A 144,179-nucleotide genomic window follows, 5' to 3' on the forward strand; every position below is an offset into this window, starting at 1 on the left:
ATTTACTGACATTTTTGTTTAAGCATGCCTACATTTTAAAAAATGGTGATTAGTTTTGAAATTTAAATCTTCTAGAACCTTCACCAAGATTACTATTAAAACCCTTAGTATAAAAGATTTCTGTGATCCTTACAATTGATGGAAGCCCTACTACTTTCACATTTTTTAATTTATATTTTGTGAAATATTAATGGTCAGATATCCCCAATTGCTAAAGAAAATATAGTATGATCTGGTTTCCCAAAATCGAAACATGGTTAATAAAAATAAAAAAAATTGTATTTACACAAAATAGCCTGAAAAATTAAAAAGAACGGTGAATCCTAGGTCCTACAGGGGAGGGAAAAGCGGCATCATAAATAAGTTCAAATTGAAAATTTGGAGTTTTTATCCTGTGCCCCATGCTATTTATTAACTGCCATATTTTAAAAACAACAATTACGTTACAAAGAAGAGGATTTATCATCCACATTTCTTCCTCATTCAGGTCAGCTTGGCTTTCTTCTTCGCAGGTCCTTTGTGCCCTTTGGCCTTTCTTCTTAAATTCCGCCTGTCGACCACAGGCACTTCCACTTCTATCTCCTCTGAGCTGCTATCCACAGTCTTCTCTGTTGACTGTGTCAACTGATCCAGCTGCTCAGAAGATGCTTCAGACTGCTCCTCTGACTGGTTCTTCTGTCCTGCATTCTGTGAAAATGGCACATCTTCAAGTTCAACCTCTATTAAAGAGCTCTGAGGAAGAGCTGGAGATGTTTCCTGGGGCTCAGCTACCCCCTCCTCACCCTGGTCTTCCAATGAGGCAGTAGTGTTGGGTGATACATTTTCAGGAATCGATTCTTCAGAAAATTCAGTTATCACGGAGTTTGGAAAACCACTGTCGGACCGTTCTTCATTTGGGATAGTAGCTACATTGTCTGAACTCCCAAAATGTGCTTTCTTTCTTGAAACTAGAGGCAGCCTCTCTTCAGTGTGCCCCTTGTCATCAGATGGGCCTTCATCTAGCAACATTTCTGAGTCAGTTACATGTGAAGTCTAAAAACAAAAAACCCGGTGAACAACTTTTGCAATATAGTTCTTACATAAATTATTCTCAGACACTAATATGCAATGACCCTGAACCACATTTTAAAGAATTCAGTACTCACTACTTTTGTTAATCATGTGCACATGTTCTGAATACAGCTCAATTTCTTCGAAACTGTCTTACATGATAATTTGGATTCATTAAGTTCTTGCTTTAAAGATGCAATAAAAGTAATGATTTTACCCCAAAAAGTACTTAAGGCACAAACTTTATGTCAAGATTCTTCAAAACCATGAATCAACTCAGTTTTTAGTTTCCTGGTGTTACTGGAGCCAGAACCGAGAATCCTGGGACTTGACACTGTGCTACCCCACTGAGTTTGACTATTAGGTGAAAGGTGAGGGCAGCGAAAATTTTATTCATGTAATTATGTGAGACACTGATAAAACAATGCTATACAAGAGTTTTTTACCCTTAAATTGGAATATTCAAAAGTAGAAATTAAATTTCCTTTTCGATGTGGCACCTATATATACAATGGAATATTACTCAGCCATAAAAAAAGAATGAAATCTTGCCATTTGCAACAACATGGATGAACTTAGAGGGGATTATGCTTAGTGAAATAAGTGAGACAGAGAAAGACAAAAACCGTATGATCTCATTTATATGTGGAATCTAAAAAACAAAACAAAATGAAAACAGACTCAGATAAAAAGAACAAATAGGTGGTTGCCAGAACAGAGGGAGTGAGGGGACTGAAAGAGGTATGGGATTAAGAGGTACAAACTTCCAGTTACAAAATAAACCACGGGGATATAATATATAGCATGAGGAATATGGTCAACAAATATTGTAATAACTTTATATAGGGAACAGATGGTTACTGGACTTACAGTGGTGATCATTTCATAATGTATGCAAAATCAAATCACTATGTACTACACATGAAACTAATATTGTACATCAACTATATTTCAACAAAAATAAATAAATTTCTTTCAAAATATTCCATCAAGTTTTCCCCACTAATCTAATCTGTCTCCCTAATTAAAACAAATTAAAATGACAGTACTGGTCACAGACTATGTAAGTAATAGGTATTCAAATATTTGGTAAATAATGCTTTACCCATTTTTCTGAGCATTTCCTAAATCTACAAAGTGAAACTCATTTTGTCACCATAAGTCAGACGAATGAAGTTACAAAGATTTGAATTTTAAAAAACATTACTGATTGCATCTTCTTAAAACACCCAATGTAGTAAAATGTATTTTTCCTGAAGGACTGTACATGTTAAAGTAGAGGAAGATATATATCCCACACTGCCCTAGCCAAGTCACCAACACTGGACACTATAACTATAAAAAATTAGGATATTTCTCCATTACCTTATCCTGTGCAACAGCCTCAGGAGATTTTGAAGATTCTACCACGAGTGGAACAAGATTCGTAGAGTCTTCACCGGAATTAAAAGACTGCAATTTTAATTCTTCACCTAAAACTTCGCTAGTGGAGTCCTCCTCTTCTGTTATAAGTGAAGTCTTAAGAGTATCATCCATTATCTCACCATTCATAGGCTCTGATTCAGATTCCTACACCATTGAGGGCAAAAAAAGTCAGGACAAAATTACAGATTAACTTACTTGTCATACAAGCTGGGTCCATTCTCAGTCGCCCTGTCATGCACCAGGACTCAAGATACATTCTACCACGTTACAGGACACAGGTTAAGGAACAGCAGAGTCAGTAAAAGAAAAGAATCCATGAGTACCCCAATTTCCCTCTGTTCTCATGGAGAAAAGACAGGACCAGGATGCTCTATGGATCCAGTGTGGGTCTGAGATTCAGTGAAGAGACCCTGCCTCCTTCTTTCTCTTCCTCCATATAGGGCAGTGACAGGAAGAACCTTTTCAGTAAAAAGCCACCAGAGAATGTCTAGATTTGGTGCCAGCTCTTTACAGAACATCAGCTGCTCGGCACTCGGAATCCTTGGGGCCCCTGGGAAGTCACAGTTTAGCATGCAGGGGGAGGAAGCAGTAGCAGTCTTGTGGGAAGCTTCTTGCTGGGAGGAGAGAGCCCTCAGTCTTAGTGAGCTCATCGTCCTGTCAACAAAGGGTCATCTTTGAACAATACTGCTCCTTAAATCACATTAAAATATGGAAAAGCGATTTGATAACACTAAGTCTCCAATTTCTGAAACTCCTCCTCCAAGGTTTATCAATTTACAAGATTTTCATTAACATCTAATATTTCTAATTAATCCTAATGACATTCTAATAATTAGAGATCATTTTATTTAATTATCATTTAAAAAATTAGAACACTGGGCTTCCCTGGTGGCGCAGTGGTGAAGAATCCGCCTGCCAATGCAAAGGACACGGGTTCGAGCCCTGGTCCGGGAGGATCCCACATGCTGTTGAGCGGCTAGGCCCGTGTGCCACAACTCTGAGCCTGCACTCTAGAGCCCACAAGCCACAACTACTGAGCCCGCATGCTTAGAGCCCATGCTCCGCAGCAAGAGAAGCCGCTGTAATGAGAAGCCCATGCACCGCAACGAAGAGTAGCCCCCGCTCACCACAACTAGAGAAAGTCCACTAACAGCAAAAAGACCCAATGCAGCCAAAAATAAAATAAATTTAAAATAAATTAAAAATAAAATAAAAATTAGAACACTGATGCACTCAAATTTTAAGAAATAGACTTGGCTGGATTATATAGAACCCCTGAAATCATATAATGAATGTTTTCCTAAGGGATACTGAAATCACAGAATTAGAAAAATTAATCTGGCCAGAGAGTACAAAGAATAAAGTGCACACAGAAGGTAATTATAATAAAACTCACAAAAGGACCAACTACGGTAAGAGAAATGTTAAAAGGAAGAAAATGAGAAAGATATAGCAAAAATTTTTATAAAAAAAAACAGAATTTTGGTGAGTAACTACAAGTGAGAAGCAACAGAAGAGAAAAACTCAGTCCTTCAAGTTCTAGGTTTGGGAACAGAATGAAAAATAAGAAATAGGAAAAAAGGCTCAATAGAGAAGTGATAGGAAAGAACAGAGATGTTAAAATTTAGATGATAAAAGACATCTGTCTAAACAGAAATATTCAGAAGGCAAGTAATACTGAAGTCTGGATCAATATTGAAAGTCTGGAGTTATTGGTCATCCCCACAGAGATGACCATTCAGCCATTAGACTAGATGAATTTTCAAAAGAGAAGCATGAACAAAAGAGCAGAAAGTCAAGAACTGAGTCTTCTAGAATGTCCACAAATACAGGGGGAAAAAAAAGGAAGCAGAAGAGTCAAAAAGCAAATAAATAAAACCAAAACAAAACTTCAGAGAGAGGAAAACCAAGAAACCAGAACACAACAGTGTTAAAGCCAGGGTACTAGAGAATCTGGAGGAGGAGAGAGTAGTCAACCTAGGTAAGGAAACCCACCAGAATTGAGTGAAAGTGTCACTGGTGACCTACAAGAGTAGGTACTCACATGTATTGTTGGACAAAAGAAACAGGTTACATGAAGGATGTACAGTATAATCTTAAATTTAAAAAGAAAAACAACCACAAAAATATACATTCCCGTAGACATCTAGAAGCATATAAATCTCTTTTTTAAAATATGTGTTTGTGGCTTCCCTGGTGGCGCAGTGGTTGAGAGTCCGCCTGCCGATGCAGGGGACGCGGGTTCGTGCCCCGGTCCAGGAAGATCCCACATGCCGCGGAGCAGCTGGGCCCGTGAGCCATGGCCGCTGAGCCTGCGCGTCCGGAGCCTGTGCTCCGCAACGCGAGAGGCCACAACAGTGAGAGGCCCGCATACCGCAAAAAAAAAAAAAAAAATGTGTTTGTTTCCCTAATTTTTACAAGAAGAGAAAAAATGTCATTTAAAAATACAATTTCATGAAGTAGAGGAAACAGGAGCTAAATTGGAGCAAGTTAATAAATAAAATCAGTAATGCAGTTTCACTTGCTTAGCTCCTGGCTGGACCTGACAAACAGGTAAAAGATTTTTAAAGAAACTTAAGTATGTTTCAAAGAAGAAATAAGGAATCTGTAAGAGAGGAAAAGATTGAAGATATTAAAGAAAAAGAAGGATAGGAAATAGAGAAAATGAAAAAAGAAATGAAGCCAGATAAAGAGTTTTTTTACTCAGTCACAAAGGATTTTCCTCCTTGTTTTCTAGTCGTAAAAAAAAATGAATTTAGTTATTTTTCTAGGAATTTGTAAATCAACTGTAGTCAAATACATATGTTTTTTTCTGGACAACTAATTCTATCCTTCTAACCAAAATAGGGGTGCAATTTAGGGCTTGTTGGACATTAAGGCGTTCTAACTGGTTTTATAAGGTAGACCTCTTATAGTCACATTTGTCACTTCTTAAGTACGTTTAATTCTACAAATTAATTTGTATTTTAAATACACTGAGGGACATTACTAACTAAACATCCTCTATTTTATCTTTGCAATATGTCAAACTTTATAAACTCAGTTTGAAATATAAAATACTTGTAACTTTATCCTCTACTTCCTGACCTTGCTTTAGACATATATGCTTTTTTTTTTTTTTTTTTAATTTATTTTGGCTGTGTTGGGCCTTCGTTGCTACACGCGGGCTTTCTCTAGTTGCAGCAAGCAGGGGCTACTCTTCATTGCAATGTGCAGGCTTCTCACTGCGATGGCTTCTCTTGTTGTAGAGCATAGGCTCTAGGCTCACGGGCTTCAGCAGTTGCAGCACATGGGCTCAGTAGTTGTGGCTCACAGGCTATAGAGCACAGGCTCAGTAGTGTGGCACACGGGCTTAGCTGCTCCGTGGCATGTGGGATATTCCTGGACCAGGGCTCGAACCCATGTCCCCTGCATTGGCAGGCGGATTCTTAACCACTGCGCCACCAAGGAAGTCCTGACACATATGCTTTTTAACATTAAATACAATTTCTACTAAGAGTCTAAAATACCTCGTTATGCTTTTCTAACAATATATGACTAAGAAAGTTAAATTTTACTTCCATTCATTTTATTTAATAAGTGAATCTCCTACCTTTTCACCTTCTTGCTTTTCCAGGCCTGGCTGGGTTTCTGGTGCTGGTCGAACATTTTTATCACTACTTTCACCCTCAAATTCAATCACACTCTGTTCAGGTTCTTCTTCCAAGAATTCTTCTGAGCTCTCTGATGTTCGTGCAGTAGACTCCAATCTACAAAACCAAAGAAAAACATTCTTACTTGTTTTATTAAAGTTGAATATAAAATTTCAGGAATCTGTTAATAAAGTAACACTTTAGAGAATCAACTAAGTGTTGTTCAGACAACAACTTCAAATTTTACAGGTCCAAAACCAACCTCTTCATCTTCTCACAAGTTTGTTCTCTTTCCTACCTTGTTCTCCAGTTCGATTACCACCTTTTCAATTATGTAAACTAGACCTTTCTTTTGCTCTATCTATATTGATTGGATCTTACTCTCCTAGAATGAGCATACATCTCAGCTTACCTGGGACAGTCCAGTTTACAACTTTTGTCCCAGCACTGGCATAATTACGGGCATCCCTCATTTTATTGCACTCTGTTTTACTGCATTTTGAACATACTATGTTTTTACTAATTGAAGGTTTGTGGCAATCCTGTGCTAAGCAAGTCCACTGAAGCCATTTTTCCAACAGTATTTGCTCACTTCATGTCTGTGTCACGTTTTGGTAATTCCCACAATACTCTGAACTTTTTTTGTTATTATTATATTTGTTACAGTGATCTGTGATTAGTGATGGTTGATGTTACAATTTTAATTGTTTCTAGGTGCCACAGGTTACACATATGACAAACTTTTTCTGTAATGAATTTTTTTATTGGAGTATAGTTTACTTACAACGTAGCGTTAGTTTCTGCTGTATAGAAAAGTGAATTGGTTATACATATACCTATGTCCAGTCTTAAGATAGCAAACTTAACTAATAAATGTTGTGTGTGTTCTGACTATTGAAACTGATTGGCCATTCCCCATCTCTCTCCCTCTCTTTGGGCCTCCCTATTCCCTGAGACACAACAATACTGAAATTAGGCCAATTAATAACCCTGCAATGGCTCTAAGTGTTCAAACGAAAGGAAGAGTCACACGTCTTCTCACTTTAAATCAAAAGCTAGAGATGATTAAACTTAGTGAGAAAGGCACGTTGAAAGCTGAGATAGGTAGAAAGCTATGTCTCTTGTGCCAAACAGTTAGCCAAGCTGTGAATACAAAGCAAAAGTTCTTGAAAAAAATTAACGGTGCTACTCTAAATGAACACACCAGTGATAAGAAAGCAAAACAGCCTTATTGCCGATATGAAGAAAAGGTTTTAGTGGTCTGGCTAGAAGATCAAACCAGCCACAACATTCCCTTAAGCCAAAGCCTAATCCAGAACGAGGCCCTAACTCTCTTCAATTCTATGAAGGCTGAAAGAGGTGAGGATGCTACAGAAAAGGAGTCTGAAACTAGCAGAGGTTGGTTCATGAGGTTTAAGGAAAGAAGCTCTCTCCGTAACAGTGCCAGGTGAAATAGCTAGTGGTGATGTAGAAGCTGTATCAAGTTATCCAGAAGATCTAGCTAAGATAATGAATGAAGGTGGCTACACTAAACAACAGATTTTCAATGCAGACAAAAAACCCTATTGGAACAAGATGTCATCTAGGACTTTCAGGGCTAGAGAAGAGAAGTCAATTCCTGGCTTAAACTTTCAAAGGACATCCAAAATATATAAACAGCTCATGAAGCTCAATATTAAAAAAAACAAACAACCCAATCAAAAAATGGGCAGAAGACCTAAATAGACATTTCTCCAAAGAAGATATACAGATTGCCAACAAACGCTTGAAAGGATGCTCAACATCACTAATCATTAGAGAAATGCAAATCAAAATTACAATGAGGCATCACCTCACACCAGTTAGAATGGGCATCATCAGAAAATCTATAAGCAACGAATGCTGGAGAGGATGTGAAGAAAAGGGAACCCTCTTGCACTGTTGGTGGGAATGTAAATTGATAAAGCCACTATGGAGAACAGTATGGAGGTTCCTTAAAAAACTAAAAACTGAATTACCATATGAACCAGCAATCCCACTACTGGGCATATACCCAGAGAAAACCATAATTCAAAAAGACACATGCACCCCAATGTTCACTGCAGCACTATTTACAATAGCCAGGTCATGGAAGCAACCTAAATGCCCATCAACAGATGAATGGATAAAGAAGATGTGATACATATACACAATGGAATATTACTCAGCCATAAAAAGGAACGAAACTGGGTCATTTGTAGAGATGTGGATGGATCTAGAGACTGTCATACAGAGTGTAGTAAGTCAGAAAGAGAAAAACAAATATCATATATTAATGTATGTTTGTGGAATCTAGAAAAATGGTACGGAGGAACCAGTTTGCAAGGCAGAAATAGAGACACAGATGTAGAGTACAAACGTATGGACACCAAGGGGGGAAGCGGGGGTGGCGGGGCAGGGGGGGATGAATTGGGTGATTGGGATTGACATGTATACACTGATGTGTATAAAATGGATGACTAATAAGAACCTGCTGTATATAAATAAATAAATGTAGCACAGCCACAGATGTATCCACCCACTTTAAAAAAAAAAAAAAGTTGGGACTTCCCTGGTAGCACAGTGGTTAAGAATCCACCTGCCAACGCAGGGGACACGGGTTCAACCCCTGGTCCGGGAAGATCCCACATGCTGCGGAGCAGCTAAGCTCGGGCGCTACAGCTATGGAGCCTGTGCTCTGCATCCCATGAGCCACAGCTACTGAGCCCACATGCCACAACTAAAGCCCACGCGTGCCTAGAGCCTGTGCTCCGCAACAAGAGGAGCCCCCACTCGCTGCAACTAGAGAAAGCCTGCACGCAGCAACGAAGACCCAACGCAGGCGAAATTAAAAATAAATAAATTTATAAAAAAAAAAAAAAAAAAAAAAAAAAAAGTTTCAAAGGACAAGCTGACTCTCTTGCTAGGCACTAATGCAGCTGGTGACTTGAAGTTGAAGCCAGTGCTCATTTACCATTCTGAAAATCCTAGGGCCCTTAAGAATTATGCTAAATCTACTCCATTGTCCTCCATAAATGGAACAACAAAGCCTGGATGACAGCACACCTGTTGACAACGTAGTTTACTGAATATTTTAAGTCCACTGTTAAGACCTATTGCTCAGGAAAAAAAAATTTCTTTCGAAATGTGACTGCTCATTGACAATGTATCTGGTCACCCAAGAGCTCTGATGGAGATGTACAATGAAATTCATGTTGTTTTCATACCTGCTAACACACCATGCATTCTGCAGTCCATGGATCAAGGAAGCATTTCGACTTTGAAGTCTTATTATTTAAGAATTATAGTTCATAAGGCTATAGTTGCCACAGATAGAGATTCCTCTGATGGATCTGGGCAAAGTCAATTGAAAACCTTCTGAAAAAGATTAACCATTCTAGATGCCAATATGAACATTCACAATTCATGGGAAGAGGTCAAATATCAACATCACCAGGAGTTTGGAAGAAGTTGATTCAAACCCTCATGGATGACTTTGAGGGGTTTGAGACTTCAGTGGAGGACGTCACTGAACATGTGGTAGAAATAGCAAGAGAATCAGAATTAGAAGTGGAGCCTGAAGATGTGACTGAATTGCTGCAATCTCAAGATAAAACTTTAATGGATGAAGAGTTGCTTATTGTGTATGAGCAAAGAGAGTGATTTCTTGAGATGGAATCCACTCCTGCTGAAAATGCTGTGAAGATTGTTGAAATGACAAAGGATTTAGACTATGACATAAACTTAGTAGACGAAGCCACATCAGGGTTTGAGAGGACTGACTCCAATTTTGAAAGAATTTCTACTGTGGGTAAAATGCTATCAAACGGCATCGCATGCTACAGAGAAATCGTTAGTGAAAGGAAGAAGTCAGCCAATCTATATGGCAAAGTTCATGGCTGTCTTATTTAAGAAATGGCCACAGTCACCCCACCCTTCAGCAATCACCACCCTGATCAGTCATCAGCCACCAACACTGAGGCGAGACCCTCCACCAGCAAAAAGATTACGACTCATTGAAGGCTCAGATGACAGCATTTTTTTTTAACCAATAAGTATTCTTAAATTAAGGTATGTACTTTTTTTTAAACATGCTATCGCATACTTAACAGACTACAGGATAGTGTAAAAAACTTTTATGTGCACTAGCAAACCAAAATATTTGATTTATTGTGATGGTCACTTTATTGCGGTAGTCTGGAACTGAACCTACATCTCTGAGGTATGCGTGTATTAATAATGCCCCTTTCATTCTCAAAAATTTCAGTTTGGACAATAAACGACATAGTTTAGTTCTACCTGTGAAATGCCTTTCAAACAAATACGTAACTTTATTCCCATTCTCATCTTCCTACTTCAGGCCCAATTCTCTCTGGACACTGTAACTTCTTCCCAACTCATGTTCAGACTTGCAATATATACATTCTTTAGTAAGGTTTTCAGAACTATGTTTCTTTTTTTTTTTTTTTTGCCTGCATCCATGGCATGCAAGATCTTAGTTCCCCGAAGAGGGATCGAACCCAGGCCCCCTGAAGTCGAAGCGCAGGGTCTTAACCACTGGACCGCCCGGTAAGTCACCAGAGTTTGTTTCTAATACACATACCTGTACCAGTGACAGTCCAGCTCAGAAAATTCTGATGGTTCTCTATGGCTTGGAGAATAAAGCATACCTCCTTTCAAAGCCTAACATGACCAGACCCTTATATTTTTACCTCCTACTCGATGCTACCATTTACCTATACATCAGTTTTCCTTACCAACACTCCTCCCAGCTTTGTGCCTTTGCTCATGTTACTCCTGCAGTCTAGAACTGCACAGTACAATACAGTAGCCACGAGACACTTGTCATCATTTACAGTAATTAAAACTGAGTGAAATTAAAAACTCAGCTCCTCAGTTGCACTAGCCATACTTCAAGTGCTCGGTGATGAGCAAACTGAGTAGTGGCTGCCATGCTGGACAGGGAAGGGCAAACAAAGAACATGTCCACCATGACAGAAGGTTCTTTGAACAGCCCTGGTGTAGACCAGGAGTCAGCAAACTTTTCCTTTAGGTTTTGTGAGCCATATGGTCTCTGAACAACTACTCAACTCCACCAGGGTAAAGCAAAAGCAACCATAATAAAAATGTGAACTAATAAGCACAGATGTGTTACAATAAAATTTTATTTACAACAATAGGTGGTGGGCCAGATGTGGCCTATAGACCATAGTTTGTAGACCCTCGAACTAGAAAAGAAAGTCTTCTTTCCCAACTCTGCTTGTTGAGTTTCTACTTATCTTTGAAGCCCTGGCACAAATGTCAAATTTCTCTATCCCCTCAATTAGAATCAATCACACCCTCCTTTGCAACCATAGCACTTTGCACTTCTATTATTATATCACAATCCACCTTGCAGTGCTCTTAACCGGTGTCACAGGTACAGATATGTGTATTAGAAACTTACAGACAGTTGATTCTTCAAGGGCAAAGATGAAGTTTTGTTCTTCATAGTGTCTGAGCACTTAAGCATTTAGTCTCACTGTTACTATTTTATGAAAAGCAAAAAAAATTCCACAATAATTCTGAGATGTTCAATTTAAAATTTACTGTTACATTCCCTTCTAAAAAGGGTATTACAACAAAATGTTGCTCAGTGAAAAAAACTATAATTATCTAAACTCATTACTCTCTTCACAAATTAAATATTTACTTAAATTTGACTTTAAAGTGATAAATTTTTCATTAAAATATAACATTTACATAATTATCCAAATTTAAAGTTACATACATAATGAAATTGGCAGAGTTACAGAATTCTCTACCTGAGTAGAATAATTTCACAACTAAAATGGCAACACTATGAATGGTTGACTCAGGAACAGTTAGCAGGACTATCAGAGCAAAAGCCTAATTTAACTATAATATTGAAAATCTTGCTTTCTTTAAGATTCAAAGGAAGATGGAGAATAAGGTTTTGATCCAAGTGTTCTGTTGATTCAGCTGGCTATTAAGTTTCTGGAGGAGTTGACAATACCATTTATGGCTATCACTAATTTGTTATATTCTATAACCCAGTAAAATGAATCAGTTATAAAGTAAAATTGAGGGTTTTTTAAATTGACTAAACCTCAGCACTGCTAAAAACCATAGCTACTGTCAAATTCAAAGTTGACAATAATGACTCATCTGGGATAATATAATCACTAGAATATTCTCCTGGATTTTCACACAAGAGACTAAATCATGAGTTTATTCCACTCTCTTACTAGCAACTTCTCCCTATACCACTGTCAAAGTGACACTCACCAAGTGTAATCAATAATCTTGTGGAAGAACTCAAATACAAAGTTCTACACCAAGGTCATTTACTACACAAACAATAAACTTCACCTTAAAAACGAAATACTAATAATATGAAAATAAGAATAAACAAAATAACGAGAGTAAAATAAACAATACTTCACTTGTTCACTGAAGCTGTAGGTGAAGTCTGGGGAGTCTTTTCATCCTCCCCTTGAGAACTACTAAATTCAGAATCCTGAAACCGTTTTCCAATCTTTGGCCGCTTTAGATGACTACTTCGAGTACGAGTGGAAACAGGTGTTTTACCGTGACCTGAGGAAAAAACGGCAAAACTATAATTGATTATGTATTCAAAGGATTACCTATTAAAATACACAGAAATGAAAAAAAAAACACAGAAATGCAAGAACTACGCTAGTTTACCTAAATCCCCAACATTACACACTTCCTCTCTGTCACTTCAGGTTAAGAAACCATGTCAATGTCTTTTTCTAAACTATGAAATAACCTTGTCAGTATTCATTCCTCACATTTCTGTGTCACCTTGAGTTTTTGCAAAGTGTTTCTGCATTTTCACTTAGACCCTCTTCCAATAATCTTGGGAAATGAACAAGGTACACGTTACTGTCCCTATTTTACAGGTAAGGAAATGAAAACAAAAAAAGGCAAAATAGCTTACCTAAGTGTTCACACAGCAAAATCAGTGGTAAAAGAACCCAGATCTAGATTTTAGGGCTGGAGAAGTCTTCACTTTACTCTAAGGGACACACCCACACAGACACAGACACACACACTTAATTCTAACTGTCTCAAACACTTACTAATAGACCAGCTGAATTTCTTACCTTCAGAAGTACTTGCAAAGGCATCTTTTAGAGAATCAATCTAAAACAGAGATACAGATTAAAACCACAAGTTTTAGATCCTTTCTTCTCCCTATGGATCTACTTCATACAGTTACAAAGAAAATCTCTTTAAAAGTTTTTCAAATAGCACCTTTTGTACTCACTATTCATCAACTAAGAAATTCACTTAGGAAGTAAAAAAGCTATATTATAGCTTCAGCTATATTATGAGCTTAAGAACTCAGGAAGCCATCTAATATGCTATAGTGATATACACGGGGTTTCTGAATGTTCTGTTCTTGGCTCCCTTCTCTTCTCAGTCCTCATCCTCCTTCTATGTAACTGTATCTACTACCTTTACTTCAACAGCTATTTGCTGATGAGTCCAAATATACAATTTAATCTCCCCAACTTTTTTCCTGATTTCCAAATGATGAATCCAGATAAACAATTTAATCTCCCCAACTCTCACCCCGATTTTCAAAGCTCTATTTCCAGTGAAATCTCTCTCCAGCGGATACTCCACCAATTTCACATCCAACTTGTCCCAAACTGAAATCTTACATTTTCCCAATATTATCCTCTATCTTGGTTAATGGCAATAACAATTCAGTATGCCATTCCAACCAAAATCCTCTGAGGCAGTAATGCCTTCTTCTTGTCCCTCATTCAATCAACCACAAAGCCTGTCAATTTTGACTCTGAAGAATCTCTCAAAACTGCCCCCTCTTTTGTACTACCAATGCTTTAATTCAAGCATTTATCATCTTTATCATGAAGGTATACACCTTATATATGTACAATTTTTGTCAATTATACCTAAATAAAGCTAAAAAAAATTATGTAGTTAAAATAAACAAACAAAACCACTTCCCCATGTGGCTACTGATTTTAAAAGAAGATTAAAAAAAACAGTTTAATATGAGAAATGTTTTCCTTGAATTAATTAAAATATTAAAGGAATATAAGGAATATGAATTTCTAAAATGAAAAAAAGTCTAATTTATATTGCCAACCTTATAATATGGTGAAATCTTAATATGTTCTCATTAAAATGACACATTTTAAACTATATGGCTTAAGATAAAAGTAGATCATTGCTCTCACCACATGTATGAGAAGAGTAGATTTTTCTACTTTCCCTGGTCTTATGATATCTGACCAGGACTAAAATGAATTTGAATATATCTGAGGAATTTGGAATGCAGTATAATAGAACTGGGGCTTATTCTGAAGTCTGAAATTCCAAAGGTAGAAAAAAAAAAAACTGAACTCCTTATATATACTGTATCAATATTATTTATATTATCCTTAAAAATGTTTTTAAAAACTTTTACTCAAAATAGTCAACGCTCATGCTAACTAAGACAGGAGAAAAGAGGCATAAATAGGGCTTCCCTGGTGGCGCAGTGGTTCAGAGTCTGCCTGCCGATGCAGGGGACACGGGTTCGTGCCCCGGTCCGGGAAGATCCCACATGCCACGGAGCGGTTAGGCCCGTGAGCCATGGCCGCCGAGCCTGCGCATCCGGAGCCTCTGCTCCGCAACAGGAGAGGCCACAACAGTGAGAGGCCCACGTACCACAAAAAAAAAAAAAAAAAAGGGCACAAATAATTCCCCAAAGCACTGTGTCTCTGACATGTACATGTATTTACATAGACATATTCAACACTCACTAAAAATATATTCAGATACCCGTGTACAAAACAAATATGACTGTATTAAATGCCACCACAACAAAACACTGCATAAAAATAGACCTCTAGGACCCCATCAATGAACGTGTATTTTAAATAATATCAAGTAGTTTCTAGAAAAGTACCTGGTAAATCCTCTGGAATTCAGTAACGGGACCTGCCCTTCTACTTTCACGTTACCTAGTATTTGCAAAGTATATTACATTCTACAAAGACCTAACACATATAGCCACAGACTTCCCAAAATAACTTCATAACCTTTGACCTACTACTAATTCCACTTCTACAAATTTATCTGTGCAAGGAAATAATTACATTTGCTCAAAGATTCATGTATAAATGCATTCATGGCTGGGTCGCTTATAAATATAAAAAACTTAAATATAAATGTTAAGGAAACAAATGCTGATATTTATATATAATAGAATAGTGTACTATTTAACAACGATTTAAAACAGTAATGACATAGAAAATGCTTACAATATTATGTTAATGGAGAAAAGCAGTTAGAAGCAGCATAAAAGAATAAAAACAAAAATGAAATATGCAGACACATGTTTCATAATATATATTAAGTACATATACAAAAATGTTAGTTGCTACATCTAAGGTAATGGAATTATAGCTTTTTATTTTCTTCTACATTATTTTGTGTATTCCAAATTATTTTTCAAAGAAAATTAAATCTTAGAAACCAACTAACATAAAATGCCAAGTAACTAACACAACAGAAGTTACATAAGTCTGTTGAATGAACAATAACATTAAAAAAGTTAAATATTAGTATTAGCTGAACCTCTTTTTTAAAAAGAGCAAAATTATTATTTCCTACAGTAAACAACAGTGTACCTACCGTTAGCTGCATCTCACTAGACAGACTGTCTTCAGCTCCTGCTTCATAGTCTGGAACAGATCCAAGACCGTATTCTCCAGACACAGGTCTTTTAGCTTCATTTTGAGAAACTGCTGTGTGTAAAAGAAGTTTTTAAATTGTAAACCAGTTAGTGCCTGCTTTTAATTGTAACACTCTTTGTACTGATTTTTACAAAGCCCTAAAGAAGGGTGTTGAAAATCCAAGTGTGGGATATCCCCTTCACCAATATCTTATAATGAAGCCTTGCAATTGTAAAGAGTCTTAAACAGTTATCTGTATGTAGTGACTTCAAGGGGAGATGCATGAAACTGGGTACTACCTTTGATCCACTGATGCCTATTCTATGCTGTTTGAGTAAACTGTGTTTATTTCTTATCCACCAATTCCTACTGGACTACTGGGCTACGTTCTACTGGACTACTCTAGGTCCTCTGACTATTAGTGACTCAAATGTTTACATATAACAAAAATTCAAAGTTTAGAAAAGGAGGTCTGTTACTAGAGAGAACACATTACAATACACCACTATTCTGGAGTATAAGACACAACCATAATTAGGCACTGCTTTTTTAAGCTGGACTTGTGTTCAAACTGAAAACATTCTTACCTGTAATTTTAAATGTTTCTCTTTGTAATGCTCTGGTGATTGGTATTCTCTGGTACCAGTGTCCAACACCTTCAACTTCCCAAAGCAATTCATGGTCTCCTGGATATTTTTCAAAGTACTGGTTGCAAGCTGAAAAACACATTGAAAGTTTTCTAGAAATCCCCAAAATCAAATGTTTGGGCAAACAGAAGATGGAAAGTAAGCTGTCCAAGTCACTTAATGGGGCTAGCATAACTTTGATACCAAAAACACCAAGGAAACTCAAGAAAATTATACAGCAGTCTCATTTATGAATAAACAAAGATAAAGATGATAAACCTCACCAGTTGTGAAGGAAATATAAGATGAAACAGCAGGATTCCATTTTCACACCCATCAGATAATAACAAGCATCAGAAAAATAAGGGAAATGGAAACTCCTACACTGCTGGTGTGAGAGCAATTTTAAAGTGCTTAGGCAAGTTGAAGAAAAATATTTTATGATCCAATTCTACTTCTAGGTATACACTATAATGACTTATACATATGCAGAAGAAGGCATCTATAATGATCATTACAGGACTGTTTTAGGCGGTACAACCTCGGTGCCCATCATTAGGGGATATATGAATAAATTATGTATACAATAAAATACTATACAGCAACTACAACCAATAAACTACAGCTACATATAATTAACGTTGATAAATCTAAAAAAAAAGTCAGTAAAAAAACAAGTCAATATTACCTACAAAAGGATGTCATTTTATAAGTTTAAAAACACATTAAACAAAATGATGCAGCATCTAAAAAAAAACAAAATAATGCCATTTGCAGTGACATGGATGGACCTAGAGATTGTTATACTGAGTGAAGTAAAACAGAAAGACATCATATGATACCGCTTATATGCGGAATCTCAAAAAAGGTACAAATGAACTTATTTACAGAACAGAAATAGAGTCACAGATGTAGATAACAAACTTATGTTACCAAGGGGGAAAGGGGTGGGGGGTCGGATAAACTGGGAGACTGGGTAGTGTACACTACTATATATAAAATAGATAATAAGAACATACTGTAGAGCACAGGAAACTCTACTCAGTACTCTGTAATGACCTAAATGGGGAAAACAATCTAAAAAAGAGTGGGTATACGTATAACTGACTCACTTTGCTGTACAGCAGAAATGAACACAATATTGTAAATCAACTATACTCCAATAAAAATTAATTTAAAAAATAGTAAAATAATTTTAAAAATGATACAGCCTCTGTGGAAAATGGTTTGACAATTCTTCAAAAAGTTAAACATAGAATAATAACCCAGCAATTCCACTCTTAGGTTTATATCCAAAAGAACTGGAAGCAGGGACTCAGATATCTGCACACCCATGTCCACAGCACCATTATTCATAGAAACACAGAAAGGTAGAAACAACCCAAGCATCCTTCAATAGATAAATGGATAAACGAAATGTCACATATTCACACAATAAAAATCTACTCAGCCATAAGAAGGAATGAAATTTTGATATATGCTACAAAAAGGATGGAACTTAGACATTATGCTGTGTGAAATAAGGCACAGAAGGGCAAATATTGTATGAATCCACTTATGTGAGGTACCTAGAATAAGCAAATTCATGACAGACAGCAGAAAAGAAGTTAGAGAATGAGGGGAGAGGAGAAGGGGGATTATTGTTTGAAGGGGACAGAGTTTAGATTGGGGATGATGAAAAAGTTTTGGGTACAGACAGTGATGATGGGGACACAGTATTGGGAATGTAGTTAATGCCACTGAATTGTACCCCTACAAACGGTTAAAATGATAAATATTATGTTATGTATATTTTATGACCAAAAACTGTTGAGGAGACACTGCTCTGGGAAAGATCCCCGGTGTTCTCCTTACTCACTGCAAGTGGTAAGTTCTCCCACTCTATGGCTTGGTGTGTCTTCTGGCTCAACAATCACCAAGAGGTGAACCCAGTTTCCGGGCAACACCTCTAATAGGGCAAATGAGGGGAACTTCAGTGCTATCTAAATTATATTTTGGGAAGTGTGAAAATCTAAAGTAACTGTTTAAATAAGAATATATACAAAATAAATCTAAAATTATTGTTTTTAAAAACTTTACATTTCTTAAAATAAAAAAGCACAAGAAATAATGCTTTATAGTGTTTATAGACATAGACTTATGTGTGAAAACATGGGCAGGAAGGATATACACCAACTTGAGGAACACAATTATCTCTGGGGAGGAAAGAAGAAAGGGGAATGGGGTTAGGGAGGAGTCCAAAGAGAACATCAACTGTATCTACGCTTTGTTCAGGTCTCCCAAAAAATAAATGAAAACAAATATGGCAAAATCTTAACATTTGTTAATCTGGACACTCGATATGTGGACACAAGGATACCATGTGCTCACTTTTTCCCCACATATTTGACAATATTTCTCATGTTTTCTGGTTGTAGTTCCTATACTTATTAGGAAGGGAAAAGCTGGAGAAAACCAACAGGCCACACCGAGTCCTCTGCCTGAAATAAAATAACTAAAATAGCAGAGGATACCTTACATAATACATAAGCACCTATAATTCACTTGGTATTCAATTTATTTAACATGAGAATCCTAAAAAAGGGTAACAGAGAGTCTGCCTGCAGTAGATGTGTTTGCATTCCTTCCCAAATTTAGTAAAGTAATAATTAGACTTTAAGAGGAAAATCCATTTTCATATTATCCAAGGGTATACAGGGTTCATTCCATTCTCATGTATGGCTCTAGACAGAAACTGTGATTCAAGATGGACATGCAACACTTGGCTCTTGTTTTATGGATTTTTGGTATTAAAAGGGGGAATAGAAACTTAGAACAAAAATATTTTTTCAGTGGAAATAAATATCTGATGTTAGGTTAAAATCAATGGTAAATTATATTTTATAAAAGTTTTCTAATAAATTACTTTCCAGGTTAAATATTACTTCATTAAGAAAAGAGTAGTGCTATATGGACTTTACACAAATGCAAACATAAATCCACTAATTGCTTTTAAAACACCACAACACAATATATCCACACAATGAAATACTAAACAGCACTAAAAAAGAATAAATAGAGCTACATGAATCCACGGGAATGAATCTCATAATGATAAAGGTGAACAGAAAAGGAAAACTACAGAAGAATTCATACAGTACATATTATTTATATAAAATTCTTTATTTTTTTTGCTGCACTGAGCAGCTTGTGTGATCTTAGTTCCCCAACCAGGGACTGAACCCCGGGCCCTCGGCAGTGAAAGCACAAAGTCCTAACTACTGCACAGACAGGGAATCCCCTGAACTTTTTAAATACGTAAAACAATATGACATTGTTGGAGGATGTATACGTATTTATTAAAAGTCTAAGAAATGCATGGGGAAAATAAATGCCAAATTGAGGATAGTGCTTATTTCAGGGAAGGGAGTAAGCTAATTGGATAGGACAGAAGTTCAACTTATATTGGCAATGATCCACTTCTCATGGATGGTACATGCTGGATGATACATGAGTATTTGTTACCTTATTCTTTATATTTTTTTGTATATCTGAAATTTCTTTTTTTTTTAATTTAAAAAGCCACCACAGACAAATAAGCCAAAGAAAGAATGGTTAAAGGATCTAAATAGACATTTTTCCAAAGGAGGTACATAAATGACCAATAAGCACATGAAAAGATGCTCAACATCAAATGCAAATCAAAACTACAATGAGATGCCACTCCACATCCACTGAGATGGCTCTAATAAAAAAGACAAATAGGGCTCCCCTGGTGGTGCAGTGGTTGAGAGTCTGCCTGCCGATGCAGGGGACACGGGTTCGTGCCCTGATCCGGGAAGATCCCACATGCCGTGAAGCAGCTGGGCCCATGAGCCATGGCCGCTGAACCTGCGCATCCGGAGCCTGTGCTCCGCAATGGGAGAGGCCACGACAGTGAGAGGCCCGCGTACCGCAAAAAAAAAAAAAAAAAAAAGACAAATAATAATGAGTGTTGGCGAAGATATGGAGAAATTGTAACTCTCATACAATGTTTATGAGAACGTAAAATGGTGTGGTTGCTTTGGGAAACAGTCTGGCAATTCCTCAAAAGGTTATGGCCAAGCAATTTCATCCACGCCTAGGTATATACACCAGAGTAATGCCCACACAAAAGCTACACAAATGTTCAAAGTAACACTATTCGTAATATCTAAAAAGGGGAAACAATCCTGAAGTCCATCAACTGATGGTGGATAAACAAAATGTGGCATATCCACACAAGGGAATACTCCTCAGTCATTAAAAGAAAAAAATGAAGCACTGATTCATGCTACAACATGGATGAACCTTGAAAACATCTATGCAAAATGAAAGAAGCTAGACACAAAGGGCTTACAATATAATTACATCATACAATTCCATTCATATGAAATGTCCAGAACAGGTAAATCCATAAACACAGAAAATAGATTAGTGGTTGATTGCTAGGGGATAAAGGAATGGGGGAATAGAAGAGTGACTGCTAATTGGTACAGGTTTTCTTTCTGGCGTGACGAGAATGTCCTGGAATTAGACAGTGGTTATGGTTGCATAGCTGTGAATATAATAAAGAAACACTGAATTGTACACTTTAAGAGGGTGAATTTTATGGTATGTGAATTATATTTCAACTTTTTAAGAAAGTTACCACACCCCCAAAATGCCATTTATGTGGAGGTAAGGGCACATTTGCAAAATTAAGCCCTAGAGAGCCAAGGAATATAATTTACTTAATATTGATATATGCACATTTAAAATATCCTGCAGAAACAAGTCAGAAGTGACACTGAGACAAGTTTAACTTTCTAAAATCTTAATCCAATTACCTATGTACATGAGAGAGGTCAGTGGATACCGCAAGCCCAGTGCATCTTCTGTAAAGGAATCAACAAAGTCCTCCAGCATATGAAGCCCAAAGTCTTTGCCTCTATATTTCTTTCTTACGAACATTGTATCAAGAACTGGCAGTTGGTAGCTTTGGGTAAGAAACGAGGCACATATGCTTCCTGCAGTCATAAAACAGAAATCCAACAATTTTTCACATTTAAAAGGCCACATATGTATATACATTTAGAGAACATGAGTTAAATCTAAAATTGGTTAGTTTTTCTTACATCAAGAAAAATGTCAAAGACACACTTAAGTTTTATAATATAAAATGCTTTCCAGCTATTACGTATCATAATGTATACGAGATGATGAGAAGAGCTATTTATTTTACGTTTGCCAACAGTATCTCATACAAGATAAAACAACTATAACCATTTGATGAACTATATACTAGAATACATATCACTGTCCATAGACTTGCACAGCTTTAAAACTCATCAACTATTAAAATTTCAAATTTAAAGAGTATTTGGTGATTGTATATAGTTTATATTATAATACATGAAGTATCTAATTCCAACCTTAGTAATGTGAAATATTCATCTTTTCCCTTTACTTTTTGCCTAGTGATTACAGTCTCATTTGTTATCTATTTAATGATGGCAAAGAAGTGAATTAGTTCTCCAAATTTTTAAGGACTATGGATTAGGACTAAATGGAAACATCTGTTTTAGAAATGGCTAAGTCAGCAATCTTTCTGCTGTGAATATGTTTTAAAATATCTTGTACGTTTAAGGTTTAACAGGAGAAATGTTTGTAGTAGTAATTAAATATGTCTCTCCTTGTTACATTACAGAGCTATTCTGATTTGTCTTTTAAGAACCCTGATTTGGGTTTTGACCCTCCAAATAGATGTATAAGCACCTGTAATGTATCTTAAGATAGTTTATAAGTTGAGGGCATCATGGTGGGGCAGCCCACTTTCTATTAATTTTAGTATTAATTCATAGTTAGCTATCAGTCAACATTCTACTTTTTTGTGCCTCAAGTAAAACAATCTATTATTCTCAGTTACATTATTCACATGATTTTGGATAATTATAATAACGTAGTTCAAGAAAGAAACAAAATTTCAGGTAACAAACACCTCACAAATTAACTTTTACCAATCATATCATTTGATGAGTTGGTCAATATAACAAGGATTTTTTTAGTTCAACCAAATAATGAATTACTTATGATTAAATTGGAGAACTTCAATAACTTTTTGCAATGGACTCTAAGACTATCAACTAACTTAAATTCAGAATAGTTAATGCACATTGCTACGTACTTAGATCTTAACTGCTGACATTCAGTTCGGATACTGCTAAGGGTCAAAATGTCTTATATAGTGATTTAGTTAACAATATTGTATTATATACTTTCAATTTACTAAAAAGGTAGATCTTAAGCATTAGCACCTCAAGAAAAAAAAAAGAAAGAAAATGGTAACCATATGAGGCAATAAATATATTAATTATCTTGATTTTGGTGAATATTTCACAACGTACATCAGATCATCAAGTTATACACATTAAACATATACAACTTCAAATTATCAATTATATTCAATAAAGCCAAAATAAATAAATAAATTTTTAAAGAATCTAACAGGTAGTCTCACCAACAAGGCTACTGTGACCATTATCAGTTTTTAATGCCTTAAAATCAGAGTTTTCTCATAGTAACTGCCAGAAGTGATAATGAAATCAAAGGAGACATTACTTTAGAAGTAGCAGTAATTCAAAGGACAAAGCAAAAATGAGAAGAGAAAGCACTATTTAGTTCTCAATACCATCTGAGGATCTGTTGCTATTTACTATTATGCGTGCCTCAGAATACCAACTATCTGAAGTAAATTTCCCACAAATTATTTTTTTTTTCTGTTTTTACACAAACATTCCTTTAAGTAGAGAAAAGGTAAAGTCCAGCATCTAATAGTGTTCAAATGATCCATTTATGGAACTAATAGTGTTCACAAAGTGTAACCATTTACTCACCATGTACATATTCATTTCAAAAAATCATGCTAATTCTCTTTTGCCCACACCTTCAATACTTATTTTTGTATTTGTATCAGGTTCTACCCTGATACAAAGCAATCAAATAAAGGGCAGAAAACCTCTGCCCTGTTACCAGAGATTCTTCAGACACATCAACAGCTGCAGTTTAATTGCACACTTAGTAAAGTAAAAACCACAACCTCCTAACTTAGATGAAGTTTTCATTAAAATAAATCTACTAATTGAAATAAAATTAAATTTAGCATTGCATATGGCAGCTTGAATATTTATATTCCTCAGAGGACCACTTTTGGCCACCTTCTTTTTCTACATGCTCTCTCTGGGTAATCTCACCTACTCTAAAGCCGTCTACCATTTATCCAAATGCTCATGACCACTAAACTTTTATTTCTGTAATACATGAGACTTACTACAAGATGAATGGAAGAGCTCATATAAATGTAAATACAACAAAAAACACATGATCATCTCCAAAGACAAAGCAAAATTCAGTACATTCATGATAAAAATACTCAACATCCTCAACCTGACAAGGGATCTATGAACAACCCACAGCTAACAAACATCACACTTAATGGTGAAAGTCTGGATGTTTCTCCCTAAGATGAGGAACAAGATAAAAATGTTTATCCTCGCCACTTCTACTCAACATGGTAAGGAGGTTCTAGCCAGGGCAATTAGGCAAGAAAGGGAAATTAAAGGCACCCAGATTGGAAAGAAAGAAGTAAAACCACATTCACAGATGACATGATCTTGTATATAGACCTTAAGATTTTCATCTTAAGAAAACCACTAAAAAATTATTATTTTTTTTTAAATATTTATTTATTGGCTGCACTGGGTCTTAGTTGTGGCACGTGGGATCTTTGTTGCCAAGTGCGGGATCTTTTAGTTGAGGCATACAGGATATAGTTCCCTGACCAGGGATCAAACCTAGGCCCACTGCATTGGAAGCACGAAGTCTTAACTACTGGATCACCAGCGAAGTCCCAGAAATCCACTAAAAAATTATCAAAACTGATTTTTTTTACAAGTTCGGCAAGGTTACAGGATATAAGATCAATATACAAAAATCAGTTGGGGACCTCCCTGGCAGTCCAGTGGTTAAGACCCCAGGCTTCCACTGCAGGGGGCACAGGTTCAATCCCTGGTCAGGGAACTAGGAACCCACATGCCACGCAGGCCAGCCAAAAAAGAAAAATCAATTGTATTTCTATACACCAGCAATGAGCAATCTGAAAATGAAACTAAGAAAACAATTCCACTTACAATAGCATCAACAAATAATAAAATTCTTAGGAATAAATTTAACAAAAGTACAAAACTTGTATACTGAAAACTATAAACATTTAAAAGAAATTAAGAAACACTTAAATAGGGCTTCCCTGGTGGCACAGTGGTTAAGAATCCACCTGCCAATTCAAGGGACACAGGTTCAAGCCCTGGTCCGGGAAGATCCCACATGCCGCAGAGCAACTAAGCCCGTGCGCCACAACTACTGAAGCCTGTGCTCTAGAGCCTGTGCACCACAACTACTGAAGCCCATGTGCCTAGAGCCCGTGCTCCGACAACAAGAGAAGCCACCACAATGAGAAGCCCACGCACCGCAACGAAGAGCAGCCCCCACTCGCCGCAACTAGAGAAACCTCAGGCACAGCAACAAAGACCCAATGCAGCCAAAAACAAATAAAATTAAAAAAAAAAAAAAAAGAACACTTAAATAAATGGAAAGACATCCCATGTTCATGGTTCAGAAGACAACACTGTTAAAATGTCAATACTCCCCAAACGGACCTACAGGTTCAAAATCTCAGCTGGATTTTTTGCAGAAATTGACAAAGTAATCCTAAAAATCATATGGAAACGCAAAAAAAACACAAACAGCCAAAACAATCTTAACAAAGAAGAACAAAGTTGGAAGACTCACACTTCCCATTTTAAAACTTACAAAGCTACATACAGTAATCAAGCCAGTGTGATATTGGCACAAGAATAAACAGAGACCAACAGAACAGAAGTTCCAGAAGCAAAACCTCTTATTTATGGTCAACTGATTTTCAACAGGAGTCCCAAGGCATTTCTATGGGAACAGAATAGTCTTTTTAAATGAATGGTGCTGGGACAACTGGATATCCCTATATGCAAAAAAATGATGTTGGACCCCTCCCCCTTTCCTCAGACCATATACAAAAATTAACTGCAAATGGATCATAAACATAACTTTAAGTGCTAAAACTATAAAATCTTCGAAGAAAACACAGAAGTAAATCTTCATCACCTTGGGGTAGGAAAAGCCTTCTTAGCTACAACACCAAAAGCCCTACACCACCAAAAGCAAAAGTGACACGTAAAAAGAAGATAATTGGATTTTATCAAAACTAGTGCTTCAAAGGATACCATCAAGAAAGTAAAAAGACAACCCAAAAAATGAGAGAAAATACTTTCAAATTATATATCTGGTAAGGGACTTGTATCTAGAATGTATGAAAAATGCTTACAACTCAATAGTAAAAACACAAAACCCAATTTAAAAATGGGTTGAAGGGCTTCCCTGGTGGCGCAGTGGTTGAGAGTCCGCCTGCCGATGCAGGGGACACAGGTTTGGGCCCCGGTCTGGGAAGATCCCACATGCTGCGGAGCGGCTGGGCCCGTGAGCCATGGCCGCTGAGCCTGCGCATCTGGAGCCTGTGCTCTGCAACAGGAGAGGCCACAATAGTGAGAGGCCCGCGTACCGCAAAAAAAAAAAAAAAAAAAAAAAAAAAAAATGGGTTAAGGATTTAACAGACATTTCTCCAAAGACATACAAATGGCCAACAGGTATATAAAAAATGTTCAATGTCACTAATCATCAGGGAAATGGCAAATCAAATGAGGTATCACCTCATACCTGTCAGGATTGCTATTATCAAAAAAACAAAAACAAAAACAATGAAGACAACAAATGCTGGCAAAGATATGGAAAACTGGAACCTTTGTATACTGTTAATGGGAATGCAAAATGGTGCAGCCACTATGAAAAACAGTATAGAGGTTCCTCAAAATATTAAAAATAGAACTACCACATGATCCAGAAATCCCACTTCTGGGTATATATCCAAAATAATTGAAATCAGGATCTCAAAGAGATATTAACAATCCAGCACTATTCACAATAGCCAAGATGTGGTAAAACCTAAATGTCCACTGATGGATGATGGATAAAAAAAATACGGTATATATATATACAACAGAATAATATTCAGCCTCAAAAAAAAAAAGTAAATCCTGCAATATACAACATGGATCAACCTTGAGGACATTATGCTAAGTGAAATAAGCCAGTCACAGGACAAATACTGCATGATTCCAATTATATGAGGCATTTAAAATAGTCAAACTCACAGAAGCAGAGAGCAGAACAACGGTTGCCAAGGGCAGGGTGAGGGGGAATTGGGGAGCTGTTAATCAATAGGTTTAAAGCTTCAGTAAGGCCAGTTCTAGAGACCTGCTGTATAACATTACACCTATAGTCAGCAGTGTTGTAATCTACAGTTAAAAATCTGTTGAGAGTAGATCTTATGTTAAGTGTTCTTACCACAATAAAGATTACAAAACATTTTTTAAGATAAATAATCTAGACAGAAAGGAGATTAGTGGTTTCCAGGAATTTCAGGGTAAAGGAAATGAGGAGTGATAGCTAATGGGTACAGAAATTCCTGAGGTGATGAAAATGTTCTCAAATTAGACAGTAGTGATGGCTGTACAACTCTGTGAATATACTCAGAATCACTTCAGGGTGAATTTGATGATATATGAATTATAGTAGGATGGATCTCAAAATAGCTATTCTGAAAGAACACAAACTAAAAAAAAAATGTATATACTGTATGATTCCATTTTATAAAATTCCAGAAAAAGCAGGCTAATATATAATAATAGACAGCAAATAACTGTTTGCTTGGGGTCAAACAGGGGGAAGGAAGGATGGTTACAAATATGCACAAAGAAACTTTTGGGGGTAACAGATGTGTTCATTATCTTGATTGTGGTGATAGTATCACAGCTGTATAATTAAGTAAAAATACAACAAATTGTAAACTTTAAATATGGTCAAGTTTTTGTATGTCACTTATACCACAATAAAGCTGGGGGGGGGAAGATTTTTTTTTAAAAGACCAACTCGATTTAAAAATGGGCAAAGGATTTGAATAGACATCCCAAAGACATATAAAGAGCAAATACGCACATGAAAAGATGCTCAACATCCTTAGCCATTTAGGAAATGCAAATCAAAATGACAATGCCATGCCACTTCACACCTACCAGGTTGGCTATAGTCAAAAACATAGATAGGGCTTCCCTGGTGGCGCAATGGTTGAGAGTCTGCCTGCCAATGCAGGGGACATGGGTTCGTGACCCGGTCCGGGAAGATCCCACATGCCGCGGAGCGGCTGGGTCCGTGAGCCATGGCTGCTGAGCCTGCGCCTCCAGAGCCTGTGCTCCGCAACGGGAGAGGCCACAACAGTGAGAGGCCCACGTACCGCAAAAAAAAAAAAAAAAAAAAAAACATAGATAAAAATAAGTGTTGGCTCACAATGCAATGCTTAAATGAAATGCTTATTTTTTCACAATTTTCTGTGCATCTATATACTTTTGCTGAACAAAAAGAATCATTGCTTTATATCATGTTTACTTTTTCTTAAATAGTCTATTTTCCCATGTCATTAAATATTCTCTGAAAGCATTTAAAAAAGTATCGGCAAGGATGTGCAGAAACTGCAGTCCTGGTACATCGCTGGTGGGAATGTAAAACGGTGCGGTTGCTTTAGAAAACAGTCTGACAGTTCCTCAAAAGGCTAAATTTAGAGTTACCATATGAACCTGGAATTCCACTCTTAGGTATATAACCACGGGAAATAAAAACGTCTACACAAATCTTCATAGCAGCATTATTCATAATGGCAAAATCATAAAAACAACTCAAAAGTCCATCAAATGATAAAAGACAATATTAGAATATCCATACAAGGGAATACTATTTGGCCATAAAAAGGAATGAAGTGCTGATTCAAGAATGGATGAAACGTGAAAACAGTATGCTAAACAAAAGAAGTCAGATACAAAAAACTATTCTGATTGTATGATTTCATTTACATGAAATGTCCAGAACAGGCAAATCTACAGGGACAGAAATCTATAAGCAGATTAGTGGTCGCCTAGGGACAGGTACCGAGGGTGGGGAGGGAATGGAGAGTGACTGTTAACGAGTACAGGGCAGGGTTTTTTTTGTGGTGACGAAAGTGATCGAAAATTGGTTACAGTGAAAGTTGTACAATTCTGTGAATACACTAAAAAAAATTGAATTGTATACTTTACATGTGTGAATTGTATGCTATATAAATAAACCTTAATAAAGCTGTAAAAATATAAATAAGCAACAAAATTTATACATGTGACTCCAATAAACCATTTATAATTAGATTTTTCATATACTCCCCAAACCTGCTTCTCCCCTCCTGTTTACTGATTTTTCAGTAAATCTCATCACCATTCTACCAGTGGCTCAGAGCAAAACATGAGATCTCAGCCCTGACTCTTCCTTCATAGGCCATGTACAATCCATCAGAAACACCGCAGCAATAACTTCATAATTTATCTCAATTATGATGACTTCTACCCCCTTCTCCCTTGCCCGAGCCACCATCACCTCTCACCAGGGTTTTCTGCAATAATAATCTCTTAACTAACGTAGCTCCTAACCCTGCCACCTCTCTTTCTGGTTTTCTACACGACAGAGCTACCTTTTTTAAAACGCCAATCAGATTGTGTCATGCCCATGCTTAAAATCCTCCACTGGATTCCTATCACCCACAGAGTGAAATTTAGACTCTTTCCTTGGCCTACTGGACATGTCAGGATATGTGCCGGTCTCTCTCCATCCCCATATCACTCACTCCCTCTACTCTGGCCAAACCGTCCTTCTTGTTCTTTCTGAAACACCCTGAACTTTCTTCCACGGTGACTAGTCTCTAAGAGTACCAAAGTGGAAACTACCAGGCTTCTTAAGGTTTAGGACAGTGTCACTTGTGCTGCAGTCTACTGGTTAAAGCAAGTCACAGGGCCAACAGATTCAAGCAGGTTACACAAGGCCATAAATACTGGAAGCACGGTTCACTGGGGGCCCTCACAGTAACACAGGAACTCACGTTCCTTCTATCTTGTGGCTTCTCCATCCCCTAGCTCTTCAGAATCTTTTGCATTTAGCAGACAGATGAGGAAAAGGAATGCATCTTAACCATTCTGCTCTGATGTCATACATATCATTTCTCTCATTACTATGGGAAGAATTAGTCACACAGCCCCACCTACTTGTGAAAGCAACTGAAAAACATAATCCCGGATTGGACAGTTGCTGCCAATGACAAGAATACAGAAGAGGAAGCACAAATATTTGGTAGAGAGCTAGCAGCCTCAGCTAACTTTCTGCTTTCTCTTTTCTCCCAGTAGATTAACATTTCCTTTTCAACTTTCAGGAAATCAACTTTGCATCTCAGCAGATAGTACCTTTTGCTGGCAGACTCCTTTCACAGTTATGTTTGCTTATCTCAGGCTATTTTCAGTAACTTATAGCCTAACACCAATATTGACAAATACACATACTCATGTTATACAATAGTTTTGACTGACCTCATTCACATTTTAAGATTACACTAACTTCTGTGGCCCACACAAATATCCACATCTCCCCCATGTGGTCCACTTTACATCTCTAACTACGTATCTCTACTTATATGTCCCATAGGAACACTGAACTTAACATATCAAATCCGAACTCAAGTATTACCAAATCCACTGCTCGTATATTCCCAATTTTAGTTAACAGCTTCCCACCTAGGCACCCGAGTCAAAACCCTCAAGATTCATCACTGGTTCCTCCCTTCCCCTTCCCACACACACGCACTGAAGTCACCTCACTGTGTCCATCCAGAAATCTCCCTCAAATCTGTTTCCTTCTTTATCCCTATTGCCTCTTTCCTAGATTGGTCCTTCCTTCACCTGGATGACTGAAATAGCTCTTTTAATCGAAGTCCCTGACTTCAGAACACAATTTCTTTATCCATCACCAAGTGCTACAAAAATTATCTCCCTAAAATATTTAATCATGATGCCCTTAAATAAAATTCTTTGATCACTTTGTGCCAATAAGATGAAGTTCCAATGTTTAGTATGGCATTTAAGAACCTTCACAAGGGGACCTCCATCTTTACCTCTCCCCACCCTACAATCCTTTTAGTCCCACCAGCTTGCTCAAGGTGGTGTTATAAATACACTTTGAACTTCCATGATTCTGTTCCTTTTTTCACATTTATATTCCATTCATCTGTTCAGTAAGAATTTTCCTTTTCTTTCCCCTTCTCTGCCTACTGACATCCTACTTATCCTTCAAAGCCACTTTTAAATATCTCTTTCTCAGTGACACCTTCCTCCAGGCAAAATTAACTGCCCCATTCTTCCATGACTACTACTGTTGATACCTCAAATATAGTACTTATCAAACTGAATTTTGGTTAGGTAACTAGTTTTCTGTCTCATCCACTAGACTTTTGGTGCTTTGAAGGCTCACCTCATGACCAGTCATTTTTGTGTCTCTACTGAGAATGGAATCAGCCCTACCTCCCCAATAAACAGAAACCTTATTGGGAAGTATATGCTTTTTAAGATGGCTAAAACTTGACCTGAAAACAAAGTACCCACCTCATTTCCCAATGATACATTTCAGGCAGCCACAGAGTACAGTGGGACTCCCCCATGCCTTTGCTCACCACCTTAAGAAAAGGATTAAGCCTAGACAGTCTCAAGGCCCTAAAATAAAACCTCAACCCTTCTCAAACACAAACTTCCACTATGTTTTGCCTTTAGCTATATGTATGATCAATACTTATCATTTTATATCACAGTTTTGTTATTCCTTAAGTAAACTTAAAACAGAAGGGCCAGATATCTGAATTTCAGTGAACAGAAAGTGAGTGATCTGCCCAAAAGAGGAGGTAAGATCATAGCTATAGCTCTCAGTAAAAAGGTTGGAAAGTCATAAGGAAAGCTAACTAGCAAATGAAGAGAGGAAAGAATGCTTCCACTATAAATTATTTCAAATGGAAATTACAAAAACCAAAACTATGTCTCCTGGTATTGATCATAATTCCCTTTAGAAGTGAATCAACAAAACTGATTTTAAAGTAGTTGTTGATTAGATTCTGCTTCTCCCATATGGTTCTTGTGCTTTTCCAAAACATGAGTCTTCAAACTGGACCAAGGTGATTCACAGTTGAGGCCAAATAATATTTCCAGGGCTTCCCTGGTGGCGCAGTGGTCGAGAGTCTGCCTGCCGATGCAGGGGGCATGGGTTCGTGTCCTGGTCCGGGAGGATCCCACATGCCATGGAGCGGCTGTGCCTATGAGCCATGGCCGCTGAGCCTGCGCGTCCGGAGCCTGTGCTCGGCAACGGGAGAGGCCACAACAGTGAGGGGCCCATGTACCGCAAAAAAAAAAAAAAAAAAAAAATCCAAAATAACACCTAATGATAGTGTCCTCCATTTGGCTTTTTTCTCAGCTTGTCTACACTAAAATGTGATATCTGATTTATACACATTTATGTCTTTTGTATTTCTTGACATAGGACAGTTAATAGAACTTCCACTGAATTAACAAGTGGTTTTCTTATTTTTCATACCTGTACGAGATTTTTTTCCTTAGCAGTTTTCTAGTTAGCACAGCCCTTTTAACAGGGGGACGTGATCAACATAGGCCCTGTGAGGATTTATAAACTTCATCTAGTTTTGCGGTAGACACTGATTAGACTCTGGGAATAGTTCCTTCTCTGATCATGTTCACTTCTTACTTTTAATCAAAGTTTTACATGTACATTGTTAGCATACAACAGTCCTCTAAGATTTGTTGGGGAAAAAAACATCCTGTGACTGCCTCCCTGATCCACACATACAAACACACTTTCCATCCCCCAGAAATGCACACTTTGGTCTTTTTCGGTATTTACCCCCGTAACTCTAAGTAACTTACTACTTCTTGCTTTTTCCATTTTAGGCATAATCAACTGGCTTCCCAGTGTGGAAGATGAGAATTTAGCTTCTATATACATGTACATACCCTACTCCCAATACACCATCACCATACTTCCTATACATGCCCTGCCCTATTACCCCAATACAGTAATTTATAATTTTGGCTAGGTCAATTTTCAGCATTTACATTACACATACACACACACTTTTGATAAATGAGCCATGTAGTATATCATGATTGCTTTCCCTTTCCTGCACTGCTTTTCTTTCTTCCTGCACTGCTTTTTGATTTGCCTTAATAATGGTTTATCACTCATTATTTAGTATTTACCTCTAACTTACCCCCCAAAGTCTCCCACGACTGTTAACACTTATCTTGGTAAATGCAAACACATCAGGTATTCCATATCCTTGAATCAATGACCCAGAGCTTTCTGACTTACTACAATCTAGATTAGTCAATCTCTAGAAAAGTGCTGTCCAAAAGAACTTTCTGCATTGATGGAAATGTTCTATATCTCTCTGTTCAATGTGGTAGCCACTAGCCACATGTGGCTACTGAACACTTACACAGTGGCTAGTATGACTGAGAAACTGAATTTTAAATTTTATTTCATTTTAATTAATTTTCATTTAAATAGTCACATAAAGCTAGTGGCTACCAATCTGGACAGAGCAGCTTCAGAACTATCAAACAGCTGTGATGTGGGGATATTTCTCTCCTTAGTTTCCTGATCTGGTATCATTCTTTCCTGACTTACTTCCTTATTTTAGTAGAGCATAAATTCTGTTAGCTTCCTGAAAAATGATGCATGAGAGATTAAAAAAAAAAATTTTTTTTTAAATTAACCATGTAGAAATTTCCTTCTGTCACTCTCATACTTCATTCATTATTTGGGCATAGAATTATATTGGAAATCACTTTCTCCCAGTATCTTAGAGGCACTGTTCCACTTCTAATGTTCAGTGTGGTGCTGCTTTTGAGAAATCTAATCATTATGATTCTTGATCCTTTGTATAAATTCCCCCTCTCACTCTGTACAGGATTACAGAATCTTTTCTCTATCCCAGATGCTCCGAAATTTTGCAACAATCTACCTCAGCATGGGCCTATTTTAATTCATTCATTGTGATGGATGTTCAATGGGCCTTTTTAACTTGGAAATACATGTTCTATAATTCTGAGACTTTTCTTGAACGACTTCATTGGTGATTTCTTCCCCTCCAGTTTCTCTGTTCTCTCCTGAAACAACTATCATGCAGACTGCTCCTCTAATTTTATCTTTTCTTTCCTATTTTCCATCATTTAGGGTTTGTTGCTGTTATGATTGTTCTCCTTTCTAATCAACATCAACTTTATCTCCCTTATACTGAGTTTTTAATTTCTAAGAGCTCTATGGACATTCTTTTAATATATCTTGTTCCCATTATGAATGTACTAACTACTCTTACGTTCCACAAATATTGAGTTGTTTTGTTTGTTTTTGCATTGTCTGTCTCTTCCAAATTGCTTTTATTCTTTTTTGGTTTTGATCTCCATCTTTCATATCAGTGACTTTTCCTAACTAAGCTATTTGTTCATTGTTAAGAATGAAACATTAGAGACTTCCCTGATGGTCCAGTGGTTAAGAATCTGCCTTCCAATGCAGGCGATACGGGTTCGATCCCCAGTTGGGGAACTAAGATCCCACATACTACAGGGCAACTAAGTCCGCACACCACAACTACTGAGCCCACACACCACAACTAGAGAACCCATGTGCTGCAACTACTGAGCCTGTGCACCATATTAGACAGCCCAAGTGCCGCAACTACTGAGCCCGTGCACCACAACTACTGGGCCTACACACCACAACTAGAGAGCCCGCACACCACAACTGCTGAGCCCGTGCACCACAACTAGAGAGCCTGCAAGCCACAACTACTGAGCCCACACACAAGTAGAGAGCCTGTGTGCCGCAACTACTGAGCCCACACGCCACAACTAGAGAGAGCCTGCAGGCTGCAACTAGAGAAGCCCGTGCACCACAACAAAAGATCCCACATGCTGCAACAAAGATCCCGTGTGCTGCAACAAAGATCCCATGTGCTGCAACTAAGACCTGACTCAGCCAAATAAATATTTTTTAAAAAAAAGAATGAGACATTAAAAAGTATCATCGTGTGAGGTGGGGATTGCTGACAATGACTGGGCCCTTTCCCAGGGGAACCATTTATCCTGGTATTTTTAGAATATTTTTTCTCTTGGCCCAGTCAAATTCCTCAGAGTACTTTTTTGCTCATGTAACCATTAAATAATATTGAAATAGATGGCATGTATTCACACATTTTGGTAACATTTAAAATTTCCATCTTAAGTTTCAATAATTACAAAGAATGTAATTTCTAACATCTTATAACATTAACTTTTTAACAACTATTTATCATAAAAATAACTTTAGACTTACAGAAAAGTTGCAAAAATATACAAAGAGTTCCCACATACCCTTCACCCAGATTCCCCTAATGTTAACATCTTACATAGCCAGAGTACTGTTATCAAAACCAGAAAATCAACATTAATAAAATACTATTAGCTAAACTACAGGCCTTATTCAAACTCTGCCAGTTTTTCTACTAATTTTTCTCTTTCAGAATCCAATCAAAGATTCCATATGGTATTTAGTTTAATGTCCCAACTCTGATCTTTGATAATTCCTCCACCTTTCCCTGTCTTTCATGATCTTGATACTTTTGGAGGCTACTGATCAGTTATTTTGTAAAATAACCTTCAATTTGGCTTTGTCTAATGTTTTCTCATTATAAAATTGAGGTTATGCATTTTGGGCAAAAATACCTCAGAAATGACGTTATGTCCTTCTCACTACATCATAAATTGGGGTCTCTGATCATGATGTATCTCATTGCTGGTGATGTTAACCATGATCTATTAGTTAACATGGTATCTGCCAGGATTTGCTATGTAAATTTACTATGTTTCCCTTTTCAATTAAACAATATTGATTAAAGAAAAACACTATATCACTACTCTTTTAAATGCATCAAATGGACCCTAAAAACTATTATCAATTTGATTTGATAACTGTCATCATCCATTGAACAACCTGTTCCTTTACTATTGAACTAACCACTCTTAACACTCAAAAAGCTTACATTGTTCCTTCCCCACCCCTGACCTTCTATTTCTATTATATTTATACTACAGACTATTACCCTAATGTAATATATTTTTATACTTGGATTATATATTGATTATCTAATCATTCTTCTCTGCAAAACGTATCTGTATACAAAAATATACATTTTTTAAGTTTCTTGTGACCATAAGATTCTAAGTATCAATTCAAAAGAAATTCTGAGTTATCATTATAATTAATATTAGTATATGATGGATCAAAACACAAGTAGATTATACATTTGGAAAACTATTATACATTGGGAAAACTAATTATTCAGCAAAAAATAAAGTTTTATTGAAAATACATCTCAACGAAATACATGGAGCTTACCTTTTTTTTTTTTTTTTCAGTTTATGAGTCCATGAACAAATATTACTACCAGAATGTGACAAGGTTCAGCATTAACCCTGTTCCTATTTTTTATTTTTATAGATTAAAATGCTTAATAACCACAGAAGGGACCAGAAAATCTTATTATAGTGATGTTACTCAATTCTGCAAGTTCCCTTTAGAGTTATGTACCAGATATTACACAATGACCTACTGTTAAAAACTATTTTTAATGATCTGACATCTACCTAACCCAAGAAACAAACAAACTATACATCCCTCATAGTAATCTCTTTATTTCGGGCAAAAAAAAAATTTATATACTTTCTTGAATTTCATTATACTATAATAGGATTTGACCTCATAAACCAAGTCCCCTCTTATATATCAAGGCTATTTTTATGTTCCAACTAATATCCCTATATACTGATTTGCTATTTTATTTTTAAAAATCATAAATAGGGCTTCCCTGGTGGCACGGTGGTTGAGAGTCCGCCTGGCGATGCAGGGGACATGGGTTTGTGCCCTGGTCCAGGAAGATCCCACATGCTGCGGAGCGGCTGGGCCCACGAGCCATGGCCGCTGAGCCTGCGCGTCTGGAGCCTGTGCTCCACGACAGGAGAGGCCACAACAGTGAGAGGCCCGCGTACCGCAAAAAAAAAAAAATCATAAATAATAAGTGATATCATAAGGCTTTTATTCAACTACAAATGTATTTAATAAAGATTTTATCTTTTTGCTACTGGTACAGTTTTTTCCTGATATGTACATTAGGAATACTTATATCACAAAGTGTTTCAGTATTTGTTTTGGACAATTTTTTTCAAATTATTCTGTTTGGGTTTACTTTGTAGAAAAAAACACTGCCAGACTGAATTAGATGGTTACTGAACCAAAGGCTAGCATAAGCACATCTAATGCCACTGTTCTTTGGCAGATGAGAGCCAGAGATTAAAGCAGGAAAACACTGAAATAAATAGTAAGGAAGTAAGGCAATTAGTAGAGAAGTATGGAAGGTGCTAAAAGGGGTAGACAAGTAGTACTTGGAAGCTCCAGCATATAAAACTGAGTTGACTAACAGAAAAAGTAAAAATAGAAGCCACGTCCCAAAGAGTGGAGGAGCCCCCAAAACACAGAAAGCAAAGAGGAGCCAATGCCTGGAATCAAATACTGATCAGAAATACTGAGGGGGGAATGCTATGTCCTTTCTTAACTGTATATCTTTCATCTACAGATGCTCTAAATGAGAAAGCATAAACTCTTATGTACTTCAAATGTCTATGAGCTACTTTCAAGTAGGAACCCCGCTGCAGCCAGCGTGAGCAGCAAAAAGCCTCCAATTCCATAGGAATTACTTGTATAAAATAAAGCATAAAGTAATTAAACCATATTCCAGCCTCAAACTCATGAAAACATTTTAAAAACAATAAAGTGATGCCTTTTATGCAATGCAGCACTAAGCTTCCATTTAACAAACATTATTATTCTGCCTCTGTATGATGATATCTTTCTGAAGTTGTGTAAATGATTGGTTCTACTTCAAATTTATACAAGAATAAAATAGCGTATTAAGGGAGAGTTAAAGTATTTACTAAACAGCAAAAACATTTAAAACTGATCATAGTTTTTTATTGAGAAAAAGTGACCTTCCTTTTACTGACTATATGTACTCATACTCATCATGACTGATGTTCTCATCATAAATGTGTACTAATTATTCTATTAAGGTATTAGTCACAACTGTCCTTCAAATTAGCGGGAAATTTGGTATTATCTTTAGACTGCATCTGACCATAAGAGCTAAATTTGGCAAGTGTGAAATATTAAAAAGACAAAAATAATGTGAGTACTCTCTGTGAAAGGTCTTTTGGCCAAGGCACAGAACAAGGCTGCCTTTGTTGTGTAGTGGTTGTAAGGTGTGGGGTATATGTGTACATGGAGTAAGCAGGTTTGATTTTTCTGGCTCCAGTAGCTCTAGGGAACTGAATGAACAGGAAAACAGGTAAAGCAAGATGAAGCTGCACTAGTCTTTCAGGAAAAGGGTATAGTTGGGTCTTAGGATCAGAAATAAAAACTTTACAAGATTGACTATTTCAAAGCTGTTTGGATTCTCTAAATATATTAAAGTACTTTGCTTTAGCTGCTTTACTATATCAGGCTGAATCAGCTACACTAGAAGAAAAAGCCTACGCATTTGGTCCACAGGTAGACAGGGGATTTAAAACGAGCCAGTAGTAGTGATAGCAGCAGGAATCAAAGTAAAACAAAGACCTTTAAATAAAGGGAAGGAAACAAGAGGGAAAGAAGACAAGGCTCAACATACAACTCTCTGTCCACATACGTGGACAAATTTTCCACTCTGTTAAATGTTTACTTTTTTTTCAAAAGACTTTCCTAACCAATCCTCACTTACATAGAATCAAAGTACTCCCAAGAAATACTGAGTAAAATCATCTCAATTCGTACTCTAGATACTAATTTAAAAGGGACATTGATACAGTTGGGGTCCAAAAAGTGGGTTTACATAATATATATTTTAAATAACTTTTAAAGACTCACCTGTAGGCTTAACTGAATAAAACCCAATGGCCTCTCCTTTCTTCCACAGAATCTTAGCATAATCAGTACTGCTATGACACAGGAATGGGATCTCATTTCTCTCCATTTCCTGCTTTCTATAAATAATTCGATTCAGAACATACAGAACCACTCTCTCCCCAAGAGTTCTCACCTACAAAGAGATGAGACACCAGGCACAACAGTTAGCATCAACTCAGAGATGCAGTTTACCTTGCTCCCTGCTTCCATACCTTGTACTGACATTCAAGGCACTTTGAATACATTCAGAATGATTTGTAAACCATTTTATTATCACAGAGATGAGACCAGTCATTCATACCAATAACAATCCATTTCTATGGACACAAGTTATGCATGAAATAATGCCTCTCAGCAAAATTCTAAAACAGGCAAAACAGGTTTCCAATATAGCAATCCCCAGCATCTCCACGTTAGCAGTCAGTGCTCTCTTTCTGCTTCCAGCTGCCCAGATCCCAGGTCTCCCCCACTCTAACTGCTGCCCCCCACCATTTCTAGTGCTTCTTTTCCCCCCATTCCAGCCTACACATTAAAAAAAAAAAAGAAAGAAGGAAAAGAAAGTGAAAAAAGCTTCGTGTTATGCCCTGAAGACTTTAAAAACAATGATTATCTCATTTGATGAGCAAAGCCATAATTATGCTCTTGGGAAAGGAATCTCTCTCATCTTTTCTAGGTAAAACGGTCATTTAACAGTCATGTCTGTGTTGTCTAACTATAAGGAATACCTGTTTCCCCCTACACACATAACCCTCTGCCAGACCAGATGGGCAATGACAGGGGCACCAGGGCAGTCTGATGAAAACAAAACTTGGGGCAATCACAGAATGGAAACAACCTCACTTCCTACAGGCAGGTCTGCACGGTCACAGGGACACCCTCACCAATTGCCTGACATTGAACAGTGGGGTTTTCCCCATAGACATCTGTCACTGCTGAAAACAAGAGTCTATCCATGAAATCTATCCCCCCCACCCCACCCCAAGCCTCCTTAAAGAAAAACAAGAATGTCCTCTAATTAGGCGAGAGGAGAGAAAAAGCATGAGGCATACACACACTACTCTCAAAAACCTCCCCGGTAAGGAATTTCCAATACCGAACACCACATGAAATGACAAAGCTCTCCAGCTTACAGGGGATCCCACGCCTTTCCTTGAACAGCTCTGACCAGAATGAAATTCTTTCTGATACTGAGCTGAAATCTCTTTCCCAAAGACTATACTTTGATATTCTGGATCACATAGTCTACAAATAGTTGAAGACAGCCATGATATTCTCTTAAATTTCCTACCAAAGCTAAACAGAGGAAAAGACTTATCTAATATGATTTGGGGTACTCTTGCCATTTCAGTCTTCTCCTTTCAAATTGCTTCAGATCCCTAACCTTTTTTTTTCTCTTCATGTTGGGCATGCAGATATTACAGGTATAAACATCGAAGATATTGATAAGATAATGGGGCTTTTCTGTATAAACTTAAGGCTTTTATTAGCTTTTTTGCTTTCTTTGATTTTACTTCTAATTAACTAAAGCCCAATCTTTTTCATATGTGCTGCTGTTTTAGTATGGTCTTCATGGTATACAGTAGAGTTAAATTTTTGAACCCACAGATACTACTTTACCTTTCTCACTAATTTATTTTCATCATGTTAGATCTTCCTCTTTGTTTCTTAATTCTGCCTTTATGGATTAGTTCTCCCATTCAGCACTGTGGCATGCAGAATTGATAAGTATGCCAACTATGTCTTCTTCTAAGTAACTGATAAAATGGTGACTAAGACAGAATAAAGGACCCAGTTTTACAGCATGCTGCTGAGGACCTCCTTTCCACTACACTGTTTGAAACACTGAATAGACCACCCAAAATGGCCCTACTGATAAGCAAGTTTACTGGTCAGTCTCTCCTAGAGACAGAGAACTTAAGCAACCATACAGAGATAATAAGCTTTTTCCCACCCAAAAAGAAAACTCAGAAGCTAAAGTTGATATGGGTAACTACAGCTTAACTAAACCACAGGTACTCATTTTTCCTCCCCCAATTCTCAGACACTTTCACATAAAATCAAGGAAGCCCAATCTAAGTGCCAGTTTCACCGTTAACAATGCAACTCTAAGGGTTTAATATAACCTGGTATACTAAAATGGAGAAAAGCTCAATAACTTCAAAAACTATCACTGTTTATGGGAAACATATTGTGAAATGGCCTCCTAAACACTTTTAAAACTACAGGATCTTGTTACCTGCTTAAGTCCCTCTCTAGAAGGGACAGATGTTTTCACAATATCATCAATAGCCCACCACTGATCAGCAAGGTAAAGTGCCACAGCTAAAAGAAAATAAATGATTGTTAACATTTAAGTCTTAAAGTACACGATATTACTATTTGGTAAGGTTTTCAAGGATACCCTTAAATATACCCATAGTTTACAATACAATGTGGCAGCCCCATTTATACCATTTTTATTGTATTTCACTCACTAAACATTTAATTATAAGCAACTGAGAATTTTATTTTCATGAATTTACAGTTTGAAATAAGTTTTCTTTTTAAAAATTCCTTCATGTAGCTATCTTTCAATAAATTTCTAATTGTTTGAAAAAAATTCCTCAATTTACAAATATTAAACAAAACAGAGACCTGTGAGTGAGTCCTCAGGTGCAAAAAGAGCAAGAACTTTCTGGGTCTGATCTCCACCATAGAGAGGTACATAGCCTACATTTGACAGGCTAATAGGAATCTGAAACGACAATTTATTAAAGATTAGTGAAGAGTTGGTAAGAAAACATCACACAAAAACACCATGCTTCTATCAAAATGTCAAACGTACGTTAACGCTAATTATATAATTTCATTTCATAGGAGATATTTCTAGTCTTAAAAAAAAAGAGCAAATCAGATAGACTTCGCTTTTGCAGGAATTTTATTAACTTAGGCAAAAAAATGAAAGTCTATTTCAATAAATATTATTGCGCTCTAGCTACGCATATGAATAAAAACAAAAGCATGATATGATCCATAAAGTTGTTAAACTTTATCATCTGTTATTTAGACCACTTGAGGGAGAAAAAAATTCCATTTTCTAGTAAAAACCACTAGGGTAAATTCATTTTTCCAGTAAGATATATGCAGTACTTTAAATTTTTTCTGCTTTCATTAATCCAACGCTAATTCCCTACTTACTCACAATATTGCCATTCAGAGAATTACAAAGTATTGATGTTGGAAGAAACTTTAAAGAATTCTTTGAATAAACATCATCTTCCAGAAGAAAAACCTGAGGCCTAAAGAGGTTAGAGAATTTGCCTATCATCAAATTCACACTAGAATTCTAATAATTTCATGTCTAATGATCTATCAAAATATATCTCAGTTTACTAATTAGAAATTTTATTTTAATATTTTGGGAAAAGGAAGATTTGTGACACAAAAATGTGTAATGTAGTGTTTTGCTGACTTTTTTTATTAAAAAAATTTCTAAAATAACAATTTCCAAATCTAAAGTAGACTTAATTGGGTTAGCTCAAATATGGTAATCAGTCTTAGCAAAACTAGTAAACTACTTACATATAATTTTAAAGGCACAATACAAATAATAAGCAACTGCCTGTAAAGTTAGTCTTTTTAAAACTGGATCACGCTGCTGTACTAACTAATCAATATTTATCCATTTTACTGAAAAGTCTTCTGATAAAATTTTCAAAAGTGTTTAGTTAACACTTTAAAAGATAATAAAAGGATACTGATTTCATGGATAAACTCAACTGAAAAGATCGATAAATCACTGCAGGATGCCTTACCGTAATATTGAGAAGAGAAAAACATTCAGGATTTTCAGGGTCCCCACACCTGAGATCTGACATATAATCTTCAGCAGAATTTTCCATTTCCTCATGACTGCAATTATCCAGCATATCCACAGGGAATGCCATCCTCTTTAACAGAAAACATGGGACAAAATGTTTCAGAACGTGAAAGGCTATCTTCCTGTACTGAGAAAAAACTTTTTATTGTAATAGCGCAGCATTTTATTGTAAGGAGACTTCTTTTTCACTATGCCAAGACAGACTACAACTTAAGCCTGCTAATCTAAATGTATGTCAGAAAGAAAACTTAAACACTCACTTGTATTAAAAACAAGCAATGAAATAAGAATTAATGCACATGCACCTATGGTCAATTAGTCTATGACAAAGGAGATAAGAATATACAATGGACAAAAGACAGTCTCTTCAATAAGTAGTGCTGGGAAAACTGAACAACTACATGTAAAAGAATGAAATTAGAACATTTTTCTCACACCATTTACAAAAATAAACTCCAAATGGATTAAAGACCTAAATTTAAGACCGCAAACCATAAAAGTCCTAGAAGAAAACATAGACAGAATACTCTTTGACATAAACCGTAGAAATATTTTCTTGCATCTGTCTACTAGGGCAAAGGAAACAAAAGCAAAAATAAATAAATGGGACCTAATTAAACTGAAAAGTTTTTCACTGCAAAGGAAACCATCAACAAAATTCAAAGACAACCTACTGAATGGGAGAAAACATTTGCAAATGATATGACTGATAAGGGGTTAATATCCAAAATATATAAACAGCTCATACAACTCAACATCAAAAAAAAACAACCAATTAAAACACAGGCGGAGGACCTGAATAGTCATTTTCCCAAAGAAGATATACAGATGGCCAACAGGCACATGAAAACATGCTCCACATCGTTAATCATCAGGGAAATGCAAGTCAAAACCACAATGAGATATTACCTCACATGTCAGAATGGTTATCATCAAAAAAAACCACAAATAACAAATGTTGGAGAGGGTGTGGAAAAAAGGGAACCCTTGAACACTGTTGGTGGGAATGTAAATTGGTACAGCCAATGTGGAAAACAGTATGGAAGTTTCTCAAAAAAACAAAAAATAGGGAATTCCCTAGTGGTCCACTGGTTAGGACTTGGCATTTTCACTGCCGTGGGCCTGGTTAAATCCCTGGCCGGGGAACTAGGATCCCACACGCCTCATGGCACAGCCAAAAAATAATAATAATAATTAAAAATAATTTAAAAATAAAAATAGGAGTAACATATGATCCAGCAATTCCACTCCTGGGTATATATCCAAAGAAAACAAAAACAGTAATTCAAAAAGATTCATGCACCCCACTGTTCAGAGCAGCACCATTTACAATAGCTAAGATACAGAAGTAAACTAAGTGTCCATCAACAGATGAATGGATAAAGAAGACGTGTTAATATATACACAATGAAATACTACTCAGCCATTAAAAAAAGAATGAAATTTTTTCTTTTAAAGAATAAAAGAAAAAGAACATGGATAGACCTAGAAAGTATTATGCTTAGTGAAAGAAGTCAAACACTGTATGTTATTACTTTTATGTGGAATCTAAAAAACAAAACAAATAAATGGAAAAAAAAAAAATAATAAATGAACATAACAAAACAAACTCACAGATATAGAGAACAAACTGTTCATTACCAGTGGGGAGAGAGAAACAGAGAGGGGCAAGACAAAGGTAGGGGATTAAGAAGTACAAACTACTATGTATAAAATAAGCTTACAAGGATATATTGTTCAGCACAGGGAAATATAACCATTATTTTATAACTTTAAATGGCGTATAATCTATAAAAACATTGAATCACTATGTTGTACGCCTTAAACTAATATTGTAAATCCACTATACTTCAATTTTTAAAAATGAATAACTCCTTAAATTATAAAAATAAATATAAGGTATAGGATATAAACACACATAGATACAAATATATCCTCATATACCTCCCAACACAAAAGTCATTGTAAAAGGACACAAGGGAACTTTTCAGAATGATAGAAATGTTTACAACTACATTGTAGTGATGGCTGCACAACCCTATAAATTTACTAAAAAAAAACACGGAATTGTACAGCTGTAATCGGTAAATGTTACAGTATGTAAACTGTATCTCTCATGTATACAGCTGTTAAAAAAAAAAAAAAGCCAGCACCTTAATGGGGAAAACTCTAAAGACTTTTTCACTAAAGTCAAGAAAAATAAGGACTTAACTAATAAATAACATTAGATAGGTACTTGCTAATGCATTTAGACAAGAGAAAGCAATTAGAGGTATAACATTTGGGGATGTGCATGGCTTGGGGCGAGGGGAGACTATCTCAACCTCAATTCGCAAATAATAAGTTTAATTGAAAAACCCAAAAGAATCAATGGAAAAATTATTCCAAACAATAAGAAAATGTAGTAAAATGGTAGGACATAAAATTACATACAGAAATCAAGCCCTCATATATATAATAATAATCAGTAAGGAGAAATAATAAATGGAAAAAAATGAAGTAAAAATAGAAAAGACAACCCCACTAACAATGGCAAAGATAAAAATAGACTTAAATTTAACAATAAACAATATAAAACTTATATAAGGAAAACTATAAAACAGCATGCCTGAAGGAAGCAAAGTGAACAACAGGGAAGACAAACCACATTCTTGGAAAGGAAGATTCTGCATCGTTAAGGTAGCAGTTTCCTCTAAGATAATCTGTTAATTTAATGCAATCCTAATGAAAACATCTCCAGGATTATTGTTTCCTGAAGCAAGACAAGTTGATTATAAAGTGAATTTGAAAGAATAAATAAGAATAGCTAGAAAAATCCTAAAAAGGCAGAGCAATGATTGGAGAAAAGTTCAAACCCTCTAAGATATTAAAGCATGCCATAAAACTTCTATGATACAAGCATATATAAAACTTCTATGCGATACAGGCATATAAATAGACAGACCGATGGAGCAAGATAAATATACCCTAATGCCTATAGAAATTGCGTATATGATTACAGAGCTATTTCAATCAATGGGAGAAAGAAGCACTTTTTAATAGGTAGCATTGTTTCACTGGCCTTACAATATGTTTAAATGAGAAATTAATTTTGCCCATTTTTAACTTCTTATATCTGAAATCATATAGTATGCTCTCTATTGCATCAACTCTTTTCACTCAACATTATTTCTGTGAGAAACATAAGCGGTGCTGCATCTATCATTTAATTTGTTCCCTTTTATTGCTATGTAGTATTCCACAATACACATATACAGTTTATTTACCAATCTACTGCTGATGGGCATTTGGGCTGCCATGAGCATTGCTGCAGGAATATTTCGGTAAATATATGCACTCACTTCTGTTTTTTTTCCAAGGTATAAAATATTTAATAATGCTTTGTTGATTTATGTTTTTTTAAAATGCACTCCTCTGTGATAGGCCTGCATACCCAGACTTATCAATCTTACTAAAAGTAAGACAAGCAGATACTGTATGTAGTTTGATGTAATGCAACAAGAAAATTGGATCCAAATCTACCTATTAGACAAACATGTGAAACGATGTTTAAAGTATGCGGCCGGCCAAATTTAGAATAACTCAGTTTCTTCAATACATATACAGAATAGAGTTTAAAGAAAAAAGTGGAAACTAATGTAAATTAAAAGAAACTTAAGAGACATACTGATCAAATGCATTGTGGAGAGCATCCTGATTTGTGTATTCTTGAAAATTTCCATGAGAAAAAGTTAAAAAAAAAAAACAACTTATGAGCTATGTCAACTACTGATCTACTAGTTCTTAAAGGAGGTACAAATAAAGCTGGTAAAGATTACCTTGTCTTAAAAGTTACCTGCTTTGTATTTACCCACAATAAAAATTGCAGAGCCGAACAGCTGTATCTGTCAAAAACCTCAATTTTAATTTAAAAAAAAATGTATAAATGGAAAGGCAGGAGAAAATAAATTGAAAATATATAAGTTACTTTTCTCGAAGGTGACCTTCATCAAATCTATTTTAACACAACAAAAGTATTAGTAGACAAGAAACTGAAAATCTAATGGAAATATGAGATAAACACAAAAAAGACAGGACAAACATATATTGTAACAGTTATACATAGTTAAACATACTTTCATGAATTTCGAAGATATGATAATGAGAGGAAGTTACTCTTTTACCGTAATCTGAAATCTTGGTGCTAAGAACTTTAAAACTTGATATACATATGATTGGGGCCCTGATTTGTATATATAAATTTATATACATACAAATATGTATTTTTTAATTACATTGATTTTTTAATTTTAAAAAATCAAAACCTAGATATAGAACATATAAATTCAGCCCATCTGTTAGTAAATGTAAATGTCTAAATAAAAGGAGAAAGCAAGAAAAATTTGTGAACGATTTATGAAAGCAATACCACAGAACTTCCAGCCAACTTACAAAAAGGAGGAAAGAAAAGACTGAATTTCAAGACAGAACCATCAGGAGCTTATCTAAAAATGATGTTATACTTAGAAAAGGATCATAAAATAAAACAGTAGCTCTGCATTGAAGGACGCTTATTTGTTAGTGTGGCAAATCTTTCTAACTCTATCAAAGTCAATATGCAAAAGCAAACTAAGGAAATACAACATTATGTTCTATAGTCAGATCTAACAATTGTAGTGAAGATTAAGATTTAGACAAAACTAAAAACATGAAACAAATGGTCAATAGTGGGTGAAAGAAGCATAATGAGGATGCTAGTTAAAAGAATGTTAGTTAGTAACTGTTTTTGCTCTTTTGTAGACAAGCTCCCAGCTTTGTAACCAAGTAAAACATTCAAAAACATTTAATATACTATAGAAGCTCAAAAAGTATTAATATAAAAGCATTCCTGGGACTTCCCTGGCGGTCCAGTGGGCTACCACTGCAGGAGGCGCAGGTTCAATCCCTGGTGGGGGGCGGGGGCAGGGGACTAAGATCCCGCATGCTGCGCCCCCCCCAAAAAGTATTCCTCTTAAACCAACTCAAAAGACTCTAGAATATTAGCTACCAAAACAAGGTATGAATGAAACATTTAAAATTTTCATTTGCTAAGAGTAATCATGATTTAAAGGATAAAATGTAAATTAATATTTGAAGATTGCTGCCAAAAACTTGGTCTACAAAAGCATAGTTGATTACAATCACATAAAAATAACACAGTATTCTAGACAAAACGGACCCGCAAGGAAGAGACTGGCAGAATAGCAAGTTTATCGGGGATTGTTTTTTTTAATCTATTACTAAATTAACTTTCTTAGGGACTTCCCTGGTGGCAGAGTGGTTAAGAATCCGCCTGCCAATGCAGGGGACATGAGTTTGAGTCCTGGTCCAGGAAGATCCCACATGCCGCAGAGCAACTAAGCCCATGCGCCACAACTACTGAGCCTGTGCTCTAGAGCCTGCGAGCCACAACTGCTGAGCCCACGTGCCACAACTACTGAAGCCCGCGCACCTAGAGCCCATGCTCCGCAACAAGAGAATCCACAGCAGTGAGAAGCCCGCACATCACAAGGAAGAGTAGCCCCCACTCTCCACAAGAGAAAGCCCGCACGCAACAACAAAGACCCATTGCAGCCAAAAATAAAAATAAATAAATAATAAAGATTAAAAAAGAAGACACTACTACAGATCAAAGGCAAGTATAACATGACTAAACTCAAGTGTAAAAAGAGAAAGTCATTATCCTTCATTCTTAAACCTTTTTAGATTGAGGTTTTTAAAAAGAAAAATAATCTCTTCTGGGCTAATTTTTATTATTAAAGATTATATAGGGCTTCCCTGGTGGCGCAGTGGTTGGGAGTCTGCCTGACAATACAGGGGATGCGGGTTCGAGCCCTGGTCTGGGAGGATCCCACATGCCGCGGAGCAACTAAGCCCGTGAGCCACAACTGCTGAGCCTGTGCGTCTGGAGCCTGTGCTCCGCAACGGGAGAGGCCGCCACAGTGAGAGGCCCGCGCACTGCGATGAGGAGTGGCCCCCGCTCACCACAACTGAAGAAAACCCTCGCACAGAAATGAAGACCCAACACATACAAAAATAAATAAATAAATAAATAAATTTTTAAAAAATTATGTATACAAACACAAAATGAAACAATCCTATTTTCCTGAAATCCAATCATTTAAATACTCTGAAATTTACATAAAGAGCGTTACTGGAGGGAAAAAACTTCACTTAATAAGAGGTTGTGATTTTTAACAACTAACTTTTATTAAGTGCCAGAATGTGTCAGAACTGTGCTAAAAGAATGCCATTCACTCTCATTCAAGCCTTGTAGCAAAGATATGTGGTGGACCCGACTAATATTCTTATTTTATAGAAAAGTAAACCACCTTGGAGAGGTTAATCATTTCCCCAAAGTCACATGGAGAGCGGGTGGCAAACATGAGTTCCAGCCCATCCTACAGAGTTAAATACTGGGTACTGCATCACATTAAAGGCCCTTTAAGAGCACGTTTTATAGTGAAAAACTTTAGACTTGGAGCACTAGAAATCTGGCAATTTCCAGATACATCTGACTTGATTTTAATATTGTTGATCTAAAGGACTTTTTTTTAATCTTTGTTTTGAGATTTGGAAGCATAACTAAACAAATCCTTAAATCCATCATTTTTGTGGCAGCAAAGCTAGTTTAAAATGAATGTATTTCTTCTTCACTATAGAAGGAATTATTTCACTCTTCTCTCTCATCTCACCTCCAGGGCATCTCCCAACAAACTTAAAAGTTGTGATTTCTGGGGTTTCCCTGGTGGCGCAGTGGTTAAGAATTCACCTGCCAATGCAAGGGACACGGGTTCAAGCCCCGGTCCAGGAAGATCCCACATGCCGCGGAGCAACTGAGCCTGTGCGCCACTACTACTGAGCCTGCGCTCTAGAGCCTGCGAGCCACAACTACTGAGCCCGCGCACCTAGAGCCCGTGCTCCGCAACAAGAGAAGCCACCACAATGAGAAGCCCGCACACCGCAATGAAGAGTAGCCCCTGCTCGCCACAACTAGAGAGAGCCCGTGTGCAGCAGCAAAGACCCAATGCAGCCAAAAATAAGTAAATAAAATAAATAAATTTATTATTTTTTAAAGTTGTGATTTCTGAATATAGTTTTAAAACAACTACAGGGCTTCCCTGGTGGCACAGTGGTTGAGAGTCCACCTGCCGATGCAGGAGACACGGGTTCGTGCCCCGATCCGGGAAGATCCCACATGCCGCGGAGCGGCTGGGCCCGTGAGCCATGGCCGCTGAGCCCGCGCGTCCGGAGCCTGTGCTCCGCAACGGAAGAGGCCACAACAGTGAGAGGCCCGCGTACCGCAAAAAAAAAAAAAAAAAAAAAAAAAAAAACCAAAAAACAACTATAGCATCAGTTTTTAATATGAAAAAAATTAGAAAATGTTTCCCCAATTCCAAAAGCCCAGACACACACCTCTTCTAAAATATTTTTGTGTTTTCAAATCTGTCCTTAAATCTGTTACGTTTATTACTGGTCATTCTCAGTGCTAAATTTTATTGGCTGAACAATCACCAATTAATATTTAAAGAAAATGAAAGAACTAGCAATTATTATAAATCGGTAATAGCAGGTAACATTTACTGAGAAATGACCACACACCAGACTTTAAAGGGACTGTGGCATGTAATACGTAATGAGGCACTTCTATCAGCCCCATTCCATAAAGAAATGGAGCTTTAGAGATTAAGATTTGATCAACGTCATACCACTAACAGAGATAGAAGAATACAAATCCAGATAATCAAATATACATTCCAATATAATTATTTGTACTCAATATGCAAAATCAAATATCATAGTCTTTGTCATGGTTATAAGAAATTTCCTTTTGCAAAATATCACAATAATTACCTTGTTATTAAATATTCTATTCACATATTACACCAGAAAAAGTATTCACATTGGAATCCTGTGACCTTGATTCCCGGGTCAGCTGTGCTAACCAGCTCTGTGATCCTAGGCGAGTTACTTACCGTCTTTAGGCTTCTGTATTCTCATTGGTAATGTGATGCAACTGGACAGGATAATCCTAAGGACCTTTCACCTCTAAATGTTTATAACTGTTTATTTAAAAAAATAGCGGTTACTTAAGACTGTGTAAACTACTAGCCTTAAGCTGGTTCCGCTAGTTCAGGGAGGCAAGAGAAGGGTAATAAGGTTCTGGAGAGAAATATAGGTTGCTGTGAAAAAAATCAGTCACTTCTCTTTTTTGTTGTTTTTAAGCTTCTGTTCTATGTTACATAACTGTAAAGCTGTCAGATCAAATTCTGTCAAGTACTTTATGCTCTGCCCATGAGATGAACCAAAAAGCCTAACTAGATTCTACATGAATGAGAAAGATTAATGTCGCCTTAAGCGAACTAACTCATCAAAAAATTTACGCAGAATGGACAATGAAGTGTAAAAAGTGTCCAAATTAATTTATAAATTAAGCAAATGGCATGCTCATTAATCCTGGATAACCTGTAAAAAAAATTAATGCTCACACCTCTTACGTAAGAACTCTAAGATGCCCACCAGCTATTTTACACCCATCTTTTAATAATTTCATCCTTTTTTTCCTGAAAAATTATCTATTTGCAAGAATGAATGCTCTTAACAAGAAAGAAAATATAAGAGTTAAAAACCGTACTCCTACTATTGTGATTTTTTTCCCTATTTAAGGTTAATTACTGGATATCAACTATACTCTTATAACAGGGAAATATAACTTTAGTTCTTAAATAATTTCAAGATTCTTATAGATTACTGCTATTATCTGGGGGCTTTAGGAGGAGGAGAAGATCCAAAAAATTACGGAAATTTTAGAGCTGAAAGAGTTCTTCGAGAAAAAACAATTATCGCAACCAATCCAAGGCATGATCCTACCTCTCCTCATTGTTCCCCCAACACCGAAAAGAGCTTAGGTGTCCCAGCAACATAATCCGCAAAGCTCTCAACCTTTTACACAAAAGGCCTGTTTCTGGACCTTATTATGATTCTCCTCTTGATTCTTCCCTTGCCTCTTTCTAACATAACCTTCCCTAACGAACCTAACCCATGTACTACATCGGCTCAACTGAACTCTCTCCTCCTCACTTTTTATCCTTCTATCCCTCCTACCCACACAAGGCCCTAGTTCCTAGGTTAATCCTTCTTTGCTCTTAGAGCTGAGTTTTTAAGTATGACAAAAATGAAACCACTGAACAGACTGCTACAACTATCAACTCTCAGGTGGGCTCAACACTGCTCAGAAATCCTTTTCTATCTTCTGAGAGAGGAAAAAGATTTGATTACATATAGGTAAAGACTACCTATAAGTTTATGGGTAATGGGGCAGGAAGTTAAATGCGGTTCATACCTGTTACCTCTTTTTATTTCAAGTAGAAAACAAAATCATCTTTTGAAATAATCATCACTGAGCCAACAGTGGACTACACACCTGGTTCTATTTGAAACATTTCAGATGTATCCCTGATAGAGTTTTTATCCCAAACCCATGAAGCGGATAACTTATCTCATTTGTCAGATGAGGAAATTAAAACACCTAGCAGCAGAGTAACTTGTTCAAGGCACACTATAGTAAGTGGCAAAGCTAGAATTTGAACCCAGGCAGTCTCGCTGTGAGGCCTATCCTTTTAGTTACCACGTTATGTCTGAAAGCACAGCGCCTTAGGACCCTAAGATGGTATAAGATTGCTTATACATATCAAGAGAAATCTTAACAGTTTTCTTTCTAAAGGTTTAATTCCTCTCCATATCCAGAAAAATGGTCCTAGATCTAAGAAAACATTTAAAGATGAAGGTACTGGGTACCTGGTGTATTTTAGGGCTTACAAAAGCAAAATCCAGTCATATGTCATACAATTTTGTACACGTGAAAGGTGGAATATGTAGAATACTAGTTAAGCGAGTGTGTTCTTGAGCCAAACTGCCAGGATTACTAGCTGTGTGACCACAGGCAAATTACTTGAACAGAGAGAGAAAAAGAAACTCTGAGGAAGGAATATATTGCAAGGGTAAAACTAATAACTTTGAATACATATTAAAATTTTTACATCTAAAAACAAAAAATTCAGAGGCAAACGTTATATAAGCAATATGACCCACAAGAGTTAGGTTGCTTAATACAAATACAATGGTTTTTAAACTAAGATGCAAATAAACAAGCAAGTGGCATGGCCAATTCATAAAACAGGACAAACACCAAAAATGCTCAACTCTTAATTTCTTTTTAAAAAGCCTATTGCATGTACTTTTAAAACTAATTTATGAAAAATATTGGTATATACTTACATGTTTATACAGAAGATGATGTGGAAGGGCATACATTATATTGTTAACAGCAGTTATATTCTTGATGAAGGAGGAAGGAGAGACCCAAGGGAAGAGACATGCGGGGAAGAAAGGAGATTCCATATAGAACCTCTTCCTCAACCGTTTTTGTAGTGCAGTCTCTCTTGGATGCATCCGATTGACAAAATTTAGGTTACATGCCTGCATCCAACCTCCAAGGGAGACAGAATTTGATATGGGGGTTCTACCTTGGGGAGGCAAAACAGGGCTCATAGGGCTGAAATGAGACTCCTAAGCAAAATGAGTCAGAACACAAATACTAAATGACCACACCCAGGAATGGATGCTAAATCCTTTTCTAACTACATATACACTTGCAGCAAGATATACAGAGCTACTTACACTCCTCAGATACATATGCAAAAGCCTAACAATAAATTAATAGGTGATATTTCCACTACTGGGCATATACCCTGAGAAAACCATAATTCAAAAAGGGTAATGTACCACAATGTTCACTGCGGCTCTACAATAACCAGGACATAGAAGCAACCTAAGTGTCCATCGACATATGAATGGATAAAAAGATGGGGCAATATATACAATGGAATATTACTCAGCCATAAAAAGAAACAAAATTGAGTCATTTGTAGTGAGGTGGATGGACCTAGAGACTGTCATACAGAATTAAGTCAGAAAGAGAAAAATAAATACCATATGCTAACACATAATATGGAATCTAAAAAAAAAAAAATGGTTCTGAAGAACCTAGGGGCAGGACAGGAATAAAGACGCAGACGTAGAGAATGGACTTGAGGACACGGGGAGGGAGAAGTATAAGCTGGGACGAAGTGAGAGAGTGACATGGACATATAAACACTATACGATGTAAAACAGATAGCTAGTGGGAAGCAGCCGCATAGCATAGGGAGATCAGCTCGGTGCTTTGTGACTACCCAGAGGGGTGGGATAGGGAGAGTGGAAGGGAGATGCAAGAGGGAGGAGATATGGGGATATATGTATAGCTGATTCACTTTGTCATAACGCAGAAACTAGCACACCATTGTAAAGCAATTATACTCCAATAAAGATGTTAAAAAAATTTTTTTTAAGTTATACAAAATTTTTTAAAAATGTGCTTATAACTGAAGCTTCCACTTGACTGACTACATATAGTACTACAGAATACACGTGCCTCTAGAACATGTCAGCTACTGTAGCCCTTCATGACCCAGCTTACCGAACACTGCTTATCTCACAGGAGCAGTGGTCTACAAACATCAGGAAGGGCAAAATAAGAACTACTTCAATGAATACACCATAAAGTTTTGTCCTTCATTTCAACATTAGACAATCTATCTTTTTTTAACCTGGTTTCTTTACCATGTAACAGGTCTGATTTTATAGTGCTTAAAGTTAACAGGGGTTTGGTAGAAAACCTCAAGGACACAGGCAATTTTTAAAAACAGGAGTCCAAACAACATGCATGTTGTTGTAGATATCTTTAGCATAAAATATCACAGGTTTGTCTCATTTAGAACCACGAAGATGGATATTTTCATTTTAAAGGAAATACTCAGAACAAAAAGCAAAAACAAAACAAAACTTGGTGCTTAATGTTGGCATATGATTTATGAAATATTCTGCTGAGTTACAACCACCACCACCAAAACCACCCCACCCCATCCCCTAGTATTTTCACCGCACAACAAATACATGTAACCAAGGGCTGCTGCTAGCTGCAGAGTATCACCCCAACTTGGAAAACCAGCAGCCTCCAACCCACAGGCTAACCACTCTGCTCTCCCTTCCAGGCTTCTCCAACTCTGCACATAAGACTCATGGCCCCATACACCTGCTCTTGCAATCCTCGTGCAAACTCAGGTGTGTATGCTTACCCAGGTCAACTGAAATTGTTTTCTTACCTTTCACTGGCAGCAGTCCCAGGAAAAAAAAGAGATAGTAGTAGCCTTCCTCTCTGGCTTCAATACATATTTACTACATAAATGAATGACTGAACAAAGGTTTGTATAAATAAACCACACACTGGTGCTAGAAGCAAGAGCTGCCACAGATGAAACACGTGAAGTTCTGCTGCCAAAGGAAGAGCAATAGTCTCTCAACAGGCAGAGATAGAAGTGAAGAGACCCTCTAGTAAAGCAACTATACTCCAATAAAAATTAATTTAAAAAAAAAGAAGGGGCTTCCCTGGTGGCGCAGTGGTTGGGAGTCCGCCTGCCGATGCAGGGGACGCGGGTTCGTGCCCCGGTCTGGGAGGATCCCACATGCCGCGGAGCGGCTGGGCCCGTGAGCCATGGCCGCTGAGCCTGCGCGTCCGGATCCTGTCCTCCGCAGCGGGAGAGGCCACAGCGGTGAGAGGCCCGCGTAACGCATAAAAAAAAAAAAAAAAAAAAAAAAAAAAAAAAAAAAAAAAAAAAAAAAAGAAGAAAGGAAGACCCTCTAAGAAGATGGGAATGCTAAATGAAAGCCAGAAAGCATGCTGAGAATGGCAAGTAGCTGGATTCACCAACAGAGTTAAGGTATATAAAAAGAAGTAGTGGTAGGTACACTAGGAAAATAAATTGATAGAACATAACAGGCCAAGAATACGAGACTAAAGAGTTTGGACTTTATCTGGCACACAGAAGGAGGCAATTTAAAGATCCTGAGCAGAAAAGAGACATCCAAGGCTATGCTTGAAGACAGTTTATCTAGCAGCTGTGTGTAGGATGCATTAATAGGTAGAAATGAAGGCAGACAAGTTGAGAAACTCATGAGTTTCTCGTAAGTTCCTTGTGCATACTTCTTTTAACATACTTATCACATGAGAGTGTGATTTACTTTTCTTCGTCTATTCTGCCAGGCTCAGAACTCCAGAGAAGCATAATCCATTTTTCCAAACATATAAAAAGTAGGGATGAATCAAATGATCTCTGATGTCCTTTCTAACTAGTAACTTAGGTATCTATGTTCAATTACTTAGAGAACGAAGATAGGAAATAATTTACAAAGGGGTGGTATCATCAAATTCATTTATAACCACTTTTTATAATTCAAAATGTTTTCTGATGATGGAAGATCATTCATTGCTTGCTTACCTTGCACGAGGCATTATGTTCAATACTCTACACATATTATATCACTTATTCGTCAAAATGACCCTATGAGGCAGGTATTCATACATTCTTCCAACAAGCCTCAGGTGTGAAAAGGTTAGTAAGTTGCCCAAGTTCACACAGCTAGTAAGCGGCAGAGTCAGTCTCTAAACCTAGGCAATCTCTCTCCAGAACCTGGATTTAACCAGGTTCCCAGGTCAAGACAAAAGGTCAATATAACCCATAATGTATCTAATCATACAATTATCATAGAATATATCAAGCATATTGTTTAGTCACTCTTTAAGTGTTAGATTTTTTAAAAATCTTGCAGTATCCTCTCTTCAGACTTTAGATACTTGAAAAATTTGAAGAGTCAATACGCAGATGAAAACTTAAGACTTTTTCAACATATCTCTAAAGAGTAAAAGAAATGGGCCTTCCCAACAATAAATTCTACCCACAAATGTATCACGCCGCATGAAAACACAGACCAACCAATTAGCTGATCAGAGTCCTATTAGTGACAGCTGATACATTCCAACTCTGGTTGGAGTAACATCTCTCTGCGCTGTCCTAAATAAAGAACATCCGTGCGCCAGTTCTAGAAGGGAGAGCCAGGAACTTCTAGACTTCAGTTGAGTGGTTATTTGTGTATGAAATTGTAAAATCATATGAATCATTTTATAAAATAGAACTATGCTTTTTGTTGTTGTTGTCGCCATTCTGAGAAGCTACTCAGATACAAAAAGTTAGTATTCTCCAAACAAAATTTACTCAGAATCACTTCCATTTCTTTTTCACGGTTTAGAAAAATTTATCAAGAAATCTCCTCAGCCTTGAAATTAATTTCAAGAACTTTTTAGATATGCATTAACTTACAAAGCTAAATATCAAGACTTCTAACATGTGGTTGTTGTTTGCTAAATATAGCTCTATTTTCCACTCATATGATTAATTAATAGAAAACAGATTCTTAGTCTGGGATCCACAAAAGCTATAAAGGGGACTACATGAATTACTTTCAATTTTTCAAAAAACACGTATTTCCCCTACATAATACACAAAATAGTGAAAACCAAAGATTTTCTTGGTTTTAACTAGAATTCTACCAACTCAACTCATTTTGGTTATACTTTATCTCAGGTAAAGCAAAAGCTCTGACAAGTGGTAGAGAAATCACAATTTTAAAAAAGAAAAAGTAAATCAGTGCTTTGAAATGTACCTCAAAAAAGTGCTGTACGTGGCGCGATGTGGGGAGAAGATAATAAAAGAGAGAAAAAGATTAGAAACACTGAACTAGATACCAAAAAAACAAAAACAAAAAACGATCCTAATCTCATAGATGATAACATTAGTTGTAGCTCACCTTTAGGAACATTATCACATTTACCTCTGCCAACATTTTGACATAAGCTGTTATAACTACTCTTTTATAAAGCCAGGGTTCAAACTTATGTCTATTCGGTTTAAATTGTGGAATTATACTGCCTCTGAATAATAACTACTGTTAACTTAAGAATCAGAATAACTTCATCTGATATATCAGGGGCTGGCTGATCTAAACCTGAAAGCACTGTTAATATGTATAAGACTTTAGAGGGACTTCCCTGGTGGTCCAGCAGTTACGACTCTGTGCTTCCACTGCAGGGGGCTCAGGATTGATCCCTGGTGGGGGAACTAAGATTCCACATGCCTTGCCATGTGGCCAAAAAGTAAAAAAAAAAAAAAAAGACTTCAGACTAAAATGTTCCTTATCAGTACAGGTTATTACTTTATCAATCATTGTACAACAAACAGTCAAGCTCATTGACTTTTTCTCCACGGCTATTCATTCTTAAATTGGCTTCTCCCCTTATCGCTATACTTATATTACTTTTCTTAAGGCCTCCAATAACCTCTCAATTCCCAAATTCAAGGGATTATTTTCATTCTCACCCCTCTTGTCCTTATGACAGACCAAACCCAACTGACTATTCTGTGCCACTTAAAAGTTTCCCTCCTTCCCTGGACAACATTCTCTCTCAATTCTATTTTTTAGCTTCTTTCCCTCAGTTTCTTTCAGCAACTGAACCCTCTCCTCTACACAATCCATAAATGCAGGGGTCCCCCAACATGCAGTCTGGCACTTTTTTTTTTCTTTCTTTTTGCGGTACGCAGGCCTCTCACTGCTGTGGCCTCTCCCGTCGCGGAGCACAGGCTCCGGACGTGCAGGCTCAGCGGCCATGGCTCACGGGCCCAGCTGCTCCGCGGCATGTGGGATCTTCCCGGACCGTGGCACGAACCCGTGTCCCCTGCATCGGCAGGAGGACTCTCAACCACTGCGCCACCAGGGAAGCCCTGGCACTTTCTTAAAGAATACAATTTACTAAGTTGATTTGTTCCCTATACATATTTGCAAAAATCTTTTCTGCATTTAGATTTTAAGGAATTTTTAACATTTTAATCCACAATACTTCACTAAACTATAAACACCATGAGGGTGGGGTCTATTTGGTTTTGTGGTCCATAACATAAGACACTCAGTGTTTGCTGAATACACGAAAGCTCCCTTCGGTGTAACCTAGAACTAACATCTCATTGGAGCAGTTGGTAACTAAAATCATGCTTTGTTTTTTTTAAATATGTGCTAAGTCACAAACTTTCTGGCCCCAAAAATAGGTTGGACTAGATGAGTAGATCCCTCCTACAGAGTAGATAAACCTTAAGGTTTCATATACCAGCTCTAAAATTCAATGAGTCTAACAATTATCAGCTGTTCCCAGATTATCTGTAAATCATCACACCGCTTCCTTAATAAATACAACCTTGAGTAATTTTGTCATTGTTGTACCAAAGAATTGTGAAATACCCCTACTACCGATGAAGCATGCCAAATTTAGGACTTTAATTTCGGGGTTAAACATACAAAGGATCAGAAGCCTAAAGGTGTGTGAAAAGAAAATCACTGTAAACACAATAATCGTGCAATTCTTTTTTTCAATTTAGAATCATAAAATCTTAGAAATGGGAATAAACACGAAAGTTTTGTTTAACTTCCTACTCAACCAACGATCCTTTCTACAGAATCCATGATATTTTTTGAAAACCTGCCCGAATACTCAATCCTTTTGTATTCTAATTAACTCTAAAAAGTAAATCTTAGGCATATGACTGAACCTAACACACACAGAAGGCTTAAAAAAGGTTAGTTAGGTAGGAGATACGTAGAAAAATGTTAGGTTTTTCTTTCTCTTTTCAATTTCTCAACCATTGGTATAATAATGCTCAAAATCTCAAGCCACATTAAAGATAAAAAAAGCACACCAAGATCACTTCCAAACTCAGGTTAATCAAATTCAATAGTACCAATTCAGTACTGACACGGGTATTAAGAGAATCAGCGTAAAGATATAGGGATTGTGTTTGACTATGTGCTGAACTTGCCGGCAGGAACAATCTCAATCCCTTGGGACCTAGCACAGGTCCAGTCAGGGCACAGGCAATCCTTAGCAGGCAATCTTTACTTCCTTAAGTTCTCTGAAACAAGACATCTCTCAGCTCATCTCTTGATGTCCAAGGTCCCTTTCACCTCCATAATTCTTCCCACAGAACATGTCATTAAGGAGTGTCATGACACTTCTGCTAGGGATGGTACATGATATGGAATCATGTGTTTGCAGAGATACTAAGTGAAAGAGTCTTCAACTAATCAGAAAAAAAGTTCAGAGTAATTTAATAAAGAGGATGACTCTCAAAAGCATCTGACTATAAAATATTTTGTTTTCTCCAAATCAAAGTTAAGCCTTTCGTTTGACGTATATTGTATCTTTATGAGAGAAATGATACCACTTGTAATGATTCGAATACTATTTCAAAGGTCAGTCTCATTTGGAACTTGTTAGAACCTAAAATCCACAGGTAAAGCATCTTAGGTTATAATCACTCAAGCAGGAGACCGATGTTGCTACTCATATAAGCTAAGTTCCCTAAGCCAATCCTCATCATAAATTCAAAGAGAGGAGTTCACTGTGACAGCTACAAGCTTTCCATGAAAGGCTCTGATAGTTTACCTTTATTTGTACTGGAAGTCTTATCACAAATGGACTTTTCGCAGGTTCCTCTCACCACCACATTCCCTGGGCTCCCCCCACCAGAAAAAACAAACAACAACAAACAAGCAAAGGTTTTTAAAAACCAAAAACTTAGTCTCATCCACATACCAAAAACTTAATCTTGTCCATGTTAGTCACTAAAAATCGTTCCTCTTGAAGGAGAAAAGCAAAATACAGTTTGCAAAAATAACCTACACATCTTTTGTACATACACACATAAATGCAACCAGACGATACAAGGCACATCAAACCCCGATCCATTTTAGTGAATTCCCTCCAGGGCCCAAATGTGTGTATTATGCAACTGCCACCATTCCAGACTTTAATCCCTGTCTGTGATGCAGTGATAAAATACAGATGACCGGAGTATAATCTACTAGGTACGTACGTATATTTGCGAGGAGACAAGTTGAAACAAGAATTACCAAATTCTCTGGAACCGTGAAAATGACGGAAGGTGTAACAGTTCTAAATCACAACTTTTCCTTTGGGTAGTCTTTTAGCAACCTGTCCCTACCCCCCTCAAAATCCTCACACGAGAGCGTTTTCGTTGAGGTTTTGAAACGATATCCCAAAAGAGGAAGGGGTAGTGGTTATTTTAGAATCTACTCCAGGCAAGACACTCATACCACTTTCCAGAAGCTGAAAAGCCAGTGAGATACTTCACCCCCTCTCCCAAAGGGCGATAATGGGAGTAAATGTAATCCAGATCCCTGAGCCATAAACAAACCAAAGCTTCACCCACTGATTTCCTAGGGCACAGGCCTCGAAAAATTGCATAATGGACAGCTAAGAATTAGAACAAAATTGTAATGACCTACATTCTAGAACGGAATCTATACAATACCTATTCCAAAAGTGGTTAAAGGTAAGAGCAGCGGTAAGAGCATCCGTGGCTGAACCCAAGTCCAAACGCTTCCGCCCCACCAGCCACCAGGTCCGCTTCCCCCACGCCAAGGCGACCGACCGGGCGGACAGGCTCCAGGTGGGAGAGGTGGGAGGGGAGGGGAGGGGAGTAGAGGGGGCACAGCAAGCAGCAGCTGGGGAACGGGCCGCGGCGGGCGGAGGAAGGAGAAGGAGGCATTCCCTCACACAAAATGGTGGCGCTGGCGCGGAGGCCGGCGCACCTGGGGCGTGCCACACGCCCCTCGGGGGAGCAGGCCAGTTGCCCGCAGCTGGACGCGCGCCCCGGGCCCGGGTGGCCGGCGTGGGCCTGCGTCGCGCCCGAGTCCTCGGGGCAGCCCGCAGCTCTTGGTCCGCGTCACCGCCCGCGCACGGGGGTGCGGGGCCGGGGCCGGCGGGGCGCGAGGCCGGACCGGGCAGCCTCGGCCTGGGCCCGCGGCCCCCGCCCGGGACGGGCCGCGCACTCACCTCCGACGCGCCGCCGGAGCCCGGGAAAGGAGGCGGAGCCGCGGGAATGAATGAAGCCGGCGGCGGCTCGCTGGCGACCCCCAGCCGGGCCCGGGCCGCGCCGCTCGCGGCTGCGGGGGCCGGTACAGCCGCCTGCCCCTCGCCCGGGACGCCCGGCTCCTGGTCGGCGGGTCGGCCGCAGCCCACCGTGCCCTCCGCCAGCGTGACGCACTTGCGCCGCAGCGCCTCCAGCCTTTGCAGCCGCGCGGCGCCCGCGCCCACCGCGAATCCCCCCGCCCGCCCGCCCGCGCCGCGCGGCCCCTCCTCAACGCCCGGGACGCCGCCCTGCCTCCCGCCGGGCTCGCTGGTTAGGCGGGCGCCGGGCAGGTGCGGACTTGGCCGGCCGGAGGGCGCCACGCGGCCGCCGCCCCGCCACCCGCGCCCCCTCTCCCCGCTCCCGCCGCCGTCGCTAGTCAGAGCGCGACGCCCCAGCTCAGGCAATGGCCGGGTATTAAAGAGTGACCTTGGCTTAGGTATAAAAATAGGTGCGGGTAAGCTGCGGGGACCACGACGCTGAATTTGCGTATTCCTTTAATGTCAACATTCGCAGGATCCCGTTTGCACGCCCCAAGGAGTTCTCCTCTAGCGAGGGGCGGGACCTCCGGGAATTTATCCAGGGTGGGCGAGGCCTGCCGGCCTCGGACAGGGATGCGGAGGGTGCGGAAGAGGTCCACAGGCCCCCTCCGGCCACCTCCCTCCGAAACCCACTGCCACACTGGAGGATGGAAGGCGAAAGGAAGTCGAGAGGCCCCTTCACAATTTGGACAAGCCCAAGTGCCCAGACTTCCATCTTGAGATTACAAGGAACCACCAGATTCCTGCGTTGAGCCTTTCTTTTTCAGAAACTAGCACACGCAAAACTATCCCTAACCCAGAAGGACCGCGCTCCACCCTCCTTCGCTTCCTCTTCCAATTCATTTCCCTTGCCTTAGCGCCCAGGGCCCTTTTGCTAATTACACTCCCAGGAGAGAAAGATAAACTCTCAGGTATTTAAAGCATGGTAGATTTCTTTAAAGTAATGCATGCCATGGTTTAAAAATGTTTAATAAGTGTACTGAGGAATAGTATTGTATTTGAGTAATTTTAAGACTTCCTATTATCCATAAACTCTGGAAAATAAACTCATCATTCAAGAGGCGTGGCACTGTTTTTATCTCATCCAGTACCTTTGAAATTGCTTCTTTAATTCCTCAGAAATATTTAGCAATCATAGTACCGACCTTTCATGACGTTACTAACGATCAATGAGATCAATAAATACTTCAAAGAATACTTGTTGATGCAGAGATATTTGGCTCAGAATTTTTTCTTCAGACTTTTCTACCTTCAGTTGCTCGTAAGAATCAACCTCACATCTGTAATGTTTTTTTATTTGTAATATTTAATTAGCAGAAATCTTAAATGTTATACATAAAGTAGTTACCATTTTTGTGGACCTTAACAATGAACTAGATTTAATTGAGCAGGAATTTTGAATAGCTGGGGGTTTTTTTAATTTTTGAATTTTATTTTATTTATTTTTTTATACAGCAGGTTCTTATTAGTCATCCATTTTATAGACATCAGTGTATACATGTCAATCCCAATCTCCCAATTCATCACACCACCATCCCCACCCGCTGTGGCTTTCCCTGCATGGTGTCCATACGTTTGTTCTCTATATCTGTGTCTCAATTTCTGCCCTGCAACTTTTCATCTGTACCATTTTTCTAGGTTCCACATATATGCGTTGATATGCGATATTTGTTTTTCTCTTTCTGACTTACTTCACTCTGTATGACAGTCTCTAGATTCATCCACGTCTCTACAAATGACCCAATTTCGTTCCTTTTTATGGCTGAATAATATTCCTTTGTATATATGTACCACATCTTCTTTATCCATTCATCTGTTGATGGACATTTAGGTTGCTTCCACGTCCTTGCTATTGTAAATAGTGCTGCAATGAACATTGGGGTGCATGTGTTTTATCCACAGCAAATCTTGAATGAATGAAGTTATATAACTCTGGAATTTATATTTCTAGGGCTGTATGTAAGTCGGAGTCCCCAGGGCAATTCCAAACAATTGCCACTTGGGAAGATGTTCTTTTGGCTATCACACTACAGGTGTTGAAGCCTTGGGCCATAGAGTAAAGCTAGCCAATGCAACTTTTTACATTTGAAATGCATGAATGTGATTGGCTTTTAGCTATTATTGTAGTCAGTGGCTACTTGTGCCTGGGAAGCCTGTCTTTCAAATGTCTGGCCACTCTGTTAGGAATCAAATCACACTCACCTAGCCCTATAAAAGAGAGGGTCCAGTGGCCCCTCATTCAAGCAGCTAAACCCAGCTCTCTTCCTGCAGCAAGGGTCTTTCCTGCAGAGACCTACTAAAGAAGTGCTGTCTCCTACCTATGAGGAGTGTCCTGTGAGGAAGCTCTGGCTTCGTTGTCTTTACCTGCAACATGATAAGGCTTTGAGTGTTTTAAGAAAAAAAAATCACCATTTACGTTCCTCTTTGGCTGAGATACATGAAATCTTGCTTCTGTGTCTACCCATATTCTGAAGATCCATGTGCTCTTAGTGCGCAAAGAATTAAAAAAACAAGTCTTTATCAGATTAATAAATAATTTGAAATATGCTTTGACGCTTTTGTCTAAAAAGTTTTGCAGCAAGTAAAAGGATTATTGCTTTGATCTTTGCTGTTGCATATGCGTGCTTTAATTATTATTTTGTTAAGTTATAAGCAGAAAGAAACATGCTGAGTTCTTACTGTATTGTTAGTATATGTCAAAAGTAGAATGAAACCATGTTAAGAGAGACTTGTTAAAACACTGGACTTTGGAGATTGCTGATACAAATGACCCAGAAAAGAGCCCTTAAACTGTACTGGAAAAGAGAAATTCCTAATGGCTAAAATAATGGCTAATGTTTTTGATTGTTAACAAATTGCAAGGCACTCTACTAACTTCTTTGTGGAAATTAACTTATTTAATTCTAATAACCATCCTTCGAGGTATATACCAATGTTATCCCTGGTTTACCTACAAGGAAATTGAGGCACACAGAGAAGATAAGTAATTTGCTCAGGGTCAGACAGCTAATAATCCTGGCAATTTGGCTCAAGAGCACACTCCCTTAACCAGTGTTCTATACCGCCTTTCATGGACACAAAATCTTATGCCATATGATTGAATTTCACTTTTGAAGCCCTAAAACATACCAATGCCTTCATGTTTAAATGATTTCTTAGATCCAGTAGTATTTTCCTGGACATGAAGAGGGAATTAAACCCTTGGTTAGAAAGAAAACTTGTAAGACTTCTTCACATATATATTAAGCAAAATTATATAATCTGTTAGTTTTTGAAAAGCAAAAAAAACCAAAACAACAACAACAAAAAAAAACCTTTTAAGGTTAATTGCTCTCCAAGTGTTTCAGGTTCCAGAGATCAGTTATAAGTTTTATTTATACATTTATATAGAGAATGGAAGAAACACATTTCCTGAGAAAAGATTCATCACCATCTTTGACCCTCCATTAGACTTAGATGGGTAGAATTAGGGTCCAATGTATACAATACACATGTTTTAAATTCATAAAATTACAATGAAAAGGTTTTCATGACTGAGGTAGCCCAGGGACTTCTAGATCTAAAATATTAGCCAGTTAGTTAACTAGTTAGCTAATAGTGTCAGCCATGGAAAATGGGAAGTGGGAAGGTAATCTTTCCTACTCACCCTAGAAGAATGCTTTATTTTTTCCTCAGGTATATAAAGTATGTCACAGGAATGCTTTAATTATTTTTTTAACATCTTTATTGGGGTATAATTGCTTTACAATGGTGTGCTTTAATTATTAAAAGCAGTATTTTGTTGGGGTTTTCTTTGTCAAACACTACTACTATCTGAGGATTTCAAATTCCTGAATGGTACTATGCACTGAGAAAAAGAAGAAAAAAGAACCTGAAGAACAAGAGAAATAACAGGTTTGAGAAGACCAGTTACATTTCTTCTTCTGGTTTGGTTTGATCTAATATGAGATACAAATTTAAGCACGGAGTATTTGGTAAGTTTAGGCTCAGTTTAAGAGAAAGAAGATGTGGTATTTTTCATATTACTAAAGAAAAATTACATATTTATATCCATATATAGCAAGATGCCTAGTTAATATCCATTTTCCCCTTCTCTCTGCCAGACCCAATTTTGTTCAGGGTGGCAATGTGTCCAACCAAAACTATTTTCCTTCCCAGACTCCTCTTGCAGCTTATGATCATTTTGGTCAATGAAATGTAAGCAGAAGATTATTTGGTATGGCTTTCCAAGAAAGCTTTTTTTTTTTTTCCCTGATAAAAGACACGCTGAGCTATCCCTTTGCCTTTTGCCATTTGTGCTTTTTTCTCCTTCCTGCCTGGAAGAAGGCCTTACCTCTAGGATCAGAGCAGCTGTCTTGTAACCATGAGCTGACCATGAGAATGAAACCCATGTATTAACTATGCCAGAGACAAGATATAGTAACATGGGACAATCATGCCGTGTTGGAGCTACCACACCGATTCCAGACTGCCGACCCCCAGTCTTCTTGGTCACTTGCCAGCAAATGCAATCCTCACTAAAATTCAAAGTTAAACACTGTCTCCTTGCTATGGCTAGAAAAAAAAGAACACACTTCTATAATATGTATACTATACTTTATAGATGCTCTTCTATGATTTTGCTGCTGTCTTAAGGAACTGCATTTTGCAGAAATCAGTGCTCTCTGTGACTTACCTACCTAGTATTTGATGAAGAAAACACATTACTCCCTGACCATGAAAAGAATATCTTATACTTGATCATTTAGTGCATTTGATTTTAAACATTTCACACGTGACCTCAGTAAGTCTGGAGGACTTACACTGTGAGGAAGGATAAGAAGTGGCTGTAGTAGTCTAGAAACAAGTTACTGGCCAAAGTAATCGCCATGCCTAGTGTATAAGGAATGTACAGAAAAGTATAATTATGTTTTTCTTTTTTAATTAAAAATAAGTGGAAGAATCAAGGCATCAAGAGGGATCCTAAAATGAAAATAAGTAGTCTATACTTCATAGAAAGCCACCTGGCAATACGTATCAGAAGTGATGAAAGTGTGAATGTTCCCCTTAATACTTAAGGAAACTTTTAAGAAGAAGAAAAAATTAACTACAATCTAATGTTTTTTATTGAGTCTATTTCCTAAAGTGGCTATTGAGTAAACGACAAGAAAATAAGTAAAAATTTCAAAACAGTGAAAAAGAAGTTATGTGCATGATGGCACTAAAGCATTTTTTTTAAAAGCCAAAATGTATAAATAATACCATGAATGTCTAAAGAGGTATATTAATATTAACCAAAGAAATACAAAAAAGTTTGCCTATCTTATTGCAGGCAATAAGAGGTATTATTTTTAATCACTAATAGCAACCACAAAGCTTATTGAAACAGCTACTCACTCTATAATAGGTTGACATGCAAATGGACTGCCCATCTGGAGGCAAAGTATCATGGTCACCGTTGCCATTGTTGCCGGGTTACGTTTATTAAACACTTATGTACCAAACATTGTACTAAATGTTTTACTTAAGTTGTCTTGTTTAATCCTCACACTATCTATTTCAGGTAGATACTATATCCTTATTTCAAAGATGAGGAAACTGAGGTTTAGGGAGATGAAGAAATTGACCCAAGGTGGTAGAGCAGGAATTTGACCATTGTCCTGAATTATACTAGACTTTAAATGCTAGACTTTAGACTTAACTATACTGCTTCTCAATTAGTATATATCCAAGCTTCTAGAAAATATTTATATTAACACCCTCTCACCCAATATTATATATTTATTAACTGAACATGTGTCTTTTGAAAAGTCTGTTATGCCAGGCGCTGTGCTGTATAGACCCTGTGATGTGACAAACTGACAAACGGGACAGGCAGAGCCAACAAGAAATGTGGATGTGCCTGTAGAACAATGGTTTGCTGGCAGAACTGAGAAGACAACTAATGCTTTTAGCAGAGTGCAGGGTGTCAAGAAATGAGACCAGAGAAACAGGCAGGACCAGTTATTCCTCTAAAAAGCCCTGGTCAGCCATGGTCAGTATGGACTCCCTCCCAAAGGCAAGGGAGAGCTGTTTAAAAAGTTTAAGTTTCAGAGTGACACATGTTAGCAAATTTTCTCAGGCTGCAATGGGGAAAATGAATTGAAGAAAATATGACTGAGGCAGGGAACCAGTTATGGAGCTGATTAATTAATCTGGGTGAGAGAGGGCAGTCTGGTCTAGAGGTCACAGTGAGGATGAAGAGAAGTAAATGAATTCTAAAGCTCAAAGGTGGGAAGTGGAATCAACAGGACTTGGCAAAAGGTGCAAAGTAATAGAGAAGAGAAGCAAGACAACCAGGCTTCTGGCTTCAACCAGGGTAGATATCGGTGCTGCTTACTAAAATAGGCATCTCTAGAGAAGGAGAATTTAGGAGGTAAAATCATGAATTCCATTTTGGCTATGTTGAGTTTTCTGTGCTGTGAGACATTCAGGTGGGAACATCTGAAACAGATCTTTAGGAACTGGAGCTCAGGGTTGTCAGGGACAGGGGGGCAATTTCCCTCTCTATCCCTCTTGAGTTCTTGTGGTGTAATGAAGCAGGATCCTATGGGGTCTTCCCAGAACAGACTGCGCCCTCCCATTCCCTCTGCTTTAGTTCCTCCCTGAAGTACCTAGATAATAGTATCTGATGCACATTTCCTCAGTTGTTTTACTGAGATGCTAAAACCCCCACCAAATGGAAGAAGTTGACTATTTGATGACCCGAATCTACTGGAGCCTGAGGACTGATAATGTTAACTCCTGTAACATCAGCCGGTTAACTCATCATCCACCAATCAGAGAATTGTGCATGAGCTGATCACATACCCTGCAACTCCCCTCCGTATCTTGCCTTTAAAAATGCCTCCCTGGGCACATATACACAATGGAATATTACTCAGCCTTAAAAAGAAATGAAATTGAGCTATTTGTAATGAGATGGATAGACCTAGAATCTGTCATACAGAGTGAAGTAAGTCAGAAAGAAAAAGACAAGTACCGTATGCTAACACATATATATGGAATTTAAGGGAAAAAAATGTCATGAAGAGCCTAGGGGTAAGATAGGAATAAAGACGCAGACCTACTGGAGAACGGACTTGAGGATATGGGGAGGGGGAAGGGTGAGTTTTGACAGGGCGAGAGAGAGTCATGGACATATACACACTAACAAACGTAGTAAGGTAGATAGCTGGGGGGAAGCAGCCGCAGGGCACAGGGATATTAGCTCGGTGCTTTGTGACAGCCTGGAGGGGTGGGATGGGGAGAGTGGGAGGGAGGGAGACGCAAGAGGGAAGACATATGGGAACATATGTATATGTATAGCTGATTCACTTTGTTGTAAAGCAGAAACTAACACACCATTGTAAAGCAATTATACCCCAATAAAGATGTTTAAAAAAATAAAAAAAAAAAAAAATAAAAAAAAAAAAAAAAAAAAAAAATGCCTCCCTGGACTCCCCTGGTACAGTGGTTAAGAATCCACCTGCCAGGGGAAACATGTTCAAGCCCTGGTCCGGGAAGATTCCACGTGTCGCGGAGCAACTAAGTACATGTGCCACAACTAACTGAGCCTGCGCTCTAGAGCCTGCGAGCCACAACTACTGAAGCCCACGTGCCTAAAGCCCATGCTTCACAAGAGGAGCCACTGCAATGAGAAGACCGCTCACCCGCTCACCGCAAAAAAGAGTAGACCCTGCTCTCCGCAACTAGAGAAAAGCCCCCGCACAGTGACGAAGACCCAATGCAGCCAAAAATAAATAAATAATTTTAAAACATGAAGAATAAAAATGCCTCCCTGAAACCCATCAGGCAGGTTGGGTATTTTGAGCACTAGCTGCCCTGGACTTTTTGCTTGGCACCCTGAAATAAACGCTGCACTTTCCTTCACCACAACCCAGTGTTGTTACTGGACACAAGTTCATGTGCCCCATGCACAGTGAGGCCAAACACACCAAAATGTGGGAGTTTGGAGCAGAGAAAGGTTTATTGCAGGGCCAAGAGAGGAGAATGAGTGGCTTGTGCTCAAAAACCCGAGCTCCTCGATAATTTTTGGGAAAAGTTTCTACAGGCAAAATTTGGGGTGAGGAGGGTGTGTGGCTTTCTTCTAATTGGTTCGTGGTTGAGGTAAAGGGGCGGTGCCCCAGGAATCTTGTGCTCAGCCTGAAGTTACCATCCTCCACCTGGGTGGAGGCCTAAGTTCCTGCAGAAAACTCAAAGATATTGTATATTCCTTGAGGAGGCACCAGGATCCTGCACTATAGTTTCTTGATTGTTACTCCTTTGTTTCTGCATTTCCTTACTTCCCTGATTAGCAACTGTTTGAATCTGCTTTTTGGAGCTCAGGGAGGTCTAGGAGGCTGAAGCCTTTATCCTGCAAATAAGAAGCAGGACGTGGTACACGGAAAATCTTTTGTACCTGGGAGGGCCCCACAGGGTTTCAGTGTCAGTTGACTGGCTTTACTGGGCACAGGCAAGCGGACCTGCGTTTGGATCAGTAACAGTGGCTGGACTAATATACAAGACAGATGAACAAGAGAAAAACCAATTAAATTTCATGCACATAGGAGATCATAAAATGATGCCCAGAGAGTGACCAAAGGCAGGTAGCTTTTATATTTTTTCACACAAAGAAACAATAAATTTGTGAGGATTTTACAGGACAAAGAACCTTAGGTTTGGACGCTTAATTACTAAGGAATTTAAGCAAAGTTTGGGCTTGGATAGTAAATTAGTAAAGGAGGAATAAGGTTTATTTATACAGGCTTCTCAGCCCCGAATTCCCTACCTCTGGTGATAAGGATATCTTTCTACCTCCTGGCACAGGGAAGGCACCTTTCACATGGGAGATTTATTTCCCGCTTTCAGGGAGACAGAGAGGAGGGAGGGTCAAAGTGTCTCTACTGCATTGGCTGTTTTTTAAGTTTCTTTTTTTTTTGGCTGTGCCTCGCAGCTTCCTCCCCAGCCAGGGAGGGATTGAACCCGGGCCCCCCCCCCCCCCCCCCCCCCCCCCCCCCGGCTGTGAAAGCGTGGAGTCCCAACCAGTAGACTGCCAGGGAATTCCCTTAGGTAACTTTCATTCAACATAATTAATATGCCACTGAGGCTTGTTGATTATTGAGGTGGCCTGCCCTGGGCCCCAACAGGGGAGACATCTAGACTGAAGGTATAGATGGGGAGTCATTGCATAGGGATGGAAGTTGGAGGAGCCACGGGATGAGTGAGCTTACTGTGGGAGACTGGGAGGAAAAAGCACAGGCACAGGAAAAACCTAACAGAGACCAGGAGAAGGTCCTACATAGGAAGCAGAGACGTAGCCAGAGAGGAGAGGGCAAATGTGGGGTATTGAGGCCCAAAGAAAGGAGTTGAGTCATCAGTGGAGTTAAATGCTCCCTTCAGAATTTATCCAAAGGAACTAGTTAAGGGTGAGCACAAAGAGTTGCAAACAAGATGATTTCGATATTGTTTGTGACAGGAAAATACTGGTGGTGGGGAAGCCCACCAAAGAGTTGTTACTGAAAGTATTGGTACCTCCATACAGTGGAATGTGCTGTAGTCTTTACATCGCCTTTCTGAACAATATTTATGGACATAGGAAAATGTTGAGTAGCAAAGACATCGGTCTAAAGAGTATGATACCACTTTTGCTTTTAAAATTATGCTCAATTATACAGATATATTCAGAGAATGTATAAACCATAAGGATAGATATTGAAATGTTAACACCAAAAGTTGGAAAATGAATTCAAAAGGGGCAAAACTGGGTAGTGGCATTACTGAATAGGTAATTTATATTTTTTATATTATTTTTTCATGATAAACATATAGTCCTTTTATAATAAGAACAAATTTAGTGGGGTTTTGGTTAAGAAATGTGTGGTACATAACCCATAACATGCAGTGATTAAATATTATACTTATAGAAACTAGATATCAACATGGAAAAATATGTGTGCTAGAACATTAAGGGATGGCAAGTTAAATTACTTTTATAGAAAGGAGCAGGATAAGAGTTGGTAGAACCATCAAAGACAAACAAATCCACACACTAGTTAAAGGGCATAAAGACAGATTTTATTCAGTAACTACTGCCGCAGGGGAAAGAGCCGAACTCAATTCTGATTTGCGAAGAAGTGAATGGGCATTTTAAAAGGAGAATTAGGGATTAGGGAGGGGGGAGCAAAGCAGGGAGGGAGAGGCTAGGGAGGGGGGAGCAAAGCAGGGAAGGAGAGGCGAGCAAAATTAGAAAAGGGAAAAGTTACAAAAAGCGGGTAAGGAGGTTGGTTAACGTGAATGTGAATGTGATTAGGCCTTCTGTGTCTGCTAAGTGGAATTCATCCAAGTTAGGCATCTGGTGTCCCCCAGAGACTGGGAGGCAGAGGCCCTATCATCCTGATGATTAAGCTTCAAAGAAATGGCTTTCAGGTCTTTGAAAAAGACATTCTTGGGTTGTAGGAGGCTCACATATATCTCAAAGGGACAGAAGAAGAATTTACAACTGTAAGTTTTTTCAATAAATGCTCTGAGAATGGGAGGTCAAGGGCCTATGGTCCGGTGTTGGCTGGAACAAACAGTAATTCCTTTGTCAGCTGAGAGCTTTTCCAGACAGGAACTTAAGGGGGGGTGGACGGTGGGTCATGCCAGGGCCTTAGGCTGCAAGAAGCTGGCTAGAGTTTGGTCAAGTCTCTTAGGATGAGGGTTTGGATGGAGTTATTCGTACCCAGAGTTTTTGCAGTTTTCAGGACCAACGTGTCCAAGATCAAAAAGAGGGGACAAGGGCTTCCCTGGTGGCGCAGTGGTTGAGAGTCCGCCTGCCGATGCAGGGGACAAGGGTTCGTGCCCCGATTCGGGAGGATCCCACGTGCCGCGGAGCGGCTGGGCCCGTGAGCCATGGCCGCTGAGCCTGCTGCTCCGCAACGGGAGAGGCCACAACAGCGGGAGGCCCGCGTACCGCAAAAAAAAAAAAAAAAAAAAAAAAAAAAAGGGGACAAAAAAAAAAAGAGGTGACAGATCAAGGAGAGGCTGTGTAGTTCCTCTTCCGACACAACTGGGTAAAGGCCTCTGCCCCATCAGTCTTGTAATAAATGAGTCCCATACTTTAATCCTTGCCCACTCCCCAGCAGAGTTGATTCCTAGCTGAAGAGGGACCCTGAGAATACACACTATAATGTCCTTGCTCCATGGTCTTTATACATACTGGGCCTGGCACAAGGCCACACACCAGAGGGCACGAGAAAAGGCTAAAATCCTACCTGGGCTCTGTGTGCCATACCAAGTGCCCTACTCCATCAGCCAGAGGATGGGGCGCCTTTTTCTTTTCTCTCTTTTTTTTTTAAATTAATTTTTATTGGAGTAGAGTTGCTTTACAATATTGTATTAGCTTCTACTTCACAGCAAAGTGAATCAGCCATACATGTATATATATCTCCCCCCACCCCCGCCCCCATTTAGGACACTACAGTGCATTAAGCAGAGTTCCCTGTGCTATACCGTGTGTTCCCATTGAGGCAGGAGATAGATGGGCTCCAGGCTAGACATTTACAACTGGCCTCCTGTTCACACCTCCTGGGGTGAGAAGAAGATGAGCTCCAGGCTCATTACCAGCCCTCTGTTTACATTTCCTGAAGCAGGAGACAAATGGGCTCCAGGACTACATATTTATGGCTGGACTCCTGTCTATATTTCAAGATCTGTACCTTGATATAAAAACCAGCGACAGGAATAGGGTAAATAACCGGACATTGGGCATTTTTATGGCGGGGATAGAGTGGGACTAAACCCTGTTAAAAGATCAAGCGTTCACACATTTCCCATCCTTGGAGCAAGGGAGGCACTACACATGCGCAAAAGCCTTCACGGGGTCAAAAAGGCAGGAGATGCCAGACCACAGTAAGTCCTACTATCTCCTCCCAGACGCCTTTGCAGTGGGATCCATCTTAACCGAGGGGTGTGTGCGCACCCAGGGGAGGGTCCAGAGGCAAATTAGCCATGGGGTCAAAACAATACGATTGGTCAAAAAGAAGACAAAGACCCAGAAGACTGCCCCCTTATAAAGGATTTAAACTCCCCAGAAGGGCAACTCTGGGGACTCTCTCTCCCTGAGTTCGCCCGTGAGTCTTTCCACAGGTACTTTGCTTTCCCAATTTTCTCTTTACTTTCTGCCTCCTTGCCTGAATTCATTTTTGACAAGGTGGGCAAGAACTAGGGATCCAGGCCCTAGCTGCTGGCCCCTGTGGTCCAGTGGTTACAACTCCCGGCCCGGGAGCTAAGATCTTGCTGCAGCTACTGCTCCCTGCTGCTGGCTGCAAGCTGACACTTACTGCTACCTGCAGCCGAAATCACTGTCAGTTGTCTGTTTTATACATAGTATTAGTAGTGTATATGTGTCAATCCCAATCTCCCAATTCCTCCCACCCCACCCCTTTCCCCCTTGGTACATTTGTTCTCTACTTCTGTGTCTCTATTTCTGCTTGGCAATTAAGGTCATCTAAACCATTTTTCTAGATTTCACATATATGCGTTAATATACTATATTTGTTTTTCTCTTTCTGACTTACTTCACTCTGTATGACCGTCTCTAGGTCCAGCCACGTCTCTGCAAACGGCCCAATTTCATTCCTTTTTATGGCTGAGTAATATTCCATTGTATATATGTACCACTTCTTCTTTATCCATTCCTCTGGTGGTGGACATTTAGGTTGCTTCCATGTCCTGGCTATTGTAAATAGTGCTGCTATGAACATTGGGGTGTACATATCTTTTCAAATCAAGAGTTTTCTCTGGGTATGTGCCCAGTAGTGGGATTGCTGGGTCGTATGGTAGTTCTATTTTTAGTTTTTTAAGGAACCTCCATACTGTTCTCCATAGTGGCTATATCAATTTACATTCCCACGAACAGTGCAAGAGGCTTCCCTTTTCTCCACACCCTCTCCAGCATTATTGTTTGTAGATTTTTTGATGATGGCCATTCTGACTGGTGTGAGGTGATATCTCATTGTAGTTTTGATTTGCATTCCTCTAATAATTAGTGATGTTGAGCATCTTTTCATGTGTTTGTTGGCCACCTGTATGTCTTCTTTGGAGAAATGTCTATTTAGGTTTTCTGGGGTGTCTTTTCCTAATTTGTCTATTCTGGAAATAATTAACCTTTTTTTAACCAAACAAAGTGTTCCTCTACACTAAGGTGGTCCTAACAGTATTAGGTGAAGGATCTTTGATACTGGAAAGCAGATCTAAGATAATTTGGGATTGGGAATTCCCTGGCAGTCCAGTGGTTAGGACTACATGCTCTCACTGTCGGGGGCCTGGGTTCAATCCCTGAATCCCTGGTCTGGGAACTAAGATCCCACAAACTGTACAGTGCAGCCAAAAAAAAAAAGATAATTTGGGATCACCCTTTATGGGACCTTATAAAAAGACATTAGCTCATTTTATTTTTTGTTTGTTTGTTTTTGTTTGTGGAAATGAACTAAGATTTATTTATTGAATAAGTTAATACCTATGTTGTATTATACTTTCTGGATGCTGTAACTGAAAGCCCACTTCATACAAAGATATAAGAAGCACATATAAAAATGAAAATTTTATATAGTTTTGACCTTTAAATTAGATATTTTTACTAAAACTATAATGTGTAAAAATATACAAAAGAAGCGACTTGATAATTGTGTTGAAGATGTCCATGAAATTTTCCATAATCTGTATACCTATATATGCTCCATGGATTAAATGATGGACATAAAATTAGTGAATAATCACTAAGTACCTTTCATTAAACATATATTTCTTTTTTTTTAAACATTTTTATTGGAGTATAATTGCTTTACAATGGTGTGTTAGTTTCTGCTCTATAACAAAGTGAATCAGCTATACATATACATATATCCCCATATCTCCTCCCTCTTGCATCCTCCTCCCACCCTCCCTATCCCATCCCTCTAGGTGGTCGCAAAGCACAGAGCTGATCTCCCTGTGCTATGTGGCTGTTTCCCACTAGCTATCTATTTTACATTTGGTAGTGTATATAAGTCCATGCTACTCTCTCACTTCGTCCCAGCTTACCCTTCCTACTCCCCATGTCCTCAAGTCCATTCTCTACGTTTGCGTCTTTATTCCTGTCCTGCCCTTAGGTTCTTCAGAACCATTTTATTTTATTTTTTTAGATTCCATATATATGTGTTAGGATATGGTATTTGTTTTTCTCTTTCTGACTTACTTCACTCTCTATGACAGACTCTAGGTCCATCCACCTCACTACAAATAACTCAATTTCATTTCTTTGTATGGCTGAGTAATATTCCATTGCATATATGTGCCACATCTTCTTTACCCATTCTTCTGTTGCTGGACACTTAGGTTGCTCCCATGTCCTGGCTATTGTAAATAGAGCTGCAATTAACATTGTGGTATATGACTCTTTTTTTTTTTTTTGCAGTACGCGGGCCTCTCACTGTTGTGGCCTCTCCCGTTGCAGAGCACAGGCTCCGGATGCGCAGGCTCAGCGGCCATGGCTCACAGGCCCAGCCACTCTGCGGCATGTGGGATCTTCCCAGACCGGGGCACGAACCCGCGTCCCCTGCATCGGCAGGCAGGCTCTCAAGCACTGTGCCACCAGGGAAGCCCCATGACTCTTTTTTGAATTATGGTTTTCTCAGGGTATCTGTCCGGTAGCTGGATCTTATGGTAGTTCTATTTTTAGTTTTTTAAGGAACCTCCATACTGCTCTCCATAGTGGCTGTATCAATTTACATTCCCAGCAACAGTATAGGAGGGTTCCCTTTTCTCCACACCCTCGCCAGCATTTATTGTTTGTAGATTTTTTGATGATGGCCATTCTGACCAGTGTGAGGTGATACCTCACTGTAGTTTTGATTTGCATTTCTCTAAAGATTAGTGATGTTGAGCATCCTTTCATGTGTTTGTTGGCAATCTGTATATCTTCTTTGGAGAAATGTCTATTTAGGTCTTCTGCCCATTTTTGGATTGAGTTGTTTTTTTTTGATATTGAGCTGCATGAACTGCTTATAAATTTTGGAGATCAATCCTTTGTCAGTTGCTTCATTTGCAAATATTTTCTCCCATTCTGAGGGTTGTCTTTTCATCTTGTTTATGGTTTGCTTTGCTGTGCAAAAGCTTTTAAGTTTCATTAGGTCCCATTTGTTTACTGTTTTTATTTCCATTTCTCTAGGAGGTGGGTCAAAAAGGATCTTGCTGTGATTTATGTCATAGAGTGTTCTGCCTATGTTTTCCTTTAAGAGTTTTACAGTGTCTGGCCTTACATTTAGGTCTTTAATCCGTTTTAAGAAAGATATAACTCATTTTAAATGAAAATGAATTACAGCACATTATTTTGGGTTTTGGTGACACATTCCACACTCTGAGTACACTGTTGTGCAAACACTCCACTAACCAAAATGTATAAAGTACCTACACTTGTGTTTACTAAAGATGGAGAGGCATTACAATCCCACCCTGCCATTCACCCTCCTCCCCACCCCTCCATACCCCCAGGGGCTTCCCAGGACAGACCTCACCCATGTCCTCTGCTTTAGCTCCTCTCTGAAGTACCTAGATAATAGTATCTTATGCACATTTCCCAAGATGTTTTACAGGTACTAAAACCCCCACCAGTTGGAATAAATTAACACATCCCCTCTGGAACCAGGAATTATGTGCAACAACTTATCGCCTTTTACTTTACCTCACCATCAACCATTGGAGGATTGCGCAGAAAGCTGACCACACACCCTGGGACCAACCTCCCTCCCCTTGCCTTTAAACACGCTTTGCTGAAACCCACTGAGGAGTTCAGGCTTCTTGAGTATTAGCTGTCCGAACTCCTTATATGGTGCCTTACAATAAACGCTGCACAGTCCCTCACCACAACCCAGTGTCAGTGGATTGGCTTTACTACACATGGGCAAGCAGACCCAAGTTTTTTTTCGCTAACACCACTGCCAGCTTCATTTACTGATTTTTTAAAATATTGCAGAGCAGAAGGCGGCAATATTACCAATTGGCTTTTTTCATGTCAGCTTAGTTACCAGAACGAGGAATTTGCTCAACAGCTAAATTCTGTCCTACTGTTCCTAACGCTGGAACTAAAAATGCTTTCAAAGTAAAAATTTGCATGTGGAAGCAATAGATGTTGTAATCAAGAAAACATAAAGCAAAGACTCCTTTACCCCAGCTTCAAAACCAAAAATCAATCAATAAAACAAACAAACAAAACCCCATGAAACTCTGAACTAGGATGACTAGGAAAAAAAAAAAGATCAGGCAAAACTCTTGATTTCTTTTATATATTGGAAAGGAGCAAAAAGAAATGAACTTTCAATCCAAACAAAGGCACATCCGGCTATGAAAGGCATGTCCTGCCAAGGATTAGAAGAGGGACAGTCTTCTGCTCCCCCCACATCAATGCTAAACAATGCACAGTGTCTCTCAATGTTTCAGCTTGGCCTTAGCTTGAAAATGCTACAGTGGAACTGATCAGCACCAGGGTGTGGGCTGGGCTGGAACTAGGCCTTCAGTGTGCAGGCTCCCTGTGCTCCCCAGCTTCAGTGCTAACATGCAGAATCCTGAGTCTCTTCTCTCTAAACATTCCAATCCAGGACGTCTAGACCAAAGAATCTGCATTTTGAATAAGTATCATGGGTATCACCTTTATTAAAACTCTGCAGAGGGTGAGATTATTCACACAACGGAGAAACTGAGATGAGACAAAGTAAAGGGATTTAAACTTCTGATATTTAAATTTGAACTAAGGCATCACATTTATAGGAAAGGGCATAAGTTCTCTAATGTTAATCGTACAGTTCAATGAATTATTTTATTTTATTTTTGGTACACGGGCCTCTCACTGTTGTGGCCTCTTCCGTTGCGAAGCACAGGCTCTGGACGCGCAGGCTCAGCGGCCATGGCTCACGGGCCCAGCCACTCCGTGGCATGTGGGATCCTCCCGGACCGGGGCACGAACCCGTGTCCCCCGCATCGGCAGGCGGACTCTCAACCACTGCGCCACCAGGGAAGCCCTCAATGAATTTTTAATATGTGGGCACCTAGATAACTACCACCCAAATCAAGACAGGGAACATTTCCAACATGTCAGCAGGCTCCCCCATTCCCCTTCCCAGTCAATACCTCTCCCCAGAGGTAACCATCATTCTGACACCTGATGTCATAGATGCCTGTTTCTGAAATTCATGTAAATGGAATAATGTAGTATGAACTTTTTCTGTCTGACTTTTTGCTCAGCATTACGTGTGTGAGACTCATCCATGTTGTTGAGTGCAGAAGTAGCTTCTTCTTTTTGATTTCTGTGTACTATTCTATTGGATAAAAATGCCATGATGTATTTGCCCCTTCTCTTGTTGATGGACATCAGTCATTTCAAGTTTGGCATTTCCATCTTATTGTGTAGTGGTTTGATATGATTTCAAATCCACTTGTTTATGACAAAAATGAAAGTGTTGTTAAGAGTGAAGTTGTGGGGCTTCCCTGGTGGCACAGTGGTTGAGAGTCCGCCTGCCGATGCGGGGGACACGGGTTCGTGCCCTGGTCCGGGAAGATCCCACATGCCGCGGAGCGGCTGGGCCCGTGAGCCATGGCCGCTGAGCCTGCGCGTCCGGAGCCTGTGCTCCGCAACGGGAGAGGCCACCACAGTGAGAGGCCCGTGTACCACACACACACAAAAAAAGAGTGAAGTTGTTATTTTGATATCAAAGTGAAATCATATGTCAGGATGTCATCATCTACATCTGGGGCTGCTGATAAGCACTCAGTAACTCAGTTGCTGAGGGGACCCACTGGAGGCTGATTAATAAGAACATATGAAGAAGCAACTATTATGAGGGGACATTTAGGCCAAAAGTACCTACAGTTTGTGAGGGCTATCCAAGAGTGTTAGGTATGGGTAAGGCCACCCTTTGCTTATCTAAATAGCCTTTGAAGATCTTAGGGCATTAGCTCCTGCCATGGTAAAGGTAACTTTTATCCACAGTGGCAAAAGCCATGCAGTGGCCCAAAGAAGATCATCTTGCCTGCCAACACCAGCGCCATGGTTCCCTAGCAATGTGTTCTAGCAACAGGGGACTTTTCACTTTTGTTTTGCTGGCAGCTGGATGTCAGCTCACTGTTGGCTAAGCTGCCTCTCCCGAGAACCAACTTGTATAAAGGTATAACTTGAACTAAATTTGGACTTTATTTCTTTTATCTCCCTTGCCTGGAACAATAGTATCTTTGATCTATCATTTGTTTAGAGTATGTTATTTCTTATCTTTCTTACTTTTCTTTTTTTTTTGATGTGGACCCTTTTTAAAGTCTTTATTGAATTTATTACAACATTGCTTCTGTTTTATGTTTTGGTTTTTTGGCCACAAGGCATGTAGGATCTTAGCTCCCCAACCAGGGATTGAACCCGCACTCCCTGCATTGGAAGGTGATGTCTTACCCCCTGGACCTCCAGGGGAGTCCCTGGAGTATGTTATTACTTTACTGACTTATTAAGAGACGTTATCCTGTATGCTATTGGCTTGCAAAATTATTATAATTCCTACAGTAAACGTGTGTCAAATAGATACAAAAATATCGGCAAAGACAATCTCAGTCTCTGAGCATAGTTTGCCATCACCCCCAAACAAAACACATATGAATTTTAGAATCATTTTGTCCATTTCTGGAAAAGAGGCAATTGAATTCTTGATACAGATTGCATTGAATCTGTAGGTCAATTTGAGGAGTACTGTCATCTTAATATTATGTGTTTCAGTATGTGTACACTGTGTATCTTTTTATTTCTTTAGATCTTAACTTTTTTTTAAACATTGTTATAGTTTTCAGTGTACAAGTCCTATATGTCCTTAGAGAAATTTATTTTATTCTTTCAGATGCTACTGTACATGAAATTGTTTTCTTAATTCAGTTTTCAGATTGTTCACTGCTAGTATATAGAAATAAAACTGATTTTTGTGTACTGATCTTATATACTGCAACTTTTTTTTTTTTTTTTTTATTGCTACGTGGCTTGCAGAATCTTAGTTCCCAGGGATTGAACCCGGGCCGTGGCCTTGAAAGTGCCAAGTCCTAACCACTGGACCACCAGGGAATTCCCTCCTGCAACTTTAATTTGTTTATCAGCTCTATTATTTTTCTGGATTTTTTTTAGGGTTTTCTATGTAGAAGATCATGTCATCTCAAATAAAAATAATTTTACTTCCTCCCTTCCAACCTTGATTCCCTTTTTTTTCTTTTTCTTACCTAGTTGCCCTAGCTAGCACCTCCAGGATAACACTGAAGAGAAGTGATGACACCAGATATCTCTGTCTTGTTCCTGATCTTAGGGGGAAAGTTTCCAGTCTTTTATCATTGAGTATGATGTTAGCTGTGGGTTTTTCATGGGTGCCCTTTATCAGGCTGAGGAAGTTCCCTTCTATTTTGCTGAGTGTTTTTTATGATGAAAGGGTGTTGGATTTTGTCAAATGTTTTTTCTTTGTCTGTTGAGATAATCCTGTGGTTTTCCTTTATTTTATTAATATCATGTATTATGTTGATTGACTTTCATATGTTGAATCAACCTTGCATTCTTGGGATAAATCCCATTTTTGCACCTATGATCATAGGTGATATTGGTCTGCAGTTTTCTTGTGATATCTTTGTCTGGCTTTGTTATCAGAGTAATACTGAACTAATAGAATGAGTTATGAAGTATTCTCCCCTATTTTTTGGCAGTGTATGAAAAGAATTATTGTTAATTCTTAAAATGTTTCATAGAAGTCAGCTGTGAAGTTGGTGCTTCGGCTTTTTGTGTGCGTGTGTGAGTAGTTTTTGATTACTAATTCAATCTCTTTACTTGTTATTGGTTGATTCAAAGTCTCTATTTTTTTCTTGAGTTGGTTTTGATAGTATGCTTTTAGGAATTTGTTGATTTTATCTAGGTTACCTAATTTGTTGGCATACACTTGTTCAAAGTATTCCTTTATAATCCTTTTTATTTCTGAAAGGTCAGTAGTAATGATCCCCTTTCATTCATGATTTTAGTAATTTGAGTCTTCTCTTTTTATGGTCAGTCTATCTAAACCTTTGAAAGGATTTCAGTCTAAAATGGACCAGAGGGGACTTTCCTGGAGGTCCAGTGGACAAGACTTCATGCTTCCAAGGCAGGGTGCACAGGTTCGATCCCTGGTCAGGGAACTAAGATCCCACATGCTGTGCGGTGTGGCCAAAAACAAACAAACAAACAACAAAATGGACTGGAGGTATGAAATGGAGACTCTCACTCATACACCCTCAGAAGAATGAAACATAAGAACTGAGTGACTACAAAATATTGACTATATTCCCCACTGTTGTACAATATATCCTTAGAGCTTATTTTATAAATAATAGTTTGTATCCTTTTTTTTTTTTAGTTTGTGTCTTTTAATCCCCTACTCCTACACTGCCCCTCCCACTTTCCCTCTCCCCACTGATACCGCTAGTTTGTTCTCTATTTTTGTAAATCTGCCTCTTTTTTTGTTATATTCACTATTTTGCTGTATTTTTTAGAGTCCACATATAAATGATATCATACAGTATTTGTCTTTCTCTGTCAGACTTATTTCACTTAGCATAACACCAATCAAGTCCATTCATGTTTTTGCAAATGGCACAATTTCATTCTTTTTTACTGCTGGGTAGTCTTCCACTGTGTGTGTGTGTGTGTGTGTGTGTGTGTGTATCACATCTTCTTTATCCATTCATCTGTTGATGGACATTTAGGTTACTTCCACATCTTGGTAATTGCAAATAATGCTGCTATGAACATTGGGGTGCATGTGTCTCTTATAATTAATATTTTTGGTTTTCTCAGATATATACCCAGGAGTAGAATTGTTGGGTCACATGGTGGTTCTATTTTTAGTTTTTTGAGAAACTTCCATACTGTTTTCCACAGGGGCCGCACCAATTTACATTCCTACCAACAGTGTAGGAGGGTTCCCTTTTCTCCACATCCTGGCCAACATTTGTTATTTGTGTTCTTTTTGATGATAGATCTTTCTTCTTTTTTAATGTACATATTTGTTTTATAGGCTAAAATATAGTTTATCCTGGAGAATATTTTATGTGCACCTAAGAAGAATGTGTATTCTGCTGTTGTTGGATGAACTATTGGGTGACCCATTCTGTATATGTCTGTTAAGTCTAGTGGATAAGTAGTGTAGTTGAAGTCTTCCATTTCCTTGATGATTTTCTTTTTAGTTACTCTACCCATTATTGAAAGTTGGGTGTTCAAGTCTAACTATTATCACTAATTGTCTAATTCTCCACTTAATTCTGTCAAGTTTTGCTTCATGTATTTTGGGGCTCAGTTTTAGGTAAGTATTATGTGTATAACTGTTACATCTTCCTCATACTTCTATCACGATAAAATGTGACTTTTTAACTCTAGTAACTCTTTTTGGTATAAAGGTCTACTTTGATATTTATATAGCCACTCCAGTTCTCTTTTGCTGTTTGCATGGTATATTTTTTCCATTCTTTTACTTTCAACCTATTCATATCTTTGATGAACAATATCTTTTTATATGCTTGTTGGCCACTTGACTATCCTCTTTTGTGCTTCTTCAAGGCTTTGCCTAATTTTTTCGTCTACCTTTTTTTCTATTCCTTATTGATTTGTACTTCTTTTTTTGTCCTGGATATAAGTGGTTTGTAGGATGTATTATTGCAAAAGTCTTTTCCTAGTTTGTAGATTCTCTTTTCACCCTTTTAATAGTGTTAATAAATAGTTAATGAAGTTCAATTTATCGGTTTTCTTTAATTTCTTTTCATTTTTCTTTTGTATCCTTTTAAAGAAATCTTTGCTTATTTGGAGTGGTTTTTTTTACAGAGCATTATTATGGCCATGCCTGACTAATACACAAAATACTGCCAACTTGCTCTCCAAAGCAGTTGTACTAACTTATACTCAAATCAGCAGTATTTTAGTACTGCATTGCTCCACATCTTCCTCTTGTCAGACTTTTCAATTCTTGACAGGATGATAGATGTAAACTGTATTCTTACTGTAGTTTTAATGTGCGTTTTCCTAATTAAAATGAGATTGAGAATATTTCCATATGTTTATTGGCCATTTGGATTTATGCTTCTATTTATTGACTACTTCTTATATATATTCTTCTGTATGTTTGAAAGATCTAAGAATAAGCTAAAAAAAAAGGAAGGTGCAGAACAATAGATATAGGTATACACACACGTGTGTGTGTGTGTGTGTGTGTGTGCTTACATATATGCAATACACATATATCTGTATTTTTTTTGTTTGGCCATGCCACGTGGCATGTGGGATCTTAGTTCTCCGACCAAGGATCGAAGCTGTGCCCCCTGCAGTGGAAACGCAGAGTCCTAACTACTGGACCGCCAGGGAATTCCCAGTATGTTTTTATATAAATAGTATATTTTTGAAAAATAGGAAGCAATAAAGTTGGAAGAGTTATTTAAAAGACATTTGTAGTGAACTGTAAAAGCAAAATGACAAAATGCATGATAATCTGTCAAACTTATGGCAAAGTTTTGTAACAAGTGAAATGAGAATAAAGCTCCTGACCTGTGTGTATGGTAAGCAGGTAAAGGGATGGGGGTGGTGGGGCTTAAACATTGTTAGAATCTTGGTGGAAATGAGGAAGACCCAGAGAGTCAGCCAGATGGCCAAGTGAAATTGATCTCAAGTGAATCCATGTGAAGTCTTTCATCTCTCTCTGGTAAAGGAGTTCAAAGGAAATCCTTTGGGTATGGACTAGCTCAGTAAAACTTCAACCCTGGCTGCGTGCTAAGATCACGGGAGGAGATTTAAAATAAGGGCCTTAGCCTCCACTTCAGAACAATTGAATCAAAATCTCTGAAAGTAGCTCTGGAAACTTCTCTTTTTTCTTAATTGAGGTATAATTGACATATAACATTATATTAGTTTCAGCTGTACAACACAATGATTCGTTGTTTGTATATACTGAGAAATGATCACCACAATAAGTCTAGTTAACATCCATCACCACACATAGTTACACATTTTTTTTCTTGTGATGAAAACTTTTAAGGTCTACTTTTAAGATCCAAGCAACTTTCAAATATACAGTACATGGGAACTGTATTTTAAAAAAATTTCCCCTGGTGATTCTTATGGGCAGGCAAGGTTGAAATTCCATAAAGTAGACACCGATATGCAGAACATCAAATTACACTGTTTAGAGGCACATGAAAAGATGCTCAACGTTGCTAATTATTAGAGAAATGCAAATCAAAACTACAGTGTGGGGGCTTCCCTGGTGGTGCAGTGGTTAAGAATCCGCCTGCCAATGCAGGGGACACGGGTTCAAACCCTGGTCCGGGAAGATCCCACATGCCACGGAGCAACTAAGCCCCCACGCCACAAGTACTGAGCCTGCGCCCTAGAGCCCGCAAGCCACAACTACTGAGCCCGTGTGCCACAACTACTGAAGCCCGCATGCCTAGAGCCCGTGCTCCAAAACAAGAGAGGACACTGCAGTGAGAAGCCCATGTGCTGCAACAAAGAGTAGTCCCCACTCGCCACAACTAGAGAAAGCCCGTGCACAGCAACTAAGACCCAATGCAGCCAAAAATAAATAAATAAAATAAATAAATTTATTTTTAAAAAACCCTACAGTGCAGTACCACCTCACACCAGTTAAAATGGCCATCGTTAAAGTCTACAAATAACAAACGCTGGAAAGGGTATGGAGAAAAGGGAACCCTCCTACGCTGTTGGTGGGACTGTAAGTTGGTGCAACCACTGTGGAACAGTATGGAGGTTCGTCAAAAAACTAAAAATAGAGTTGCCATATGATCCAGCAGTCCCACTCTGGGGCATAAATGCAGACCAAACTCTAATTCAAAAAGATACATGCACCCCTATGTTCATAGCAGCACTATTCACAATAGCCAAGACCTAGAAACAGCCTAAATGTCCATCAACAGATGAATAAAGAAGATGTAGTACATAAATGCAATGAGATACTACTCAGCCATAAAAAAGAACGAAATAATTCCATTTGCAGCAACATGGATGGACTTAGAGATTATCATTACCAAGTGAAGTCAGACAGTGAAAGACATATCATATGATATCACTTATATGTGGAATCTAAAATATGACACAAATGAACTTATCTATGAAACAGAAACTTGTGGTTGCTAAGGCAGGGGGGTGTGGGAAGGGATGGATTGGGAGTTTGGGATTAGCAGATGCAAACTATTATATATTGAATGGATAAACAACAAGGTCCTACTGTATAGCACAGGGAACTATATTCAATTATCTATATTATCAGTTATCCATATTATCTATATTATTATATTCAATTAACTATATTATCCTGTGATAAACCATAATTGCAAAGAATATGAAAAAGAATGTATATATAACTAATCACTTTGCTGTACAGTAGAAATTAATACAACACTGTAAATCAACCAGACTTCAATCAAATTTTTTCAAAAGCTGAAAAAAAATTAAACTGTTTAAGAAAATAAGCTTTTAATTTTTGCTATGTGGTCATTACAGTCAGGTTTTTTTTTAAATTGAAGAGTAATGAAATTAGGAAAAAAATGTAGGTTTATCGTAAGCTACATCAACAGAAGAAAAGAAGGAAAATATCACTTTAAAATGGTTTCTATCTCAAGACCTGGTTCTTTTGAATGATTTTCATTCAAGGAGCATTTATTGAGAATCTATGACATGCAAAGCCCTGTGCTAAAATTGTGAGTTTTTTTTTTTTTTTTAATGGCTAGAGAAATGGCTCTGACCTTTCAAGTTGTTACAGTCTGGTTCAGAGATATAAATAACTAGTGATAGAACAAAGCAGAAAGAAATGCCATCCTTGAAGAAATAAAGTGCCATGGAAACATTGAGGAGGTGACTCTGGAAAGGAGACTGGGATTGGAGAGGCTTTATGGAGAAGCCAGGATTTGAGCTCGTCCTTGGAGAATGAGCAGAATCTCAGTAGGTGGAGAAGCTGTGACAGGAGACAGATTCCTGATTTGGGGAGGAGCAGAGCAAAGGCTCAGCAGTGAAAGAGTGTATATAATCCACACATCACCCTCTCCTGGATCTGCTGCAAAGGCCTCCTGACTGATCTCCAGCCTGTACCCGCTCCACCCTCTGCAGCCCCCCATCCCTACCTCACACCACTGCCACAGCCCTTATTTCCATAGAACACTGGGCATTTATTCTAAAATGTTCATTATTAGCCTGTATCTACATAATCCTTAAATTTTTATGCTTTTGAGATTTTTATATTACAAAATCAATGTATGCTCTTGTATCAAATTCAAATAATCCTAAAAGGTATAAACAGGATGTGAAAGTCCCCCCTCCAATCTGCCTTCAGAGGTAACCATTGTTAGTAGTGTAGGTAGGTATCCATCCAGTTTCTCCATCTCTCTACCTCTCTCTCTCCAACTGTTTGTTTCACCCTCTATACAGAATATAGATACGTATACACACATTGCATACATACATATAAATATATTCTTTATATATACACACCAGACGGTATATGTATAACACACCATATGTGTGTGAATATAGTAAACTAAGCAATTATGTATACATTTATATACATATTTGATACATTTATAGAGAATCTATCTAATGCCTCTAAATAGTGTGTCTATTTATCTATACATGCACATATGTGTATGTGTGTGTAGGAGTGTGCGTTTGCTCTCAGATGTGTAGGGCTTTTTGGACTAATCCTTTGCCTAAAACCTTTTGCTGGGCACATCACAGACCAGGTTAAGTCCCAGCGATTAGCAGGTTTTCCCGAGTCCCACGTGGTCAGGTCACTGTCTACCTCACTCTGCAGCCACTTTTCAGAGGGATGTACAGTAGGGAGCAAAAGGAAGAGGGCTCCACCTGAGCACCTTCTTCAAAACGGGGGTCCTTTCAGCAATTATTTTTCAAGATTAATATGTTAACATGACTTGTTACGGCAATAACGAAAAAAGCTTAGGGGAAGCAGTGTGAAAGCAGCGGGGTAAACGTGCAGAGAGGAAGTGACATGCCTGTTTAATGTGCTCCCTCGCTCCTCCCAAGACACAAAGCCCTCCCCCTCCAATCTGACACCTCCGTGTTCGGGTTTGCCCTTGACACTACTGCAGTCACACTGAGAGCTCTGGAAACTGCTCATAGGTACTTCAACAACCCAGCTGTTACCCATCTCTGTGTTTTCACACATTTTCATTCCTCCACCTGGAATGCCCTTACCTGCCACAGTCTGCCAGGCAAACTCTAATCATCTTTCAAAACTCAGCACACGCAAGGGTGTTTTTTCTATCTCGAGGCCACAGTGAGATGTCCCTTACCCAGTGATTTAGAAATAAAGCTGCCACAGAATAAAACAAGCAAACGTGTACACCGTGGATGTGATTTGCCCTCTAGAGGTAAAGCAAGCAATTGTTTATAAGTATGTGACTGAAGGATTTAGAGACTCTCCAATTAAAAAAAGAGGAAAAAAAGTGTTGGGTAATCTGAGGGAGAAAATATGGGGGAAAAGAAAACCCTGTAGTTTAATAAACAGAAAGACAACTAATTGTATTTGCCCTGTTCACAGTACGACCGTGTGAAGAGAAGGGTCTGGTAAACCCAGGAAGCAATGAGGAGAGGGCTGGGGGAGGTTCACAGAGACACAGTCTGGCAGGTGCCCATCATTAATGTTCACTGCTGTGAGGTAGTCTAGCAGGTGAATCAATTACAGTTTATCTCCTATCAGTAGAAATTAAGACAGTTTCCAATAAGTAGCCATTATAAATACGGCTCAACGGGCATTCTTGCCCATGTCGCCTTATGCTCATGGGCTTGTATTTTCAAGAATATATATTTAGGAGTGAGATTACTGAATCTTAACAGTTGAGCCTGTTCAAGCTTACTGGATAAGGTCGTACTGTTCTTCACAGTGCCTGTGCGAATTTCTGCTGCTGCCACCAGCGTAATGATGTTCCAGTTCTTCTACATTCTTACCAGCACTTACTGTCAGTCTTGTTTGCAGGTTGGATGCCCTGGGAATGCTGTCTCGTCACTGTTCTACTATGCATTTCTCTGATTACCATTGAGGTTGTGCATCTTTTATGTTTTATTGACCGCTGGGTCTCCTGTTCATCCCCTTTGCCCATTTTTCCATTGGGTCACTTTTCTTCTGTTTATTGTTTTGCAGATATGTGTGTGTGTGTGTGATATATTCTCCTCGTCCATGGCTTGTTTTTCACTTAAAAAAAATCCTTTTTGCCTCAATTTCCTCATTTGTTAAATGAAGGTAATATTATTAAGCAAGAATGTATTATTGTTATTAAGTAATAATATAATATTAAGTATTATCAAGCAAATATGTAACGTATTCAGAACAGTGCCTCACATCTAGGAAGCACTCTATTAATGTTTATTATTATTATTATCAGTGTCTTTTGATGAAAAGTTTAAATTATTTTTATAGTATCTTTTGATGAATAGACATTTTTAGTTTTAATGTCTAAATTTACTAATCTTTTCTTCTACAGTTTGTGCTTTTTGTGCCTACCACTGGCTTTTTATAGTTGTTCTCTGTTTTGCCCATTCTATGAGTATTTTTTTTTTTTTTTGCGGTACGCGGGCCTCTCACTGTTGTGGCCTCTCCCGTTGCGGAGCGCAGGCTCAGCGGCCATGGCTCACGGGCCCAGCTACTCCGCGGCATGTGGGATCTTCCCGGACGAGGGCACGAACCCGTGTCCCCTGCATCGGCAGGTGGCCTCTCAACCACTGCGCCACCAGGGAAGCCCTATGAGTATTTTTACAATTGAAGTTTTCCCTAAAACGTTCTGGTACCCATTATAATTGGGAGAATAAGGAGAACACTTAAATCATTGTCTTTTTGTTTTAAGGGTTGGTAGGTTTTCCTTCTAGACACTATCATGAATACCAAAAACATGCTTTAGTTCACTTAGTTCACTCTATAAAAGAAGACTTCTATCATGGCATCTTATTGAGCATATATTAGTGGTTCTTACATGGTATTTACATTTAAAATTTTTATTTTTTGTGATTTTTTTTTCCATTTTCTTTCCTATGGTTGCTATTTTTCCTCAAATGTTAATATTTTACATATATGCCAGAATTATTCTTTCACTCTCATAAAACTTACTAGATTCCAACAAATACATGAATGCTTTACCAATGACCATGTCTGTTCAGTGAACTGAGTTGACTTGCTGTTCTGTGAAAGAAAACCCTACATATCACATTAGCTAGGTATTGTAGTCATCTTGCAGAGTCATTCTCCATGATTAAAATCACTTCCAGGCCCCTTTGTGGTCGATTATTCCCTTCTGCTCTATTGAAGACATTATAATAGTTTTTGGGAAAGTTTCATGGCCACAAAAGTAGTAGCAGTCACTATTCAGTGGAGATGCTGGCAAATACAGAGCAGCACTGTCCAAACTCGTGATCAAGATGGGCTATAAGCCACAAAACGCAACTTCACAGGACAACTTAGATAGCGAAAATAAATGCTGGGAAAGTTCCAAAGCTGCTTCCTGGAGAAAAGTCTGCTTTGCCTAGATACCCCTGGGATTCTCTTCCATTTGGAGTTCCTCAAAGACCATATATTGAATTTTCTGTCGTTCAGTTTGTATCAGAAATCTAGCCCAAAGAAATGATACTCAGGGAAGATCACCTCTAGTTTTCCAAATTTTGGGGGGGTCATGAAATTCTTTCTCTAAGACCATATTATTCAGAAGCTACTCTGGTTGAAGTGGGAGGAGAACATTCAGAACTTTAGTTTCTTGAAAGAAAGGAACTTATATACTTATTTCTTTCCAATAGTGAGAGTCATATATTAGAACATGTGTCCTTTGTTTCCCTGGCCAGGAAGCTTAATGCCCAATTTAAATTTCAATCATATGTTAAAATGGCCACACTACCCAAAGCAACCTACAGATATTTTTTTTGGCTGCGCCACGTGGCTTATGGGATCTTAGTTCCCTGACCAGGGATTGAACCTGGGCCCATGGCAAAGAAAGCACAGAGTCCTAACCACTGGACTTCCAGGGAATTCCCAATCTACAGATTTAATGCAATCCCTAACAAATTACCTGTGACATTTTCCAAAGAACTGAACAAATAATCCTAAAATTTATATTGAACCATAAAAGACCTAGACCCACAATTGCCAAAGCAATCCTGAGGAAAAAGAACAAAGCTGGAGGCATAACCCTCCCAGACTTCAGACAATACTACAAAGCTACAATAATCAAAGCAGCATGGTATTGGCAAAAAACAGACAAATGGATCAATGGAACAGAATAGAGAGCCCAGAAATAAACGCATACACCTATGGTCAATTAATCTTCAACAAAGGAGGCGAGAATATACAATGTAGGAAAGACAATCTCTTCAGCAAGTGGTGTTGGGAAAACTGGACAGCCACATGTAAATCAGTGAAGTTAGAACACACCCTCACATCATACACAAAAATAAACCCCAAATGGCTTAAAGGTTTAAATATAAGACATGACACCATAAAACTCCTAGAAGAGAACATAGGCAAAACATTCTCTGACATAAACTGTAGCAGTGTTTTCTTAGGTCAGTCTCCCAAGGTAATAGAAATAAAAACAAAAATAAACAAATGAGACCTAATCAAACGTACAAGCTTTTGCACAGCAAAGGAAACCATAAACAAAATGAAAAGACAAACTGGGAGAAAATATTTGCAAACAATGATACTGACAAGGGCTTAATGTAGTGGAATAACTGAGGACATGGAAAGGAGACGTGACCCATGAGCCCCCCCCACCCAGCAAACTGGGGGCTGGCGAATAAGCCAGAACTGCAAGCAGTCCTGATTGCTTTGAGCCCCGCCCCCCCCCCCCCCCCCCCCCCCAGCAAACTGTGGGCCGTGCTTTGGGCACGTGCTTTGGGCACTGATCCATGAGATGTCCTCAGTATAATCAGAATGGTGGGAACGAAAGGAAATGTCCTCGTGCTACTTCAGTATAATCAAAATAATGGTGGGAACTTTGTGCTGCTTTTGCACTCAAGGATGAAGCACGGCATGTTTTCAAGAAAGCCAATTATTGCTTGTATAATTAACAAAAACATAGGTTGCTGCTTTGGCATTTCTGAAATGTTAAGAAAACAAGTCTTAAAATGTAAACGTAGATAATGCTTTAATAAAAGCTACCACAGCAGGACAGACGGCGCTGTTTTGCCTGAGCGAGCGGCAGCCCTCTACTGCTGTGCTTCGGCACAATTCATCTCGTGTGATGAGCTTACTTTCGGCCCTGTCATAAGATAAACTAAAACAGCTTAATTTCCAAAACATAAAATCAGCTCATATAACTCAATAACAACAACCTCCCCAACACAAAACCCAATCAAAAAATGGGCAGAAGATCTAAACAGACACTTCTCCAAAGAAGACATACAGATGGTCAATAGGCACATGAAAATACACTCATCATCACTAATTATAAGAGAATTGCAAATCTAAACTACAATGAGGTACTACCTCACACCGATCAGAATGGCCATCAGTAAAAAGTCTACAAATAAATGCTGGAGAGGATGTGTAGAAAAGGGAGACTTCCTACACTGTTGGCGGGAATTAAATTGGTGCAGGCACTATGGAGATTCCTTAAAAAGTTGCCATATGATCCAGCCATCCCACTCCTGGACACATATCTGGACAAAATGATAATTTGAAAGGATACATGCAACCCAATGTTCACAGCATCTCTATTTACAATAGCCAAGACATGGAACATGGAAACAAACTAAATGTCCATTGACAGATGAATGGATAAAGAATATGTAGTGTGTGTGTGTATATAGTGTGTATATATATATATATATATATATACACACACACACACACACACACACACACACACAATGGAATATTATCCAGCCATAAAAAAGAATGAAATCTTGCCATTTGCAGCAACATGGATGGACTTAGTATCATACTAAGTGAATTAAGTCAGAAAGAGAAAGACAAACAGTATATATCACTTATATGTGGAATCTAAAAAATGATACAAATGCAGTTATTTATGAAACAGAAACAGACTCACAGACATAGAAAATAAACTTATGGTTAGCAAAGGGGAAAGGGGTAAATTAGGAGTTTGTGATTAACAGATACAAATTACTATATATAAAATAGATAAACACAGAGGGCAGACAGCAGAAGAAAGAAGAACTACAATCCTGCAGCCTGTGGAACAAAAACCACATTCACAGAAAGAGAGACAAGATGAAAAGGCAGAGGGCTATGTACCAGATGAAGGAACAATATAAACCCCAAGAAAAACAACTAAATGGAGATAGGCAACCTTCCAGAAAAAGAATTCAGAATAATGATAGTGAAGATGATCCAGGACCTCAGAAAAGGAATGGAGGCAAAGATTGAGAAGGTGCAAGAAATGTTTAACAAAGACATAGAATAATTAAAGAACAAACAAAGAGAGATGAACAATACAGTAACTGAAATGAAAACTATACTAGAGGAATCAATAGCAGAATAACTGAGGCAGAAGAATGGATAAGTGACCTGCAAGACAGAATGGTGGAATTCACTGCTGCGGAACAGAATAAAGAAAAAAGAATGAAAAGAAATGATGACAGCCTAAGAGACCTCTGGGACAACAGTAAACTCAACAACATTCTCATTAAAGGGGTCTCAGAAGGAGAAGAGAGACAGAAAGGACCTGAGAAAATATTTGAAGAGATTATAATTGAAAATTTCCCTAACATGGGAAAGGAAATAGTCACCCAAGTCCAGGAAGCGCAGAGACTCCCATACAGGATAAACCCAAGGAGAAACATGCAAAGACACATAGTAATCATATTGGCAAAAATTAAAGACAAAACAAAATTATTAAAAGCAGCAAGGGAAAAATGACAAATAATATACAAGGGAACTCCCATAAGGTTAACAGCTGATTTCTCAGCAGAAACTCTACAAGCCAGAAGGGAGTGGCATGATACACTTAAAGTGATGAAAGGGAAGAACCTACAACCAAGATTACTCTACCTGGAAAGGAGCTCATTCAGATTCGATGGAGAAATCAAAAGCTTTACAGACAAGCAAAAGCTAAGAGAATTCAGCACCACTAAACCAGCTCTACAACAAATGCTAAAGGAACTTCTCTAAGTGGGAAACACAAGAGAAGAAAAGGACCTACAAAAACAAACCCAAAACAATTAAGAAAATGGTCAGAGGAACATACATATCGATAATTACCTTAAACGTGAATGGATTAAGTTCTCCAACCAAAAGACACAGGCTTGCTGAATGGATACAAAAACAAGACCAATCTATATGCTGTCTACAAGAGACCCACTTCAGACCTAGGGACACATACAGACTGAAAGTGAGGGGATGGAAAAAGGTATTCCATGCAAATGGAAATCAAAAGAAAGCTGGAGTAGCAATACTCATATCAGATAAAATAGACTTTAAAATAAAGAATGTTACAAGAGACAAGGAAGGACACTACATAATGATCAAGGGATCAATCCAAGAAGAAGATATAACAATTATAAATACATATGCACCCAACATAGGGGCAACTCAATACGTAAGGCAAATGCTAACAGCTATAAAAGAGGAAATCGACAGTAACACAATAATAGTGGGGGACTTTAACACCTCACTTACACCAATGGACAGATCATCCAAAATGAAAATAAATAAGGAAACAGAATCTTTAAATGACACAATAGACCAGATAGATTTAATTGATATTTATAGGACATTCCATCCAGCAGGACATTCTCTTCTTTCCAGGAGAAGAAGCAGATTACACTTTCTTCTCAAGTGGGCATGGAACATTCCCAGGATAGATCACATCTTGGGTCACAAAGCAAGCCTCAGTAAATTTAAGAAAATTGAAATCATATCAAGCATCTTTTCTGACCACAATGCTATGAGATTAGAAATGAATTACAGGGAAAACAATGTAAAAACCACAAACACATGGAGGCTAAACAATACATTACTAAATAACCAAGAGATCACTGAAGAAATCAAAGAGGAAATCAAAAAATACCTAGAGACAAGTGACAATGAAAACACGATGATCCAAAACCTATGGGATGCAGCAAAAGCAGTTCTAAGAGGGAAGTTTATAGCTATACAAGCCTACCTCAAGAAACAAGAAAAATCTCAAATAAACAATCTAACCTTACACCTAAAGGACCTAGAGAAAGAAGAGCAAACAAAACCCAAAGTTAGCAGAAGGAAAGAAATCATTAAGATCAGAGCAGAAATAAATGAAATAGAAACAAAGAAAACAATAGCAAAGATCAATAAAACTAAAAGTTGGTTCTTTGAAAAGATAAAAGAAAACAAAATTGATAAACCATTAGCCAGACTCATCAAGAAAAAGAGGGAGAGGACTCAAATCAATAAAATTAGAAATGAAAAAGGAGAAGTTACAACAGACAGCGCAGAAATACAAGCATCCTAAGAGACTACTACAAGCAACTCTATGCCAATAAAATGGACAACCTGGAAGAAATGGACAAATTCTTAAAAAGGTATAACCTTCCAAGACTGAACCAGGAAGATATAGAAAATATGAACAGACCAATCACAAGTAATGACATTGAAACTGTGATTAAAAATCTTCCAACAAACAAAAGTCCAGGACCAGATGGCTTCACAGGTGAATTCTATCAAACATTTAGAGAAGAGCTAACACCCATCCTTCTCAAACTCTTCCAACAACACACTAAACGGATCATACACCATGATCAAGTGGGAATTATCCCAGGATGCAAGGATTCTTCAATATATGCAAATCTATCAATATGATACACCATATTAACAAATTGAAGAATAAAAACCATATGATCATCTCAATAGATGCAGAAAAAGCTTTTGACAAAATTCAACACCCATTTATGATAAAAACTCTCCAGAAAGTGGGCATACAGGGAACCTACATCAACATAATAAAAGCCATATATAACAAACCCACAGCAAACATCATTCTTAATGGTGAAAAACTGAAAGCACTTCCTCTAAGATCAGGAACAAGACAAGGATGTCCACTCACCACTGTTATTCAACATAGTTTTGGAAGTCCCAGCCACAGCAATCAGAGAAGAAAAAGAAATAAAAGGAATACAAATTGGAAAAGAAGTTAAACTGTCACTGTTTGCTGATGACATGATACTATACATAGAGAATCCTATAGATGCCACCAGAAAACTACTAGAGCTAATCAATGAATTTGGTAAAGTTGCAGGATACAAAATTAATTCACAGAAATCTCTTGCATTCCTATACAAGAATGCATTCCTAATGATGAAAAATCTGAAAGAGAAATTAAGGAAACACTCCCATTTACCATTGTAACAAAAAGAATTAAATATCTAGGAATTAACCTACCTAAGGAGACAAAAGACCTGTATGCAGAAAACTATAAGACACTGATGAAAGAAATTAAAGATGATACCAACAGATGGAGAGATATACCATGTTCTTGGACTGGAAGAATCAATATTGTGAAAATGACTATATTACCTAAAGCGATCTACAGATTCAATGCAATCCCTATCAAATTACCAATGGCATTTTTTACGGAACTAGAACAAAAAGTCTTAAAATTTGTCTGGAGACACAAAAGACCCCAAAAAGGCAGTGCAGTCTTGAGGGAAAAAAACGGAGCTGGAGGAATCAGACTCCCTGACTTCAGACTATACTATAAAGCTACAGTAATCAAGACAATATGGTACAGGCACAAAAACCGAAACATAGATCAATGGAACAAGATAGAAAGCCCAGAGATAAACCCACGCACCTATGGTCAACTAATCTATGACGAAGGAGGCAAGGATATACAATGGAGAAAAGACAGTCTCTTCAATAAGTGGTGCTGGGAAAACTGGACAGCTACATGTTAAACAATGAAATTAGAACACTCCCTAACACCATACACAAAAATAAACTCAAAATGGATTAGAGATCTAAATGTAAGACCAGACACTATAAAACTCTTAGGAAGAACACTCTTTGACATAAATCACAGAAAGATCTTTTTTGATCCATCTCCTAGAGTAATGCAAATAAAAACAAAAATAAACAAATGGGACCTAAAGAAACTTCAAAGCTTTTGCACAGCAAAGGAAACCATAAACAAGACGAAAAGACAACCCTCAGCATGGTAGAAAATATTTGCAAACGAATCAACAGACAAAGGATTAATCTCCAAACTATATAAACAGCACATGCAGCTCAACATTAAAAAAACAAACAACCCAATCCAAAAATGGGCAGAAGACCTAAATAGACATCTCTCCAAAGAAGACATACATATGGCCAAGAAGCACATGAAAGGCTGCTCAACATCACTAATTATTAGAGAAATGCAAATCAAAGCTACAATGAGGTATCACCTCACACCAGTTAGAATAGGTATCATCAGAAAATCTACAAACAACAAATGCTGGAGAGGGTGTGGAGAAAAGGGAACCCTCTTGCACTGTTGGTGGGAATGTAAATTGATACAGCCACTATGGAGAACAGTATGGAGGTTCCTTACAAAACTAAAAATAGAATTACCATATGATCTAGCAATCCCACTACTGGGCATATACCCAGAGAAAACCATAATTCAAAAAGACACATGCACCCCAATATTCATTGCAGCACTATTTACAATAGCCAGGTCATGGAACAAGCTAAATGCCCATCGACAGACAAATGGATAAAGAAGAAGTGGTACATATATACAATGGAATATTACTCAGCCGTAAAAAGGAACGAAACTGGGTCATTTGTTTAGACGTGGATGGATCTAGAGACTGTCATATAGAGTGAAGTAAGTCAGAAAGAGAAAAACAAATCTCGTATATTAACGCATATATGTGGAACCTGGAAAAATGGTACAGATGAACTGGTTTGCAGAGCAGAATTTGAGATACAGATGTAGAGAACAAACGTATGGACACCAAGGGGGAAATCCGCGGGGGGGTGGTGTGGGGAGTGGTGTGATAAATTGGGTGATTGGGATTGACATGTATACACTGACGTGTAAAATGGATGACAATTAAGAACCTGCTGTATAAAAAAATAAAATTAAATTTAAAAAATTTTTAAAAAGATAATAAGTTCCTACTATATAGCATAGGGAACTATATTCAATATCCTATGATAAACCATAATGAAAAAGAATATGAAAAGGAATACATATATATTCTGAATCAGTTTACTGTATACCAGAAACTAACACAATATTGTAAATCAACTATACTTCAATTAAAAAAATATTTTTAATGTCAATCATAGCATCTGTGTTAATGTTTATCATTAGCACCTATGCAATTCTATTTTTCCCTTGGTCCTGATTTTATATTTCTATTTTCCTAAATTATTACTTATGTCCCAAATATGTGTCTCCAGCTCAGATCACTTTCCAGAGATTCAGAACCAATCTTCTCAATATCTCAGTTTAGATCGCCACAAGAATCTCAAACTCAAAAATGTCTAAAACTGCACTTAATTCCCCGCCTAAAAAACCAAAACAACAAAAAAATATCCAGTTCTTCCTCCTTGCTTTTCTCAAGCTCAAAGAATGTTAACCCCATCCGTCTAATAGCCTGAGTCAGAAATCTTAGTCATCCTTGGTTCTTCTCTTTTTCTCACTCTCTATATATGTCAAGATGTGCTAGGTTGTATTGCTGTATAGCAAATAACCCCCAACTCTCAGTGGCTTAACACAATGCAAGTTTATTTCTCCCTCTGACTACTGAGTCGGAGCTGGGGCTCTGCTCTACTTTGTCACACTGCCTCTAGGTCCCAGGCTGAGAGATAAGCCACTATCTCAGCATTCTTGGTCACCACAATGAAGGGAAAAGAGCTCTGAAGAGTTTCATCTTGGCGATTTCATGCTCAGCCCAGAAGCAACACGCATCACCTCTGCTAGAGCTGATAACTTGGCCCCAACACCCAACCACAGAAGGCCAGGAAGTATAGCCCTACCACGTGCCCAGAGGCAGAGGGCAGAACAATTAATAAGCAACATTAATGACTACCACACTGTCTTAGGATGGACTCCCCAGAAGCAGACTCTGAGATGAAGATTCATGTGAAGGCGACTAATCAGGAAGTGCCACTAGGAAGAAAGAGTAAGGGAGTGAGGAAGAGAGACATGGAACAGAAGGTAGTTAAGCAAGTGTTTGATATCAAACAAAGTCCCGACTATGGTGGCTGGGGAGCTCCAGGTGCCCATAGCTGCGGTGCTGAGGTTGGAGTGTCTGCATGTGTGCTGGCTGCTTTTGTAGCAGCTGCTGCTGGAGCTGGAACATTTCCCGAACAAAAGACTAAACTTACAGAAGAATGCAATCAAGTGATGGCTTTTTCTTCAGAATCTGAATAGGGAGGCCACAGGAACAGACGAAGTTGACAAGCTAGAAACTAAATTTATATCTGCTTGGAACAACGTGAAATATAGTTGGGAGTTGAAAACAAAGACATATTTTAGTAGAAATTCCCCTCTTTTATTGCTTGGAAAGTGTTACCATTTTAAATATGAAGTTGTTTAGACTACAGGCATACCTCAGACATATTGTGGGTTTGGTTCCAGACTACTGCAATAAAGCAAATATTTCAATAAAATGAAAATGAACTGTTACCTGCAAGATCAGGACGTACAATAGAAGATCATGGAATTGAGGGAAACGCAGAAGAATTTTGTAAAGGTTTCATTTCAAGAATATGGCTTACCCACAAGGAAGAATTTCCTCAAATAGAAGGCTCAGCTTTGACAACAGACTGTGCTTGGAGCTGTACATTAAGAACTGGCCAGATGCTATTGGCTCAAGGACTCATACTACACTTGCTTGGTAGAGCTTAGACCTGGCTGGCCTGATGCTTTGAACACTGAAAATTCAGACTCTGAATCATGGACTTCCAACACTGTAAAAAAAATTTACTGCATCTTTCGAAGCATCGCTTTCAGGGGAAAGAGAACTCAAAACCCCAACAATTTCTCTGAAGGAGACAATCGGGAGATATTCTGATGATCATGAAATGCAAAATGAAATTTATCACAGGAAAATCATCCCTTGGTTTGGAGATTCCCCCTTGGCTCTCTTTGGTTTACACCAACTAGTAGAATATGGAAAGAAGTCTGGGGGAAAAGCTGGAGATTGGTATGGACCAGCTGTGGTTGCTCACATTTTAAGAAAAGCAGTTGAAGGAGCAAGACACGCAGATTTACAAGGAATAACTATTTATGTTGTGCAACATTGTAGTTTACAGCTCTGATGTAACTGATAAACAGTGCGCTTCCATGGCCTCTGATACTACAGATGACAAAGCTGTTATTATTCTAGTTCCTGTTAGACTTGGTGGAGAAAGAAACAATGCCGACTATTTAGATTTTGTAAAGGGTATTTTAAGCCTTGAATACTGTGTGGGTATTATTGGTGGCAAACCTAAACAGTCACATTGCTTTGCTGGATTTCAAGATGACACTTTGATTTACATGAATCCTCATTACTGCCAATCTTTTGTAGATGTCAGCATAAAGGATTTCCCTCTTGAGACATTCCACTGCCCTTCTCCTAAAAAGATGTCATTTCGAAAAATGGATCTTAGCTGTACAATAGGATTTTACTGTCAAAATGTTCAAGACTTCAAACGAGCTTCTGAAGAAATCACTAAGATGCTGAAATTTTCTTCTAAGGAGAAATATCCCTTATTTAGTTTTGTAAATGGTCATTCCAGAGACTATGATTTTACATCTACTACAACCAATGAAGAAGACCTTTTCTCAGGTCTGGATGAGAAAGGATGAAAAGAAAAGATTAAAAAGATTTAGCACAGAAGAGTTTGTCTTGCTGTAAAGATTAGCACATTTGTGCTCGATGAGAAGAAATCCTTTGAAGGAGGAAAAAGGAAGAGAAACTATACTTGAAACTGGTTTATTTTCACAAATATCTTAATTTTATGTTTTTTTTAAAAAGAACATTTGAAAATGTACAAGTTTTAAAGCTATTTTTCTGAAAGAGAAATGATTTAGTAAACCTTGATTTCTAATAAATATCAAGTGATTCTGGCTGCATTCCTATTTCCCTAAGATCTGCTAGGGATAACTCTACCTTAACTGCAAGTCTTCCAGTCTTCAAATTCTTCCACCTGGGTCCACTATTCTCCTGAAGGTTTTGTGATATTGGGCCCCAAAATGGGATCACCAAATAGTTTCAAAAGCTTCAGTTTATACTAATGACCAAAAGACCAGAGAATGAATCTTCAGTGCTGCCTAAGCCTCCTGATATTAATGCAACCAAAGGATGCTTTTGGATGTATCTTGATATTTTAAATAGTAATTTTTAGCTGTGATATGATACAATTACATGAGCAGAATTTTGAGTTAAGGTAATACTTAGCAATATGATTTACAATGGCACCTCATTTTGCTTGCTGTTGAGCCTTCTCTGGGGAGTGAAGGTAAAGTATTGGTTTTCCCCACAGATTTAAAGTTTATGTTATTAATAATAACTATATCCAATCTAACAGATAAAGGCAAAATTGTTTCCTATCTCAAAAATGAAATTTTATGGAAACTCTACTTATTATGCAGTTTTAAAAGCTAAAGATAAGTACCGGAAAAGATATCAGTAGATGCTCCTCCATGTGATTTTTGCTATTTGTATAAATCAGTGCAGTGGTGGTTAGGAGCTGAGGCCACGTATAAGGTAAATCTGCCTTAAGTGTATTATGTCTTATTTAAAGGCAAATTTGTCATGTAAAAGTATAAGAGTTATTATTGAGCCAGGTTTATAAAGTACTTTAATAAAGATATAAGAACATTAAAACAAACAAACAAAGGAAAAAGCAACAAAGTCCCTAGGAGGGCAATTTAGGCTTAACTCCGTGGAAGAGCCTGGAGACAGTTACCTGAGAGCTGTCTGGACCAGGGGCAAGGAAGCTGGAGGAGGTATACTTCCATGCCAGGAGTCATTTGCTCAGGCTCTCCCCTGGGGGATGTAATCCCAGAGAGTTCTGGCTCTCCTTGCAAGTGTTGGCTGCTTGAAGTGAAAGCACAGCATGAAAATGGTAGAGGGATCCAAAAGCACACAGGTGGAGCACAGACATCATCTGCCACAATCCCGCCTCCCAAACCGGTAAATCACAACATCCTAATAGTTCTACCTCCCGAGTATTTCCTAAATTGTCCCATTTCTCTCTCCCCTTGGTTGCCCCCTCCCTCGAGTACACCTTGAGCCCGTACACCTTGAGCCCGTTATCCTTGATCTTCTGCACTATTGCAATCAGAATATGACCTTCAGTCCTGACATCTCCAATCTAGATGTCATACTACAGTCAATAAGAATCAAGTTTTTTTTTGTTTTTTTTTTGTTTTTGGGTGCGTTGGGTCTTTGTTGCTACGCTGTGGGCTTTCCCTAGTTGTGGCGAGTTGGGGCTACTTTTTTTTTTTTTTTTTTGCGATACGCAGGCCTCTCACTGCTGTGGCCTCTCCCGTTGCGGAGCACAGGCTCCGGACGCGCAGGCCCAGCGGCCATGGCTCATGGGCCCAGCCGCTCCGCGGCATGTGGGATCCTCCCGGACCCGGGCACGAACCCATGCCCCCTGCATCGGCAGGCAGACTCTCAACCACTGCACCACCAGGGAAGCCCAGGGGCTACTTTTCGTTGCAGTGCGCAGGCTTCTCATTGCGGTGGCTTCTCTTGTTGCAGAGCACAGGCTCTAGGTGCACGGGCTTCAGGAGTGTGGCTCGCGGGCTCAGTAGTTGTGGCTCGTGGGCTCTAGAGCGCAGGCTCAGTAGTTGTGGCACATGGGCTTAGTTGCTCCGCGGCATGTGGGATCTTCCCAGACTAGGGATCGAACCCGTGTGCCCTGCATTGGCAAACGGAAAGAATCACGTTCTGATTGCCTGGTGACATCTCAAATTTGTCATGCCTGCTTTCTAATCAAGATACAATCCCTATTTTGCAGATGAGAACGTTGAGCCTCAGAGCAGTGACTTGCCAATTCAGTTAGTAACTGGCAGAGCCAGAATATGAATCTAGTATATATTAATTCCAAAACCTTTCCCATTATATTTCACTGTTTCAGGATCATGATTAACTGTCCACCTTACCCTGATTAATACCCAATTCTATAAGCTTCAAACTCAATGTTTTGAACCAAATTTATCATATTCCTTACCTCTCTCACCAAATGTCCTGCTCTTGAGTTCCCAATGTCGATAATGACCCCTCCATCTTTTGGTGTCATCCTTTACTCTTCTCTTTCCTCTTTGTTTTTCCACAGTTACTGTACTTCTGACTTCTCAATGCCCATTGCTACAGGTAGGGCTGGCGTTATGTGCCTGGCAAGTACCCACCATGTGGGAGGTCCTGGATCTCGGCCCAACGAGGGCTCATTAGTAGTGGATATCATTCCAACGATATTCTGTGCCAAGAAATGAGATCAGAATCCAGGGAATGAAGCCAAAGTTGGCCAGTTTGCCAAGCTGGAAGTTCTTGGACACAATTATAAGCAAAGGGAAAGAAACCAGTGGAGAGGGAGAGACTGACTGATGATGGAAATGAAAAAAACAGTGATGGATGGAGCAGGGTCCTGGGGGAGGCAACGAAAGGGGTCACCATATGGCTCTTTGGTAGTGGACTGACTTTGAAGATTGGGATCTTGAGGAGAAGGAGGTATACATATGCCTTGCCTATACTAGGTGCTCAAAATGATATTGAAAGGTCTTAATGAAAATATGTGTTCCCTATTCCCCAGAGGCACATATTTTGAACTAATTTACCTTTTTTTCTAAACCTAGCATTTATCTTCATATTTCTAAGTAATATATTTACACTGCGAGTTCTTGATTTATCAGTTTGAAGCTATTAACTTCCTATTAAGTAGATGATAATATAGTCTGTTGTATTACCACCTCCTACTTCCTCTCTCCTTCTCCAGGATAAAATATTCTAGCTAAATCAGTAATCAATATATTATTTTGGCTACGCAAATATAGTTTAGTGATGATCCAGTTAGTTTTATATTGTATCTCATACAAATTTTTATCTTTCCTGGAATTAATAATTTTTAAAATTCTGTTTGTTCTGTACTGATCTTTAATATTTTCCCAAGTGGTCCATCTGTTCTGTCAAATACTCTCAGCAGGTTTTTTCTTTCCCCACAATGCTCGAGCATATTTCTCAATAATCTATTTCCATTTTTTTCTCTGAGGCCTCCCTCCCATAGCACTCTACCTTCCTACCGCAGCCTGGATGGGTTGCTCTTAAGCCCTTCTGCGCAGCTGTAATCCTGAGAATTCCCTTCTCCATCAAACTGTTTCTCTTGTGTTGGGCTTCCTTTTCCTGGATCCAATGATATTCTTTCCCTTGGTTTGTTTGCTCTCCGCATTTGCTGAAGGACAGCTTTCAGCAGGCTCTAAGGAAGGAGAGTGTCTTAATCAACCCCTACACTTGATTCATGGTTTGGCTGGGTAATTTTAAAGGCATAACTACATTATCATCTACTATCCAGTGGTGTTGAGAAGTCTTATGGAACTCTGATTGTCATTATTTTATATGTAACCTGTTTTGTCTCTCTGAAACTTTTCATGTTGCCTCTTTAAGTCAGATGTTCTGAAATGTCAGGGATGTGCCTCCTCGTGGACGTTTTGCTATTCATGTTGCTAGCACTTAGAGGGTCCTTTCAGTTTGGAGGCTCTGTGTTCTTCATGTGTGGGAAATTTTCTTGTACTTTTCCTTGGGAAAATTTCTGTCTTCCATTTTTTTTTTTCTTTCTATGATTTCTGATCTCTCTGATTGATGCTTTGTGTCCATGTCACCAGCTCCTTTCTGTTCTATTTTCCTTTTCTCTTTTTGTTCCTCTTGCTGGACAATAACCTTGACTTGACTTTCCAACTCTTCCATCACAATGTTTTATTTCAGCTTTCGTATTTTTCAAGTTTCCAAATGTTCATTGTTAGTTTTTCATAGTACCCCATCCTTATCTGATGGGTGCAAAATCTTCTATTATTTTCCCAAGGATATTATTTATTGGTTGGTTTTCTTTTCTTCTGTTCCTGTTTGCTTCCATCAGGTTCCTTTTTTTTTCTGTTTGTTTTTCCACATCTTTTCATGTTGGAGTTTTTATCAAATGTTTATTGCTTCTGGTATGTAATATGCAGAATCTAAATATCTACATGAACTGTGACCCGAAAAACAGGAAAAAAATGCAATGATCACGTTCAAAGAGGACTAATAAGAATAAGATATATGTAGAAAGAATCATATGCAGTGTCATTAAAACAACCTTTAAGTCACGCAGAAAGACATTATAATAGCTTTTAAAAGCCAAATAAACACAAATCTAAACAAGGAACAAATAATGGACTATAATTTATGGAGAGGGCAGGGTAGGGTAGAAGATTCAAATCAGGCAGGAAAATAGGTAATGTGTGATTTGAATCTAGGAGATGTGTTAGCCCAAGACCATCCCTTTTAAGGTATAGAACTGTATTAAAGGGCTCATGATGTCCCATTAGCAAAGTATAAAAAATCAAATCCCAAGTCCCAGTTAAAGAAAAATCCCTCTGGCTGATATACAACCACAATTGGCTGAATTAAAATAAGAATCCCAATTTGCATAGATGATATAATTGTTTTATAGATATCTTTTGACTAAAGGAAGATTAGAATTAGTAGAAAAAAAGAAAGTAAATCACATCCGTAACATTTGTACTTTTGTGCTAAGATTAATAATATATTAGTTTTCTATTGTTGTGTAAGAAATTACTACAAACATAGTGGCTTAAATCAACACACGTTTTGTTTTGTTTGTATTTTTGCGATACACGGGCCTTTCGCTGTTGTGGCCTCTCCCGTTGCGGAGCACAGGCTCCGGACGCGCAGGCTCAGCGGCCATGGCTCACGGGCCCAGCCGCTCCGCGGCATGTAGGATCTTCCCAGACCGGGTCACGAACCCATATCCTCTGCATCGGCAGGCGGACTCTCAACCACTGCGCCACCAGGGAAGCCCAACGCACGTTTATTATCTCACAGTTTCTGAGGATCAGGAGTCCTGGCTGGTCTTCAGCTCAGGCTCTCACCAGGCTTCCATCAAGGCGCTAGCTGACTGCATTTCCATCTGGAGGCTTGTCTGAGGAAAAACTCCACTTCCAAGTGCATTCAGGCTGTTGGCAGAAGGTATTTCCTTTCTGCTATGTGACTGAGGACCCTGACTTTTTGCTGGCTGTTGGCTGGAGGGCTCCCTCAGATTCTAGAGGTGTCCACGTTCCTAAATGTGTCCACAGTGCTACGTGGGCTTTTTCTTAGTCCATTTGGGCTGCTATAACAAGGTATTATAGACTGAGTGGCTTATAAACAACGGCAATTTATTTCTCCCAGTTCTGGAGACTGGATGTCAGATAGCAGCATAGCCAAGTTCCAGTGAGAGCCCTCTTCTGGGTTGCAGACTGTCAGCTTGTAGTTGTGTTCTCATGTGGCAGAAAAATGGCACCAGTGCTCTCTGGGGCCTCCTCTATAAGGATGTTAGTTCCATTCATGAAGTTAATGAGGTCATTCTCATGACCTAATTACTTCCAAAGACCCCACCTCCTATCCATCACTTTGGGGGTTAGGATTTCCACGTATGAATTTTGGAGGAATACAACATTCAGCCCACAGCAGGCTTTCCCAACATGGCTGCTTAGTTCAGCAAGTAAGATGAAGTAAGAGATGCTTACATCTCCCACAAGGAGAATCACTCCAGTCTGCTAAAACAGAGTCTTTTACGACATAACATAATCATAGGCGTAATGTCTGGTCATCTTTTCCATATAACACAATCTAACCAAGGAACTGATTTCACATCACCTTTGCCATATTCTATTGGCTAGAAGCAAGTCACAGGTCCTGCCTGCACTCAAGGGGAGGGAATTACACAAAAGTATGGACACCGTGACAAGGGAAATCATTGGGGATCACCTTAGGGTCTGTCTGCCACGAGGAACAATCTTTATTTGCTTGGTATTTAAAGTATTTGTAATGTTAAGAAAATCTGGCAAATTATAGCATCTAATAGGTTAGCTTTGTGATTCCAATTTAAAATGAGTAAATAAATGATTTAGATTTGGAATTTGAGCTAAGAGGTATAAGAGAATTTTTAATGTTTGAAAATTATATTGAACCATTTAAAATATCTTAACATCCACCATACTTATTTAATGTATTATAGATATTAGAATTATTAAAGTACTTGAAAGGGTGACAGCCCATCTCTAAAGATAGCCAAATCCAATTCATGCCCTCCCTGTATGTGCATTTTGCTCTTCACAACAAGAAGAGGAGCTCATTTACCCTCCCCTTCAATCTGGGCTGGCCATGTCACTAACTCTAATCAAGAGGATGTGGCAGGGCTTCCCTGGTGGCGCAGTGGTTGGGAGTCCGCCTGCCGATGCAGGGGACGTGGGTTCGTGCTCCGGTCTGGGAGGATCCCATGGGCCGTGGCCGCTAGGCCTGCGCGTCCGGAGCCTGTGCTCCGCAACGGGAGAGGCCGCAGCAGTGAGAGGCCCGCGCACCGCACAAAAGAGAATGTGGCAGAAGTGACATTCTGGACTTAAGCCCAGGCTGTACAAGGACTGGCAGCTTCTACTTTTTGCCTCTTAAAAGGCTCTTTCTTAGAACCCAGCTGCTGTGCTGTGAGGAAGCAAATCATATGTCCGATTGCAGAATATATAAAGAACTCTTAAAACTCAATAATAAGATGACAAAATCCAATTTAAAAATGGGCAAGTTTTTGAACAGATATGTCACCAAAGAAGATACAGGAAAAGCCAATAAGCCATGGAAATAGGCTCAACATCATCAGTTATTAGAGAAATGCAAATTAAACTCCAAGGTAACACGTCCCACCTGCTAAAATGTAAAATGGCTATAATAAAAAAGACAGGTCATTACTAGTGCTGGTGAAATTATAGAGAAAGTGGAAGCTTCGTACATTGCTGAGATGAATGTAAAATGGCATAGATGCTTCGGAAAACAGTCTGGCCGTTTCTCAGAAAGTGAAACATATGTGTATTAAGCATGTCTTTTCATTCTAATGTTAGACATCTGGAGCCTTACAGATACTAGGTGGGGAGTCTGTCCTCCCAGGTCCAGCTAGAGAGTAAACAACTCTCCAGGAGGGCGCCTTTCATATGCAAACCAACCAACCCAAAACCCAACCCCACTCCCTTCTTTATGGAGCTCTGCACACAGAGCCACTATCCTCCTGCTGGAATCACCTAAGGGCCGGGTACCAGACAACTAGGGGCAGCCTCTATGCACCATAACTTACTGAAATTATTTAAACCAGCCAATCGTAAATCCACTTACCCTGCCTTGCCGGTACCTTTCTGCAGAAACCAAGATAAAGTCCTTTGCTCACATTTTCCCTTTCTGTCTCCTGACCAACCCAGTGCTTCCCGATACAGCCTTGCCTGCCTGGCATGCCTCCTCCTCCTGGGAACTGTGAGTAACAGACTATCTTTTCAAAGAAAATCATCTCTTGATCTGTTGGCCTCACTATACATGAATAAAAATAAGACCAACATTTTAAAACAATATGTTTGCCATATGATCCAGCAATTCCATTCCTAGGTATTTACTCAAGTGAAATGAAACTATTTTCACACAGAGATTTGTACATGAATGTTCATAGCAGCATTATTCATGATAGTCAAAAAGTGGAAACAACCCAAATGTCCATCAGCTGATGAATGGACAAACAAAAGGTGTTATATCCATACAATGGAATACTCATTCAGAAATAAAAATGTTTGAACTACTGATAGATGCTAAAACATGGACAAACTTAAAAATAATTATCTAAGTGAAAGAAGCCAGGCATGAAACACCACATACTATATGATTCCCTTTATAGAAATGTTCAGAGGTTTTCCCTAGTTGCCTAGTGGTTAGGATTCTGGGCTTCACTGCCATGGCCCAGGTTCAATCCCTGGTCGGGGGACCAAGATCCCATAAGAGGGATGGTGCTGCCAAAAAAAAAAAAAAATTGAGAAAAGACAAATTTATAGAGAAAAAAAGTAAGTTTGTGACAGTCCAGGACTGGGATGGGAACAGGGATTGACTTCAAATGGGCATGAAGGTTCCCTTTGGGTTGATGATAATATTTTAAAACTGTAATGATTGAAGGTGGTAGATACAGAACTCTGTAAATTTACTAACCATCACTGACTTGTGTTCTTAAGTAAATTTTATGATTGATAAATTATTCCTTAATAAAGTTGTTTAAAAAAAATAAGAAAGTCTGAATAAGGAAGTCAGTGCCTTGCTTCTACCCAGGGGATGAATATAATGTTTCAGAAGAAATGTCAGGATGTGGTTCAATCTTCCTACAGCTACCAGATCATGTGAGGTGGAGGTTCTGTGGTTCACTCTAGAAGCAATCCTCACCGGACTGAACAAAGTCTGTGCAGACACAGTGGATTCTCAGCATGGAGCCATACAGTCTTAATGGTTTATTGTATGCATGTGTAGGGAAAATGTGTGCTTCAAAGGCAAACGATAGCACACCCTTCCACAGTCCAGATGCTAATTCTATGGGAACTAGTTTACAGCTCTGTACCCCATAGATAACAGAAATGCAAATTGATCTTTCTAGGCCTGCAAATGTCTACAGGCACGCAAATTCTATTCTGTCCAACAGATGTTCAGTTGACTTCCCTCCCCCACTGAGGAAGAAGTTCATTTGCCTCCATTGGCACATTCATCACTATATTCCCACTATATGAACGTGTCTGTTCTTTGACTTTTCCTTTGAACCAGTTTTAACATCTGCCTGATTCCCTAATTCTGAGTAAAACGTAATCTTCAACACGCTCATTTTGCTTCTGAATGAGAACCATGATTTTTGGGTAAGTTATCTTTAACGTATTGTTTGTAATAGACTTTATTCTTGAGAGCAGTTTTAGGTTCACAGTAATATTGAGCAGAAGGTAGAGAAAGTCCCCATACACCCACCCTGGTCTCCCGCCACTGCAGCCTCCTCCACTATTGACATCAAGCTCAGAGTGATACATTTTTACAATCAATAATTTTTTTTAAATTGGGGTATAGTTGCTTTACAACGTTATGTTAGTTTCTGCTGTACAACAAAGTGAATCAGCTATATGTATACATATATCCCCTCCCTCTTGGACCCCCCTCCCACCCCACCCCCCATCCCATTCATCTAGGTCACCACAGAGCTCCAAGGTGAGCTCCCTGCACTATACAGCAGGTTCCCACAAGCTATCTGTTTTACACATGGCAGTGCACATATGTCAATCGCAACCTCCCAATTCATTCCCCCCTCCCCCCTGTGTCCACACATCCATTATCTCTGTCTGTGTCTCTATTCCTGTCCTGCAAAAAGGTTCCTCTGTACCATTTTTCTAGATTCCACATGTGTTAATATACAATACTCGTTTTTCTCTTTCTGACTTACTTCACTCTGTATGACAGACTCTAGGTCCATCCACGTCTCTGAAAATGACCCAATTCCGTTCTTTATTATGGCTGAGTAATATTCCATTGTATATATGTACACATCTTCTTTATCCATTCCTCTGTTGATGGACATTTAGGTTGCTTCCATGTCCTGGCTATTGTAAATAGTGTTGCAGTGAACAGTGGGGTACATGTGTCTTTTTGAATTATGGTTTTCTCAGGGTATATGCCCAGTAGTGGGATTGCTGGGTCATATTGTAGTTCTATTTTTAGTTTTTTAAGGAACATCCATACTGTTCTCCATAGTGGCTGTACCAATTTACATTCCCACCAACAGTGTAGGAGGGTTCGCTTTTCTCCTCCCCCTCTCCAGCAATTACTGTTTGTAGATTTTTTGATGATGGCCATTCTGACCACTGTGAGGTGATACCTCATTGTAGTTTTGATTTGCATTTCTCTGATAATTAGTGGTATTGAACCCACACTGAAACATCACTATCTTCCAAAGTCCATATAACACATGCTTTGTAATTATCAATATGTTTTTTAATTAATTATTTTATTTTATTTATTTTTGGCTGCATTGGGTCTTTGTTGCTGCACGCGGGCTTTTCTCTAGTTGCAGCGAGCGGGGGCTACTCGTTGTTATGGTACGCGGGCTTATTGCTGTGGCTTCTCTTGTTGCGGAGCATGGGCTCTAGGCGTGCAGACTTCAGTAGTTGCAGCATGAGGGCTCAGTACTTGTGGCTCACAGGCTCTAGAGCGCAGGCTCGGTAGTTGTGATGCAAAGGCTTAGTTCCTCTGTGGTATGTGGGATCTTCCTGGGCCAGGGCTCAAACCGGTGTCCCCTGCACTGGCAGGCGGCTTCTTAACCACTGCGCCACCAGGGAAGCCCCCATCAATAAGTTTTTTGTCATCCTCATGAAATCTCAAGATGACCTTTTGAGGAATCAGCCTAGATAGACCCTCTGAAGGAGCAAAGTCAGCCTGCCCTTTCAGAATTCTGCCTTAACGCTGTTCGTTTCCTCTTTGGTGTGCTACGTGTTGTAATAAGATGGTGTTGACTGAAAAAAATGTACAACCTAAAAGTTGAGAGTTATGTTTCACTTGGCAGACAAAACTGAGGATTTTAGCCCGGGACACAGCATCTCAGATCACTCTGAGAAACCGCTCCGAAGATGCAAGGGGGGAGCCAGGATACATAGGAGTTTTTGCAACAAAGACCAGGTAGTTGGAATATCGAAAGATTACTGTTAATGAAAGAAAACCAGCCATCTCAAGTTAAGGAATGTAGCACTTTTCTGTGTATGGGAAGATGCAAGAGTCTGGGCTCCCTGAAATCATTCCTTTGATATGCACATCAGCTCTCTGGGGCCGGTATCCTGTGATTTGTCACCTTGAGTGTCCTCAGGGTGCACTGTCCGGGGGGTGGCTACAGTGTCTGATGATTTGATGGCAGGCATCCTGCCTCCATCCTGAGTTCCCTCAGGGCTCACTCTTGGGGCGGCTGTACTGTGATGGCTTAATGTCTGCAACATCCTTTGTTTACTGACACGACAGGCAATAGTTTTCATTCACAATGGCAAGTTCCATCCACAGAGAAGCCTGTGAGACTCCTCAGAGAGGCAGAGGAGAATGTACCTCTTCCAGCTCTCTTTATCATAAATGCACATCTTTGTGCTTTATTTCATGAAAGAATTAAATGGAATTGAGCTGAGTTGAATTTCAAAATCCACCTAGTTGCTTTTGCCAGAAGCCTGATATTCATTCTAGAGTCCCTCTTTCTTCCTTTATGTTTTTGTATTCAACAAATAGCCATCAAACACCCACTCTGGGGCTTCCCTGGTGGCGCAGTGGTTGGGAGTCCGCCTGCTGATGCAGGGGACACGGGTTCGTGCCCCGGTCCGGGAAGATACCACATGCCGCGGAGCAGCTAGGCCCGTGAGCCATGGCCGCTGAGCCTGCGCGTCCGGAGCCTGTGCTCCGCAATGGGAGAGGCCACAACAGTGAGAGGCCCACGTACCGCAAAAACAAAAACAAATAAACACCCACTCTGGGCAGGCACACTGCCAGATCCTGGAGAGACCATTGTGGGGTCGCTACTCCATGGAACTTATGACACATAGGTAATCACCAAGTATATACTGAAAATGTGCTATGAAAGACACCCATGCCTTAAAATCAGGGCCCCTGATTTAGTTGGGCAGTGGGGTGGGATCAGGTTAGACTTCTCTGAGAAAATGACATTTGGGCTGAAACCTGAAGTTGAAAATAAGTTAGCTAGGATGTGTGTGTCTGTATGTATCTCTGTGTGTGCGTGTGTGTGTTTGCAGGTGGGTGTGGCAGTTAAGTAGACCTGACCGGGCAGGTGAAGAGGCTAGGATAACGTCTTTGAGGAGAGAAAGAACATTCTAGTTGCTGCAAGGTCACCATGGTGGGAGTTTGGGCAGTGAGTAAGGTGTGGAGCGATGAGGTCGGTGATCTAGACAGAGGCCAGTATTTGGAGGATATGTTTTTTTTATTTTAAGGGCAAAGGAAAGCCATTGCAATATCTGTACGCTTCTTAAAATATTCCAAATTTGAAAAGATCATTTTATGGACTATGGTCAGGTGACACACTGGATGTTGCAGCAGTTTAGGGTTAAAATAATGTTTTATGAACTAGGATTGTGACAATGAAGTTGGAAAGAAATGAAGAGGTGCAGGAGATACTTTGGTAAAACAGAAAGGTCTAGGTGATGGGCTAAATATGAGAGACAATGCAGGAGAGGTTCTAGTGAAGGATGAGTCCCAGGTTAGTGGCTTGCACTACTAAATGGGACCCTTCTCTGAGGCAGGGAACATCAGAGGAGACTGCACCCCGACATGCCCTGTTTTAGTCTCAGGAAATCTCTCCAGCTGCTCTCACTGGGTTTGGTTCCTTGCATGGAAGGCCATGAGTGGTCAGTCTCCTTTCGCCGGAAAGTGATCAGTGTAACCCCAAATGAGCGCAGATTTTACAAAACAAAAGCCAGGAAAGGGGGCTGTCTTAACACAACATCTCTTTTTGGTCTTTACTACACAAATGCCTCTGAACAAGGACTTATAAAAACTTTTCTAAATGGGGAAGGGAAAATGCTGGGAGAAAAAAAGACACTGGCTGGTAAAAAATAAGTAGGAGGACTGTGGGATACATGGTCCTTGAACTCAGAGGAAAAGTCATCTCTCTGATGATAATTCCCAGTAGGTCACATCAAATTAACCACAAGTCCTATTGATCCTGCTTCCTTAATAGCTTATAAGTTAATCCTGTCACCCATAGCTTCATTTCACTGTCTTAGTTCAGAGGGGTGGTGTGGTTCTCATTATGTCATAACCTGAATTGCTGTAGTAACAATCGTATCAGGATTGCGTTTGGCTGCATGTAAAAAAAACCCAAACACAGAGTCATAACCAAAGAGAAATTATCAGTGCAGAGCTGGTGCAACAGCCCAAGGAAGTTACCAAAGACAGACCAACAGCCTCCCAACTGCATTGCAAGTGGGAGGAGTAGTGAGAATGCAGGGCAGCATCTTATCAGGAAAGTAAAACATTTCTAGAAATTCCCAGCAGAATTCTACTTTTGCCAGAACTGTTGTCACAGCAGTTTCAAGGGAAGAGAGAAATAATAGATACTTAGCAGTTTTCTTTTCATTTTTTAAAATAAGGATTGGATAGGGCTTCCCTGGTGGAGCAGTGGTTGAGAGTCCGCCTGCCGATGCAGGGGACATGGGTTCGTGCCCCAGTCCGGGAAGATCCCACATGCCGTGGAGCAGCTGGGCCCATGAGCCATGGCCGCTGAGCCTGCACGTCCGGAGCCTGTGCTCCGCAACGGGAGAGGCCACAACAGTGAGAGGCCCGTGTACCGCAAAAAAAAAAAAAATAATAATAATAAGGATTAGATAAAGATGGATAAAGAATAGGTCACTGATAGCACTTGCCACAGAGGCCTAACTGGTTTCACTGTTGCTAATCCTGCCCCTTTGGGCAAACCTTCTCCCTGTGACTGCTAGAGGCATCATTCTCAAGTCAGATTGAATCATTCTCTTGTTTAAAATACTTCAGTGGTAATCCATGGCTTTCAGGATAAAATTCCAACTCCTGGCTTAGCATACAAGGCCCTCAGGATCTGGCCCCCGCCTCTCTCTCACTGCATCTCCCCTTTCTCTTCTGCAGGCCTCACTGCTCCAGCTACTCCTGCACATCCCGGAACTGACGATGCTGTTAAAAATCCACACATTTGTACGCTCATCACTGTCTCTCCAGCGTCTAGTAGTGTGCCTGCCCAGAGTGCGCACTTGACAGCTATTTGTTGAATACAAAAAATAATAAAAATAAAATAAAGGAAGGAAAGAGGTAGCTTAGAATGAATAACAGGCTTCTGGCACAAGCAACTAGGTGAATTGCAAAATTCAATTCAGCTTAATTCAGTTTAATTCTTTTATGAAATAAAGCACAGGGATATGTGTATGCATGCTAAACAGATTTGGAAGAGGTACATTCTCCTTTCCTCGGTTTTCTGAGGATTCCCACAGGCTTCTCTGGGGATGCAATTTGCCATCGTACTATAACATATGTTTTTTAATTAACAATAAGGTTTTTGCCATCTTGATAAAAATCTCAAGGTAACCTTTTGAGGGATCATTCTACCTAGAGACAGTCTAGATTGGTCCCCTAGATGAGCACATTCAGCCTGCACTTTCAGAATTCAGCCTTGACATACAATTCATCTACCCAAGTGGGCTACTATTATAGCCTTACCTGGATTACCTTTCCCCTTTCCTTCCAAGCTCAATCCTAGTTTTCTTCAGACTTCAGTTGGGGTGTAATTTCTTCCCAGAACTATTTCTGGGTCTCCTTTACCTCTCCTAGTGTTTCCCGAGTTTACCTTTGTCTTAGACAGCACTTCTCACACTACCTTCTCGTCACTGGCTTGCTGGGTAGTGAGCTCCTCAAGGGTAGAGGCCGTATTTCACTGATATCTGTTCTCAGTGGTATGTGTTGTCAGCCATCGTGTTCTGAAGGAGTGAATCCAGCCCCACTTGGAATCATTGCTCCTCTGTAGTGTAGATGGATGTAGAGAGCTGTCCATGTTGCATATATTTAACAACCTCCTTTCCTAAAGGAGAAGCCAGAAAGTGAGAGACGATGCTTCAGTGGGGATCGTTGGAGTAGTTAAGAGCTTCAAACCTCCTTTTCCAGAGAGTGTTTTCCAAACCAAGTGGGAAATAAAACTTTCTTGAATCTCACTTTCTCTCCTTACATCGTATATCCAGCCTTGATGGAAATTCCAAAAGATAATAAAATAAATAAAGCACAAAGAGACAGAAAGAGAGTTTGTGCCATGAATTCCTACATTAGTGAGAAGTGGGCAAACATTGTCCCTCATTCATTTCTAAAGACTTCACAGCCTGTTTTGGGCTGAATGCTTGTGTTTCCTCTCCTCAATTCATAAGTTGAAGCCCTAACCCCCAGCGTGACTATATTTGGAGTGAGGAAGTAATTAAGGTTAAATGAGGTCATAAGTGTGGGCCCTGATCGAATAGAATTAGTGTCTTCATAAGAAGAGACACTACAGAGTTCCCCCTGCCCATTTGCACAGGGCCAAGCCCACATGAACACAAAGAGAGAGGGTAGCCATTTGCAAGCCAGAAAGAGGAGTCTCACCAGACACAAGATTGACTGGACTTGTAGCCTACAGAACTGTGAGAAACTAAATTTCTGTTGTTTAAGCCACCTAGTCTATGATATTTTGTCATGACAGCCCAAGCAGACTAAGACACAGCCCTTGGAATATACTTTCTCTACAGTGAGTATTCAATAAGTATTTGTCAAATGTGCACATATATAATGATATACCTATAAAAAAGTTTAAAAATAGCTATCTGTGGGAATTCCCTGGTCGGGGAACTAAGATCTTGCAAGCTGTGTGGTGCGGCAAAAAAAAAAAAAAGGTACCTGTGAAGATTGTGACTATGGGTGATTTTCATTTTTGTTATTTATATTTGTATAATTTGAACTCTTTATGGGGTAGGTATATTACACTGTAAAATTTTTTAAAAGCAATTTAAAAGTCATAACTAGCTGGTTTGATACGCAGAACAGACCGGGATGTAATCGTGGGTCTTGGAGACAATGTTCTGGACCTTGGAGCAGCAGACACTTCCCGTGTGGGCTGCACACGATGTCTCCCATCAAGGCAAAAGCATCTGTGGGGGTGAATTTCCCGAGAGTCTGCTTAGAGGTACTAGGAAGGAGAGCGCAGGTGTGAGCTCTGCAAGGCTGGGGTCAGTGTATATTCCCAGCACCTAGGATAGTGGCATGTGGTAGCGAATATTTATTTGCTGAGTTAAAAAAATGTCCATCGTTCTACTGGTTAAATATGAAAAGAGTAATAAATATTTGCAGGACAATCAAATGAATGACTCAAAGGCACCTTAGGTTTAAAGTGATTATATTTCTTTTGAAATTTGAGAGTGACAATATCTAACAAAAGAGTCAAGCTATGGGGGATCTTGATAGGGAAACGAAGGAGAGTGGGGTGTGGAGTGCACAGTTCAACCTAGCTTTCTGAATTACTGAGCTACTGTCTCTTGTTTTCTTCAATAAGTTTTGTCCATGTCCAACAGCCTGTTCTTATGAGGCCAGGACAATTGTTTGGAGGCTCTAAGATTGAAATTAATGAAACTGTCCACTCCAGAAGATGCTGCTGACTTTTTGAAACTTGAGCCCAATAGACTTCAGATTTTGATATAATATGTGTGCTAGGAACCTCTTGTGGTAACTCTGTGTACTTCATCTTTTAGCACCTAGAAAACACACACACACACACACACACACACACACGCACTGAGAAGTGAAATAAATGATTATTGTTATTTGGGGAACAAGCACAAATTTTTTTTTAACATCTTTATTGGAGTCTAATTGTTTTACAATGGTGTGTTAGTTTCTGCTTTATAACAAAGTGAATCAGCTATACATATACATATATCCCCATATCTCCTCCCTCTTGTGTCGTCTCCCTCCCGTCCTCCCTATCCCACCCCTCTAGGTGGTCACAAAGCACCGAGCTGATCTCCCTGTAAGCGCAAATGTTACATGTTAAAAATGTAGAAGTACAGATGGTCAGTAAACATCTAAATTTTTTTATATCTTTATTAAATAAAGAAATGTAAAGGGTGTGTACATGGGCATGTGCATATGTGTGTGTGTGTGTGTGTGTGTGTGTGTGTGTGTGTTTAGTACTGAGTTTTAAAGAGAGTCATACCCAGTACTGGGATGAGGAAAATAGGCATTAGGCATTCCTTTAGGCTTGGTGGGAGTGTACACTGACATAACAATTAGTAAATTAGGTCTTAAAATTGCTTTAAAATGTTCACATTCCTAACCCAGTAGGTCTACTTCTAGAAATTTTTCCAGTGAAAATGATTGAGGGAGTTCCCTGGCAGTCCAGTGCTTAGGGCTCCGAGCTTTCACCATGGCCCTGGATTCAATCCCTAGTCAGGGAACTAAGATCCGGCAAGCCAAGCAGTGCAGCCAAAAAAAAAAAAAAATGTTGAAGACACAAGTAAGTTTTTCATATTTGCACATTGTATGGCAGAAAGGGGGAAATGTGCAAAAATAGGAATATGGTTAAATAAATATTTCCACATAAAGGAATATTACTTAACATTTAAAATTGTGTTTCTAAGTAATATTTATTGACATGGAAGCATATAATATAATGCTTATAATTAATGCTAAGAGAAAATCCTAATTCGAAAAGATACATGCACCCCAATGTTCAAAGCAGCACAGCTCACACTAGCCAAGACATGAAAGCAGTCTAAATGTCCATCGACAGATGAATGGATAAAGAAGATGTAATATATGTATATATATATGTATATATACACAATAGAATATTAGTCATGAAAAGAATGAAATTATGCCACTTGCAGCATGGATGTACCTAGAGATTACCATACTAAGTGAAGTAAGTCAGACAGAGAAAGACAAATATTATACGATATCACTTATATGTGGAACCTGAAAAATGATACAAATGAACTTATTTACAAACAGAAACAGATACACAGACATAGAAAACAAACTTATGGTTACCAAAGGGGAAAGGGGTGGGGGAAGGGATCAATTAGGAGTTTGGGATTAGCAGATACAAACTACTATATGTAAAAGAGATAAATAACAAGGTCCTACTGTATAGCACAGGGAGCTATATACTCAATATCTTGTATTAAATTATAATTGAAGAGAATATAAAAAAGAATATACATATATATAACTGAATCACCTTGCTGTACAGAAACTAACACAATACTATAAATTTTTTTTTTTTTTTTGGTACGCGGGCCTCTCACTGTTGTACCCTCTCCCGTTGTGGAGCACAGGCTCCGGATGCGCAGGCTCAGCGGCCATGGCTCACGCTCCGCGGCATGTGGGATCTTCCCGGACCGGGGCACGAACCCGCGTCCCCTGCATCAGCAGGCGGACTCTCAACCACTGTGCCACCAGGGAAGCCCAATACTATAAATTTTTTTACTTCAATAAAAAATACAGTGCTATGAGAGTAAAGGAGAATTACAACTGTAATACATATATCTCTATACATACACACATATGATGCAGACAGATGAAAGAGAGAAAGAGAGACAGAGAAGCTGGAAGGAAATCCACCAATATGTTAATAGGAATTATTTCTGTTGAGAAGTGTTATGATTCATCTTCAATTTCCCTTCCTAAACCTTTCTGTATTTACCAAAATCTAGACAATTAACATTATATTAAAGAATTATGCAAACCATATACATATATTCTTATTACAAAACATTAGTTTGACTTTAATTGTTTTTTAACTTATAAAGGTACTATATATATTGTTCTAAAACCAGTTTTTTCATTGTATGCTTTGGAGCTATTTCTATGCTAGTACTAATAGTTCAAACTCACTTTAATGAATATAAATTTTTATTTACAGAAAAAGATATAATTTAAAACTGCAACTGTATTCATTGCTATCAATTCAGTTTCAGATACATCCTTTGGGGTGGAATATCCAGTTCCACCAAAGAGGATGGGAGGGGTTTGATGAGGTCATCCATTTCCTCTCTAATGAGAATCTAAGATTCTATCTTAGAAAGAGCTGCACTGCCTAGTGAGCAGATAAAGTACTTAAAAGCAGGCATCTCTGCTGCGACTTGGATAAGCGCTCAGCACGTTGTTTAGGCTCCTTTGTGAAGCTGGAAGGTTAGAGTTTGCAGTTACATGAGTTCCTTAAAGGAGAAGGTTGTATGAACCTAAAGCAGTTTGGTTGCAACTTGCAACAAAAGGTATATTATTTAATGTAGCGGAAACTAGAAGTAAGAGCCCCTCTCAAAAAACATAGGTAGATTTTTAAAATTAAACACACACACAATAAAATATTCAAGCAATACAAAAACATCCTCCAACCTCAGATCCCCAGTCCACTCTCCAGAAGGAACTGTTAGCAGTTATTGATGCATTATTCTAGAAGTATTTTATTTTATATCAAAGTAGTGAATACAAACATATATCTCCCCCTCTTTACTAAAACACAAGTGGAAGCATACTATATAAATACTCTTTGGCATCATGCAATTTTAAAAAAATCTAACAATATATCTGGTAAATATTTTATGTGTGTGTGTGTGTGTGTGTGTGTGTGTGTGTGTGTGTTTTAAAAACATAATGGGATTTCAGTAGGGTTTTAAAAGATAAGTTGGGGAAATTTACATTTCTGGCAATACAATTGATATCCTGGAAAATGCTTCTGCTATAGAATACCTATGAATGCTAAATAAAATGCAATATATATATATATATATATATATATATATATATATATATATATATATATGGATCCATGTGCTCGGCCCCGGGCGTCCCCGGGAGTCCCGACCAGCAGGACAAATCCTTGTGAGTCCGAGGAGGAACCTGTAGGGGTTGAAAAGAGAAGAAGGGGCAGGAGACGCGAAAGAATGGAGGCAAGACAAAATCCTGATCAAGCCTCAAACTTTTATTGCTGCAGTAGTTGTATTTATACAGTACAGAGAAAGGGGGGCGGGATCCAGAATAAGGGAAGTATTTGGCAAATTGTCATTGGTGCTGTGTGCGCGGGCTTTCGTTTTAGGCGCGGGCTTTTGTTTTTAGGCGCGGGCTTTTGTCTCATTAAGCAGGAAGAGAAGCAGGATGTCGGCCATCTTCTAATGGCGAAAACTTCTTGGCTCCCAACATCTCCTCCCTTTTTATTTCTTTTAAGGAGGTGGGCATTAACCGAGTGAGGGAGTAGTGACCTGAATCCTCCCGTGGACAATGTATGTGTGTCCACCATTGCTGGCTCTTGGTATCTTTTGGGGAGGAGAGGCAGAGCCGAGAATAATCTTAGATACTGAAGCCAAAAACAATGTTTAGATACCAACCTCTTTCATAATTCAGGTATACTCACAGGGAATAACAGAGATTACCTTATGTATAAAGGTTTTCCCTTGTGCATGCTTTGCTGTCACACTCAACTCGGTACCCATACCCTCCCATCAAAGAGGGGGGTAGGCATGTCTCTGTCTCATGCCGCTCCAGTGGAGGGGCAGCCAGAATCATCTTTTGGTTCTGCTTCAGGTTAAATTCTGAGGCAAGTGTGGAGGGGGTTCAGCCTGGCTGACAACCAGCAAAGATGACAGGATCAGGGTCACAACGGATAGTCCTTGTTGTCTTTGTCGTCTTTTCAATGCCAAGAGGATCTCCATCTTTTTCTGAAAAGGAAAAGAAATACAATCTCAGGGAACAGGGCCCTGGATAATTTTCATTATTTCATAGAATTTATAGGTTTAATAAGACGCTCGGGCAGCCAACGTGCTCCACCTTCCTTGGTATTGTATACACATGCAGACCCCCTCCCCCAGATGAGGAGTGGATCGGGCCCATGCCACTTAAAGGTCAAAGGGTCTTTCCACATAACTTGTGCATATTGATTTTTAGTTTCTTGATGCCAAAGACGATCGGCGGCAGATCTACCATTAATATCTAATTGTAAAAAATTAATAACAAATAGGGCATGACTAAGAATATTTTTTGGGGAATTTTTTGTAGCAGTTAAATCATTATTTTTAAGTTTGGAAATGGTATTTTTAAGAGTTTGATGGGCTCTTTCTACTATGCCTTGACCCTGGGGGTTATAGGGAATTCCCGTAAGATGTTTTATTTGAAACCGGGTGCAAAAATCTTGGAAAGCCTGGGAAGTATACCCAGGCCCATTATCTGTTTTAATTATTTGAGGCTTGCCTAAAACTGTAAAACATTGGAGCACATGTGAAATAATGTTTCTTGTGGCTTCTCCTCCCTGGAGGGAGGCATATATAAAGCCGCTAAAAGTGTCAATGGACACATGAATAAATTTTAATTTTCCAAATTCAGCAAGATGGGTGACATCCATTTGCCAAATTTCATTAGGTAATAAACCTCTTGGGTTTACTCCAAGATGTGGAAGAGGTAAAAGTGTAACGCACCCTGGACAATTTTTTACAATTTGTCTTGCCTGCTCTCGAGTGAGCTTGAACAACAAGCGAAGAGTATGTGCATTAACATGATGTAGCTGATGAAATTGAGTAGCTTGAGAAATAGGATCAGAGGTTATGGTGCACATTAGGCGGGCATTTTTATCAGCTAAATCATTGCCCTGAGAAAGGGGTCCAGGGAGATCTGTATGAGCCCTAAGATGATCAATAAAAAAAGGCACTTGTCTCCGGAGTATAAGACTCTGAAGCTGTTGAAAAAGGGGAACAGCATTGGAAGAGGGTTTAATATATGGAACAGTTTCTAAAAGGGGGACGGACAAGGCTATATATGAGCTATCCGTATATAAATTAAAGGGGGTTTCTTGTAACATTTCAAAAACCTGAAGAATGGCAAAAAGCTCAACAAGCTGTGCTGACAAAAAGGGGGATTGTACCCTATAGGACTGATTGTTTATAACATATACTGCAACACCGGATGATGATCCATCAGTAAATACTAAGGCAGCATCTACCAAAGGAACAGCAGAAGTAATTTTGGGAAATATAAAGAGATGTTTTCTAGCAAACTGAAGGAGCTTATCAGGAGGATAATGATTATCAATATTACCCTGAAAGGAGGATAAGGAAACAAGCCATTTATCATCAGTTTGCAGTAACCAATTAAGTTCTTCTTTGGTATAGGGGAGAATCAAATGATCAGGATCTCTGCCAAAAAATTGACGGCTTTTTTCCCTGCCTAAAGTAAGAACCTTTGCTACTAAGGAAGGGTAGGTCTTAAGCACTTTGTTAGGAGAAACGGACAAATGTATCCACAAAAGGGGATGATCTTGCCATAGAACTCCAGTGGGTGTATGTGCAGTGGCACAGACAATAAGACTAAAGGGACGACCATAATCTAAAAAGGTAACCTGCTGACATCTAATGGCCTTTTCTACTAATTGAAGAGAATTTTTAGCCTCTTTAGTCAGCCTACGGGGTGACAAGGGATCTGATGGCCCTTGTAAAATTTCAAATAAAGGTTTTAACTCTCCCGTAGTAAGTTTAAGATATGGTCGTAGCCAATTAATATCTCCCAAAAATTTCTGAAAATCATTAAGGGTTTGTAAATGTGATACCTGTATGTGTATCTTTTGAGTGGTAATTATATTCCCATTTAATTCAAAACCAAGATAATAGTATGGATCTTTTAATTGTACCTTATTTGAAGCAATTTGAAGGCCAAAGGAAGCAAGATTATCCTTTAAATCTTGATAACAATTAAGGAGCTCGTCAGTTAATCTTCCAGCCAAAAGAATATCATCCATGTAATGAATGATATAAATATCAGGCCAACGAGCCCTAAGAGGATCTATAGCTTGTGCAACAAATTTCTGACATAAGGTGGGGCTATTTGCCATACCCTGTGGGAGGACCTTCCATTGAAAACGTGGCATTGGGCCTTTAAAATTAATTACTGGGAGACTGAACGCAAAACGTTCTCTATCTTGAGGATGAAGAGGGATAGTAAAAAAGCAATCTTTAAGATCAATAATAATTTTAAAATAACCAGCTGGAATGGCAATAGGAGAGGGCAAGCCAGGCTGTAAAGCTCCCATAGTAAACATCGTTTTATTAATTTCCCTAAGGTCTTGGAGGAGTCGCCATGAGCCAGTCCTCTTTTTTATCACGAATATAGGGGTATTCCATGGAGAAGTGGTGGCTTCCAAATGTCCAGCGGCCAATTGTTCCTGTACTAACTTTGTGGCAGCTGTGAGTTTTTCTTCTGTTAAAGGCCATTGGTCCACCCAAACGGGGTCATCAGTTTTCCATCGTATTTTGTCCGCATGGGGCACAGGAAGGTCAACGGCCGCTAAGAAAAAGGCGAACTACCTAGGCCCTGGCGACTTATATTAGATGTCAGGGAAATAGGTTGTCTGATTCCTTGATTATTTTTTCCTAAACCTAAGCCTGGTAGAAACCCTTGATTCAGCATTTGTTGGGTCACCACCTCGTTGGGGCTGGCCATGATTAACTTTAATTGTGACAAGATGTCGCGTCCCCAAAGGTTTAATGGGATGTGTGGCAAAATGTAAGGTTGCACCTGTCCAGTATTACCTTCAGCATCTGTCCATGTAAGAACCTTGGAACTCCGTTTAGGATTGGTAGAATGTCCTATGCCTTGTAAATGAGTTATAGATACTGTACAAGGCCAAGAGGAGGGCCAATATTTCTCCGAAATAACTGTTGCATCGGCTCCTGTATCGACTAAACCTTCAAATTTCTTTCCATCTAACCACAGGGTTAAGAGCGGCCTTTCAGGAGTAATTTGTTGGACCCAATAGACATCTGAGGAACCAAAAGCAGCATCTGCTCTAGGGTAACTAGTGTGGCTCTTATTCAAAGAATTTAGGGGTAACAATACTAACTGTGCTATCCTTTGACCTCTAGGGATCGATATAGGGCCTTGTAAAGCAGATGCCAAAAGGGTAATTTGACCCGAATAATCATTGTCGATAACACCAGGTATAATTTGGAGGCCAGCCAAAGCAGAGCTACCTCTTCCTAAAATTAAGCCAAAAGTATTTGGGGGCAGGGGGCCATAAACTTCTGTGGGAATCGGTTGCACTCCTTGTTCTGGGACTAATATTGAGTCGGTGGAGGCACAGAGGTCCAATCCTGCGCTTCCGGGGGTGGCTCGGCAGAGGGAGCCAACGTCTGGGTGAGGGGAACTTGTCCAGATTTTTGAGGAACAAACCGAATCGCCCCTTGGTTCGGTTCCAAGGAAGGGGCCAGGGGCTGGCCCCATGAAAAGTTTCCCTGTTTTTTGGGGAGTAGTTGGCCATTTATGTCCGTTTTTGAATAACATTCCGAAGACCAATGTTTGCCTCTTTTACAGCGAGGACAAACGGTGGTGGGAGGAGCTCCGGATTGATGTTGGGGTTGTTGTGGGTTAGCCTTTGATGACTGTCCTTGTCTATATAGTGGACAATCCCGGGCAAAGTGTCCAGGTTGTTTGCAATTATAGCAAGTTTTTTGTTGTTTGTCTAGGGCGGATGTGTCTTTAATAAAATCTTTTAGGGCGGCTCCTATTGCAAGACCAACAGAATGGGAGGGACCAATTCCGGAACACAATTTAATATAATCAGCAAGGCTACCACCACGATGAGCCCGAAGGGCAGCCTGGCAGGCTGGATTAGCATTTTCATAAGCTAAATGTTTAACAAAGGCGTTATCAGTTTCACTATCGCCCACCAGACGTTCGGTGGCGTCCGTGAGGCGGCTAATAAACTCACAATAAGGCTCTTCTGGTCCCTGGCGAATTTTCGCCAAAGAAGTTGTGGCCGAACCCTTAGGCGGAAGGCGGCGCCAGGCCTTAAGGCCAGCATTTTGTATTTGAGCCAACAGACCAGGGGGAAAAGCAGCCTGAGCCTCATTGGAATCATAGGGGCTGCTTTAAGAATTGTTTCTCCGGTCTCAACAACCTTTTGGATATCGGGGTCAAAAAAATGACCCATAAGAATCTCTCTAATTAAATTCCAATATGAAAATGCAGTCACAGGTACTTTAGAAGGCCCAAAAGCCTTATAATAATCATTTAAACAATCTCCTACACGATTCCAACATTTTTTATCTATCGTCCCTTCTTGTGGGAACCATGGACAAACATCAGACAAAAATACAAAAAAATCACGCAAATCTTTTTTTCTAGCCTTAATCTTTCGCATCTTGAGGGAATCCTCGATCCCCTGAAGAAAGAGTTCGTGGGAACTCAATTCCTGTCCCATTTTTAAGCTCCACTTACCTTACTCTCTACCGGTCACAACTGCCGAAGGGCGGCTAGTCCTCCGGGGACCTAATCGAGCTGCACTTTCGAGTTCACTCTCGCGGCGGCTCAGTGGGTGCCTGGCCAGGCCTTCGTAAGCGTGCTACCTCCGTTAGGATCCGTTCCTCGAGCCCCACGTTGGGCGCCAATTGTGCTCGGCCCCGGGCGTCCCCGGGAGTCCCGACCAGCAGGACAAATCCTTGTGAGTCCGAGGAGGAACCTGTAGGGGTTGAAAAGAGAAGAAGGGGCAGGAGACGCGAAAGAATGGAGGCAAGACAAAATCCTGATCAAGCCTCAAACTTTTATTGCTGCAGTAGTTGTATTTATACAGTACAGAGAAAGGGGGGCGGGATCCAGAATAAGGGAAGTATTTGGCAAATTGTCATTGGTGCTGTGTGCGCGGGCTTTCGTTTTAGGCGCGGGCTTTTGTTTTTAGGCGCGGGCTTTTGTCTCATTAAGCAGGAAGAGAAGCAGGATGTCGGCCATCTTCTAATGGCGAAAACTTCTTGGCTCCCAACAGATCCAGAGAGATGAGTGAGTGCTGAAAGGTGCTGTCCTAAGGCATCTGCTTACCCTGTATGCCACCTAGTCCATGATGTATAGATGCAGTACTTAAGACTGCTTGCTGTTTCTAATATAGCGGAATAGTTGATGCTGTCAGAAAGTTTGAAACTCAGGCAAAATAGAGATTGATCTGTTCCTACTGAATTAGAGTTTCACATCTTTTACCATTGTTTGAAAAAAGTTAATAGAAGGGTACATAGTTTGTCAGATTAATTTTAGTGCATGGTAGTATTTGATGTAGTTGTGTTTTCCTTAAGCATTTTGATTTCCTTTGTCATCAAGTGGATTTATGATTCATTCCATATTTCTCTTGTTAAAGTGCCTTTTTTTCTGTATTATACTCTACTATAGAAGGTAGTTTTAAGAAACATCAATGCCACTCTTGTTATAAAATCATTTTGTTTGGTTTGGTTTTTAATTGTGGTAAAACATACATAATATGAAGTTTACCATTTTACCATTTTACCTTTTTTTTTGCTGCACCACGCGGCTTGTGGGATCTTAGTTCCCCTACCAGGGATCAAACCCAGGCCCTCAGCAGTGAAAGCACAGAGTCCTAACCACTGGACCGCCAGGGAATTCCCTCATTTCACCAGTTTTAAGTGTACAATTCAGTGGCATTAAGTACATTCACAATGTTGTGTAACTATCAACACTATCACCCAAACTTTATCACCTAAAACATAAACTTTAACACGTAAACATAAACTCTAATCATAAGCAATAGATCCTCATTCCTCTTTCCCCCCAGCCCCTGGTAACCACCATTCTACTTTCTGTCCCTATGGATTTGCCCATTCTAGATACCTCATTTAAGTGGACTCATGTAACCTTTGTCCTTTTGTGTCTGGCTTTTTAACTTAGCATGGATGTTTACCCTTATCGTAGCATATATAATCCACGTATTCATCCATGATGAAGCAAGCAAGGTTCATCCGCGTTGTAGCACGTATCAGAACTTCAATCCTTTTTATGGCTAAGTAAAATTCCATTGTTTGTATATACCATTTTGTTTATCCATTCATCTGTTGACGGACACTTCAGTTCTTTCCATAGTTTGGCTATTGTGAATGATGCCGCTATAAACACTGACATACAAGTATCCGTTTGAATCCCCATTTTCAGATCTTTCGGGTATGTACCTGGGAGTGGAATTGCTGAGTCATATGTAAATTCTGTTTAACTTTTTGAGGAACCACTAAACTTGGTGAGTGATGGCACCATTTTACATTCCAACCAACAATGCACAAGGTTTTAATTCCTCCACATCTGTCAATATTTGCTGTGTTCTGTTTTTTTATTTTTCTTTTTGTTAAGTAATAGCCATCCTAGTGGGTGTGAAGTGATATCTCATAGTGGTTTTGATTTGCATTTCCCCAATGATTAATAATGCTAAGTATCTTATTGGCCATTTGTATTATATTTTCTTCAGAGAAATTCAAATCCTTTGACCATCTTTTGGTTTTTGTTTGCTTGTTGCTTGGCTGTACCACACGGCTTGCAGGATTTTAGTTCCCTGACAAGGGATTGAGCCCGGGACCCCTGCAGTGGAAACATGGATTTCTAACCACTGGACCACCAGGGAATTTGTTCCTTTGATGATTTTTTAATTACGTTGTTGTTTTTTGTTGTTGTTGAGCTTTAGGAGTTCTTTATATGTTCTAGATATTAACCTCTTACCAGATATATGATTTGCAAATATCTTTCTCCCATTCTATGGGTTGTTTTTTCACTCTCTTGATCATGTCCTTTGATGAACAAAAGTTTAAAATTTTGATATAGTCTAAATTATCTATTTTTTTCTTTTGTTGCCTGTGCTTTTTGTGTCATATCCAAGAAAACATTGCCAAATCCAATGTCACAAAGGTTTTCCCCTGTGTTTTCTTCTAAGAGTTTTATAGTTTTATGTCTTATGTCTTTGATTTATTTTCAATTAATTTTTGTATGTAGTATAAGGGTCCAACTTCATTCTTTTTTTTTTTTTAATTAAAAAATTTTTTGGCTGCATTGGGTCTTCATTGCTGCATGCAGGCTTTCTCTAGCTGAGGCAAGCAGGGGCTACTCTTCGCTGTGGTGTGTGGGCTTCTCACTGTGGTGACTTCTCTTGTTGTGGAGCATGGGCTCTAGGCACACGGGCTTCAGTAGTTGCAGCATGCAGGCTCAGCAGTTGTAGCACATGTGCCCTAGAGCACGTGGGCTTCAGTAGTTGTGGCACTCGGGCTTGGTTGCTCTGCAGGATGTGGGATCTTCCCAGACCAGGGATCGAACCTGTGTTCCTTGCACTGGCAGGTGGATTCTTAACCACTGTGCCACCAGGCAAGTCCCAACTTCATTCTTTTGCATGTCATTATCCAGTTTTCCCAGCACCATTTGTTAAAAAGATTGTCCAGGGCTTCCCTGGTGGCGCAGTTGTTGAGAGTCCCCCTGCCGATGCAGGGGACACAGGTTTGTGCCCCAGTTCGGGAAGATCCCACATGCCGCAGAGCGGCTAGGCCTGTGAGCCATGGCTGCTGAGCCTGTGCATCCAGAGCCTGTGCTCCGCAACAGGAGAGGCCACAACTGTGAGAGGCCCGCATACCGAAAAAAAAAAAAAAAAAAGGCTGTCCATTCCTCATTGAATACTTTTGGCATCCTTGTTGAAAATCAATTGCCCATACATGTGAGTGTTTATTTCTGGGCTCTCTATTCTAGTCCATTGGTCTATGCATCTGTCTATATGCTTGTACCATACTGTTTTGATCACTGTAGCTTTTGTTTTGTAGCGGCATGTGGGATCTTCCCAGACCGGGGCACGAACCCATGTCCCCTGCATGGGCAGGCGAACTCTCAACCACTGCGCCACCAGGGAAGCCCGATCACTGTAGCTTTGTAGTAAGTTTTGCAATCAGGAAATGTGAGCCCTCCAGCTTTGTTCTTGAGCTCCTGTTTTAATCACTGTGTAGGTGACAGGACACAAAGTCTAGTATCCTCAGGGCATATACAATGCAGGGAACAGGAGGCAGCATTCTTAGTGAAAGGGCAAACTAGGACAACACCTGCCCCCCCCCCCCAACACACACAACAGTAAGAAAACTCATATTCGTGGAGGAGGAAAGTCCCCCATGAAACTGTTCATAACCATTTTTAAAGAATCGTTGCCATAAATAATGTTTCTGTCAACTTAAATGCAAAAGCCTCCACCCTATCTTCATCATATTCAGTCTTTCCCAAACAATCATCACAACTAGACCTGAGTACATGCCCTTCAGATGGTCTGTCTTTTGGGTCAATGTAAAGCTGTTTTGAATGTTCCTTAGATGCTTTAAGAAAACTCATTGACATAAAGCAGAATCTCTTTGGCTCAAAACACTTGAAGATCTCTCCTTCCAGGTAGTGCTAGATGCCACCAGGCTTGATGTAAATGAAAAGTGTGCTTATTGTCGGCCATGATCCAAGAAAGCTGAGATGAGGAACAGAACTACTGCTGTGGGTGTGGGTGTTGGTGAACCTAACATCATGATTCTGGATTAATATACACCTAGTAATATGACTTAAAATATACATAAAGCTAAAATTAACATCAGTACACGGATCAGTTGAAAAACTCACAGTGGAAGATTTTTCTTTTTCAAAGAAAAATATTGAACTTTATTTTGCACTTGAGGTTCCATTGTGTCTTTAATGTATTTCTAAAGTTATAATACCTAAATAGAATTCCATGAGGCACTGGGATATTTAATATAAAACTAAATTTACTTTCTTCTTTCTTACAGTGGAGGATTTTAATATACCGCTCAATAAATCTTTTTTTTAAAAATAAATCTATTTATTTTTGGCTGTGTTGGGTCTTTGTTGCTGTGCACAGGCTTTCTCTAGTTGCAGTGAGTGGGGGCTACTCTTCATTGTGGTGCGTGGGCTTCTCATTGCAGTGGCTTCTCCTGTTGTGGAGCATGAGCTCTAGGCACATGGGCTTCAGTAGTTGTGGCACATGGGCTCCATAGTTGTGGCTCACGGGCTCTAGAGCACAGGTGCTGTAGTTGTGGCACACAGGCTTAGTTGCTCCATGGCACGTGGGAACTTCCTGGACCAGGGCTCAAACCCCTGTCCCCTGCATTGGCAGGCAGATTCTTAACCACTGTGCCACCAGGGAAGTCCCTCTCAATAATTCTTAGATCAAGTATACAAAAAAAAAATCAATGAATGTATAGAAGAAGATCTGAAGAACACAAATAAGTCAATATAAATATAAACTAAATGCCCATGATTTGGAGAATATGCATTTTTTTAAAAAAATTTTTATTGGAGTATAATTGCTTTACAATGGTGTGTTAGTTTCTGCTTTATAACAAAGTGAATCAGTTATACATATACATATGTCCCCATATTTCTTCCCTCTTGTGTCTCCCTCCCTCCCACCCTCCCTATCCCACCCCTCTAGGTGGTCACAAAGCACCGAGCTGATCTCCCTGTGCTATGCGGCTGCTTCCCACTAGCTATCTATTTTACGTTTGGTAGTGTATATACGTCCATGCCACTCTCTCACTTTGTCCCAGCTTACCCTTCCCCCTCTCCATATCCTCAAGTCCAGAGAATATGCATTTTTAACACAAATGGAGCAGTTATGTTCTAGATCAGGGTTTGGTAAACCTTTTCTCTAAAGAGACAGATAATAAATATTTTGGCTTGGAATACCATATGGTCCCTCTCTCAACTACTCAATTCTTGCTTTTGTGGACATATACAATATGTAAACAAATGAGTGTGGCTGTATACCAATAAAACTTTATTTATGAAAACAAGCAGCAGGACTTCCCTGGTGGAGCAGTGGTTAAGAATCCGCCTGCCAATGCAGGGGACACGGGTTCAATCCGTGGTCTGGGAAGATCCCACACGCCGTGGAGCAACTAAACCCGCATGCCACAACTACTGAAGCCCGTGTGCTGCAACTACTGAGACCTGTGCTGCAACTACTGAGGCCCGTGCCCCTAGAGCCGGTGCTCCGCAACAAGAGAAGCCACCGCAGTGAGAAGCCCGCGCACTGCAACAAAGAGTAGCCCCGCTTGCTGCAACTAGAGAAAGCCCACACACAGCAACGAAGACCCAATGCGGCAAAAAAAAAAAAAAAAAAAAAAAGAAGCAGAAACAAAAAAACAAGCAGCAAGGGAATTCCCCGGCAGTCCAGTGGTTAGGACTCCAGGCTTCCACTGCAGGGGGCACAGGTTCAATTCCTGGTCAGGAGACTAAGATCCCGCAAGACATGCAGTGCAGCCAAAACAAACAAAAAACAAGCAGCAAGCCACATTTGGCCCATAAGTTACAGTTTGACAACTCCCATTCTAGACCATAAAGCAAGTGTCAATCTATTTCAAAGACTCAGTCTCATGAAAACTATGCTATTTGACTATAATAAAATCAAAAATTAAATCAATAACAGGGACTTCCCTAGTGGTCCAGTGGTTAAGAATCTGCCTTCCAGTGCAGGGGACACAGGTTCGATCCTTGGTCAGGGAACTAAGATCCCACATGCTGCAGAGCAACTAAACCTGTGTGCCACAACTACTGAGCCTGTGTTCTAGAGCCCACGAGCCACAACTACTGAGCCCACGTGCCACAACTACTGAAGCCTGCGTGCCTAGAGCCCGTGCTCTGCAACAAGAGAAGCCATAATGAGAAGCCCGCTTACCGCAACGAAGAGTAGCCCCCGCTCGCCAGAACTAGAGAAAGCCCACGTGCAGCAACGAAGACCCAATGCAGCCAAAATAAATAAATAAAATAAATAAAATTTAAAAAAAGTAATTCTTGACTATATCTTAAGAAGAATAGGTGAAAACAACAATAGTGGGCTTTTAATGAATCCTCTTTGAAACTCTTAGGATAGTTCAGTGAAATGTAATCATTTTCAAGAGTTCAAATATTTTCCTAGACTTTCCTGGGGTTGTCACTGGAGTTGACTTTAAAAAAAAGGCAAATACCACCCCTAGAGAAGAGGGGTAAATTGGTTATGGTTAAAGCGGGGGAGGTGGGAGGGAGGGTATCAAAAGAGTTAAGTGTTGGCAAGAATTGGGTCATAAATAGAATAAGAGAACTCTTATGACATCTACTTTTGGATCAACAATATTAAAAAAAACTTTGTTTTTCAGTTGTACAACATAAGGAAATCAGCAATAAAATTATGTTAGACGTTTTCAAAATTCTCTTTCTGTAGCCAAAAAAAAAAAACCTCACAAAGGGATTATAGCGAGTCCATACAAATGGGTGATCTATTTCATTGTATCAATACAAATGATTATATTGTTTGCGCAGAAATATATATTTTTAATAGTAGGATTCAAGTACAAAATAACTTGGAGAATGCACATATGGGTTATTATAAAAATCGTACAAAGAAGTCTTTACCTACAATAAAGGTACTTGTTCAGATTAGACAAAGATGTTCAAACACATATAAACAAGGATGTCTAAAACTTACACGCTTCAGTTCTTTCAGAATGAGCCAAAAGGAGGCTTTCAGGTTTAAAAGAAAAAAAACTAACAAGTCTATTTTGACTGAATGTCACATATGAAAGTAAGTGACTAATAATAACAGAAGCATGAAAATCTAAGCACCATGAAGCCCACTGTTAGAAAAATCCTTCTATTCAGAAGTTCCTTTTGATATGTACTAGCCATTGTTGTTGCCAGTGAGCACCAATCTCCCCCCACCTCTCCCTAACAGACATAAGACAGACCTCAAATGACGAAGGCAGGGTATACTGCCTTTCTACTCTGGTAAGGTTTGTGTGCAATCACATTTTTCATCTCTAGATGGTGCAAGCTGAAAGTAATTTCTCTTTTTCAGGGTTTAGCTACATGAGATGATTTGTAATATCTTCAGGTTTACTTTTTGTGCATAACCATAGAAAAGGCATTTCTGACCTTATTTATTACAGTTTGCTTAGTCTATTTCTTATATATATATGTTTTCATATTCTTTTTTCATTATGGTTTATTACAGGACATTGAATAGAGTTCCCTCTGCTAAACAATAGGACCTTGTTGTTTATCTGCTTAGTCTATTTCTTAACACACTTATCTATGATCTACAGAGGTCAATAAATACAGAAAAGAAACTTTACTAAATGTGTCCTAACAGCCATTTCCTATCAGATTCTATTGAGTTAAATTTCTAATGTACAATAATTACAATAATTATTTTAAATGGTCTAAAATATTCTGGGGAAAAAAATTTTTTTTTACTTAAAATAATTTGACATTAAAATCTAGTAGAATCTTCTTAGAACATAATTCAACACAACAGATTCAGATCTGCTAAAGGTCAAAATATTACCACGGCTGGCAAACCTTTTCTGTAAAGGGCAAGATAGTAAATATTCGAAGCTCCATTGTAGCCTAAAAGCAGCAACGACAAGATGCAAACAAGTGGGTGTGGCTGTGTCCTGAGATTCCTCCGGGCTGTAGTTTGCTGATTCCTGTTATTTACGGCAAAAGCCTGATTTCTTAAGATAAGTCACTGTTGTTTTTAAACACCCCCTCCAAAACTGGATGCCTGTGCTCTCTTCAGCAGCACATATACTAAAATTGGAACGATACTGAGAAGATTAGCATGGCCCCTGTGCAAGGATGACACGCAAATTCGTGAAGCATTCCATATTTTTGTAAAGCAATTATACTCCAATAAAGATGAAACAAACAACTAAATAAATAAATAAATTAATTAATTAAAAAAAACAACTGGATGCCTGAGTCTGTTACAGATTATATTTAGTTTGGGTCATGATATGAAAAATAGTTGAGTTCACATAAAAATCCAGATTTCCATCTTCTCTTGGGGAAAAAAACCTCTAAGGACCTAGAAACACTGAGCCCAGAAAATGAGCTGAGGTTGAATATTCTGTCCTCTCCTTGGACAGATCAGGTGCTTTCCAGCTGCTGCTGTTCCCACAGGCTGGCTTGTTCACTCACCTTTCCACAGCGCTGGGCACTGGGACTGAGACCTCTTAGAACTGGAAAACCTCCATCAACTCTGTCCCCTAATGCTCTTCCTTATGCCCTTTCACTGACTACCCATTTATCTCCTCCTACCCTGGCCTACATTCTTCTATATTTCAGCTCTCATTGTTTTCATTTAAATGCATCAAAACACGTAGTAATAATAACATGACAGCAATGAGCGATTATTTACAACACACTTTTGCTGCAAATATGAAAACAAGAGCTCGTATTAGTAAAAAATCTTCATTTTGATTAACTCTCCTCATATACATCATAAGAATGAAATAATATTACTATGTCTCAGATACAAACCAGGAAACATTCCAATTTTTTTAAATCTTTATATAAAAAAATAATCATTTTTCAATTTAAAAAGTAATCTTTTGGACTCCCCTGGTGGTGCAGTGGTTGAGAGTCCGCCTGCCGATGCAGGGGACATGGGTTCGTGCCCCGGTCCGGGAAGATCCCACATGCTGCGGAGCACCTGGGCCCGTGAGCCATGGCCGCTAAGCCTGCGCGTCTGGAGCCTGTGCTCCGCAACGGGAGAGGCCACAACAGTGAGAGGCCCGCGTACCAAATAAATAAATAAAAATAAAATAAAATGTAATCTTTTTATAGTAGTCTATATTTTTTTCAAAAAAGCTTTTATATACATTAATTAACTTTAACATCCATGGATTTCTGGAATTGGAATTGAATAATAAGTCTGAATAACTTATTGAATTACTCAGATTGTATTATTACCTCATTCACAGATTTTTGTTTTATATTCATCAATACATGTCTGAATCAATGTGAGAAACGATTTCCAGATCAATGCCCTCATGAGAAAGACACTAAGCCCTGCACTGTGTGGACTTCTCACAGTTTTACCTTATTTACTCCTGTATTTTCCTCTTTCTGTATTTCTTTCCTCTTTCAATGTTGAGGAGAAAATGCAAATATTTTCCTTTCTTCATTTTCCTAGGTTTATGCTTAGGTTTAAGGTTCCCGTGTGCCTGACATCGTTTGTCCTTCTTTACTTCCAAAATTAGATGCAGTTTAAAAAGTCCTTTGATTTTTAAATCCTTTGGTTTTTTTGTAGGTGGATTATTCCTGAGCCTTTGTTAGACACAGCTAACATGGCTTGGTCTCACTGGTGCCCAGTTCCCATCCTGAAGCTAGCCAGGAACCCAGCAAGAGTTGCCTTATTAGAACAAAGGACACTCCTATCACCCAGGAAATTGCAAGGGATTTAGGAGCTCTGTATCAGGGACCAGAGTCAAAGACCAAATATTAGAACAAAAGATGCTCCTAGCACGTTTATCACATAGGAAATTACAAAGGCTTTAGGAGCTCTGGCCAGGAGCCAAAGACCAAAATATATATTAATATTTATTACATCAAAATATCATATGTATGTACCATCTGAACCACTATTTAAATTTTAATTGATTTATCTTTATATACATTATTTTAAAAAGAAAAATTGCTATTTAAAAAGGAAACATTTGATAGGAAACAAAAACCAGGATTGCTGACTATGACTAGAAGATAACCATAGGAATAAGTATGAGACTATAAAAATTAAGATATTCTTTAAATATACCACCAATATATTTCATCAAATGTACCACTAATATATTTGAGAAATGCTCTTAGGGTTCACCAGCTTCTAGACGTAGTGTGAGAAGACTTCCAAGTGCTACTTGGGCACAGGTAGTTTGATGGAAACGTTTCCATTAACCCTTTGCTACAATGCATCTGCCTGAGAATGTGCCCATGAGAGGGTCAGGGTCTCCTTTCCCTCCTCCTCCTTTTTCAAAATCTCACTTCTCCTACTTCATAAAAGACAGAGAATTGTTCTATGGTTCTTCACCTGGGAGACATGGGTGTTATTGGGCTAGAAAACAAAATGGCAGTTTGAAATATTTGTGTCCGTTTTTTTTTTTAATTTATTTGGCTGTATAGGGTCTTAGTTGCAGCGTGAGGGATCCTCGTTGCAGCATGCAGGATCTTTCGTTGAGGCACGTGGGCTTCTCTCTAGTTGTGGCAGGTGGGCTCCAGAGCACGCAGGCTCAGTAATTGTGGAATGCGGGCTCTCTAGTTGTGTGCGTGGGCTTAGTTGCCCCACGGTATGTGGGATCTTAGTTCCCTGAGCAGGTATAGAACCTGAGTCCCCTGCATTGGAAGGCAGACTCTTAACCACTGGTCCCCCAGGGAAATCCCTTGTGTCAGTTCTGAAAAAAATAAATGAGTCCAAGACCAGATTTAAAAATCATTTTGTCAGGCTTCCCTGGTGGCGCAGTGGTTGAGAGTCCGCCTGCCGATGCAGGGGACACGGATTCGTGTCCTGGTCCGGGAGGATCCCACATGCCACGGAGCGGCTGGGCCCATGAGCCATGGCTGCTGAGCCTGCGCGTCTGGAGCCTGCGCTCTGCAGCGGGAGAGGGCACAACAGTGAGAGGCCCGCGTACCGCCAAAAAAGAAAAAAAAATCCTTTTGTCAGTCCAGTGGTTTCTCATTTTTTACTTTCAACAAAATAGATGGATATAATTTACAACAACTTTCAATGATAGCTTACTGTATACATTTTGGCATAAAACTCAGGAGTTCACAGAGTTGAGTGATATAGCTCTAAAAAAAATCTCTTCACCATTTTAAACACATTTGTGTGAATAAGGTTTCTCAGTGCTTATAATGGATAATGGTGGATATCATTTTGCTATGATATTCAGATTCCATTGGCTACTTTAAAAACTGTAAAGGGATAGTTTTATTTTAAAAACTCAGTATATACCATGTTGGAAAATACATCTTTTGTAGCTATTTAAACTTAGGATATAAACTTTCATATGTCAATTTTAAAATGTGTGACAGGGACACTGTTTTACAAAATTCTTTTTGAGATTATGGAAGCAAAATAATTTGAAAACCAGGAAATCTTAAATATGTCAGAGATTTTTAAATCTACTAATTGTGAAATAAAGAATGTTGCCACCGTCCAGTTCTACAAGAATCAAGTCACTAGCCACTACAGTTGCTGACCTACAATACACCCTGAAAGGAATTCAGGGTGTAGATCAAGATGAGGTACTCTGTGCTCTGGGGAAACAGGCAAAATAAGCCCTTAGTTAGAAATATTTCAGGAGAAATTTTTTATGAACCTGGATTCTTGCATCTTCCATACTTAGAAAAGCACTAAAATCATTAACTGAGATGTCTGTTCCTTGTGACTAGTAGCAACATTCTACCAAGATGTGTGCTTGAGTGCATGTACCCCTTTGCCCAAATCACATGTATACTGACCTACCTCTTCAGAGTAGTTCCTCAGAGCTGAGAGGCTCTCTCCCAGGCTATAGTCCTTAGTAAGCCCCCAATAAAACTGAAACTCATAGCTCTTACGTTGTGTATTTTTATTTCAGTCCACATATTCATGAATCCTTACTGAAAACATTACTCAAATACAAATTCCAACTGCCAGAGTAATACTCAAAATCAAGAACTCAAGACTGGAAAAGTCAGAGTAAGAAAACAGAAGTGGAACATCAAAAACAATTCACCTCACAAAATTGAGTATAAATAGCTGTGCTATAATTTGTTTTCAAATTTAAAATTTTTCAAAAGTGAGCTCCAAATGAATGCAAACGTTAAAGCCAATTCTTGGCGGGCGGGACCAGGAGAAGCCTGATGGATGGCAGGTACGGGAGGTGGGCCAGAAGCCGGTTGGAGCCTGAGATGTCCTGTAGTTGTCTAAAAAGTCTTCAATCACTATGTCAAGTGATACAGATGTTTCTTCTTGTTCATATGATGAAGATCAGGGATCTAAACTTATTAGAAAACCTAGAGAGGCACCATTTGTCCCCCTTGGAATGGCACGTTTTGCAGCAATCATTGTGTGTGGATTATATATTTAAATTGAAGAGCAGGGTAAATACTAAAACGTCTGTTCACCTGATCCACATGCACATGGCAGCCCAAGGCTTTGTTGTGGGAACAATTATTCTTGGTATGGGCTATTCCATGTATCAAGAATTCTGGGTAAAACCTAAACCTTAGAAGAGGAGATGCTGTCTTGGTCTTGTTAATGGTGCTTGCTTTAGTTAGACATCTCATATTGAGGTTACATGTTTATGTTGAAAATAAATTGTTTGGATCAGACAATAACATGGTAATTTGAATACTGGCTTCCTTTCTTGCAGGCTCGATTTGCCTGGTGACCAAGTTACTGATGACTAGTTCACTAGCTATGTCATTCAGGGGAGTCAAATTAGCACAAAAGAAACAGGTCACTTTTTTTTTTTTTTTTTTTTTGCGGTACGCGGGCCTCTCACTGTTGTGGCCTCTCCCATTGTGGAGCACAGGCTCTGGACGCGCAGGCTCAGCGGCCACGGCTCACGGGCCCAGCCGCTCCGCGGCATGTGGGATCCTCCCGGACCGGGGCATGAACCCGTGTCCCCTGCATCGGCAGGCGGACTCTCAACCACTGCGCCACCAGGGAAGCCCCAAAACATGTCACTTTTAAATGCACTTGATAGTGGTACAATGTCCACCTGCTTAAACTCTTCTGATGAAATTAGTTCTAAAGAGGACAACATGCCAATCCTGAAATGCTCCCAGTTGCTGCAGAATATCATATACTTTTGATGTAATGTAGGAATCCTATTTACCCCAGTTAATTTAACTCTTTCTGACCGCCTTGTGGAATGAGTACTGTTTTAAGGGCTGGTTAGCTCTTGAGGAACCCTTTCAGAACAGCACATGGAATACAACATTATAAACCTCCTGGCAAGTATGTGTGTGTGTTTTAAACCAAACCTAAAAAGCTGATAACGGAGCTGCTTAGAAGTAATTTTTTTTTTTTTAAGATGTTGGTGGTAGGAGTTTATTAATTAATTAATTTATTTTTGCTGTGTTGCGTCTTCATTTCTGTGCGAGGGCTTTCTCTAGTCGTGGCAAGCGGGGGCCACTCTTCATCACGGTGCGTGGGCATCTCACTATGGCGGCCTCTCTTGTTGCGGAGCACAGGCTCCAGACGTGCAGGCTCAGTAGTTGTGGCTCACGGGCCTAGTTGCTCCGCGGCATGTGGGATCTTCCCAGACCAGCGCTCAAACCCGTGTCCCCTGCATTGGCAGGAAGATTCTCAAACACTGTGCCACCAGGTAAGCCCCTAGAAGTAATATTTATTTCAGAATCATAGTTGTAAACGTGAGAATAACTCAATTGTAGATCCCCTTTTAGCTCTTTTGAAATTGCAGAATTATATTTTGCTGCTGTTATACTAGAATAATTTGTCAATGTCATTTTGAAGTAGAAATGTGTATTTTAAGTGCTAATGCAAAGGTAAATGAAAAACAATTTTTATTTATTTTTTAAAATTTATTTTATTTTTTCATTTTTGGCTGCGTTGGGTCTTCGTTGTGGTGCGTGGGCTTCTCATTGCGGTGGCTTCTCTTGTTGCATGCAGAGCACAGGCTCTAGGTGTGCAGCCTTCAGTAGCTGTGGCACATGGGCTCAGTAGTTGTGGCTCATGGGCTCTAGAGCGCAGGCTCAGTAGTTGTGGCGCACGGGCTCAGTTGCTCTGGCATGTGGGATCTTCCCAGACCAGGGATCGAACCTGCGTCCCCTGCACTTGCCGGTGGATTCTCAACAACTGCGCCACCAGGGAAGCCCCCCAAAACACTTTTTAAATGTCTGCAGTGTGTTTATTATCTCTATAAGAATCATAAATGTTAAACTAAGTAAATTACCTATAATGGAAATGGTTTATGAGCAAGCTGGATTGGTCAGACTTTATACAAACTTTGGTACGCTACAGAATGCTTTATTGTACTTGTGAAATTCGCTTGTCTAACCTGAATTTACATTCCATGGTGATAACATGGTAATGTAGTGATATTAAAGAAAGTGAACACACACGTACACACACACAGAGCAATTCTTGAAAAGGACTTAGATGGTGAAAAGAAAATACCGTGGGCATACAACCCCAGGTTAAATTAACAACAACTGGAGTAAGGCAAAGTAAATGACTGACAGCTCTTGAATGCATTCATTTGCTGACAGAATACCTGAGTGTTGAGTTCCAGCAGTGTGCCAAACACTCTCGGAGGTGCCCAGACTATATCACTAAACAAAATAGTCAAAGATCCCTACCCTTGCAGAATTTAGAATTTTCTTCTTGTAGATGTAATGTATGGCTTGGGGAAAGGGAAGTAAAGAAAAGTTATTTTGTTTTTGACTATCCTAATTCGAGATATTGAGTTTTGGTTTTTTGTTTTTTTTTGCTGTACAAGGGCCTCTCACTGTTGTGGCCTCTCCCATTGTGGAGCACAGGCTCCGGACGCGCAGGCTCAGCAGCCATGGCTCACAGGCCTATCCGCTCCGTGGCATGTGGGATCTTCCCGGACCGGGGCACGAACCCGCGTCCCCTGCATCGGCAGGCGGACACTCAACCACTTTGCTACCAGGGAAGCCCTGAGATATTGAGTTTTAAGTTGGTATTTAATAAATGAACTTAACTTTCAGCTGAAGAAATATATAATCTAAAAAGGAACACCATATGAAAGGAGTGATTTCAGTGAGCTCAGAAAAGCACTAAATTCCTTAACTTGAGACATCTAGTTTTCTTTAATGAACAATAATCTTTTGACGTTCAGACTACTTTTCCTTTGTTGCAAAATTCCTGTATCTCCTAGCTCCTCCTGTGCCTCCTTGGAGCAGTTCTCTCAGAGTTACTTGAGATGCTGCCTCCCAGGCTTGAAGTCCTAAAACTTTCTGCCGAATAAAACATAATTCTCAACTTAAAAAGAAAAACCATTAAGCAAACAAACACAAAGAAACACCAAGTAATGCAGGGAAAAGGAAATGCTAAAAAAACCCCAAACTCAACTATATGAGTATATAAATATTACTCTGTGAAATGCAGGATATCTGAATGCTTGGAGAATATTCCTCCTTACCCACCAGACACTCTCTTTTTTCCCCTCTAGTTTTATTGATATATAATTGACACACAACACTGTGTAAGTTTAAGGTGTACAGCATCATGACTGGACCTACACACATCATGAAATGATGACCACAGTAGTTTAGGGAACATCCCTCATCTCATATAGATACAAAATTAGAGACACAGAAAAAAATTTTCTTCTCTGTGATGAGAATTCTTAGGATTTACTCTTTTAACAATTTTGATATATAACATAGAGCAGTGTTAATTATATTTATCATGTTGTACATTACAGCCCTAGTACTCATTTATCCTATAACTGGAAGTTTGTACCTTTTGACCGCCTTCATTGAATTCCCCATCCCCCTACCCCTGCCTCTGGTGGGGTGTGTGTTTGTTTTTGAAGTATAATTTACCTACAACGCTATGTTACTTCCTGTTACACAACACAGTGATTCAATACATAAACAAAAAATGTTGCCTGCCATTCCAGTTCTACAGAGATCAAGTCATTAGCTGTTGCCATTACAGACCTACAGTACAACCCGAAAGGAATTCACGGTGAAGCTTTCTGTGTTGTGGCTATATGAGCCCCTAGATAGTTAAGATACATATCTAAGGAAGAATTTCAATGACCCAAGATTGTTGCATCTTCCCATCCATAGAGAAGCACTAAAATTATTAACTTGTGATATGTTTTTTGTGATTGGCTGTAATCTTTTAGCAAGATGTATGCTCCATTACATGTATTTCTCAGCAAAACATTCATCTATATCCTGGCCCCTCCCCTACCTCTTTGGAGCAGTTCTTTGGAGCTATCTGAGAGGCTGTCTCCTGGGCTCTAGTCCTCAGTAAGACACGGAATAAAACTCAACTCAAAGCCCTTACGTTGTGCGTTTATTTATCCAGTCAACAAATACTTCTATACATTTCAAAACGTTCACCGTTAGTCTAGTTACCATCCACCAGCTGCTCTCCAAATCCAGTCATTTAGGGTTTTTATGAAGGTTCTACCATGCGGGCATGTTTGATTAAATCATTAGCCATTGGTGATTAGCTCAATCCTCAGCCCCTCTCCCCTCCCTGGAGGTCAGGGGGTAGGGCTAAAACTTCCAACATTTCAATCTCTGTGGTTGGTTCCTCTGGCAACCAGCCCCCATTCTCCAAGAGTCACCTCATTAGCATAAACTCAGGTATGGGCTTATTATGAATAACGAAAGACGTTCCATTCAGCCCTGCCACTTGGGAATTTAGAAGGGTTTTAGAAGCTTTGTGCCAGGAACTGGAATGAAGACCAAATATATATTTCTTATGATATCATAAGATCACAGTGTGTGTGTGTGTGTTTGTGTGTGTGTGTGTGTGTAGAGGGGAAGATAAGGAGGAGAAAGAGAGAGAGAGAGAGACAAAGGGGGAAGAGGGAAGAAATTGTTCCCTTTCTCTTACTCCATCTGAGGAGGTGGCATGGGACCCAGCGGAAAGGCAGGGTCCCCCGCAGGCCAGAAATCTGCTCTACTTGAGGGCTCTGGCCGATGGGGTCAGGAGGTCAAGAGGACCTAAGAGTTAGCTGTCCTGAAGGGGGTGGATGTACACCACCCAGGTGGGGCTAGGAGGAAAGGAGATTCCTGTCCTAGAAGGCATCCTTCCCTCTCCAACAGCCTTCCTTCCTCTGGTAACAAAGAAGCAACCCAGTGAGGTACTGGAAAGCTCTCACATAATGAACAGAGGGTTTCTGGTGTTCTGGAAGCCCTGCTGGGCTCAAACAGAGCTGCGAGTGGTTGCATCTTGTTTTTGTGAAGCCTCACCTGTGATCAGAACTGTCCTGGGCAGCCCCAAACTAGGAGAAGCAGCAGGGGGTTTGTTTTTCTCTTTTGCGAAGGGAGGAAGCCATCAAGTCATGTATACGCACCAGTTCTGAGCTTATGCTGAGAAAACAGAGGAAATCCTCCGGTTCATACTGACACGACTTTATGAGGAAGGCAGACACTGCATTCCCACTCACCGACACAGACTTGCATGTGGGAAACTCTGACTCTTGGAAGTGAGCGCTCTGCCTGTTGTGCCTGACTGTGAGGCTTGAAGTCTTCATAATCAGAATATAACGGCATCTTCCTGGACCATACTAACCGAGTTGCTTTACTGTACATACAAATTCGTGAGGAATTAGATGAAATAGAGTGTAGGCGCTGCTAGAGCGTGCTTCTATTGAAGGAAACAAAACTTTTCTGGGTTTCAAATAAGTAGACTTACAACATCCAAGGTTGATTTTTATTATTGGTTCCATAGCAATTGTCTTCTTTCCTTGGAATGAAAGCGTGGAAGATGAGAAAGCGCATTTTAAGCCAATGGCTTAAATGGTGGATGTTTTCTAGTCAAACCACATTTTTCCTTTTCTGGCTTGATGCCATTTCTGGTGATGTATGAACTCCGTCTGTAGTTATCAAAGGTTTAGTACACCCTCCTCCCACACGAGCTCACCAATCACATTCCTGCTGAACAACAATGGTCGCTGGTTCTCAGAACCAGGTGGCTTTCCAAAAGTGATGCCAGGAGCATTTGTCTGGCATGTGGCATAGAGTCAAGTGGGAGCTATTTCCTCACCCATCTTCTTCTATTGTTGTTTGTTGTCTTTCTTTTCTGTACATCCTTTTTCCCTTTGACCATGTCTCTGTTTCACATAGCATCCCTTCGCTTATACTGTTAGGAGACCTCCAGAGTTCTGATGTCTTCTTGATGGTGAGTTTGTTGTTGTTTGCTTGTTTTTTGTTTGTTTCCAGGTCTAGACATTCAACATGATGTGACTCTCTTGCCTATCGGTTGAAGATGATGGGTTCATTGCCCAAGAAACTGACACGCACAAACTCACATCACAAGAAACCAGCATGATTTTTTTATTATTTCTACTCCTTGAGTTTTCATCCTTGGGATTTAAGGCACCGTGGTCCTACAGGAGTCAGAGCTTATCCTAAATCCCTCACTTCCTTTATTAAAAACGTACAGAATTTAAAGATAAAAGTTGAACTAGTATGCCATTATGGTGAAAAGATTGAACAAAAACAGCTTTTCCATGTCCATTTGATGCTGGTCAAAACACATTGTTGGCCATTTACTTAAAAAGAAAACAAAAACAAATGCAATATGCTTGTACACAGACACATAAAAAAATGGGAAAAGGGAAAATAAAAGATTAGAGAAAATGACACTCTCGTTGCTAGGAAGAGATGGGACCAAATTATAGCTTTCTAACTGAGAATGTATCCTTGTTTGTAGAACCGAGTTCTGGGGTCAAGTAGCAGGTATTCTTTTTAGTAGACACCTCATTCTTGCTGCCCAACACATCAACTGTATCTTCTTCCTCCGTTTTCAATTGTTTAGGTATCTGTTTCACTGACTGGCTGCTCATCAAATGGGGGTCTGGTCGGCCTAACTGACAAAAATCTATCATTCACAACAGGTTCCAGCATTTGAAGGCTTGACTAGGGCTAGGATTCACTTCCAAAGTGACTCACACATAAGCCTGGCA

General features: G+C 39.2%; 1 protein-coding gene, 1 non-coding gene and 2 pseudogenes across 3 annotated transcripts; 3 read left to right on the forward strand and 1 right to left on the reverse strand.

The window, feature by feature from the left end:
* Positions 1-210: 210 nt before the first annotated feature.
* FAM169A (family with sequence similarity 169 member A) lies at positions 211-61,859 on the reverse strand. Of its 2 annotated transcripts, XM_065874886.1 has the most exons (13): positions 61,729-61,859; positions 42,306-42,440; positions 41,146-41,245; positions 40,748-40,833; positions 38,473-38,644; positions 21,276-21,455; positions 16,411-16,539; positions 15,783-15,895; positions 13,235-13,274; positions 12,551-12,701; positions 6,068-6,224; positions 2,416-2,619; positions 211-1,032 (listed from the first exon to the last, which is right to left on the reverse strand). In XM_065874886.1, the coding sequence occupies exons 2-13, from the start codon at positions 42,435-42,437 to the stop codon at positions 484-486; spliced, it is 2,013 nt and encodes a 670-aa protein (XP_065730958.1). In that variant the 5' UTR covers positions 42,438-42,440; positions 61,729-61,859; the 3' UTR covers positions 211-483. The 2 variants fall into 2 exon arrangements, with proteins under 2 accessions (XP_065730958.1, XP_065730959.1); XM_065874887.1 differs by lacking the exons at positions 38,473-38,644; positions 40,748-40,833; positions 61,729-61,859 and having other exon boundaries at positions 484-1,032; positions 42,306-42,437.
* Positions 61,860-98,423: 36,564 nt separating this feature from the next.
* Positions 98,424-100,224, forward strand: LOC136120180 (cysteine protease ATG4C-like; annotated as a pseudogene).
* Positions 100,225-133,281: 33,057 nt separating this feature from the next.
* On the forward strand, positions 133,282-133,388 carry LOC136121816 (U6 spliceosomal RNA). Its single transcript, XR_010655818.1, has one exon. It is a non-coding gene; the product is annotated as a U6 spliceosomal RNA (small nuclear RNA).
* A 4,089-nt stretch (positions 133,389-137,477) lies between these two features.
* LOC136121161 (HIG1 domain family member 1A, mitochondrial pseudogene) lies at positions 137,478-137,763 on the forward strand (annotated as a pseudogene).
* Positions 137,764-144,179: the final 6,416 nt, after the last annotated feature.

This window comes from Phocoena phocoena, chromosome 3, assembly GCF_963924675.1.
Source record: "Phocoena phocoena chromosome 3, mPhoPho1.1, whole genome shotgun sequence".
In the NCBI taxonomy this organism is placed as follows: domain Eukaryota; kingdom Metazoa; phylum Chordata; class Mammalia; order Artiodactyla; family Phocoenidae; genus Phocoena; species Phocoena phocoena.

Excerpts from the sequence above, each read along its gene's own strand:
- FAM169A (XM_065874886.1), bottom strand. The coding sequence starts at position 42,437 with ATGGCATTCCCTGTGGATATGCTGGATAATTGCAGTCATGAGGAAATG. Across the intron at positions 16,540-21,275 it reads GACCTCTCTCATGTACATAG|CTTGCAACCAGTACTTTGAA; the intron begins GTAATTGGATTA and ends TGTGTTTTTCAG. Across the intron at positions 13,275-15,782 it reads CTAGTGAGATGCAGCTAACG|ATTGATTCTCTAAAAGATGC; the intron begins GTAGGTACACTG and ends TCTCTGTTTTAG.